General features: G+C 34.9%; 1 long non-coding RNA gene and 1 pseudogene across 1 annotated transcript; one reads left to right on the top strand and one right to left on the bottom strand.

Annotated features, from left to right (window-relative positions):
• Positions 1-2,277: 2,277 nt before the first annotated feature.
• Positions 2,278-4,427, top strand: LOC105856721 (ribosomal RNA processing protein 1 homolog B pseudogene; annotated as a pseudogene).
• Positions 4,428-43,763: 39,336 nt separating this feature from the next.
• On the bottom strand, positions 43,764-111,324 carry LOC142861009 (uncharacterized). The gene is made up of 3 exons (XR_012915960.1): positions 111,145-111,324; positions 102,196-102,263; positions 43,764-43,813 (listed from the first exon to the last, which is right to left on the bottom strand). It is a non-coding gene; the product is annotated as an uncharacterized LOC142861009 (long non-coding RNA).
• Positions 111,325-144,179: the final 32,855 nt, after the last annotated feature.

Here is a 144,179-nt window from a genome sequence, read left to right as displayed (position 1 = left end):
GAGTAGAGTGGAGATATATTTCACTTAGAGGTAGGTTACAAAGTCAGCATGAAAGTAAAATGGCTATATTATCAAACTTACACTTTAAATACAAGAGTTCTTCAAAAGTTCATGGAAAATTCATATTATCAAAAAATTATGCATGGATTTCAAAAAAATTTTTACACCAAAATAAACTCACACCAAATTGTTATAACATGTCTGAACAGGATCTAGTTTGAGGAACTAAGAAAAGTAAGATGCTGCTTGATAAAAAACCCTAGGGAAGCAACATGAATTCTACTAAAATTGAAATAAGAATAAACATCAAATTTATGGGTGGAAGAATGGTGAAATCATTGATGCTTTACAAAAAGTTTATGGGGGCAATGTCCGAAAGAAATTAGTTGTTTGAAAATGGATAACTTGTTTTAAGGGACAAGACCATGTTGAAAAGAAAACCTGAAGTGGTAGACCATCAACATCAAATTTCAAGGGGAAAAAAACTTAATCTGTTGAAATTCAGCTGTGAATTCATCTTGTTTGGGGATTTTATTTTTTGAAAGAATTTTTATTGTCACGTCAATCTTATTGCTTCTTATTGGTATGCTCAGGAGTTCTATTTCTTCCTGATGGAGTCTTGGAATGTTGTGTATTTCCAGAAATTTGTCCATTTCCTCTATGTTTTTGAGTTTATGTGCATATGAATTTTCATAATATTCACAGATGATATTTTGTATTTTTGTGGTATCAGTTGAAATATCTCCTTTTTCATTTCTTATTGAGCTTATTTGGGTTCTTTCTCTTCTACTCATGGTTAATCTAGCAAGAGGTCTATCAATTTTGTTTATCTTTTCAAAGAACTTTTTGTTACATTAATCTTTTGTATTATTTTTGTATTTTCAATTTCATTTGGTTCTGCTCTGATCTTAGTTATTTCTTTTATTCTGCTTTGGGTTTGGATTGCTTTTCCTTTTTTAGTTCCTTGAAATGTGCCATTAGATTGTTAACTTCTCATCTTTCTGTCTTTTTGATGTAAGAATTTAATGCTATGAATTTCCCACTTTGGGCTGGTTTTGCTGAATCTCATAGATTTTGATAGCTTGTGTCTCTTTTGTCATTCAGTTTGAGGAATGTTTTGATTTCCATCTTAATTTCATTATTGACTCAACAATCATTCAGCAACAGGTTGTTTAATTTCCATGACTTTGTGTAGAATTGAGTGTTTCTCTTGGATTTTCTTTCTAGTTTTTTTCCACTGTGGTCTGAGAAGATAAATGGTATGATTTCTATGTTGTTGAATTTTTTGAGACATGTTTTGTGGCCTAAGATATGATTAATCTTTGAGAATGGTCCACATGATGATGAAAAGAATATATATTCAATAGTTTTGGGATAGAATATTCTATAAATGTCTGTTGGGCCCATTTATCTAGAGTCATGTTTAAGTCCAGGGTTTAATTATTTATTTTCTGCTTGGATGATCTGTCCAACTCTGCCAGTCTTGTGTTAAAGGCCCCAGAAATTATGATGCTAACATTGATGTCTAGACAATGCTCTACAACATTGATGTTTTTGCTTAGATCTAGTAGAATTTGCTTTATGAATCTGGGTGCTCCTATGTTAGGTGCATAAATATTTAGGATCATTATGTCTTTTCCTTGAATTGCTCCCTTTACCTTTATATAATGACTGTCTTTGTCTTTCTTTACTATTACACCTGCTTTCTTTTGGTTTCCATTTGCATGGGATATTTTTTCCCTTCTCTTTGCCTTGAGTCTGCATGAATTCTTATGGGTTAGGTATTTTTTCTGGAGACAGCAGATACTTGGCTTGTATTTTTTATCCATTCAGCCAACTTATGTCTCTTGAGTGGGGGACTCAAACTATTCACATTGTTTGATGAAATTGATAAGTGAGATGCTGTTCTTTTATCCTGTTGGCTAGTACATTGTTGCTTTCTTTTACCTCTTGTGCTATTGTTTTATATCAGCTCTGAGCTTTAGCTTTTGGGTGATTTTACTCTCATGGGGGACTATTGTGCTGATCCATTTTTAATGCAGTTCTGAATATTTCCTGCAGGGCAGGTTTGGTCTGGACAAATTCCCTCAGTGTTAGCTTATCTGGAAAATTCTTTATTTCTCCTTCATATATGAAACTTATTTGTTCAGGATACAAAATTCTAGGCTGGTGGTTGCTCTTTTTAAGAAGATTGAAGGCAGTCGCTGCCCAGGCGGCTCGGAGGCTGTGGAGTGCTCGGTGGTAGGTGGCCTAGCTGGGGATGTTCTAGCTGGCATGATGGCCCTTGCCATGCAGCCGGCCTAGATCCAGTTTGCTCAGTGGTTGGCATCTGATGAGAAGGGCATCCAGGACCGGGTGGTGAATAAGTTGCGCCAGTACATCATCGTGAAAACGCAGAGAGGGAGACAGGAGGTTTCAGTCAAGAAGAACTTCTAAAAATATGGAAAGGGCTCTTCTATTGCATGTGGGTGCAGAATGAACCCCTTCTACAGGAGGAGCTAGCGAACACTATTTCCCAACTCATTCACATTGTTAACAATTCAGAGGCTCAACACATGTTCATTCAGACCTTTTAGCAAACCATGAATCGAGAATGGAATGGAATAGACAGGCTGCGCCTGGACAAATGCTATATGCTGATCTGGCTAGTCCTGAGGCAGTCTTTTGAAGTTCTGAAGCGAGATGGCTGGGAAGAAAGTCGAATCAAGCTTTTCCTAGATGTCCTGATGAAGGAGATCCTGTGTCCCGAGAGTTAGTCTCCTGATGGAGTGAGGTTCCACTTCATCGATATTTATCTGGATGAGCTCACCAAAGTGGGAAGGAAGGAGCTTTTAGCTGATCAGAATCTCAAGTTTATTGATCCATTTTTTAAAATCGCCGCCAAGACTAAGGACCAGACACTGATGCAGACTATAGCTAGGGATGTTTTTGAAGCCATTATAGACCAGTCTGATTTTGTACCTGAAGAGACAGTGGAGGAACAGAAGACAAAAATGGGTGGCGATCACCTAGCTGAGGAAGAGGCCCCTGAAAATGAGACTATGTGGAGAAAAGCAGCCTGTAAAAAGAAGACAGCACTGGGCAAGAATCACTCCAGAAAAGATGGACTTGATGATGAGACAGGAAGAGATGACTGCAGAGCCTTGGAGGACACTGGGCCCCTTCTCCAGTTTGACTATAAGGCTGTTGTTGATTGACTCCTGGAAATTACCAACAGGAAAAACAATCCCTTCTTTCAACAAGAAGCGTCTCTCCACATTAATCAAAAAATTCCCAGATCTCTCTGAAGGCAGTATATCTCAACTTAATTTTGCTGAGGACATTTCTGCTGACGAAGATGACCAAACCCTCAGTCAAGGAAGGCATAAGAAAAAAGGAAATAAACTTGTAGAAAAGGCTGACTTGACAAAAGAGTAAGGGAACATAGTCTTTGCTGCTGCGAAAGAGGGCAGTGAAGGCAGTATTCAAAACAGAAAAAGGAAAAAGAAGAGGAAGAACCACCCCCAGCCTGAAAACTCAGGCCCAGGTGATGAAGTGCCGTCCCTAGAACAGAATGGCGGCTCGTTCTGCACCAGAGAGGAGAGCAGCACCCGCCTCGGTCCCCACGCACAACAAAAGGAAACGGCTGTAGAAGAAGAGCCTAAGGGCCCACGGGGAGACCTCACCTGCCACCAGAAATTCCCCAACGGATGGAGCCCAAGTCCTGAAAACGAAGCTGAAACTTGGAGTTCTTCAAGTCAGTGGCAGTGGCCTGGCAATGCTGGCCTGGCCTCCGATGCAGAAAGAAGCCCTCCTGCCCCCTGCAGGCCCAGCGGAGGCCAGGAGCAGTCAAACGACCCTGGTCCAGGGTGGGAGGCTGCAGAAAAAAAATAAGGCAGAGCCCAGCAGCTGGGACCTCTATGACCTGTCCAGTCAGAAAACAGCAATCTTGAAAAAGAGGAAGAAAATGAAAGAAATGTCGAACTTAGCAGAACACAACAGAGTATTGGAAGACACAATCAGGCAAAGCCAAGCTCTGGGAGGCAGCGGGACTGTCAGCCCTTTGAAGAAGAAGCAGCTGAGGACAGAGAACGACTTTGTGAGTTTGACATCCCCTTCCTACCAAAGCCCCTGTTTTTCAGAAAAGCCAAGAGCAACACTGCCACCTGCTCTCCGGTCCTGCCGTCCAGCTAAACAAGACACCATCCAATTCCAAGAAAGTCACCTTTGGGTTGAACAGGAACATAACTACAGAATTCCAGAAGACAGACAAGAGTCTCTTAGCCCCACAGGTCCCTCCAGAGTGGCCTTCAAACCTGAGCAGAAGCCCCTGCACAGAGTGCTGAAGACTGCCCCCCTCCAGCTCACCCACCAGCACTCCCCTGGTGACCAAGAAGCCACTGATGCCTACTCCAAAGAGGAGGCTGACTGCTGTGGATTTCTTCTGAGGACAGTAGCAGAGTATTTTTTTTTATTTCGGCATATTATGGGGGTACAGATTTTAAGGTTTCAATAAATGCCCTTTCCCCCTCCCCCCACAAGTCTGAGTTTCCAGCATGACCATCCCCCAGATGGTGCACATCTCACTCATTATGTATATATATACCCACCCCCCTCCCCCCTCCTCCCTGCCCAATACCCTATTACTGTAGTACCTATGTGTCCACTTAGGTGCTACTCAGTTAATACCAGTTTGATGGTGAATATATGTGGTGCTTGTTTTTACATTCTTGGGATACTTCACTTAGTAGTATGGGTTCCAGCTCTAACCAGGAAAATATAAGATGTGCTATATCACCATTGTTTCTTAGAGCTGAATAGTACTCCATGGTATACATATACCACATTTTATTAATCCATTCTTGGATTGATGGGCACTTGGGCTGTTTCCACAGCCTTGCAATTATGAATTGTGAGCAGAGTGTTTTTTTAAAGACTGCTTTTGTACAGAATATTCTATAAATTATAACTTTAAGAATGTAGAGCCTTTTTATCATTTTACAAATTCCTGTAACTTGTGTATACGAGGTTCTGAACGTTAGCTGCTGTTTACTCGTCCCTTCCACTGTGAGCCACAGTGTCTCTGTGGAATCTTGCACTACAGGGATTGTGCTTAAGCTCTCTGGGATTCCATATTTTGGGGTAACTTCAGTAATTCCCTTTAGTGTAGGAACTGAGATCCTGTATGAGGAGAGCACACTGATCTATAACTTTCAATAAATTGATTAGTACAACTTTTTTAAAAAAAGAAGATTGAAGATGGGACACCCATCCCTTCTGGCTTGTAAGGTCTCAGTTGAGAATGTAGTTAACCTGATGAGTTTTCGTTTGTAAGTTACTTGATGTTTTTGCTTCATGGCTCAGAGGAGTTCCTACACCATGTTGACTTTGGCCAGTCTGATGAACGTGTTTCTTGGTGATTGCCTCTTTGGGATGAATCTCCCAGTTGTTCATTGAGTTTCTTGTACCTGGATTTTTAAATCTCCATCAAGATCAGGGAAGCTTTCCTCAATTATTCCCTCAAATAGGTTTTCCAGCCCTTGTCCATTTTCTTCTTCACCTTCAGGGATGTCTATGATTTTTATATTGAAATATGTGACTGGGAAGATTCCCTATCTCTCTTTGATTAGGAAAGATAGAGGGCTTTGAAATCCTTTCTCTTTCCAGAGTCTTGTGGTCGTCTTAACTGTCTGAGCTGTACTGGCACACCCAGTTGAATCTGTGAGACAGTAAGTGGTGCTTCTGAATGATTATCAATCACACCCGGTATGAGTGATTGGGCTATATTGGGTGAGCTTTCCCTCAGGCTCCACAAAAGCTGGCAAGGTAGCTGTTTTGGCAGGTGTCAAAAGTCTGCTCTTACCTTCTGGGTAATGCTTTCAGGGAGGGGATTAAGTGGCCCCATCCAACCAGAAAGTCTGCTTGTGGAGGCAAGGCCACCTGAATTTCACTATCTGACTGTCAGGTGCGGGTTTTACTCTTCTTCTCCCTTCCCTGCTTTGTGATGTACCTTTGGCATCTGCTAGCAGGCAGATGCTCAAACTAGCTGAACTCTTCCATGATGGTGCTGTGGATCGGGGGCTTCCTTGCCCAGAATCCCGCTTCTTTGTTTTTTCTATTTCATCTAAAATTTTTCCTTCTTACTGTGTCACTCTGGCACCTGGTGTGTCTGGTCAGTCATCTTGAATCCCATCAAGAGTAGAGCTTTTAATGGAAATTTTAAACAAGAAGGATCAAGATCCTGAAGCAGCCTTCCTGTGGATGGAGGGGTGCCCCATGAGTATGCTGAAGCTGGGTCCCACACTGCACTCTCCTCTCAGTTCTCCTCATGTGGGCTCCCTTGCCTCCTGAGATTAGCTCACAAATCTCTCTGTGCCACTAAGGAACAGGATCAAGACCAGAGGATATAGAATTTGGTCTGTGGGCCTGTCACCTGGTCCCCAAAGATCAATCCCTGACCTTGCCAGGGAGCAGTGTGCTGGTCCCAAGTTGCCTGTGGTGTGCTTAAGCCAGTTTGCCAAATCTCTGCTTCAGGGTATGTCCTGCTCTGATGGAGCTGCCAGACCAGCAGCACCAGGGAGGGCTGGTGAGCAGGGAGCTTATAGTCTGAGCTCCCCTCAGTCTGCTGTAGGACCTTAAGAGAAAAGGTTTGAGCCTCACTCTCTGTGGAAGCCTCTACTTGGTGACTCAATTGCCTCTCTTGACAGCCATGGGTGGGGAGGAGAAGGGGAAAAAAGAGTCTGGATGGAGGAAACCTTGCACTCTGGTCATCTCTGTCCCTCTCTCCAGAAGGCAGCCTATCCAGACTGTACAAGCTCTGGAGTCACACAGATCCCCCAGGACCCACTGGACTTCTGTGGCTCCCACAGTCTGCACTGGAGTTGGTAAATGTTTGTGTGAGAATGAGCAACATAGAAACCGAAGGAGTTGAAGACCTCTGGGCAGGACAAATATGCACAATGGGTAGAAAAGCAATATGGTGTTGCTGTTCTGGCTAGGGTCTGTGGTTGTGGAAAACACCCCGGTGAAGCTGGGAGCATAGTGCTTTGTATAGTCCATAGACACTAAAATAGTATATCTTTGAATATTTAGAATTGCACTTAGGTTGTCAAGAAACTCAAATCTGAAAAGGTGTCTACAACCACTGACTGAAAGACAAGAGTAGTTCACTCTGGGTCTAATTCTCAATGAGTGCAGTGGCAAGCAGAATTACCTAGGCTGCTAACAGTGGAATAAGTATAAGTTAAAAATGTGATTTCAGCATATTTTTGTTTCCGAAATCATACCATGTAGGATTTTACACATAAATATGTCTATAAAGAACAAAAGGGGCCAAATCAGAGGAAATTTGGTTATTTCTATAGTGTTTATGCTCTATAACTAAGGATGGGATACAAAAATCTCTTTCTCAAAGCCTACATATTTCTCATTTCTTTGCATATTATTTCATCAGTTTTAACAGTGAAACATCACTATATTTTGTTCCTCAAATGTGTTCTATGTAGATAAACTTAATGATTAGGAATTGTAAGAAGTGAAACAATAGAGATATGATGTTACAAGAGTAAGGGAATGAAAAAATTTTGATCTGGAAATACACATAGAGAGCACCAATCTTCCTCATTTTATAAATTAATATACTCTGGTCCAGAGATATTAGATTGATGACTTACATGTATAAATCCACATTTCAAGTGGCTATCATTATCTATCCACCCATACATCCATTTATTCAGTCTTCTTATATTATACTATCTTCTATTCATTAGGCACTAAATGAGGAACTGGGGTACATATATGAACAAGAAACCTCAAGAGGCTTATGGCCTAGAAAGGGAGACAAATATATAAACAGACCATTTTTATGTGATATATTTTAATGATAGTGATATGCAGGGAGATTTATGGGAATACAGGAGATGGTTATATTACTTAGCTTGGAGTGGGATGGGCTATCAGGTAAAGAATCCTGGAGGAAATAATACATTAGGTGGAAGCCGATGAAAAATTTAGAGTAAATCAAGAGGAAATTGATCAGGGGAGCTTTTATTCCAGGCAAGGGAAAGAAGGATCAAGGGCATGGAGATGATAAAAATAAAAGCAAAAAAAGACAAACATGGTGTGCATGTGAGGGAACTACATGCAGTTCTACTTTGTTGGATTAGGAGTATATATTGTCAATCAGATTTGGGGATGGGGGCGTAAGGTCAGAGAGTTTGGAAGAGACAATAATGGAGACACTTATATTTTGTTTAAAGGCTTGGGCTTCATCTCATAGGCTTTATCAAGAAATCAGTCCTTTTACATTTTAATTAAAATGTCTTGGACATATTTTCCATATTTCTGGAAACATTTTCAATGTGCATAACTCATCACAGTCTTTGTAATAAAGCTTGAATTGTTATATTCCTCCAATAACAGAACAGTCTAATAAAAACATAATGGTAGGCGAGATATAGAAGATGGCGGACAAATAACACCGCCAGACAGAGTATCTCTGCAGAAAAGACAGATTCTAGCAGAAATTAGAGGAAAGAAGCAAGAAGACGAGCATACAGCAGACAAGGGCCGGAAGGAGGGGTACCTGAGACCCCGGTAGACTCCACAGGAGGAGGCTGCGGAGGAGAACTGGAGGCTGAGACCACCGGAGCAGCCCAGAGACCAGCGGCAAGGGTAGGTGAATTTGCTGTTTCCCCTCCCCTGCATTCGGGACTGCTGGTGGGCTCCCCAGAGGGTGGAGAGACCTGCGGACACCAGCCCAGAGACTGCCGCTGCCTGCCAATGGTGAGCCTGTAGCAGACATGGCACCAGGTTCCCAACTTCCTCCGGGCACCTCCGGGTGCACAGACCCGAGCCGCGTGGCAGGCACAATATTGCCTCCTCCTCCCCTCCGCCGACCCTACCCGCGGCTGCCCAGAGAGACAATACAACCACCAGCCGGAGGCACCTCCAGGGAACAGGACCTTCCCGTTTGGGACCCCGCCTGCCCTCCCAGGTGCTGCTGGCACCGTGTTCCCAGGAGAACGGTGCCAACTCAGAGGCTGAGAGACATACACCCAGCTTGGGCTCCCTGTGGGTGAATTGGGACCGGAAATCCTCTCCCTGGTGGGGATACAGCTTGAACTCTGGGACCCAGAGGTCGGACCTGCAGACTAGATCCCCTGCACCGAGGGCTAGCATTGCCCGGGGCACAGAAGGGTTATACGTGAACAGCCTACTGAGGAGTGTGTGCCACCAGGGGCGGATCGGCGTCCTAGAGGGCAACCCTCCTCCCAGGAGGAGGCCGTGCGCCCAACCCAGGTGGCGTTCCTGTGCAGGGAACCTCCCCGCCGGCATCACAGTCCGGGGAGGCCTGGTGGCTTGTGGTCTGGCCTGCTGGCAGAGGCCCAGGAGTAGCTGGGGAGTTGGGGAGGGTGGAAAGAAGCCAGGCCTGCTCCAGACTGCGGGTCTCAGATAGCCCCACCCCCACACACAGACTTTCTGGCTGAGCGGGACCATTCCAGCCCCACCCTGAAAGCTTTCCCTGGAAGCAGAGAACAGAACTCTGACCCCTGCTAACGGCCTGAGGGCAGGCTTACCCAACCCAGCTCCGCCCAGAACAAGAGCTGTTATCAGGACACAAAATCAATAGTATAGCCTGTTCCTCCAAGCAAACGCAACCTGCTGACAGTGACGGCATCTTGCACAGCCTTTCCACGGCACCCACCGACTCAATATACAGGGAGTGGTCCAATTTCACCCACAGACACCACCTAACGCCTCAGAAACTAAACAAGGTGTGTGAATACCCAAACAATAAACTAAGGAAAGAAACAACAACTGATCGACATGGGAAGAAATCAGCGAAAGAACTCAGGAAATATGAAGAAACAAACGGAAAACACACCCCCAAAGAGGAGCACCAGCCCCCTAGAAACGGACACCAACCAAAATCAGGCGACCAATATGACAGAAGAGGAATTTCCTATGTGGATCATAAGAACACTCACTGACCTGCAACAACAAATCAATAACCAACACCAAGAAACCACAAAAAGCCTCCAGGAAATGAAACAAAGGTTCAACAAAGAGATTGACACAGTGAAGAAAACTTTAACCGAAGTCCTAGAGATGAAGAATCAACTCAGGGAACTACAAAATACTGTGGAAAGTCTCAAGAACAGGGTAGATCAAGCAGAAGAAAGAATCTCAGAGCTTGAAGATAACACCCTCCAATTAAATAAATCAGTCACAGAAATAGAGCAGAAAAACAAGAGAAAAGAGCAAAGCCTACAAGAGCTGTGGGATTATGTGAAGAAACCTAATGTGAGGGTCATAGGGCTACAAGAAGGGGAAGAAGACAACACTCAAGGGTTGGACAAGCTGTTTGAAGATATAATAGAGGAAAATTTCCCAGGCCTTGCTCAAAATCTTGATATACAAGTTCAAGAAGCTCAGAGGACCCCTGGGAGATTCAATGCAAACAGGAAGACGTCACGACATGCAGTCATCAGACTGACCAAAGTATCAACTACAGAGGCCCTTATAAGAGCTGTAAGACAAAAGAAGCAAGTAACATACAAGGGAAAGCCAATTCGAATAACATCAGACTTCTCTAATGAGACTTTACAAGCAAGGAGAGACTGGGGCCCCATTCTCACTCTCTTGAAACAAAACAATGCCCAGCCTAGAATATTATTCCCTGCAAAACTAAGCTTCGTATATGAAGGAGAAATAAAAACATTCTCAGACAAGCAAAGGCTCAGAGAATTCACCAAGACAAGACCAGCCCTACAAGAAGTACTAAAAACAGCGTTATGCAGGGAACATCATAATAATAACCCACGGATATAAAAACAACCAAAACCCAAAGATATTAAAGGCCAGATATTACAATGGCTCAAGACAGAAATCATAGCAACAACATCCAACCCAACAGAATGATCAGTAATCTACCTTACCTATCAGTTCTCTCAATAAATGTGAATGGCTTAAACTCTCCACTCAAGAGACATAGGCTGGCTGAATGGATAAGAAAATACAGGCCAAGTATATGCTGTCTTCAGGAAACACATCTAACCTGCAAGGATGCATATAGACTAAAAATAAAAGGGTGGAGATCAATATTCCAAGCAAATAGAAGCCAAAAGAAGGCTGGTGTGGCAGTTCTAATTTCAGACGATTTAGTTTTTAAACCAACAAAAGTAGTGAAAGACAAAGAGGGTCATTATATAATGGTGAAGGGCACAGTCCAACAAGAAGAGATAACAATTTGAAATATATATGCACCCAACTTAGGTGCACCCAGATTCATAAAGCAAACCTTACTGGAGCTAAGCAAATGGATTAATAGCAACTCCATAATTGCCGGAGATGTCAACACCCCACTGACGGCATGAGACAGATCCTCCAAACAGAAAATTAATAAAGAAATAATGGACTTAAACAAAACTCGAGAACAATTGGGTCTGACTGACATTTACAGAACATTCTACCCAAAATCCACTGAATATACGTTTTTCTCATCAGCTCACGGGACATTCTCTAAGATTGACCATATCCTAGGACACAAAGAAAATCTCAAGAAATTTAAAAAAATAGAAATCATACCATGTACCTTCTCAGATCACAGTGGAATAAAACTAGAAATCAACCCTAACAGAAACTCACATTTCTACACAAAAACGTGGAAATTAAACAACCTCCTACTAAATGATTACTTCGTAAATGAAGAAATTAAGACGGAAATAAAAAAGTTCTATAAAGAAAACGACAATGGAGAGACAAGTTATCAACTCCTCTGAGACACAGCTAAAGCAGTTCTGAGAGGAAAGTTTATCTCCATAAATGCCTATAACCAAAAGACAAGAAGATCACAAATAGACAATCTAATGAAATGACTCAAAGAGCTGGAAAAAGAACAGACCAACCCCAAACCCAGCAGAAGAAGTGAAATCAACAAGATCAAATCAGAACTAAACGAAATTGAAAACAGGGAAGCTATTCAGGAGATTAATAAAACAAAAAGTTGGTTCTTTGAAAAAATAAACAAAATTGACACACCATTGGCTAAGCTAACGAAAAGCAGAAAAGAGAAATCTCTAATAAGCTCCATCAGGAATAAAAAAGGAGATATCACAACTGATCCCAAAGAGATACAAGATACAGTTTATGAATACTACAAAAATCTTTATGCACACAAACTGGAAAATGTGGAGGAAATGGACAAATTTCTAGAAACACACAGCCTCCCTAGGCTCAACCAGGAAGAAATAGATTCCCTGAACAGACCAATCTCAACAGCTGAAATAGAAACAGCAATTAAAAATCTCCCTAAAAAGAAAAGTCCCGGTCCAGTTGGCTTCACACCTGAATTTTACCATACTTACAAAGAAGAACTAGTACCTATCTTGCAGAAACTATTCCACAACATCGAGAAGAACGGAAACCTCCCCGACACCTTTGATGAAGCGAATATTACTCTGATACCGAAACCAGGAAAGGATGCAACAAAAAAAGAAAACTACAGACCAATATCCCTAATGAATATAGATGCAAAAATTTTCAACAAAATATTAGCTAACCGAATCCAGACACTTATCAAAAAAATAATCCACCACGACCAAGTGGGCTTCATCCCAAGGATACAGGGATGGTTCAACATACGTAAATCTATCAATGCAATTCACCACATAAACAGAAGCAAAAACAAAGACCACATGATTCTTTCAATAGATGCAGAAAAAGCTTTTGACAAAATTCAACACCCTTTCATGATACGAACACTTAAGACAACAGGCATAGAAGGGACATACCTAAAGATGATACAAGCCATATATGACAGACCCATAGCCAACATCATAGTGAATGGGGAAAAGTTGAAATCATTCCCACTTAGAACTGGAACCAGACAAGGCTGCCTACTATCTCCACTTCTGTTCAACATAGTACTGGAAGTCTTGGCTACAGCAATCAGACAGGAAAATGGAATCAAAGGTATCCAAATAGGAGCAGAAGAGATCAAACTTTCACTGTTTGCTGATGATATGATACTGTATCTAGAAAACCCCAAGGATTCAACCAAGAAACTCCTGGAACTGATCAATGAATTTAGTCAAGTCTCAGGATACAAAATCAATACACAGAAATCAGAGGCATTCATATACGCCAACAACAATCTAATTGAGAACCAAATCAAAGACTCAATTCCCTTCCCAATAGCAGCAAAGAAATTAAAGTACCTAGGAATATACTTAACCAAGGATGTAAAAGACCTCTACAGGGAGAACTATGAAACACTGAGGAAGGAAATAGCAGAGGATGTAAACAGATGGAAATCCATACCATGCTCGTGGATCGGCAGACTCAATATCATCAAAATGTCTATACTACCCAAACTGATCTACAGATTCAATGCAATACCTATTAAAATCCCATCAGCATTCTTCACAGATATAGAAAAAATAATTTTACACTTCGTATGGAACCAAAGAAGACCCCGAATTTCAAGAGCAATTCTAGTCAACAAAAACAAAATGGGTGGCATTAATATGCCAGATATCAAACTATACTACAAAGCTGTAGTAATTAAAACAATATGGTATTGGCACAAAAATAGGAATGTTGACCAGTGGAACAGATGTGAGAATCCTGATATAAAACCATCCTCATATAGCCATCTAATCTTTGACAAAGCAGACAAAAACATACGCTGGGGAAAAGAATCCCTCTTCAATAAATGGTGTTGAGAAAACTGGATAACCACCTGTAGAAGGCTAAAACAGGACCCACACCTTTCACCTCTCACAAAAACCAACTCACGCTGGATAATAGACTTAAACCTAAGATATGAAACTATTAGAACTCTAGAGGAAAAAGTTGGAAACACTCTCCTAGACATCGGCCTGGGCAAAGAGTTTATGAAGAAGTCCCCAAAGGCAATCACAGCAGCAACAAAAATAAATAAATGGGACATGATCAAACTACAAAGCTTCTGCACAGCCAAAGAAATAGTCATGAAAGTAAACAGACAACCTACGGAATGGGAGAAAATTTTTGCATCCTATGCATCCGATAAGGGACTGATAACTAGAATATACTTAGAACTCACCTAAATTAGGAAGAAAAAATCCAATAACCCCATTAAAAAGTGGGCAAAGGACTTGAACAGAAATTTTTCTAAAGAAGACAGAAGAATGGCCAACAAACATATGAAGAAATGTTCAACATCTCTAATCATCAGGGAAATGCAAATCAAAACCACAATGAGATATCACTTAACCCCAGTGAGAATGGCCTTTATCAAAAAGTCTCCAAACAATAAATGCTGGCGTGGCTGTGGAGGTAGAGGAACACTCCTACCCTGCTGGTGGGACTGCAAACTAGTTCAACCTCTGTGGAAAGCAATATGGAGATACCTTAAAGCGATACAAGTGAACCTACCATTTGATCCAGCAATCACATTGCTGGGCATCTACCCAAATGATCCAGTGACACTCTACAAAAAAGACACCTGCACTCGAATGTTTATAGCAGCACAATTCATAATTGCAAGGCTGTGGAAACAGCCCAAGTGCCCATCAATCCAAGAATGGATTAATAAAATGTGGTATATGTATACCATGGAGTACTATTCAGCTCTAAGAAACAATGGTGATATAGCACATCTTATATTTTCCTGGTTAGAGCTGGAACCCGTACTACTAAGTGAAGTATCCCAAGAATGGAGAAACAAGCACCAGATATATTCTCCAACCAACTGGTATTAACTGAGTAGCACCTAAGTGGACACATAGGTACTACAGTAATAGGGTATTGGGCAGGTGGGAGGGGGGAGGGGGGCGGGTATATACATACATAATGAGTGAGATGTGTACCATCTGGGGATGGTCATGATGGAGACTCAGACTTTTGGGGGGAGGGGGGGAAATGGGCATTTATTGAAACCTTAAAATCTGTACCCCCACAATATGCCGAAATAAAAAAAAAAAACATAATGGTAAAAAACATTTTGAAAGTACACGAATTTCAGGATATATTAGCTAAATCAGAACTTTTTCTAGTTTGGAACTTTCTTGGCTAAAAAAATACATGTCAATATTAGAATAAGATCCAGCTTTGAAGGTACTCATGAATACATGTGGCACAATACATCTTGCTACATTTCACACAAAGAAAATTCATTTGTATAGTTTTCATCTGAACAATCTCTTATAGAGATATCTGGTATGGAAAAGTAAATACAGGTAAATGGTCTTATCTGATAAATAGATTATGTATATCTTTGTTTTATTTATAATACATTTTTGCTTTTTCCCTAAACATCCATAGAAATGAATAAATCACAATAATCCTGCTTAAAGCATGGGATATCGATTTGGGCACAATTTGAAGCCTTTTACAGATAAGAGTATGAAACAATAACTGTAATTGAGATGGTCATAACTTCCATGTAAGTTCATAGGAATCTCTAAAACTCTATTTATTTGGAGGGATAAAGACATAACAGACAATAGGTCAGGTAAGGCCTGTATATTACATAACTGTAACATTGAAATCTATTATAGTATTGAAGTCTGATATCTAAAATAATACTTTTAATAAATTAAGGTTTATTCTTCCATTATGAAATAAATATTTACTGAGGGCTTACTCTGTCAAACTGAGTTAGGTACTGAGACTATAAAGCTGAGAACACATGGTATAATAGAAAGGACTGGGCCTTGGAAAATTTACAAATCCCACTTCAATACTGGCATGGCCCTTTGCTATCTTAGAGACCTTGGACAAGCTCTTTAATTTTGTAAAATTCAAATTTCCCTGTCTATATAATGGGAGAAGTCACACATATTGAATGTGTTTATTGTTATTGTGATTATTCAGTGATATAATGTATATAAAATACTACAGAAAAATATTCAGTGCATGGTAGTTAGCATTATATTTAAGTAAACGTTATTGTTCCCTATTATTAAGTTGTTCATTATAGAAAATTAAATTAGAGAAATTTTTGAAAAAAGGCATAGTTTCATCACTTAACAAAAATAACATTAAATATTTTGGTGTAGCTCCTAATAGATTTCTTTTTCTGTGCATAGGTTTTCTCAACTAAAGTAATATAGCAAAAACATTTTGCATGCTATACATTCTTTTCAAATAGCTGCAAGATACATATACAGCGATATATGTCTATAAATAATCCTCACATGGTTGGACATTTAATTGCTGCCAATTTTTTCTGATGTTGCAATAAACACAAATTTTATATAAAATGTTTTTTAACTTACTATAGATACCTAAAATAGAAGTTCCTGAGCCTAAAGACATTTTCAATAATTACTTCATAATACCAAACTTTTTGCGAGTTAAATTCCCATTATATTACCTATTGCCCACATTCTCATCATATATTTTATATGTATTTTTACAAATTTATCATTAATATGTTCACCTAGGCATAAACATGTTTTACTTGTTCTCAATGAAAATCTCCATGACTTTCAGGTTAGTAAGTGAAGAGTCTTAGCTCCAAAAGAGTAACTAAATTCAATTATCAGCACTGATTTGGAATAAAAAGTAAATACAAAAAAGTGAACCTGAAAAACATCTAGAGGAAATTATTAGACTGAGGAACTCCAGAATAATTATACACACGCACACACACACACACACATATATATATAATTAAAACATATTTACCATCCTATTTTTAATTATACAATTCAGTAGTGTTAAGTATATATATATATATATATAGTACATATATAAAATAATTTTATTATATATATATCACAAACAGAGCTATAAAAAATAATAACAGGCTGTGAAGGACCTTTTGCCATAAAAACAAAAAACACAAAGGAAAATTCTGATATATTTCTCTACATTAAAAAATACATAATTTAGTAAAGTCTCAGGATACAAAATCAATACACAGAAATCAGAGGTATTCATATACGACAACAACAATCAAATTGAGAACCAAATCAAAGACTCAATACCCTTCACAATAGCAACAAAGAAAATAAAATACCTAGGAATACACTTAACTAAGGAGGTAAAAGACCTCTACAGGGAGAACTATGAAATGCTGAGGAAGGAAATAGCAGAGGATGTAAAAAGATGGAAATCCATATCATGGCTGTGGGTTGGCAGACTTAATATCATTAAAATGTCTATACTACCCAAACTGATCTACAGATTCAATGCAATACCTATTAAAATCTCAACATCATTCTTCACAGATATAGAAAAAATAATTTTACACTTTCTTTGGAACCAGAGAAGACCTTGTATATCAAAAGCAATCCTAGGCAATAAAAACAAAATGGGAGGTATCAATATGCCAGATTTCAAACTATATTACAAAGCTGTAGTAATTAAATATATTTGGCATTGGCACAAAAATAGGAATATTGACCAGTGGGACAGATCTGAGAACCCTGATATAAAACCATCCTTATATAGTCATCTAATCTTTGACAAAGCAGACAAAAATATCCACTGGGGAAAAGAATCCCTTTTAATAAATGGTGCTGGGGAAACTGGATAGCCACTTGTAGAAGGCTGAAGCAGGATCCACACCTTTCACCTCTCACAAAAATCAACTCATGCTGGGTAACAGACTTAAATCTAAAGTATGAAACTAATAGAATTCTAGAGGAAAATGTTGGAAACACTTTCCTAGATGTTTGCCTAGGCAAAGAATTTATGAAGACCCCAAAGGCAATCACAGCAGCAACAAAAATAAATAAATGGGACACGATCAAACAAAAAAGCTTCTGCATAGCCAAAGAAAAAGTCATGTAAACAAACACACAACCTACAGAATGGGAGAGAATTTTCACATCCTACACATCTGATAAGGGGCTGATAACTAGAATATACTTAGATCTCATGAAAATCAGCAAGAAGAAATCAAACAACCCTATCAAAACCTGGGCAAAGGACATGAACGGAAATTTTTCTAAAGAAGACAGAATAATGACTAACAAACATATGAAAAAATGTTCAACATCTTTAATCATCAGGGAAATGCAAATCAAAACCACAATGAGATATCACTTATCTCCAGTAAGGATGGCCTTTATCAAAAAGTCCCAAAACGATAGATGTTGGCATGGATGCAGAGATATAGGAACACTCCTACATTTCTGGTGGGACTGCAAACTAGTTCAACCTCTGTGGAAAACAATATGGAGATACCTTAAAGCGATACAAGTCGATCTACCATTTAATCCAGCAGTTCCAGTACTGGACATCTACCCAAAAGAACAAAGGGCAATCTACAAAAAAGACACCTGTACTCGAATGTTTATAGCAGCACAATTTACAATTGCAAAGCTGTGGAAACAACCCAAGTGACCATCAATACATGAGTGGATTAATAAAATGTGGTGTAGGTATACCATGGAGTACTATTCAGTCCTAAGAAACAATGGTGATATAGCACATCTTGTATTTTCCTGGATAGAGCTGGAACCCATACTACTAAGTGAAGTATCCCAAGAATGTAAAAACAAGCACCAGATATACTCACCTGCAAATTGGCAGTAAGTGATCAGCACCTAAGTGAACACATAGGAATTACATTTATTGGGTATTGGGCAGGTGGGAGCGGGTATATACATATAATAATGAGTGAGATGTGCACTGTCTGGGGGATGGTCACGCTTGAAGCTCACACTTGTGGGAGAAGGAGGGCAAGGGCATTATTCGAAACCTTAAAATTTGTACCCCCATAATATGCTGAAATAAAAAAAAAATCACACAGACTAACAAACATATGAAAAACTGCTAAACATCTCTAACCATCAGGGAAATGCAAATCAAAACCACAATGAGATATCACTTCACTGAGAATGGCCTTTATCAAAAAGTCCCCAAACAGTAAATGTTGGTGTGGATGCAGAGATATAGGAACACTCATATACTGCTGGTGGGACTACAAAGTAGTACAACCTCTGTGGAAAGCAATACGGAGATACCTTAAAGAGATACAAGTAGAACTACCATTTGATACAGCAATCCCATCACTGGGCATTCTCCCAAAGGAAAAAAAAAGACATTCTATAAAAAAGACATATATTCACTTGAATGTTTACAGTAGCACAATTCACAATTGCAAAGATGTGGAAACAACCCAAGTGCCCAATACTTGAGTGGATTAATAAAATGTGGTATATGTATACCATGGAGTTCTATTCAGCCACAAAAAACAATGGTGATCCAGCACCTCTTGTATTATTCTGGATAGAGCTGGGGCCCATTCTACTAAGTGAAATATCCTAAGAATGGAAAGATAAGCATCACATGTTCTCACCATCAAATTGGTATTAACTGATCAACGCTTAAGTGCACATATAGTAATAACATTCATCGGATGCCAGGCAGATGAAATGGGGGAGGAGGGGAAGGGTATATTCACTCTTACTGGGTGCCGTGTGCACCGTCTAGGGGATGGTCAAGCTTAAAACTCTGACTCAGGTGGGGCAAGGGCAATATATGCAACCTAAACATTTGTACCCATGTAATATTTTGAAAAAAAAAATACACCTGTAACTATCTCACACTTATTAGCATGGTTACTATAAAAAACAAAACAAATCAAAAATCAAAATAGTAAGTGTTGGTGAAGGCGTGAATAAATGGAAACCCTTGTGCATTGACGTTGGGAATGTAAAATGGTGCAACCATTATGGAAAACAATATGATGATTTTGAAAAAGTTAAACATAGAATTACCATGTGATCCAGCAATGCCATATCTGTGAATACTTCTGGAATATTTGAAAGCAGAATCTCAAAAAGATATTTGTGCATCCATGTTCATAGCAGTATTATAAACAGTAGCCAAAAGATGGTAGCAACCCCAGTGTTCATTGATAGATGAATGAATAAACAAAATTTGGTATATACATTTGATGGAATATTATTCAGCTTAAAAACGAAGGAAATTCCAACACATGCTACACGGATGAACTTTGAGAACATTATGCTAAATGAAATAAACCACTCACATAAAGCAAATGCTATATGATTCCATTTATAAGAGGTACCTAGAGTATTCAAATTCATAGAGACAGAAAGTAGAATTGTGGTTTCTAAAGGCTATGGGGAGGAAGGCAGAGGGAGTTGTTGTTTAATGGATATCTTTTGCAAGATGAAAAGAGCTCTGAAGGTTTATTGTTCAACAATGTAATTGTACTTAACACTACTGAATTGTATAATTAAAAATGGTTAAGATGGTAAATTTGATATTCAACATACTTTGCCACAATTAATAATAAAAATATATACCTGTATATGTAAAAACAGACAATTAAAATACAAACATCTAATCAGGAAAATATGAGTATCAGATAAAGCAAACGATGAGTAAAGATTCCTTTATGTATATAAAGCATCTACATGTCAGTTATAAAACCCCAAATTTCCAAAATAAAACAAGAAAGGCTATTAACAGTCGCCACAGAAGGAATACAAATATTCGATCAATATTTGAATAAAATAGTCACTTTTACTAATATCCACTAAAGAGAAAATTAAAATGGCATTGAGATACAAATAGGAAAAATTGAAAATGTTAATGATAAGTTGAGGCAAATATAGGGAGTAATAAATATACTTTCACTATTATGAGTATTGTAAATTTGCAAAAAACGCCTGGAAAAAATTTGACAAAACTATGACAAAAACCTTAAAATATATTTATACTCTGCCAGGGTAATTCCACTAAGATCACATCTGTAGGAAATAGACCTGTATTTAAACAGGGTATATATATGTTGTTTGCAGTCCTGCTTATAACAGTAGACACTGATAATAACCTAAATGTCCAGAAGAAATGGAACAATGGCTTATCCGTATGATGGGATATTAATCAGGTAGTAAATACTTGTAATGCCATAAATTGACAATACTATAAATATCCAAGTAGAGGGAGATGGACAAAAAAATTCCATCCATATTATTGGAGAGTATTAAGGTATTAACTATACATGCAAAAACATAGATGAATCCCACAGATATTCTGCTGAGTTAAAAAGGTAAACACAAAAGATTGCATATTGAATGATTAAATTTTGTGACACTCGTTAACAGGTTAAACTTGTTTATGGTAAAAATAAATCATAACAGAGGTCTCCTGGGGATGACTGACAAGGAGGTGGCATGTGGGAACTTTCTGAGGTGATGGAAAAATTTTATATCATGACATATTTTATTCATTATGAGAGTGTATGCACTTGTCAAAACCCATTGAATTGCACCCTTAAGATCTGTGCATTTCATTGTATGTAAATCATATATTAATATTTAAAAAACTATGAAAATATTGTTTTCATAAAATTCTTAATGACACAGGAAAATGCCAACCTTGTAATGCTAAGTGAGAAAAGACTTAAAACATGTACATGCAGAATGATTCCATTTGTATGTGTGTGTCTTTAAATACTAGAATCTATTAACATTTTGTGAATAGGGTTTATCAGTAGGATTGAATGATTTTGTCCTTATACTTTTTTATATTCAAAAATTTCTAAAATGAGCATGCAATGCATTATAATAAAAATGGCTAAATATTTATTGAATGTGAAAATTGGGTTGTCTCTTGGTGAGCTGTTAGATCAGGGACTACCAACCATACACTTCACTGATCCCTTAGCTCTCTGGGTTCCTGAGATAAAGGAAAATGAAATAGCACTTAGTCCATATTTTTACCGGAACCTCAATTAAATATCTGCATGTATAAAATTCTCTTTTTTCTCATTGGCTCCTGTTCCAGAAAACTAGATTTAGAAATTTGGGTCCCTCATACTGTCCCTTTATCCTTCGTTTCAAATAACATTTTAAAAACTCATCCTTTCATTTGGTCTGTGCGTTGCTGACTAATGCATTAGCTCTTTCTGCCCTTTCTACTGGAACACTCTTGGGTTAAGTATGTTCATTCATGAATAACTGTTTAATTATTATAATTTTGTTATTTGCAGAGTCCTGGCAGTATACCCAGAGCTATATAAGCAAAGACATGTTTGCTGACTAAAGCTTACTATTGAACAAAAGACAAATCACTGAGTACAAAGGAGCATGCTTTGAGCAATGAAGGATTTCACCATGGTGCTTCAAGTATTATATGTGGTGCCAAGTGGCATTGCAATGGGTGTAGGATCACTATGATCAATATCGCATGTAGGGCTCAGTTTTTTCTTGGAGCTTTACAGTGACAGCTTTACAGAGAGCTTGATGATCTCTCTTAGAAATAAAAGTGGGATTAGAATTTGAAAAAACTTTTAAATATGAAAAAATTGATGCAGGAATAATTTTATGATAATGCTAATTTCTTAGATTCATAGGAATTCTTTGTCTATAAGGATGCTCTAAAGCCTACATAATCTACTTTGTAAACTTCAACAATTCAGATTGTAACTTCTTTAGTTTTAGATTACTACTGCCTGCCAACCCAATGATAAAAGATCAATAAATGCACCTTGATTGGTATGAATATTGGTGGTTGAAGCATTATAATTCTGTAATTAGTGTAGATATTTCATATTTTTCATTCTTTATTAGTAGATATTTCATATTTTTCTTCATATCCCTAAGATATACTATGATCTATTTTATCTGCATAAATACAATATTTAGTGTGCAAACATAATGAAAGCATAACTTTGAGACTGAAGCTTATTTTATTTACTTGTTAATCCTAGGTGTCCAGGTACCTCCCCAAAGTCCTATCTCTTGCTACTTAGAGAAGGTTTCTGTGATCTGACTGCTGTCAACCCTCGTAGGTAGTCCTATCCCCCACGCTCCCCCCACACCTAATTCTGGTAGTCCTGCTTTGTTTCAGACATTTCCTAACTACTTTCTTAACATCAACTTTACCTATCCAGTAGCTCTTTCACTCAGAATCCTGTTAGATGAGGAGTGTTAGGATGAGAAATAAATCTGCATTTTTGCATTAATGACTAAAACCAGGTATCACATTATCCCTCCCTAGTAATTCATATCATGTTTGACTGCTCTGGGAATTTTAGGTTACATATCTGAACCAGTAAGGAGGATATGTTTGTCTAGTGTACCTAAAATGGCACCGTGTGGATAACTTGTAATAATATTCTGCTGCTCTGACACCATTTGTCATCTGGTTTCTGTTTTACAGGTGTAACTACTATTTTCAGGCCTGTCATTGCTTGTGGTTGAGTCTCTGCCTCATAGATTTTGTGAAGCCTTTGTTCAAAATGAGTCACCTCTCATTGCAGCTCAGCAGTAGGCCCCTTGGTTGTTTTTTAGTGGCCCTTGTTTCTTTTGGCCTTAGAATGCCTTTTTTGTGTTTGTTTGTTTTTTAAAAACACAATATCATACTCCCTCTGCTCTAAATTATTTACATGCACTTTCTTCATTAGGCTAACAGATAGAATGGATAAACAAATTAGCAACTTAATGTAAAATATCATTGGTTACCCTATGAAACACTAGTTTACAGATGGGGGATGTTTCTTTCTGACATTTCTTCAATGGGTAACAAAGACATAAATGTCATTTTCAATTAAGATTCAAAAATAATTTTTCCCTTTATAAAATATGTTTTTGGTCTTGAAAGCTTATAGATATTTTTGGCAAAGTTATAGAAAGTTTTCAAAGGTTAGTTTAGAAATTTTTTTATCATTGTTACTACCTAATTATTTGAAAAGCATCTTGTTTCCTGAAATTTTGGCAAAAATTAATACACCCTTTCTGTAAGACCCATTATCGTGAAAGATATGTCTAATAAGTGATTCTCAAATTTTAATGGTTTCTGGTGTTTCAAAGACATAATTATGTGCAATCTAAGACAGAAAGTATACTTTTACATGCTGTTTATTATTGCTTCTATTTTTATTACATTATAACTATTAGCATTAGAAGCTATACATCAAATAACATTTATACTTTTCTGGGTCTCTAATCTGCTATTATTGTTTATTTAAATAATTATGGTAGTGCTACATCAAAAAGTTGGGCATGAGTGTAGATTAGTCCATATTTAAGAGGTGGAAAAATCCTAAACAATGAATTACATCAATGTTTTTCAATCTACTTCAGAATGAATGAGCATTTTTAAATAGAAAGATGGTATTAATATATTTTAGTTATATATGTATTACTCTTAAGGATTTCTGTAGAATTTTATATTATTTGTGAAACAATGGTATAGACTAACCTTCAAAACTAATATATCTTAAAATTCCTATTTCCTCATATAAGTTAGGTAATAAGTATATCCTTCAAGATGAGGTATTGAAGTACCTAACAATGTTTTATTAAAGCTTCTTTTTCAGAACTGAAGTTTTATTTTACCTGAAGACTTTCTATTCTTAATTAAAAGTAATGAGATGTATGTGCGTGTGAGGGAGGTCTCTTACACTGGTGATAGAGCTTTTGTGGCTGAGACTGCCACTGCCCTTCAATATTTATCTTCCCCTTTATTCAGAGTAAGAGAATCCCAGTTCTTATCAGGGTACATTGACACTCAGATTAAAATACTTTGTTTCTAGAATCTCTTGCAGTTATATGTGGCCATGTGACTAAAATCTAGAAGCACAAGTTTTGTGTAAGTATTTTGGAAAGTTTTCTTAAACAAGTGAGAGAGGACTCTCATATTTCTCTTTCTTATTCTTGAAAGCAGATGTAATTTAGGGCTGGTGAAAACCTTCATATCATTTTGCAGAAGCAGAAACCTACTACACCCTGGATGGGCTTTGTTTACTGTGACATAATTACAAAATGAGTTCTTATTATGTAGTTCTTCTTGTCATGAAGCAGGACACCAGTATTTTTCTCTTTCATTTAGGCATTTTCCTTCATCACAAAATAATGAAAAGTTACTTGCTATGTTTGACACAACAGATCCAGAATAAAATATTTGAAGTCCAAATGGCAAAACGTAGTTTCTGTTTCATGTTTGAAAGGGCCCCAATTACAGTATGTACATAATATTATTGCATAACACCCATGAGCTTATTATTAAGAACTGTCCTAGGCAAACATTGAAGTTGTCTGGGTTAGTACCCAATATTTATGTGCTAAATTTTGGCTCCTTGGGACACTCTGCCATCATTTTTCTGGCCTGTTCCCTTTGTGTCAAACTTTCCTTTTCTTGGTTCTGTTCCCTCAGGGTCCTGTTAGCTAATCTAATTAACTGAATCAAGCTGAGGTTTTAATGGCTAATAATGGCTTAATGTGCAATCCTTCCCAGATAATATTTGCCTTTTAATAAAGCACTCAGTGTTTTAACCCAAAGGAATAAATAAATATGAGAACTTTTGTAGGACCAGGGAGGATGATACAGTTGTAGAATATTACAGCTGGAAGGGACCTTAGAAATCTTGTTATTGAAGATGACCTGTTTCAAAACTGAGGAAACAAAGGCCAGGGAGAAAAAGTCACTCGCCTGTGGTCTAAGTGCTTGTTAGTGGCAAATCAAAGACTAGATGTCAGATCTACTAATTCTCAGTTCAGAGCTCTTTCCACCTCACCACATTGGAGAAGAAAAGCCTTTTGGCAATAATCAAATCACCATGTCGAAGGGCATTAACTCTACAAGCATGCTCACTTATAACAATTTTCGAAGTATTTTGCAGTCATTTCTATCTAATTCTAGAAAACTTTCTATAATGATTGCAAATTTTTAAAAATGCAATTTCCTTTTACTAAATATCAAATCTCATGCTCCTTTAATGCTATTTGAAATTTAAAAATAAATTAAATATCATCTCTAAAAGAGAATCAAAGTAATTTTAATTTTAGAAAATACCTTTTCTAAGAACACATGTCATCTTGTTCAAGATAATAGTAGGCACTTCAAAAGGTTTTAGGCTTCCTGTGATAAGTCTTCTGTTCTAAAATATGTACTGACAATGAGGGTTTAATTTTATGTATGAAGAAGCTAGGCACATTCTGACTTTTGTGTGTTCTTAAAACCTACATCTTTTTAATGAAATGTGTGATTTTTATAGTTTTACAGTCTCATTGCTCCAAAAATGAACTCTCTCTTATTTTCAGAAATAGTGTTATATGGTTGATATTATGGTCTTTTTTTTTTCTTTTTTGGCAGATTCTGTCTTTTAGCCCTGTTCTTTCTTGAGAACTTACTGGCTAGTCCATAAAAGGATGTAATAAATTTTCCAATGGACACAAGTACAGACCCCATTTAAGTAGAAATCCTTTGCCATTTGGCATGAATAAAAATGACTACATGTGACTAACAAAGGTAATTTCAGCCATAATGTATGATGTTATTTAACCTGAGTAACCATGGGTAGTAATAGATTTGTCATTTTAACTTTAATTTCTACCTTTAGGATCTTCCTGTTACTATTTTAGACCATATATGTCGCATTTATAAAGCATTTTGTCACCAATATAGTCACCATTGTCCCACACTGGAGCACTAAAGAGCCTTTGTTCCCACAGAAACTATTAATTTTGAACATATTTTAATTTTTTTTTTTTTTTTTGAGACAGAGTCTCGCTTTGTTGTCCAGGCTAGAGTGAGTGCCGTGGCGTCAGCCTAGCTCACAGCAACCTCAAACTCCTGGGCTCGAGTGATCCTTCTGTCTCAGCCTCCCGAGTAGCTGGGACTACAGGCATGCGCCACCATGCCCGGCTAATTTTTTATATATATATCAGTTGGCCAATTAATTTCCTTCTATTTATAGTAGAGACGGGGTCTCGCTCTTGCTCAGGCTGGTTTTGAACTCCTGACCTTGAGCAATCTGCCCGCCTCGGCCTCCCAAGAGCTAGGATTACAGGCGTGAGCCACCGCACCCGGCCTTAATTTTTAATAGTTCAAAATTCCAAGACAGTAAATCTTGGAAAATAAATCTCATTATGTTTTTGTCTAATGTTTTTTGGAGATAGTAGGGAAATAAAATACTAAGAATACATGATAGTTCCTCTGCTATGATTATCTATTGATTTGTAACAACTACCTCAAAATTTAGTGACTTAAACAACAGAATTTTTATTATATCTCAAATTTTTATATGTCAAGAATTTAGGCTTGGCATGTCTGACAAAATAATGTTTTTTTATCATGGTGTGAGTGAGGCCATTCTGTAATATTCAGTTGGTAGCTCACTTGTTCTAGAAGGTCCAAGATGGCTTTGATCGTAGGTCGGGCACATTGGTGAGGACAGCTTGACTCAGATGGGTTCTTTTCTTTCTCAATGTAGAAACAGTTTCTCCACAGTCTCTCCAACATTGTAGTCAGATTTCTTATATGACAGCTCAGGGCTCCAAGAGTGAGTGTTCCAAGAGATAGAAATGGAAGCTATAGTCTCTTAAAACCTAAGCTTGGAAACAGACAGTCAGTACTGTCATTATTCTATGAAAGCAATAACAGAGCCCACGAGACTGAAGGGGAATGAAGGGGAAGGGGCATACACACTTACTTTACAATGTGAGTATTGTCAAAGGATGTGTGTTCATCTTTAATCTGCTAGAATTATCAACTAATTTTTATGATATTAAAATTATCACAAATTAGACTATTTCTATATTAGGCTTGTGTTCTTTGAAATGTGCATTTTTGCACTTAAGTATGAATGGAACTGGCTACAAATGTAAATAATGTGGCCATGGAACCCTGGGTCACTTTAAAGATCTTTCTTACTTTTGATTTTGTTGACAATGAAGTTCCTGTTATTATAATCCCCAGATATGTATGTGAAATGGTGACATTTTAATTACCAGGGTCCTTTTCTGCAGTGCCTTGGAATGTACTCAGAAACTTTCCTTTTAATGAAAGCTATTGCAAAATTCTGTCCTGTCCCTTTTGTCTCCAGTCACAAAGATTTGGTGGCACTTAAGTATTGATCTTGTTGATTTCAGGTGTTTTTTTTTTTTTTCTGTGTAGGATAATTTTAATTCATCTTAAGAATAACAAGTATTTCTTTATTTGGCATATTTATGAAGTGAAAACTGCTAAACTTCTTAAAAACACTAGATTCAAAGAAACTCTAATAGCATTCATAATAGATGCTATGGCTGTTAAATTACAAATATATTTCTTTGCATTTTTCTGTCCTTTAGTTTAATATATGGTCAGTTGTGGAAATAATATATAATGAGAAAGATAAGAATAATTTAGATACTAGTAACCACTATTGATTTAGAGACTGAGTGAATATTATACAGCAAAACTAGGTATGTAGTTCAGCCTAGTATTGCATTTAACAAATAAACTTCAATTTAATAGCATGGTTTATTTTTGATCTGCAAACACTGACTTTCATTCAGGGACTTTCTTTTTTCTTTTGCTACTTTACTTTTGTGCTGTTGTTAAATTAAGTAAACTGGTATTATTGATATAGTTTTTGTATTTAGCAGAGTGGTGGTGTGTATGTGCATGAGTGTGAGTAGGAATGAGGCAGAAGTACTTAAAAGGTGTTCACAGCCATGAGAAAACAGTTTTCTCTATTCTGTTGCATTTTATATTCAGCATACATTTGAACATGGGTATTTGCTCTTTTACAACTGGAGGATAAAAAGGGGTTGAGGAGAAGAAGTTGATGAATTTTCTTTTATCAAGATGCTGTACATACTCCATTTTATCCTTAATCAAGTCTGCCAAACTCTAGTATTTTTTTCTCTGCCCATATGTATACCAGGAACTCAGCTACACTAACAGTGAAACATTGTAACCTTCTGTTCTAGAAGTTCAAAATTTCTCCCTGATTGGCTAGAACCAGACAAACGTAAAAACGAAATCTCAGAGCAAAGCTTTGAGGAAGGGCAGCAATATATAGTAGAAAGAACAATATTTTTGAGTTGGAGAAACTGGAGCTCAAATTCTAGTTCGTTACTATATATTGTTTGACTTTTACGAAGTCATTTTTCTTGAACTATGCCTCAGTTTCCTCATTTGCAGAGTGCGTATAAAACTAATACCTACCTCAGTAAGGTTTATGTAAGATTGAATCTGACAGTCAATATGAAAGCACTTCGTAAATTGTGACTGACCACCTCCATGCTCTCCTGCCAGAATCTGTGTGTTCAAAGATCAAAGAACTGGTACCATTACCTCCAATATTTTCACTAACAAAGCCTCTTAATTTGTTCTAAAAATCTTTTGCCTAAAAAAGCAAATGTATCAAAACATTTTGGTGAGTAACCCTGAAACCTAAAATGGTATATATCACTTGAAAGATGAGAGAACTAAACAGAGTTCACTAATGAGGTAACTAGTCAACAGTGACTTTTTCAAAAAACCTTTTGAGATGAATTTTTATTGAAATACTCCATTATAATGCATTATTGGATAAAAACCCTACAAAGATCAAAAGAAAAAATGAAATAAGAGGAAAAATCCATTACTTGAATGTTCTACCTACCTCTTGACCAGAACAAAAGAATTATTTTTGCTACATAGCTTAATGAGCCAACCAAGCTGGCTGGACATTGCAAGGCTGAAGAATTGATGAAATAGCAGAGCTCCTTGTATCCTTAGCAAGGTATGATTTCCACAAGTAAATTAGGAGCAAGGGGCATTAGTAATGATGGGAAAGCCTATTACACTAAAAGGACAGTATTTGAAATGAATGGGCAAGTATAAAATGGTAGGTTAGTTAAAGTTACTTGTTACAGCAGATTCCATCCACAGTGACCAAATAGGTACTAAAAAATAGGCACCATCAAAACAAGAATAAAATCCCTCAAACATCATGTTTACCAATGTATCCTAAATAAAGACAAAAGAAATAATGTCTAATTACCTCAAACTGACATCTGAAAGCTTCCTCCATAGTTTATTCCTTCTCCTATTTTAAAAAATATAATGTGAAAAAGGTATGCTTTTCTTTATGAAATAACTCACTTATTGAAACTATATCTGCTCATGATTTTGTGTATTTTAAAAGATATATATGTATATATATGTATATGTATATATACATACATATTTGATATATATGTGTATGAAACCATATCTGCTCATGATTTGGTGCATTTTAAAAGATATATATGTGTATATATATATCTATGTATATATGTATATGATATATACATACACATTTGATATATACACACATACATATACATTTGATATTATGTATATGTATATATACATATATATATCAAAATATATGTATATACATGTACATATGTATATCAAATATATATATTTATATGTCAACATACATATATATATTTTAATATAATGTCTTTGGCCAATCTTTCAGACATAATGATCTTGAAAATGTGGGCTAAAAGTTTAGGACCATGGCAATCACTTTCTAATCTTAAAGGGTAGGGAAAGATGAAAGATAAATAAGATTGTTGGGTTATTGCAAATAAACTCCATTAAGAACTTTTCATGTTATCTTATTTAATCCTCAGGAAACTCTGAACATAGATCTTACTCAAAAATTCTGATGAGGAAACTAAGAACCAGATTATGTCTTACTCAATACCATGTTGCAAAGTTCACATAAACTTTCTTTTATCAACTTCCCACAAAAAAATCAAGACTCCCATACTAATGAAAGTTTAAAAAAATTAATTCTTTGCCATAATAGTTTAACATGACTTTTGGAAGTTATATTTGGGTTAGTAGCTTTATGCTATTGATGTTGGCTAAGTTCTATTCTATGAAAAATGTCCTTTGAGTTGTTTTTCTCTTTTTAAATTAGTTTTTAATGTTATAGAATTACCATTGTCCATAAAATTATAGAAAATAGTTCAATAGTAATCCATGAAATATCTATTTAGATTTAACACTTTAATATGTCATTGTGTTTGCTTCAGTTCTTTTAATTTTTTAAACTAAAGCACTACTGATACAGATAGGCCACCCACACCTTCCCATCCCCTACATCCCAGACAGACATTTACTTTCCTCAATTACATTTGTCTTACCAATATATGCTTTTATTCTTTCATTACACATTTATGTTACTAGCTATTTATAGTTTCATTTCATGAGTTTCTAAGGTACATAATTTATATAAATGATATCAACTTTCCATCTTTTGGCAACTTGCTTTTTATCACTTAAAATTTTGAAGATTTATTCATTATTGAAAATATTGATCTGGTTTATTGTAAATATGGGATATTAATAGTATTGTATTATGTGATGTTGCCACGGTTCCTTATCCATTTCCCTATTTTTGGACACTTAGGACTCTTTAGCAGATGTGTTTGGTACTTTTTCATAGTGTTCCTTATATTCATTATATGTTCTACTTCTTTTATTTCTCTTGATTGCTTATGTTTACTTCACAACTTATTTCTGGTGTTCAATTATTTTAAGTCATTGAATTTCTAACCTGTTTGTTTTTTGAGTCTACTAACTCTCCTTCATGGGAGATATTTTGCCCTTATAAAGTTTTTAATTTGGGTTTTGAGTTCACCTTTTGAAAAGATTTTTTTTCCTCCTGTAGGATCCTCTGTCCTCTTTGTTGAATATTTGTCCCTAAAGAAAGATTTTACATTAGTTTCTTTGAGGCAGAGCAAGGCTTACAGTAATCTGTTTTATATATTAATTTCCTCAGTTTGGGGATTCTTATACCCCATGAGTAGTATAAATTCGTATTCCATACCTACATGTGATGAAGATACAATGTTTTGATTTTTCTATAATAAAATTTTGCATGTGGATGACAACACATTTTTGAATGCCTTCCTGGCCCACTGGGGAGAGTTATTTTAATTATTCTTTCAATGAGGAGGCAATCTCTCAGATTGGCACTCATTTCTTTCTCTCTCCCTTTTGCAAGACCAATACCATATCTTCTATCTTGATGTCAGCATTAAATCCCCTGACTCTAGGAATTAGGGCCTATATTAATGTCTAATAACTACTTGTCCTGCTTCAGAGCCACTTCATGAACTTATTATTATAGCTGTAAGTTCCTGCTCTAGGTAGCATTTTTGGCACCTAGGATTTTATTTCATTTTTAAAAAATCTTTGTTATATATCAGCATTTTAGTTTGTTATTACATCCAACCTATCATGTCCTTTTAAGTGTGTGTGAGGGAGGTATCAGTATTAGGTCTCGCTGATATATTGTTGGTATTGGAAGTCCACGGCTTCAGAAATTGTTTCTTTTGAGGATATATACCATTTGAGTCCATTTGTCTCTGGCTTTCAAGATGAAGGTGTATATTGTTTTGAGTACATTTGTTGCTGGATTTCAAGATGAAGAGAACGCCTTCTCAAAATCCACATGGTAATGACTCAGGTGAAGTTTCTTAGAGTTATGAGTAACTGAGACTTCTGACCTATCAAATGAGCTATTAGTAATAAATGAGAATTAGTTTAAATCCTACTTTGTGATAATTTCTTAGGCATCAATAAAAAATAATGTAGATTTTTATAAAAATGAGTAAGTGACTTTGGAACCACAGATTGGTAAAGGCTGGACCTGGGAAGTGGGCTGGAGAGCTTGGTAGAAAAAGCTTAGATTTCTTTCAATAGAGTGTGAGTAGATATGGATGTTAAAGATGCCACTGGTGAGTGTGGTTTTTGTCTAATGGAGTGAATTCCCTTGATAACCATCAAAGGCCCACAGGTTATTGAGAAATTTATATCAGCAAAAATACTATCAGCTCGGCCGGGCGCGGTGGCTCACGCCTGTAATCCTAGCTCTTGGGAGGCCGAGGCGGGCGGATTGCTCAAGGTCAGGAGTTCAAAAAACCAGCCTGAGCAAGAGTGAGACCCCGTCTCTACTATAAAAAAAATAGAAAGAAATTAATTGGCCAACTGATATATATATAAAAAATTAGCCGGGCATGGTGGCTCATGCCTGTAGTCCCAGCTACTCGGGAGGCTGAGGCAGAAGGATCACTCGAGCCCAGGAGTTTGAGGTTGCTGTGAGCTAGGCTGACGCCACGGCACTCACTCTAGCCTGGGCAACAAAGCGAGACTCTGTCTCAAAAAAAAAAAAAAAAAAAAAAAAAAATACTATCAGCTAAGACTGGAAGGGAGAGATAGAATAGCAAATGAAAGGAGGCTTTTGGACCCACAAAACTGTACTGACAGTAAACAGGATGATGAAATTATTCAGGTGCAAACACATGATATTATAACTTTCATGAAAAAGGAAGGAAGACTCAAAACACAGAAATGACAGCCCAGAAGGTGGAATGGAGTACTCAGCAGATGTGCCAAGAGCCCAGACAGTAAGGCTTAGAGCCCAAGGGCAGAGCTGAGAGCCAAGGAAGTATATTACCAGGCCTTAAAACCTAATCAAAGAAAATCTAACATTTTCCTTGATAGATTTCAAAATTATCATGGACCGGTAAGTCCTTTTTACCTTTCATTCTCTCACTTTTGGAACTGGAATATCTACAACTGTTATGCTACGATTATTCCAACATTGCATGTTGAGAACGTTGAGGGAAGATTACTTGTATGTTTGTTTTCACAGATATTCAGATAGATTATTCCCACAAGCCTAATGAACACCTAATATAGAAGATTTAGGTGATGAGATTTTGGAGTTTGAGTTAATGTTGTAATGGTAGGAGACGCTTGGGCACTTTGGATGTGGGTGAAAGTATTTTGCATTTGGGAGAGATCAGAGTCACTGAGAGCAAAAGAGCTGACTGAAGTAAGTAAATTTCTAAAATGACACTGAATAATACACTCGCTCATATAATCCTCTTGCATTGAGTGTGTCTCTGTCATTGAATGTGAGCAGATCCTATGAAGATGACTGGATGCCATTCTTATAATTACATTATATTACACGACAAAAAGGATATTACAGATGTAATTAAGGTTACTAATCAATTCAAATTGAATTAATCTAAAAAGATGACAGTCTGTGTGAGTCTGACTTAATCACATGAGCCCTTAAATCAGGATCTAGAAATCAGAGAAATTCTATACGTGAGCAATTCTCCATGGCTGAATTTAGAGGTGGATAGGGGCACATGACAAAGAATCAAGAGTACTTATATGAGCTGAGAGCTATCTCTAGATAACAGTCAGCAAGAAAATGGGAATTTAAGTCATAAAATTGCATTAACAAAATTCTTCCAACAACTTGAATGAGCATGGAGGCAGATTTTTCCACCTATCCTCCAGAGAAATACTTAGCCTGGTGATGGTGATACCTTGATTTCAACATTGTTTTTTTTTTTTTTTCAATTCTTTAATTTTATAAGAGATAGAAATAAAAGGTATCCAAATTGGGAAAGAGGAGGTCAAAATATCACTTTTTCCTGATGATATAATCTTATCTCTAGAAAATGCCAAACACTCCACTAAGAGACTCCTAGAATTGATAAATAAATTCAGCAAAGTCTCAGGCTACAAAGTCAATGTGCACAAATCAGTAGCACTACTATATACCAATAACAGTCAAGCTGAGAGTCAAATCAAAGACTCCATGCCATTCATTATAGCCAAAAATAAAATAAAATACCTGGGAATATACATAACAAGGGAGGTGAAAGGTCTCTACAAAAAGAACTATGAAACTCTGAGGAAGAAATTGCAGATGACACGAACATAAAATCTTTGCCTAGATCAATGTCATGAAGAGTTTTCTCCAGGTTTTCTTCTAGTATTTTTATAGTTTTGGGTGTCAAGTTTAAATCTTTAATCCATCTTGAGTTGATTTTTGTATATGATGAGAGATAGGGGTACAAATTCATTTTTCTATGTGTAGTTATATGGTTTTCCCAACACCATTTATTGAAGAAGGTGTCCTTTCCTCAATGTATGTTATTGATGGCTTTGTCAAAGATCAGTTGGCCATAAGTATGTCTATTTATTTGTGGGTTCTCTATTCTGTTTCATTGGTCTATGTGCCTATTTTTATTCGAATACCATGCTGTTTTGGTGACTATAACCTTGTAATATATTTTCAAGTCAGGTAGTGTGATGCCTTTAACTTTCTTCTTTTTTTTCAGTATTGCTTTAGCTATTCTGACTCTTTTTTTGTAATACTCTGAAGCGTGAACTTAGCCATGACATGATGAACTTCTGACCTATAGAACTGTGAGCTGAATAAATAGGTATTGTTTTAAGGCACTAAATTTGTGGTGATTTGTTAATTTGTAATTTGTTACATAGTCATAGAAAACTAATACAATATTCTTCCTGCTGTAATAGTGGTAGAGAGGAAAAATGTGTTTGGTGAACTCATTGAGATAAGGATAGGAAATGTAGCTTCATCTGGCAAAGTGTAGAGTTCAAGTTTAAGTCTATTATGATTATGAGGATATGGTGGACATATGGTAATTAACTCCTTCAGAAAAAAAGAAAACAGAAAAAACTAAAGTGCTTGATCATAATCTGAAGTAATCAACCACATAGATATAATAGGTATATTCTATTAATTTATAAAAAATTATATCTACAATGTAAAATAGTAAACAATCTGAGCTATATTCACCCTTATAAGGACAGTGGTCATGAGGCGACTCATCTTCCAGTCATTTATTCTCTTCATCTGTTTGTTCTGCTTTATTTTTAGAAAGTAGTTAAAGTCCTTCTGTTATTAACAACTCAGTGACAGACTTTTCATTTCTACTACCATGGAGAGGAATCCCAGACAGTAAAAGTAAAGGAAGAAAGCAAATATCTTGAAGATGTCATGGTGACTAATGATAAATATTCCATACATTTGCAATCAGCCTTCTATTTATTTTCAAAGTTTGTCTACTTCAAAGCTGCTACTTTAATTAGAACAATTTACAGTATTGATTGAACATATTATTCCATTTGTTCATTGCATATCTATTAAATGGTGAGGAAAGATGGGACACTTGCAAAGGTAATCAGTATGAAAACTACTTCTATTTTGTTCATAAGATTCAAATACAATGTTCCACAGTCTCATTTTTGAGACCAATTATATCATAGATGCAGACACCATGGATAATATATAGATATCTTTGCCACTTGGCCATTCAACTTCCATGAATAAATCAACCTAATTTCCAGAAAATGTAAAATGAGCACTTAACTGATTATTGAACTTTGGATGTTGAAAAGAGGGTGTTTGGGCTTACAGTACCCCTTACTGATTGAGAATATTTCCAAGGAGAGGAGCAGGCTATAGAATTGTATCATCATATGCTAAGCAGTCCTTTTTATTGGAAAGAAAAGTAAATACAGAATGATGACTTCTGGCTGGGTGACAGCTGCTATATAAACAATCAACTAAAATGGCCACTGGCTATCCCCAGATAAAAATTTCAACAGCCAGTAGGCCAGACCTTCTCAATTTTGCATGTGTGAGCTTCAGCAATCTAAAATTAGTACTTCGTAAAACCAAAGTTTATTAGTTTGGAAGGACAGAGTAAGAGGAAGTTATATTTTGTCTGTTGGAAAAATATGTTTTTTATTATACAGTGTAAATAGACAACTGACAGCCAGTACCGAGTCAATCCCATAGAGGGTTTGAATGGAGTGCAATTCATAGCCTTTGCTTCCATAAAGCATATTTATTAACTCCAAGTATTCCTGGGAGATTTAATATTTACTGATTCAAAAATTTCCTATACGTTTAATTTTACTCAGGTAAAAATCAAAATGCTCCTAGTAATTATTGCTCCTGATTATTAGTGAGTCACACGTTCCTGGCTATGTTCCAATTTAGAACGGAAAAGTTAGAATTAGGATATTTTTAATATTTTAATAAAAAGAAAACTTTTAAAGAAAGACTTTCTGCAAACTGCAAACTAGTACAAACTCTGTGGAAAGTAATATGGAGATACCTCAAAGAGCTACAAGTAGAACTACCATTTGATCCAGCAATCCCATTACTGGGCATCTACCCTAAGGAACAAAGGACATTCTATAAAAAAAAAAAAGACATCTGCACTCGAATGTTTATAGCAGCACAATTCACAATTGCAAAGATTTGGAAACAACCCAAGTGCCCATCAATACATGAGTGGATTAATAAAAAGTGGTATATATATATATATATATATATATATATATATATATATATCTCATGGCGTTCTATGCAGCCACAAAAAACAATGATGATCCAGCACCTCTTGTATTTTCCTGGATAGAGCTGGAGCCCATTCTACTAAGTGAAGTATCCCAAGAATGGAAAAATAAGCACCACATGTACTCACCATCAAATTGGTATTAACTGATCAACACCTAAGTGCACATATAGGAATAACATTCATAGGGTGTTGGGCAGATGGGAAGGGGAAGAGGGGATGGATATATTCACACCTAATGGGTATGGTATGCACCATCGGGAGATGGACAAACTTGAAGCTCTGACTTGGGTGGGGCAAGGCAATATATGTAACCTAAGCATTTGTACCCTCATAATATGCTGAAATAAAAAAAGTAAAAATTTGTAAAAAAGAAAGACTTTCTACTATTTCCCCTTCTTTCACTTTGGAATGGATATATATATATATATATATATATATATATATATTTCATTGACAAAATTATTTTTATATCTTTTGAAATTCACATTCTCATTTATTAACTTAGACGTTGAATAAAAAATATGCCTACATAAGTCAGATTCCTCTGAATCCAGAATATATCCTTTTTCTTAAATTTTGAAAATTGAGACTTAACATACAGAAGTGACCTCTTCATGTTCCTTGAAAAAACAACACAGAAGAAAGAGGACTGAGGGTCCTTGGCTGAAGTTCTGATCTTAAATCACTTGTGGAAGCCTGTTAGGAAAACTCTCTACTAAAAATACATCCCCAACTGAACAAGAATGCCACTCCTGACAATTATTTATTTTGTATTAAGCATTTTCTTCACCTGAACATTCTTATTTTAACATTTAATATTCCAGGGATGAGTCACAGTCTAAGCCATCAATATATTTAAGTTGGCTTGTCAGCTCACTCTCTTTCAGAGTAGTAATCAACCTTGTGAGAATCTTGGACAACTGTGAGAAAAGGAATGTTATAGCATGGAGAAAACTTATTGAAATAGAGATGTAAGCAATGCTGAAAACAAATTTTCTCTGGAGTTAGCAGCCACGAATGGCTCTGTATTTATTATATCTTACATTAGAATGACTGATATAACTGGCAGGAGGCTTATCTCTAGATCTTTTAAAATCCCTCTTCTATGCCTACTTCACCTCCAAGACTGTTGCAATCCCAATCTGTTGTTTTTGGTTTTCTCATATTTTTCTTACCTCACCATTTTCTTTTGAACTACTGGTCTTTATCAGTTCTCAGAGATCCTTTAGTTGAAAGGAGACAGTATCTACTTCTGAGAAAACTGAAATCCAGAACGTCTATAGAATTGTTTTTATCAATCACCAAATCCTAGCTGTAACTCACATTATCTAACAACAAAATTACATCAATAATAATAATAATAATGGTAATTCTATACTCAACAGTTATTGGGGTTTATTATGTGTCAGGAATTTCTGTGAATATTTTGCATGGATTATCTTATATAATTTTCACAGTAACCCTTTAAGGTAGGTGTTATCTCCATGTTTTGGATGTTAGAACAAAGACAAGGAGAATTTTAAAAACTTTCTTAGGGTCACACAACCTACAAGTAGACAGAGCCAGAATTTCAACTTATATATTCTAATGACAGGGCCTATGCGTTTTGACACTATGTAATATTATTTTGTATAGAAAACACACTTGCAATACTTTTAGCATATCAATACTTTTATGAAGACAATGGCCTTATGTTAGTACATTTACTAAGCATAAATATTACTCAGTATGACAGAAATTATTGTTATTACAAATTATGGCGTGAAAAATTGGTAATTCATCTACATATATTTCTTTTATTAGGAATTTTTTTTTCTGTATTGGAAGGATTTAAAGCCAGCATGCCATTCCAGATTTTCATCCTCAAGTGTAAATTAGATAATAATTTGGCTTTAGTGGCTGAACTCTAACCAGCATGTAATTTACTGCAGTACAGCACAAGTATTATCGCCTGAAACCAGAAAGAGAGGTATAGCCTTTGGTAGCTAAGGATTGAAATAACGAATCTTTCGTTTTGATTTCCTTTCAGTACATTTTAAATTAGGAGCAAAATGTTGATTACTAGCTTGATGGAATGTCTCCCTAAGATCTTAATGGTGGAGCAAAATACATAGTGTGCTCCTTATCCAAATAAGTAAATTATTTTTTAAAATAAATTTTATTAATTGACAAATCATAATTGTACATATTCATGGCATACATAATGTGTTAATACATATAATGTATAGTGATCAGATCAGGGTAATTAGGTGAATTATTCTTAATGGCAAATACTGAGAAGATTTTGTCCATTGTTATTGGTATTCACAAGACCTTGTTATCTTGGATGAGAAAACTGATTTCCAGCCAGCAATAAGTTATTTCTGCCTGTTTACATCTCAATGAGTATTATTTCCCATTAGTTTTATAAACATGACATGCTTTCCCCCAGGAGATCCATAGAATACTTAGGCAGGCTTGAATATCTCCATATATAGAAACTGGTATTGCAAAATATTTTGGTATTCCAAGTTCTCTCAATAATTGACCATATGATGACTATATGGACAAGAAATTTAGAGGTCAAAGTGTTTGGATTATTATAAAGGAGTATACATGTTATCATTTAAAGCAACAGTCCCTAACCTTTTTGGCACCAAGGACTGGTTTCATGGAAGACAATATTTCCATGAATGAGGATGGGGAGGGGATGATGGGGGGCAGAGTGGGGAAGAGGAGCTCAAGTGATGACGCACAGCCCTGTTTTTAAGAGGCCACAGACAGAAACTGCTTGGGGACCGCAGATTTAAAGGATGAGATAAATATTTTTTAAAAACAATGGAAAATAGAACAAGTTTTGTTCATTTATGTCTATCATTCTGATGCATCTTAGAAAACTATATATAAAATTAGTAACTGGTTATGTTAAACAGTGCAGCTGTTGGTGAGCTGGTGTGTACATCATAAATTGTACTAATTTGCACATCAGATTATTCAAAGATAGAATGTACCATGGAAATAGAACTCTTTTCTCATTTTCTAGAGTTGGTTTCTGCCAATGAGGTTTGTGAGGTATGGAGAAATCTGTTTTCTGTACTATGGAAAAATAGAGAACGGAACCCACAGGAATAGTGGTATCATTCTGAGTAGCAATATCAACAACCTATCCCTGCTTATTTCCTTAATTTTAAATTTTTTTCTCTATCTTACTCTTCCTTCCATCAAATTTTCTATTAATAGTTACAATTCCTAAAATATCTCCCAAAATAAAAAAAACAAAAACCTTGCTAAACAAAATATATTATAAGGACTTAATACATGATTAGTGAATTAATATTTCAATGCGTTAAACTATAACATATTATAAATAATATATACCTCTCCCTTAAATTTAAAATAAAATAATGTTTTAAACTCAAAATTCAAGATATTTTGCTTTCACATCCATATTGCCAGCATGATATAGGAGAAGATAGGGTGATGTATGTGTGGCAAGAAAAAAAAAAAAGCACAAATGATGTCAAAGAAATGGGGAGGAGAAGAAAAGTAACAGTATGGGGAGTACGAAGTCAGGAAAATCACATCATAGCAATTTTGTAAAATCATCATTGTATTTACCTCCTTTAGAATCTAGCTCGATGGAACAATACAACATCATTTGTTCTATAGAGGCAAATGTAAATGAAGTACAGTGCTTTTAGTAGAACCTAGAAGCAACCTTGAAGACCAGATGATTCATGAGAGATTGATGAATCACAAATTTGTTAGGTGAATTAAGGCCTTGACCTTGTGTTTTTGAGAGGGAGACTGAAAGGTAAGTCTCTTATGACATGAATTTTTAAAACTCTGTGTGTCAGTTTTTATAACCTTCAGCAAAAATAATGAAAATTAATGGAATATTTCAGTACCTGTGCATTTTAATACCCTCACAGAAAAAAAAAGGTACAGATCTTATAGTTTTCATAATGTGTGGTTAGCTATAGGCGTTAGTAAATGTAATCAAAGAAGTTTCTTTCCTGTTAATATATTTATGAAGATTTAAACACAATTTTATCTACATACCATTATCTTTCCTTTTGACACAGATTTTAAAAGGACATTTTTAGCTACATCTTTTTTATCCTACTTACTGTGCTCTTGAATTTATTTGGGTTTTTTTTTCAAATGATTTGATTGTAGTAAGCTTTTTTGTTCAAATATTGAAGGGAATCTATATAGTTTGAATTGCATAGTTTTTCTCTAGATGCCTGAATTGATTTTTATAGATAATGTGAACCAGAAATGCAGAGGTATTTCACTAATTTCTTGTGTTTTGGAGAATGCTGAATTAAATGTGTAAGTCAGTCTTCTAAAGGGTTGCAAGGAGATTTCATGGAGGAAGAAGATTGAGATCAGGAGGATAGATGAACCTGAGAACAGTCTGGGTAATTTTAGGAATTGAATGGAAGGAAGGTAGGTAATACTGGGAGAAATATCACCTGTGACATACTTGAGATGCATTTCTACACAATACATGTTGAGAATTTCTAATACCTAGGCTTCTGGGGAGAGAGTAGATTGCTTGTCGAAGGAAAGGGGCAGAAGACTGGCCCAGTGCCCTATGGTATGTTTCAAACCTGACTTTGTCAAATGCAGGCATCAATGTCCAAGAGAATCCAATCTGGTGAGAGGGATATGATATTGGGATTATGGGAGGCAGACAGCACAGTTGTCCCTCAGTATCATGGGGTATTTGTTACAGGACCCCCATGGATACCAAAATCTGTGGATGCTCAAGTTCCTTATATAAAATGGCATAGTATCTGCATATAACCTAAGCACATCCACCTGTATACTTTAAATTATCTATAGATTACTAGTACAATGTAAATGCTATGAAAATGTTGTTATACTGTATTGCTTAGGCAATAATGACAAAAGAAAAGTCTGTACATGTTTAGTACAGATTTTTTTCTTGAATATTTTTGATCCAAGGTGGGTTGAATCCACAGATGTGGATCACACTAATATGGAGGGCCAACTGTACCTCAATGGATAATCAATATATTTACAGCATGAACCCATCTACTGATAGAGGAGACAGGCAGTTTAATTGATCTTCATGTTCTTTCCCCAGCATATGTAAGTCAACATTGCAAATGGTCCAGTAGACTAGGACTTAGTCCCTGTAGAATATTAAAACACAAATCAGGTGAGAATTGAGGCATAATTCCAATTGTGAAGTCTGAAAATAGAGGAAGGTGTGAGGTGGTTATGTCAGAGTCACCAGAGCCTAGCTCTGTAGTAGCAAGCCAATTTCCACTACAAATTACTTTGTTTTTTCAGTCAGCCAGCATAAATTTCTGGGCTAGGTGGTAACTAAAGGACCAAGAGTGCAATGCAGCATCTCTTAACAGCCACTGTACATCTGTGATGCTGTGTTTTGAAACAAAGTTCACCAAAGCCAAAAGAACATCAGCTGAAACAAAAACCAAGTTCAGGTAATCAATGAGTCCAGCAGTGAAGTGATCCATTTGGAGAGAAAATATTGTAGTCTGAAAAGAAAGCAAAATCCAAATAAGTACCAGACAAAAAGTCAATATAGTAAAGGTGGTGAAACTAAACTGGATGTACGTAGTTCCTCAACTAATAAGCATCCCATTTTTATTTAGTCATTATTTTGATCAGAGGATAGAGGTATAGAACAATTAAAGTTGTCAGGTTTTGATTATCTTGGACTTTCGGTTAGGCTTGGATTTCACAGGCATCAGTGATTCAAGCAGAAAAGGGTTGAAGTATGTTTTTTAGAAATTGAAAAGGAATAAAGCTTGCTTCCATTGACTTAGCATAGACTTCTCAATTCTCTGTGTATATACCTCCAAAAAGTAAAGGCAGAGAAAACACTTTGGTTTGAATCTCACTTAATTTCTTATGCATTAATTCTTTCTGTATCTTGTATCTCGTATACTTTCTAAGAGTTAGTCACTTAAGTAGGAAAAGAATTATGCACAGCACTAATTTCCTGTGGGTTCTCAAAATGTTAGAGAAGTATTATTACATAAGAGAGTATTAGTTTCAGCCACACATGACTATTGCAGTTCTTCCACAGTTCATTTATGTAACGAATAGTGTTTGATTTCTCTAGGTCATAGCTGAATCTGTTGTAAAAATCAAGGAAAGGTTCCAGTAAAATAAGGTGACTTGGTGAATTATTTTACTTATTTGAAGTAACTAAAGAATATTTAAAAATTACAGGCAGTCCCTGAGTTACAGATAACCTGATTTATAACAACCCATACTTAACGAACGGGCTTCCAAGACTCTCCATAAGGATAATATATAATTAAATAATTAAATTAACAATTTTGGCACTAGCTTCTTCCATATGTGTCAACAAACTCACATGGTGTAAGCAGTTGGTTCAAAAAATTTTGGTGCAACATGTTTTTTTTTTTTTTTTTTTGAGACAGAGTCTGACTCTGTTGCTCTTGCTAGAGTGCAGTGGCATCAGCCTAGCTCACAGCAACCTCAAACTCCTGGGCTCAAGCAATCCTGCTGCCTCAGCCTTCTGAGTAGCTGGGACTGACTACAGTGCCACCATGCCTGGCTAATTTTTTTCTATATATTTTCAGTTGTCCAGCTAATTTCTTTCTATTTTTAGTAGAGACAGGGTCTCGCTCTTGATCAGGCTGGTCTCGAACTCCTGATCTTAAATGATCCTCCCACCTCGGCCATTCAGAGTGCTAGGATTACAAGCGTAAGCCACTGCATCTGACGGTGCAGCATCTTCATGCTAGTGGGTAATCTCATTGTTTATATGGTTGCTTAAGCACAGCATCACTTTTGTCTTAACATTTCTATTCAATTTCGTGAGTCTGTGTTTACCTTTATGACCATGCCTCCAAAAAGAAAGTCCACTGCAAGTCCTGGTGAGCCTGCAGGGAACAGAAAGGTGATTACAATGGAAGCAAAAGTAGAAATAAGCATTCAGAGAAAGGCTGGAGGTCATCATTCATTGGGAAAACATTAGGCTTCAGTGCTCGACTGTCAGAACAATTATAAAAGATAAAGTGAGAATAATGGAACTTGTGAAAGGCAGTGCTCCAATGAAAGCATCGATTATTACTAAGCAGCGTAGTGGATTAATTATTGAAATGGAAAGACTATTATTGATTTGATTAGAAGACCAAAATAAACATAACATTCTTATTAGCTTAGCATTGATGCAACATTAGGTGAGTGTTAACCTGTAATATTCTTTTTCGAAATTTCTACTATCTCCTAGTTAAGCTGTATGAATTTCTGTTTGTTTGAATTAAAAGAAAGAGTATAATAGTTTCTGTAACTTATTATAGTACAAGGTATTACCATTATTAAAGTATATTATTATTACAACATATGAGCCATTATAGTATTGTTATTATTACCTATATGCACTGTTCATCAGGGATCCAAGTAACATATAAATCCGACCTAAAGACGTTCCCAGGAATGTATCTTGCCTACAACCCAGGAACTGCCTGCATATCAGCTGGGTAGTGGGTAAGTTTTGCAAGTAGACAGCAGAGAATACTTGACTACAGAGTTATATTACAAAGCACTATTAAAAAAGAGATATATTGTCCCATATTCTATGGGGCTATATGCATTTCTAGATAAGATACTACTGAGGGAATTTAGTATAATTTATTTGGGATTAACTACAGATTTAAAAGGAAAGTTTAAATCAAACATCTAGCTTATATATGATTCTATAATAATATGGCTCACAGTAAAATAAATATTTTATACAAGTTAGGGCTTGGTTGGAGCCGTTAAGTTTTAATTTTACCACTGGTAAAACTGAGTGGAGGTAATTATTTTTAAAACCTCAGGAATTCAAACTTTTATCATTGCCATGCAGATTGAAGTGCTTGAGGGAACCTGAAACCAGAGTCTTCAGAGGAATCCAAGATGAAGAGAATCATTTTGTTAAACTGAAGCTTAAATTTCCAAGGTAACAACTAATACTACAGATTTAATTGCATGCTCTCCTGATTCAGATACTCTTAGAGAGTAAGTTTCTCATTGCTTGTAATTATGTATGGTAAACACATTTTGGGAATGTACATTAATTCTCTGAACCACAGTATAATTGTTTACTCTGGTTGTTTTGATTCAAGCAAATGGTTGGACTTTCTCAATTTGTTTTCACAAATTTGTCACTCAATTGATAAACTCTCCAAAGAATTTATCAAATTATATAGTTTGAATTGTGGGGTTATATAGGTGCTTTTATTTTAGGTATAGCCCCACTGTCAAAGAAACATCCTCTTAGAATAGTTTGAGTGAAGGAAGCCAACAATTATAAATTATTTTCCTTGAAATTTGAGTGTTTTATTTCCACATTTGGTCTTTGACAATCAAAGAAGTTCTTAATATAGGTCCATGGACGTAGAAGCATTTACATTTGCATTCAATCTTTTGTGAATATATGGAATTATATTCTCTAGAGAAAAGATTCATAATTTTCGTTAGCTTTTCACATGCATCTGTGAACCAAAAATAGATTTTAAAAAAAGAACACCTTTGCAGTGTGCAGATGACCACTTTTCATCTTAAGGGCTCCTTCTGACTGTAATTTAAGTAACAGTTTCCCAAGTCTAAGTGAGTTAAAGAAATACCTTTTCCCTCACTCTAAAGTGACATTTGGCATGCTTTGGAGTCTGAGCATGATTCAAAGTACAAATCTTATATGACTTTGTGACTGAGAAATCCTATTGAATTTTCATAACAATTATCTAAATAAAATACATATGATGAAAAAGAGACTGCTTGGAGAGGGTTTCATTCATTTAAAAGCTCTCAGTAATCCTGGCTTAAGCATAATCTAAAAAGAGATATGATGTGGAGAGGTAAACAGGGCTATTAGGAGCCCATGACAGCTTCAGTGTTTGCTTTCTTAATTGAGGTGCCCAGTGTACCCCTTGGCATGGAAGTTCATCATCTCAGAGTATTCCTGGATTCACAGCTGCTACTTCCATGTGGCAGCCATGGAAAGCTGTCATCCAGGTGTTGACATGAAGGTAGCAACCTTTTCTCTTCTGTCTTTCACAGCAATCTATGCCATTCTGTCAGTCAGGATAACAACAGTAGAATGGCTCCTATCCTTGAAGGCCACTTGATAGGTCCACCTGGGACAGTTATAAGAGGTTATGATCGTGCCCATTCCTTCCAGCATACACTTATTTATTCATTCCTTTAAACCATAGTGTGTGGATTTTCAGTTATCTTTAAGTATCCCTGTACATCTGCATGGTAATTAGGATCAGCTAAAATGCCCCTGCTGTTGCTCCTCTAATTTTAATTGGAGGTAAACAGAGACTGTATGTATTCCTGTGAGAGCTTTGCTTTCAGGAGACGACTCGCTGACAGAAAAGTGAGGCTGCATTTTTCAGTCTGTTTTATTCCAGTAAGTAGAGGCTTTCTTGATTTCTTTTGTGAATTCACTGTTAATAATGTGCTTGACTTGTGTATTTTGAACTACATCTTATAAATGACCCTTTGATTTCTGTTTTTAAAAGGAAAAATATAGAATCTTCATGGGATTTAATGAATTTTAGTTTTTAGAAGCTATTTTGGCTCTGCATTAAAAAGCAGGAGAGATGCTTACTTCTCATTTTTCAAAACAAGACTGTTACTAGTAGGACTGGCAGTAAGTGAATTGGAAGTAAGATATTATCTTTTTGCCTCATGAATGTTAGGAAGAAGAAATGGAAGAAAGGGATAATATAATAATTACACTAGGGAATAAGAGATTAGATCCTTGGTGGCATAGCTCTGTCTGATATCCTACATGTTTATGGATCCATCTACATAAGATAATAAGAACTCAATGGCTATTAATTCTTAGTCAATATTCTTATTAATTTGCTTGTGTCATATCAAAATACAAGGTTAACTTCCCTGCATACTTTCAGTCCAGTGTCCTTTTCTCCTCACATGTTGCTTTATCAATAATAATTATAAGCACCAATATGTTTGTTTGCATGGTATTGGATCTATATTTTACAAAACCAAGACATTTCACTAATTTTCCTTGGGTTATATCTACATTATAGAAAAATATGTGTACATACTAGGGAGGAGGTTCAAAGTGTTCCAAATAGATTTATACCTGGTACTTTAGGATTACCACAGTTTTTCTTCCCAGCCAAAGGGGATTCTGCCTGCCATTTGGACTGTATGACAATCTATATAGTTTACTCATTCTGAGATTTTTGATCAGCAGGTTTTTGGGAGGAAGGGGAGTGAGGTGCAAAAGAGAATCACATACACAGACATAAGCATATTCTGACCTGCTGTGATGTACAGACATTTATAGTATACTTTGCATATTTTTTGGTATTCTCAACAAATGACAAAATATCAATTTTTCTGAAAGTGGAATAAATGCTCAAAAAATTTTTCCACATATGGGAATTAAAAATATATATTTAAAAAATGGCTAAAGAATAGATAATGTGGAAAATCAAATCATATCATTTACCCCTTTGTTTCTCTGATTTTCCTGATGATTCAATGATAGTTACATTTTTCTCAATTTGTTAAGATTCCAATAGAGAGTAAAAAAAGAAAGATTATACCTGAGATAAATTAACAACAAAACAAAGCAAAAAAAAAAAAAAAAGACAAATCATCTGCCCCCCCCCCCCAATGATAAAAGCCTAAGTACAACTACAAATAAGATACAAAGTAATGTAGAAGAAAGTAAGCAGAATGAAAGGGAAACTACCGTCAGGTACCTATAGAAAGTCTTCCCACTTTGTACCTAACCTCTGTCCCCAAAGAAGTCAGTCCATTTCCTGAGAATGTTTGCTAATATGTTTTGTTTTTCTCCTTCTCTGAAAGTAAATGTGCAATGAAGCAAATTATCTCCAATTGCACAAATAATATATTGAAGTAATTAATCCCATTGAAGCTATTTTTGACCAGGTTAGGTTGAAGACAATTTTCTGCTAATGACTAAAGTCCAGAAGGAATAAATAAGTAATGAGGGAAGATATTTATTTTTCAATCATCAATCAGCATTTGGCCCTGGGAAATAATTCAATGTTTATACAAATGGCAGTATGGAGGGAATGGGTAGTTGAAGTGTATGGGGAGTGTGTGAAGAATGGCAGAAGATATTGAGACCATTAATCTTTAGTCCTAAATTTGCTTTTCATATTAATCAAATGAAATTTGTGAAATTTAGGTCATATATGTCTTGTAGTTGCAGTATTGGAAATTCATGTTTTGGGTCAATATTGGTGGGTGAACATAGTTGAGCTTTCTCTTGACATAATTTAACAGATTTTTAGTGTGTTATGAGGTTAATTGAATTATATACCAAATAAAATTATTTCTATATATTTCCCTAATAATAAAGTAAATCTGATATAAAATTTCTCCTAATTTAACATCCAAATGCTTTCTTTCCTGTTATGTTACATATCACATTTATAAAGCGTTGTAGAATTTAACATTTACTCAAACCCACAGCATAAAACTACACATAACACAGACTTATATAATTCTACCTTTTCTCTGTGTGTCTATGTGTTTGTGTGTGTGTGTGTGTGTGTGTGTGATTAGAGGAATGTGCTTTCCTTGAGAAATTGTTGTAGGATGATGCAATCCATGAGGTTCTAATAGGAACCCAGGAACACCAATGATTACGGCTGTATGTAACTCTTAGACATACACATCTATGTACAGCATCTTATAAATTATATTGCATGTTGTACAAAGCCATAAATTATCAATATTACTGTGGGCTATCACCATTAAAGACTTTTGTACCTGACTACAATTGTGAGTTTCTATAGTTCCATTCTAAATTCCTTTACTAATGATCTCAGTATCTGCTAAATGGAAAACTGTAGATGTAGTGGCTGATTAAGTAGCACAATTGCTTTAAAGCTGCAAAGTCAGAGGTTAAATTACTTTCCAGTGAAAATATCACAAACTACCAAACAACAACTTTGTCAGTGGACATTTCTGAGTAACAATTAAACCAGATTCCCTTTTCCATTTATCCTGTTTATATTTGCATAATAGAAATCAATGAAAATTCATCGAAACACAGAATATTAGCTTTCAGCCAGTGAGACTGAGTCTTGGAAGGAAAGCTTGTTATTTCTCCGTAGGCAATCATGTTGAAAATCAGTACATGATTTTGAAACACACAAATATTCTTTTTCTTGATTTAGCCTTTGAACTGTGATAGAAAATCTCTACTAGAAAGTGTTTCAAACCAGTATAATAGAAATCGAATACAAAAAGCAGAAGGGTTTTCAGATGCGTGGACATTAGTAGTTAATTATTTTTCAGAGATTTATCTGGTTATGATGTTTGCATAGAATAATACATTTAAAAAATTGTTCCCTCAAATTAAAAATTTTCATTTATGTCTCATCTTAAAATTCTTCAGAAAACTAGGTTCTGTTATTTTAGGACCTACATTTACCTCGAAGCTTACCTTTAGTATATTTCCTTCTTTGTTAACCTATTATCAACGTGTGTTTCCAGCAATCAAATATTACTAATGTGAAAATTATAACAAGCATCATGGAAATTAGATTCAAATGAGAAAAATGATTGATTTATTTTCTTGTTTTCTTTCTATTCCCTGTGTAAGATCAATCTTTTCCCTGAAGAACAGATCAGGATTTCTGGATTTATCAAGGATTTGAAAGCTTTCTTGGTATTGCCACACCTTTTATTTTATACTTTACTTTGAAGATTATCCTCTTTTGCTTTCCCAAATTTAGTATTTTAGAACTACTTCTGCAAATATCTTGTTAATCCCTTTATCTTAAGCATGATAAAATGATGATTATGATAAAAATTAATGTTAACATCTTAGCCATTTTTGTCACATTATAACAAAAAACAAGCTGCTTATATTGTTTTTTAAATGATTTCTGTATTTATGACTAAAGCTTGCCATCTAGTGGGAATACTGAAGCAAACATTGCAATACTGTTTGCTGTTTTTGTAACACCAAATTTTAAAGGACATATCTAGTTTAATTGGTTTGACTGGATTCATCAGTGAATTTCAATATCATTTTAATACATGAATTAACATTCTAACTTAGTTCCACTGGCTACAGTGATGTGCTTGTATAGTAACAGGTTGAATGAATTAATTAAAAAATTAAAAAATGCATTTGAAAATAGTGAGTTGAATTTAAAAGCAATGTGTATTTAAAATGTGAAAATTATTTCATATTTTCTATAAAGTCAATTTGATCAGCTTCAAGGCAATGCTGACAGAAAGGTTCATTCTTTTTTCTTCAAAAGATAGTTTTAATGAAAGCCTGTGCAAGATACAGTTTCCATGTACATACATTTACACAGTAAAAATCAACGAATCTTAGGAGAAATAAAATGAGACTATGATTCTTCTTCATATATCCTAAAGGTCAAGTCATTTCTTTCTAAATAATTTTGTTTTTTAAACTAATTATGTTATGTAAACCAATCTATTTTGTCATATCAAAGGATGACTTTCCTTCAGGTCAATTGATTAAATGTAATGTGTTCATTAAGGAAGGCAAAGTTGTCTTGTTGCTCAGGCTTTAAGTCCTGTTCTGCCTTAGTACTATGAAGAATGAGTGTGCAATCTCAACCTTGGTAACTTCCAAAGGTTTCATTACCGATGTTGAGTCATTCAGTGTCTTCTGAGGTCTGTGAACTGAATGAGTAGGCAAAAATCAGGTGGATGTCAGGAAGTGGAAAAGTATCTATAATAACAATCTGAGCACAGTGGCATTAGGGAGAAGGGATAAATTGACAGGCAATTCTATGGAGGTCTCAAGCAAAGGGAGAAAAGGACACAAATGTAGAATGGAAAACCAGCTATTGATTCAAAAGCAAAAGCAAAAGCAAGATAGTATGTCTGCACTTTATTCATTTACACAATAGAAGCTGGGAGTAGGTAAGCAAGACAGTCTTTTCCTATAGCACAAATAAAAATGACACCACTTACGATATAAAGATAAGAGTACTCTTATCGGATGCATAGGATGCAAAAATTTTCTCCCATTCTGTAGGCTGTCTGTTTACTTTCATGACTATTTCTTTGGCTGTGCAGAAGCTTTGTAGTTTGATCATGTCCCATTTATTTATTTTTGTTGCTGCTGTGATTGCCTTTGGGGACTTCTTCATAAACTCTTTGCCCAGGCCGATGTCTAGGAGAGTGTTTCCAACTTTTTCCTCTAGAGTTCTAATAGTTTCATATCTTAGGTTTAAGTCTGTTATCCAGCGTGAGTTGGTTTTTGTGAGAGGTGAAAGGTGTGGGTCCTGTTTTAGCCTTCTACAGGTGGCTATCCAGTTTTCCCAGCACCATTTATTGAAGAGGGATTCTTTTCCCCAGCGTATGTTTTTGTCTGCTTTGTCAAAGATGAGATGGCTATATGAGGATGGTTTTATATCAGGATTCTCACATCTGTTCCACTGGTCAATATTCCTGTTTTTGTGCCAATACCATATTGTTTTAATTACTACAGCTTTGTAGTATAGTTTGATATCTGGCATATTAATGCCTCCCATTTTGTTTTTGTTGCCTAGAATTGCTCTTGATATTCGGGGTCTTCTTTGGTTCCATACGAAGCGTAAAAGTATTTTTTCTATATCTGTGAAGAATGCTGATGGGATTTTAATAACAAGCACCAGATATATTCTCCAGCAAACTGGTATTAACTGAGTAGCACCTAAGTAGACACATAGGTGCTACAGTAATAGGGTATTGGGCAGGTGGGAGGGGGGAGGGGGGCGGGTATATACATACATAGTGAGTGAGATGTGCACCATCTGGGGGATGGTCATGATGGAGACTCAGACTTTTGGGGGGAGGGGGGGAATGGGCATTTATTGAAACCTTAAAATCTGTACCCCCATAATATGCCAAAATAAAAAAAAAAAAATTAAAAAAAAAAAAAAAAAAAAAAAATAAAGATAAGAGTACTCTGAACAACTATTTTCTCTTCCATGAAAACACAATAGCAACTCATTATATTCTTCCAACTCTATGTTTGATTCTAAACTGGAGGCATATTCTGTGAAAAAAAATATATATGCAAATACATTTCTTATTAACTTTGAGCAATAATGCCTGATCCTAATCATTTGTCCATGTTTTTATGAGAATGCTTCCCTTAAGTTTCCTTCAGTCTTCTCACAAGGTAAACACCACTTCCCAAGGGGGAAAGACAAAAACAAATAAACAAAAGAAATACAATTTTTAAAAGCTCATTTAGGTCTTATAATGCTAGTCAAATGGAATAATCTGTTTCTACTCCCAATCCTAGTCAATATTACTTAAATTAAAAAGAAGCTCTAACTCTGGTATTATTGGAGATGTTGAATTATTAAATACAATTTTTCCTGAAAAATATCTCTATATTTTAAGGCTAAAAGTAAAAGATATGTGAAATATTTGGAAATTTCTGATTGAGCCATAAGTACATACCATTTTAAGGTGTGCTTTTCTCAGCACATAGACTGCAATATATATTTTGGATATCATTACTCATAGTGGGAATATATGATTAGAAAACTATTAATTTGGTTAAGGATATGCTTATATTGATTATTCTTATTTGGAGTGGGTATATAGATAGGTGATAGATAATGTGTGTAATAACACATTAATACTGTACTGTCTTTCATACCACACAACACAAACACACAAACACAAAGCCCACTAAAAGCTCTTTAGTTATAAGGCCGGTAGGTGACCCTGTAAGAAGAGGAAAGATTGGCTTACCATTTCTAATATTTTTTCCTCTTTGCAGATCAAGTTGCTAAAGTTGCTTCTTTAAATTTTTTATTAAAATTTGGTTACGAGACCATAGTCCTTTCATGAAAAGACCAACCATTTAATGAATACATAAGCGAGTATTGTTAAATTACACTCAGTGGTGGTATCAGTCATTTGTCTAATCTAACGGGGTCTTCATTGTAACACTTTCTCTGAATGAGCTCACAGTTTCTCTCCTTTATGAAGTGCCTAGGCTTACACCTTTCAGAGTATAAAATCTTGTAAATAACTACCAGGATCAAAAAGATCTGGCCTTAGGTATCATGCTATGATTCATTATCTCTGTGGTACCAGACAAACCACATGACCTCTCTGTGATGTCTCATCAGCAGTGAAATATATTAACTTACAAATTTGCTGTGAGAACGAAGTGAGTTAAGTATGTAGAAGCACTTTGTAAATAATCAAGTACCACACAAAGGTAAAGTATTAATATTGTTTTGTTACACCGAAAGATGGCATTAGGCTCTAAAGTCAGATGTTTCTGAAATCTTATTAAAAATTTGAGCACTATTTAAATTTGTGTTCATTGTTGTTAACTCATTTGTTCTACTGAGGATCAGCATGCTTTATTTCTCAGCAGCCTCATTTATTCAGTACATGGATTTAGGTTTCTGTATTCTGGAAGAAAGCTCTCATACATAATGAAAAGGTGGAGATCTTATTTACATGCAAAAATTTTACCATCAGTGCTGTCACTCCCTCTTGCTCTGCAGATTCAGAAGCATTCACTAAAACTCAGCTGAGATGATAAAGCTATGGTTTAATATCATTTTTTCTTTATGTTTTGTTAAATAAGGCTGAGGTCAGGTTCAAGGAATCTGAGGTAGGTTTTAAAAGAGTAAATTGTCAATTCATTTCCCAGTTGATGGTAAGACTAAGGTGATTATAGAGAATGGTACAGAAACAAAGAGTTTGTATTATGCAGAACATGAGCATTAATATATTAATAGAGACACGTTGTACATGCAAAGCTTGTACAATTATTTATTAAACCATTCAATCTTTATAGGAGGTAAAGAAATGCTGTCAAGCTTATTTTCTAGCTGATAAATTGCATCACAAGTCCAAACCATTGTCAATGACAGAAATCCAAATTTTTGCTTGTGTTGATTTTTTCCTTAACTGCATGTTCTAACTGTTTTTCATTTAAGTGAAAAAATAATTTTCAGTGTTTCAGAGAAAAGGGCAAAATCGAAACAAATGTCAGTGACTAAAGGACATATTGTAGAGGTTCTTACTTAAGTGTAATAAATGTCTTTGTCAGTAGACTATTGAGATCATTACTCCCAATTTTGGAATGTATGTAAGCGAGTTATATGTTGATTAGGTTTTGAGGCATAGCATCTCCTTAATCAATTACAGAGTAAAGTATTAACAAAAACGAATTTAAAGTAATCAAAAAAGATAATTTAAGAAAGCATTAATTACTGGTGATTTATTTTAAAGATGGCCCTTCAATTAGCATTTTCTTCCTGTGCTAGGCAATGTTGGGTGATATTAGAAGTCAAATAGATGGTCCTTGACTTCTCATTGGGAAACTAATGACCTCCTTCCACCTTTTCCCCCATCACTTTCTTGTGAAATTTATCCTACATACAAAAAAGTAAGTCAAACATACATGTACAGTTTAATAATAAAAAGCTAACATTTGTCTATCTGCCACTTAAGTTTAGAAACAATATATTAAAAGTTCCTTAGAAACAACCTTCTTGTGGGCCACATTCACATTGTACTCCCTTTTTCCAAAGGTAATCATTCCCTGAATTTTTTATTAATCTTATCTTGATTTTCTGTATAGGTTAACTAATGATGTACATTATATCTCTAAATAAAATATTATGTATTGTTGTCTGTTCTTAAACTTAAATAGAATCATAATGTATGGATATATGTATTCTTTTGTGACTTCTTTCTCTGAATTTTTTCTTTTGTTTTAATATATGACACATTCATATTTGATGGGTTTTAAAAGCTTTTTTATAGTGTGATTAAAATATATTAATATATAACATAAACTTTACAATTTTAACCATTTTACGTGTAAAATTCAGTGGAATTAAGCACAATTCCTTGTTGTACAACCATCACCACTATTCATTTCTAGAACATTATTATCATCCCAAATAATTGAATCTCCATAACCATTGAACAATAACTCCACATTTCTCCCTTCCCTGAGGCCCTGGAGCTGACTCTTCTACTTTCTATCTCTATGAATTTAGTTATTCCTTAGACTAATATAAGAGGAATCATACAATTACTTTTTTCTTTTGTGTCTGTCTTATTTCACTTAGTATAAAGTTTTCAAGGTTAATCCATGTTGTAGCATTTATTGGAATTTCATTTCTTTTTAAGTCTGAATAATATTATTTTACATTGTATGGGTATACTGTGTTTTATTTTTCCAGTCAGCCATTCATGGACATTTGTGTTGTTTCCACCTTTTGGCTATTGAGAATAATATTGCTATGAACAATGGTGTACAAATGTATCTTTGAGATCCTGATTTCAATTCTTTTATGTGTATCCCTAGAATTGGAACTTCTGGATCAGATGGTTTGTTCTATGTCTATTCTTTTGAGGTACCACCATACTGTTTTCCAGAGTGACATCACCATTTTAAATTTCCACCAGCAATAAATATGGGTTTCTATTTCTCCACACATACCAACACTTGTTCCTTTATATTGTTTTTGTCGTTTTTTTAAAAGCAGCCATTGTAGTGGGTATATGTAGCTGCTTCTGAATGGCTTAATTTCCCAAAGAGTTTCACCCCATCTTTTTAGTTCTTCTATTGTATATCTTGTTAAAAGAAAAACTTTAGAAAAATTAAATTCAGTTGAGTTATTTGAGCAAAGAATGATTCATGAATCAGGCAGCACCCTAAACCAGTAGAGGTTCAGAGAGCTCCATCCAGCAACATGGAAGGCAGTATTTATAGAAGTGACACACAGAAACAGCTTGGTTGGTTACAGCTCAGCATTTGCCTTATTTGGACATGGTGTGATTATTTTGCACCCTGCAGATTGGGTGCAGATCAGCTGCTGTGATTGACTCAGACTCAGCTGTCTGTTACAAGAACATACTCTTGCTAGGTTACAGTTTGTTTACATACCAAGGTAGGTTATGTTTTGCTACATACAGAGGCAGCTTTAGATCAAATAAAATTAAGTTTAACAGCCTCCACAGATAATACCTTCCCTTCCCCTGCAGCTTTCAGAAATAGGGGTGCTCCTTTTCCCACCTGGGAACTGAGATAGGTGAGACAGAGATCAGTCCTTCAGGCAGTCCCAGACCAGTTAGAATATGACAAATAAGATCTGCTCTGCTCCCTCTGGTTTAAGGAGGCAATCAGGAACTGGGATACTGCCTCCTCCAAAGCAAGACCACTCCACGTCTCTGAGTGGATGTGAGGCAAAGGTGAGTAAAACACCAACAAAATTTTATGTTTGACTATTACTTTTTCTTGATTGGATGATTGGACATTCATTTGGTTTCTCTAGAACCTTGACTGTGTTCCAGAGATCCTACAAGGTTATTTAGCCAGTTGATGGTTGTTTTCTGATGGGAAAACCAGATCTTGAAGAGTCCAAGTGTGTAATTTTGTTAATGTCATTCTCTGTATATTATGTCTTAAGTATCATTCATATTGATGTGTGTAGGTGGCAAATTTTTCTTCTACCCTATTACATTCTATAGCTGGAGTCTGGCTGACAAAAGGCAGATAAACAAGAGAAAAGCATACACATTTTATTTGATGTTGCCAGTTTTACATATGTGGGACTTCACAAAAGAGAGGATAAAACCCCAAAGAAGTAGTTAGATTTGGGGTTACATACCATTTTTTAAAAGGGCAATAGATTGTGGAGAAATGACTAGACAAAGGAAAAGAAATTTGTACTTCCAGGGTTGGTAAGTTGTGGGAAGGTGAATACATGAGAGAAAATAATGGTTATTTAGTAAGGTTTGTATATGCAGACTTAGTACTGTCTCTATCTCCAGTGATAAGGGTTTATCTCCTCCTTCTGGTATGGGGGTGAGGGGATACCTTCACAACAAAAATTTATGCCCTGCTATTAGGCAAATTGGGAAAGGGCAGAGAGCCCTTTCTGTGTTTGCTTTTTCATAATTGTCTTCAGCTTAAAATAATCTTTATGCCAAAGTGGCATTTTGGGGTAGAATATTCTGATCCTCTTTATATGCCTAGCTGTGGTTCATTAGTTTTCTTTCCAGTATAGTAGTTGAATCTATAGATCAATATAGAGAATTAACAGATTAATAGAACAATATTTTGTTAAATTTGAATTTGAACAAATATTTGAATATTTTGTTCAATAATTTGAACAATTAACAGAACAATATTTTGATCTTTAAAAATCTCAAATATTTTGCAATTTTTAGCATGCAAGTGTTTCACAGTTTTGTCAGATTTATTGTAAATATTTCACATTTGATGTTAATTTAAATTATAATGTTTTTATTTCAATTTCTGTTTGCTTGTTGCTACTGTATAGAAATGCAATTGAATTATTGAATTTGTATATTGCTCTAGTATCCTGCAACCTGTGTTAAACTCACTTATTATTTTTGTGTAAATTGTATCAATTTTTACATAGATAATCATAATCTGCACATAAGACAATTTCACTTCATCCTTTTCAATCTGAATGCCTTGTACTTATTTTACTATTAATATATTGAAGAGGGTAGAAATTTCAGCACAATGTTGAATAGGAGTAGTGAGAGTGTTCTTAGGAGGAAAGTGCTCATTCTTTCACTGTTAAGATTGATGTTAGCTATAGATTATTTCCTACCTTCACTTTACCTGGTTAAGGATGTTCCTTTCTACTTTCCTTAGGAAATTTTTCCTTTTTAAACATGAATGAATGCTGGATTTTGTCAATTAAATTTTATGCATATATTCAGATAAATTCATGGGTTTTTTTTACATTTATTAACATGATAAATTACCTTGTTGATTTTCTAATATTAAACTATCTATGTATTCCTTGGATGAACCCTACTTAGTCATGATATATTATCATTTTTATATAGTTTTAGATTTGATTCAGTAAAATTGTGTTGAGAAGTTTTTGTATCTAAGTTTTCACATTTATAGGCATAATATTGTTTATAATATCCTTTTATTATTCCTGTAATATTTGTTGAATCTGTATGCCACATCTCTTAATGCTGTTGGTAATCTGCTTCTTCTCTCTTTTTATACTAGCTACTTTGACTAACAATTTATCAGTTTTATGACTTTTTAATGTTATTATAAATATTATTTCAATTTTCAATATGTACATAGTTGCACAACTATCATCAAAGTCAATTTTAGAACACTTTTATCATCCCAAAGAAGAACCCCATGATTATTATACACCCTCCAGCCTTACTCCCTAGGTAACAACTAATGCCTAGGTAACAACTAATCACTTTCTATCTCTATGTATTTGCCTATTCCACACATTTCACGTCAATGGAATTTTATAATATGTGATCTTTTTGACTTGCCTTTTATACTTAGGATACAGTTTTTAGATTTTATTAAGGTATCATTACATATACCAGTGGAAAATATTCCATTTTACAGATGTACCACATTTTTATTATCCATTCATTTCATGGGCATTTGGATTGTTTCTACTTTTTGACTTTTATGTATAATGTTCATTCATGTACAAATTTTGTGTGAACATATGTTGCCATTTATATTTGTTATATACATAGAAATAAGATTTCTGGGTCATAGGGTAATACCATAATAACCAATCTGAAGAGTTGCCAGAGTGTTTTCCTAAGCTGTCATCTTACATTCCCACTAGTAGTGTGTGTGAGGGTTCTAATTTTTCCATATCTTCTTCAACTTTTGTTATTGTGTGTATATTTTATGATAGCCATGCTAGTGGCATGAAATGGTATCTCATTGTTTTAAAAAATTATATTTCCATGATGGTTAATGATGTTGAGCATCTTTTTATAGGCTTATTGGTTGTTTGTATGTCTTTGGAGAAATATCTTTTCAAATCCTTTGCTCATTTTTAAGTTATTTGTCTTTTCATTGTAAATGTGCACGTGCTATTTACATATTCTAAATACAAGTTCTGTATTAGATATATAATTTACAAATATTTTTGCCCATTCTGTGATGTTGTATTTTCATTTCTTATTGGTATCTTTTCAAGCACAACATTTTTATTTTGACAAAGTCCAATTTATATTTTTTCCTTTTTTCACTTGTGATTTTGGTGTGACATCTAAGACAGTTTTGCCTAATCCAAAGTCACAGATATTTCACCTATTTCTTCTAAGAATTTTGTGGTTTTAGCACTTATGTTTAGTTTTATGGTAAATTTTGAATTTTGTGTGTGTTCAGTATGAGAAAGGAATTTAACTTTATTCTTTTGCATGTAAATATCCACTTTTCTTAGCACCATATGTTGAAAACACTACTCTTTCAGCATTGAAATGTTTTAGCACATTATTGAAAATCAATCAATCATAAAAATGAGGATTTATAAATTTTCTATAAATTATATTTCATTGTTCTACATGTCTATCCTTGTGCCAGTGTGACACTGAATTAATTATGTTAGTTTAGTAATAAGCGTTGAAATCAGAAAACATGAGTCTTTTAAATTTCTTCTTTTTTCAGATTGCTTTGGCTATTATGGGTGCTTTGAAATTTCATTTGAATCTTGGAATTAATTTTTCAATTTCTGCAAAGAATATTGCTGCAGATAGGGATTTAACTGAATCTAGAGACAATCTGGGGGCATATTGCTAGTTTAACTATACTAAGTTTTCTAATTTATCTACATGGTTTTCTTCCACTTATATAGAAGTTTAATTTTTTTTTAATTTTTTTATTTTGGCATATTATGGGGGTACAGATTTTAAGGTTTCAATAAATGCCCTTTCCCCCCTCCCCCACAAGTCTGAGTTTCCAGCATGACCATCCCCCAGATGGTGCACATCTCACTCACTATGTATGTATATACCCGCTCCCCTCCCACGTGCCCAATACCCTATTACTGTAGTACCTATGTGTCCACTTAGGTGCTACTCAGTTAATACCAGTTTGCTGGTGAGTATATGTGGTGCTTGTTTTTCCATTCTTGGGATACTTCACTTAGTAGTATGGGTTCCAGCTCTAACCAGGAAAATATAAGATGTGCTATATCACCATTGTTTCTTAGAGCTGAATAGTACTCCATGGTATACATATACCACATTTTATTAATCCATTCTTGAATTGATGGGCACTTGGGCTGTTTCCACAGCCTTGCAATTATGAATTGTGCTGCTATAAACATTCGAGTGCAGGTGTCTTTTTTTGTAGAATGTCATTGGATCTTTTGGGTAGATGCCCAGTAATGGGATTGCTGGATCAAATGGTAGATTCACTTGTATCTCTTTAAGGTATCTCCATATTGCTTTCCACAGAGGTTGAACTAGTTTGCAGTCCCACCAGCAGTGTAGGAGTGTTCCTCTCTCTCCGCATCCACACCAGCATTTGTTATTTGGAGACTTTTTGATAAAGGCCATTCTCACTGGAGTTAAGTGATATCTTATTGTGGTTTTGATTTGCATTTCCCTGATGATTAGAGATGTTGAGCATTTTTTCATATGTTTGTTGGCCATTCTGTCTTCTTTAGAAAAGTTTCTGTTCAAGTCCTTTGCCCACTTTTTAATAGAGTTATTTGATTTTTTCTTGCTGATTTTCGTGAGTTCTAAGTATATTCTAGTTATCAGCCCCTTATCAGATGCGTAGGATGCAAAAATTTTCTCCCATTTTGTAGGTTGTCTGTAGAACTTTGAAAATTTCTTTTAACAATGTTTTATAGTTATGAGGTCTAACTTCTGTACTTTTTTAAAATTTTATTTTAGAATATTACAGGGGTACTAAGGTTTTGGTTGCATAAATTGCTTTTGTACCAGTTGAGTCAAAGTTATAAGTGTACCCATCACTATTTTAAAAAGCTGACAAGTAAAAGAAAGCAAGTTTATATTTATGGAGCTTATATTTATTAAATTTCTTATTTATTATTTCTAGTTCACTTCATTTGTTCCTATGCATTCAAGTTTCTACTTGGTATAATTTCCTTACTTCACTACAACTATACTCTCTCCATTCTCCTTTGTACTTTTATTTTTCAATAGATTCAAGTTGTATGTGTCATTAGCCCAATGATACTATAGTTTGCATTTTTAAACACATGCTTTTTAACTCAAGTAAAATGACAGAGAAGATATATAATTTATATATTTTTTTATAATCACATAATTAACTTTGCCAGTAATCTTTTTTTTTTTTTTTTTCATAGGGAATGGAAGCACTGTTTGGGATCACTTCTTTTCAGCTTGAACAAATTTATGTAGTATTTTTTTAAAGGCAGATCTGCTAACAATGTATTTGCTCAGCTTTTTTTATTTTAATCTTGCAATGTTTTATTTTACTTTTATTTGTAAAGATAGTTTTGCTGAGTAAATTATCTTGATTGACAGGTTTTTGGGGTTTTTTTTGTTTTTGTTTTTGTTTTTTGTCTCTCAGCACTTAGAATAAGCCATCTTACTGCATTTTGGCTTTAACTGTTTCTCTGAAAGATCAGCCATTAATCTTGAGGTTCTGTTGTAATAGATGAGCCATTTTTCTCTACCTGTTTTCAAGATGTTCTCTTTTTTAGTTTTTGCCTTTTAACATTTTTACTCTGATGTGTCTGGGTATGACTTTCTTTGCATTTATCCTACTTTGAGTTCTGTAAGCTTCTTGGATATATAAATTAATGATGTTCATAAAATTTGGGGAGTTTTTAGCCATTATTTTTTAAAATATGTTTGAGTTCCTTTTTTTTCCTTTCCTTTGGTACTCCCATTATTCACATATTGACACATTTAAGAGTATCCCATATTCCTTTGATGCACTGTCATTTTTCTATGTTTTCTCTTTGTTCTTTGGAATGCATAATCTCTACTGATCTATCTTTAATTTAACTGATTCTTTCTTCTACCATTTAAAATCTACTGATTAGCTTCTCTAGTAAATATTTATTTCACTTATTGTATTAGACTTTCCAACTACAGAATTTTCATTCAGTTCTCACTTTTTTTATTTCAGGATATTATGGCGGTACAAACATTTTGGTTACATGTTATGACTTAGACACATCCCAACCATGATTTGAGACGTGCCCTTTCCCCCCTACAACACTCACTGTGTCCATTAGTTGTGAGTTTACCCACTCCCAACCCCCCCACCCCTAAAAAATATTACCAATGTGTGATCACCTTAGTGTTGATAAGTCAATGCCAATTTGATGGCGAGTACACGTGTTGCGTATTCTTCCATTCTTGTGATTCCTCACTTTGGAGCATGGGCTCAAGCTCTATCCTGGAAAATATAAGAGGTGCTAGATCACTGTCATTTTTGATAATTGATTAATATTCCATTGTATACATACACCACATTTTATTAATCTGCTCATGTATTGATGGACACTTCTGTTGTTTCCACATCTTTTCAATAGTGAATTATGCTGCCATAAACATTTGGGCGCAGATGTCTTTATTATAGAATGACTTTTGTTCCTTTGGGTAGATGCCTAATAGTGCTACTGCTGGATCAAATGGTATTTCTATTTTTAGCTCTTTGAGATATCTCCAAATTCTTTTCCACAGAGGTTGCACTAATTTATAGTTCCACCAGCAGTGTAAGAGTTTTCACTTTTTATGTACTTTTTATCTCTTTTATAAATATGCTTTCTTCAGCGAGACACTATCACTTTAGCTACCTTTACTCTTTTAAGCATATTTTCCTTTAGTTCCATGAACACATATGCAATGGCTGCTCTTTAGTCTTGCTAAGTTTTACATCTGGGTTCTCTCACAGGCTATATATGTTTCCCACTCCCACCCACTCCCCCGCCCCCGTCTATGGCTCACTTTTTTGTCTCTTAATTTTGTGTTTTAACATGGCTATTTAGGTAATATATTGCAGAAAATATGGGTAGTGATGGTCTCCACTCCCACCTCAAGCTTGTCATTTTTTTCGTTTGCTTGTTTATTTTTTTAGTATCTTGGATGCACTATTTTTCTGCAGTCTGTTTACCCTGTGGTGTGAATCCTTTGAAATTATTCCTTAGAGGGCACAGCCTTGGGCTGTGTACAGTAATCCTCAGATGAGGATGATTGTAGCAAGACATTTTTAAAACACTTTACCTTTTTTTGCTATCTCTGCTAAGTTGCCTGCTTCTGGTGGTATCACACTCAGCTGTTTGTCTACAATGATTGCCATTTATTTCTGTATTATTTTTGACAATTCTCTGGAGTTTAAATTGCTACACCTTCTGATCCAATTAAATGATGGCCCCTTTGCAGTCTTAGAGGCTTCTTTTGACTCCAGGAGGGCTCATGGCTGCCTGTTTTCCTGATTATCTCTGGTAAAACAGGTGGCATATATTTAACATATTGCTCTTATGGACCTTCCAGGTTCATCTTAATTGCTTACCTCAAAAAGTTCATTGCTTATCAAAGATCCCTGAGGCTTGACTTGTTCCAAATAAAGTCATTTTCCTTGAGGAGAGCTTCAGAAGTCTATATTATTATGGCTGACTTCTTCCACTGGGCAAGGGCATTGAGCCAATGATTTGGATCTGAGCATATGGATAATGATACGCTTCTCTTGAATGACACTCTGCTTTGTGTGCAGGGTGGAGGTGGTAACCTCTGGACTTCTCAGCTTGCCTGTACTAGTGTGTAACCTCCACCCTACAAGCAAACTTAATTGAGGGCAATCAGGGCCCCAGTATTCTCAGCCTGCATTACTTGAGGTAGAACCTTGTAAGTGGAGGCTTGAGGAGGAAGGGATCCTTTTACTTATTACCTAAAGTCACCTGCAATTTAGTCTCTGCAACATATAGCTCTAGGGGATGAGAAATGCTGGTGATTATCCCCTCTCGTGGAGATGCCTTGGCCTTTGACTGGGAGCAGGGGTAGAGGGAGGCTTGTCTTCATGACTATACCTGCCCAGAGTGGATCTTTTTTCACCCTGAGCCATGGAAGTGGGAAGGAGTGAATTGCACCTCAAATGTTGCAGACATTTTTCTTACCAAGATTTAGTAGATATACTTGAATAAATATTTTTCCCATTTTTGTCTGCCCTTAGGAATATTTTCACAGATTTAATTTTTAAAAATTTTTACAAATTATGGTTGTCTGTCTGAAGAATGTGTCCACAATGCTCCTCACTATGCCATTCCAGAAGTAGAATGAGTTTGATTCATGTCTGATTTTTCCTCATTCATCTCTAATAATCAATTCTATTTTGAGTTTGAAATTTTGCTATGGGAATTCAGGACAGTTTAGTTTCAAGGAATTTTTTTTAAGATTCCATTAATTTCATATTTTTTTTCTTTCCAGTCCAAGAAAACTAGTCACCCAGGTTTGAGCTATTAGTGCTAATTTAGCAATGGCTTTGGATTATATTGGGTAAACAGTAAGGTTCTGTAATGTATCTTATTTAAATGATTCTTCTACATCCCCTCTCAAATTACACGCAAAAAATGAAATTAATATCTTAATGAGGCTTTTTAAAGAATAAGTCTCTACATATAACTCTGGTGTCAGAACTATACTCTAGTTTCTTTATTCTTCCTTGCCCAATATGTTGTTTTGGTTGTGAGTTTCTTGCATTTTTGCTAATTTATATTTATAAAAGCCTTGTAAAGATAGTATCAAAAGTCATTTTCTGGAGTAGGTTATGTTTTCACACCGCACCTTTCAAATAAATGTCAAATAATGTTAATGAACAGAGATTTAAGTGGTTTTACTTCACATACAAATATATACACACATATAAGAAACAGTGACGGCATTGTACAAAGTGATGTCTCTTTGAATGCTCACTAATACATAAACACAGAATATTGAACACATACGAAATAAATCACAATATATCCATGACAAAACTACATACAAGGAGATGCCCTGTTGCAATAGAAAATTTTTTGCATTACATTTTTTAGCTCTTTGAAGCTATACAAAAAGTTAACCTTTCTATGTCAGTTTGTTCATTCATAAATTAGGATAAGTATTTCTCCTCATAAGATTGAGGTACTTATGAAGAATAAATAATATGTAAATCATAAAGAAAAGTGGTAAGAATTATGTTTCTATGCACTATAATATAAATATGATTTTACAGAATATCAGTATTATTCAAACATTTGGAAAAAAATAAGTACTTTCATCTTAATTTTAATGTACATACATTTTTAATTAAAACAAGCATATTTTTATATAGTAGAATATATATCTCATAAGAATTTTAAAGGAAAGAAAACTGTGTGGGAAAAAAAGGGAGCTTATAGATATTTAGATTTAATTTCTCCTCTACCCTGTTATCCCACATGCATTGCATTCGGATTTGTATTTGCTTTCCTTTGTTGCTAGTAAATATTTGAAAAACAGTGCCTTGAAAACTGGTTTCTGAAGACATAACTAAGAATGACTAGGAATTAACCTAATCAGAGCAATAATGGTATATCCCTTGGACTAGAATATTACTAAAGAAAAATATACTCTAATGAATTATATTATAAGCTCTCTGGGAAAATTAGATGGCAATAGAATAGTGATTGTCTACAGACACATAAATGAGCCTTTTTTCTATGGGAGTAAATCAGGTTTTTGTCTATTCTGTATATAGTATTCATAAGGGAGGCACATTCTGTTTTGGAATAAGAATAGTCTTTGAGCTTCTCCACATTGAGAGTAGCACTCTGCTCAAAATATAGTGAGCATCAGAATCAGCTGGAAAACTTTTAAAAATACGTGTTCTTGCACTGCGCCCATGCATAGCCTGATTTAGTAGGTCTGGGGTAGGGGGTCTGTTAATTCTCATTTCTAACAAGCTCACAGGTCATGCTGATGTAGCTGGCCTGCTGACAACATTTGGAGTAACAAAGATCTAGAATAATCATCGCTTGAAACCATATTTTACCATTGTTTTGATTTTAAGTTCACTAAGCAACCTCATAATTAGAATTTAGTCTCCTAGGAATGGTAATAATAAAAAGGAGATGCCCTTAAAGAGGTAACATACATGTGTCTGTAAATAGCAATACATAACAAATATTCTAAGTAATTAATCCGACTTTGTGTTTTTGACATCTGTCTCTTACAAGGTTGGAAAGCAAGACTAAGCTTGGTAGAAATGAATATTTTGACAAAATTTTGGTTTATGGGCTTTTAAAGCCTAGGATCATACCTTAAAAAATCAAGGACTACATAACTGGCATCTCTGTCCTCCATTAAGTCCACACTAACACCAGTTATTTTGTTGGTTGTACTTCAGGATTTCATTATCAAAGTAAGGAAAAAAAAACAGTCATTTTGACAAGGACTATCAAAATACACTTGGTCATATCCAACTTTACTTGGACATGTGTTGATAATAAATATGTTAAATTGTTCTGTGTGTATTTGTGTGTTTGCTTATGTGCAGATTCACAAAAGGTAGGGTGCAGTTAAACTGCTTTGATTACATAAATACCTACTTGGTAAAATTTGATTCTCTCTCTTTTTCTCCAAATTCATGAGCAATTTTTGTTGTGGTAAATATTTGCATCAAATTTATCATTGTAACCATCTTAAAGTGTACAAATTCAGTGGCATTAGGTATATTAACAATGTATGTCAGTCATGGTGTCTCATTCCTGTAATCCCAGCACTTTGGGAGGCCAAGGCAGGAGAATTACTTGAGGCCAGGAGTATGAGACCAGCCTTGGCAGCATAGTGAGATCCCTCTCTACAGAAAATTTAAAAATTCGCCAGATGTGGTGGCCTATGTTAGTAGTCCCAGCTACTTGGGAGGCTGAGGTGGAAGGATTGTTTGAGCCTGGGTGTAGGAAATTGCAGTGAACTGTGATCACCCACTGGCCTCTAGCCTGGATAACAAAATGAGACCCTGTCTATAAACAAAATAAAACAAACCAAACAGAAAACAATGTAGTGCAACCATCACCACTCTCTCCTTCCTTATTACCCAAAGAAAAACCCCATATCCATTGCCCCCTCCTTCAAAACCTTAGCAAGCACAAATTTAACTTATTTTTCTATGGGTTTGCCTATTCTGAACATTTTATATAAATGGAATTATACAATTTGTAGTCTTTGTCTCTGGCTTAAATAACTTAGCATAACATTTGTAAAACTCATTCACATTTTAGCATGTATCAATACTTCGCTAGTTTTCATGGTTTAGCCATATTCCATTGTATAGATATGCCACATTTTGATTATCTATTCCATTATTGGACATTTGAATTATTTGTTTGCATATTTTGGCTATTGTCAATAGCACTGCTACGAACATTCATGCAGAAGTTTTTGATCAAACACTCATTTTCAATTATTTTGGGTATGTATCTAGGATTATAATTGCTGGGTTACATAATAATTCTACATTTTACTTGTTCAGTAATCTTCAAATTATTTTCAACAACAACTGTGCCATTTTAAATTCCCATCAACAATGTATGAGAATTCCAATTTCTCCACATTATTGCCAATCCTTCTTATTTCCTGTATTTTTTATCCACCAATCTATAGTGGAAATAGTATCTCAGTTTTTTATTGTGGTTAAAAAATAAAAACCTTAACATGAGATCTAACCTCTTACACTTTTCAGCTCACAATACAGTATTGTTAATTATATGGACAGTGATCCCTTGAAATCATTCATTTTATATAACTAAAACTTTACACCCATTGAATAGCACTCCCCATTTACCCCTTACTGAAGCCCCTGACAAACGCTATTCTACTCCCTGTTTCTATGTATTTGACTCTTTTAGATATTTCATATAAGGAAAATCATGTCATAGTGGTCCTCTGTGACTGACTTATTTCACTTAGCCTAATGTCTTTTCAGGTTCATACATATACCTGAATATAGCAGATTTCCTTCTGTCTTTAAGGTTAAATAATATTCCATTTTATTTATATACTGTTATCCATTCATTTGTTGATGGACATTTGAGTTGATTACATACCTTGTGTATTATGATTAAGCTGCAATGAACAGGAGAGTTCAGATATCTCTTCAAGATACTGATTTCAATTCTTACAGATATATGTAGGTAGTCCCCAGATGAGATATGTTTCTGAAAACATCTTTAGGTAAGATTTGTATGTAACTTGGATCCCAGCTCATTTATGGTAATAATATTAACAATAACAATACTATCTATAATGGTATAATGGCTCATATGTGGTATTAGTAATGATAATACAGTTAAATACTGTAATAATAATAATACCCCTGTACTATAATAATAAGTTACAGAAACTATTGTGCTCTTTCTTTTAATTCAAACAGAACATATAAAAAAACTCACACAAAAAGTTTAGATGGAAGATAGAAATTTCAAAAAAGAATGTTAAAGGTTAACACTCACCTAATGTTGCACTAACACTAGGTTGATAGGAATCTTACGCTTATTTTGATCTTCTAACCAAACCAATAATAACCTTTCCATTTCAATAATTAATTCACTATGCTACCTAGTAATGATCAATGCTTTCACTGGAGAACTGCTCCTCACATGTTCCATTATTATCACTTTATCCTTTATAATTGTTCTAATAGTCAAGTAACTGAAGCTCAATGCTTTCCCAGTGGATGATGGTATATGGCCTTTCTCCAAATGCTTTATTATTTTTATTTTCCTTTCCGTTGTAATCACCTTTCTTTTCGCTGCAGGCTCACCTGGACTTGCAGTGGACTTTCACTTTGGAACATGATCATAAGGGTAAACATAGACTAAGTTAAGGCGAAAGTGATACTGTGTATAAGCTACTGGTATAAACGATAAGCCTAGCAACTAGTGTAAAGACACTACACCAATGAATTGCTTATGCCATGCAGGTATGTTTACATGCATAGAAAAACTAGTTCCTGAATTATTAATTTAATTATTAATTAAAGTTATCCTTACAGGGAGCCCTGGGATCCCATTTGTAAGTACAGAATGCTGTAAGTTGGATCATCCATAAACCAGGTACTGCCTGTACTCAGAAGTGAGATTGCTGAATCATATTGTAGTTCTGCTTTTAATTTTTGAGGGACCTTCATACTGTCATCCATAGCGAGTATACCATTTTACATTCTCAACAAAGTATAAAAGAGATTAAATTTCTCCACACCTCTGCCAATTCCTGTTATCTTTTTTTAAAAAAATTAATACTAGCCATGCTAACAAGTGTGAAATGATATATCATTGTGGTTTTGATTTCCATTTACCTGATAATTGGTGATGCTGAACATCTATCCATATATCTGTTCGCCATTTGTATATCTTCTTTGGGGAAATGTCTATTTAAATATGTTGCTCATTTTTAAAATTTGGTTACTCGTGATTTTTGTTGTTAGGTTTTAGAAGTTCTTTATAAATTTTGGATATTAACCCCTTATCCGATATATGTTTTCCAAACATTCCTACATTTCTGTAGGTTAACTTTTCACTCTATTGATTGTTTCCTTTGCTATAAAGAAGCTTTTTTAGTTTCAATTATTCCCAATTATACATTTTTATTTAAAAAATTTAGGAGGTACAAATGTTTTTTGATATGTGGATAATTGTATCATGCTGAAGTCAGGACTTTCAGTCTACCCATCACCAGAATAGTGTACATCGTACTCAACAGGTAGATTTTTATGCCTCAACTCCCTCCACACCTCATCCCTTTTTAGTTTCCAATGTCAATTACAGCTCTTTATGACCATATATCCTTCATTTAGCTCCCACTTATAGTAAGAACATGTTGTATCTGTTTTTACCATTCCTGAGATACTTCACTTAGGATTATGGTCTCCAGTTCCATTCGAGTTTCTGCAAAAGACATTATTTCATTCAATTTTATGGCTGAGTAGTACTCCATGACATATAACACATTTTATGTATCTGCTCATAAGTTGCTGGGCATTTAGGTTGGGCCATATCTTTGCAGTTGTGAATTTTGCTCCAATAAACATTTAACTGAAGATGTCTTTTTGATATAAAGACTTCTTTTCCTTTGGGTAGATACCCAGCAGTGGGATTGATGGATCAAATGGTAGATCTATTTTTAGTTCTTTCATCAATCTCCATACTGCTTTCCATAGGCATTGTACTAGTTTACATTACCACCAAGAGTGTATAAGTGTTCCTTTTTCACTGCAATCGTGCCAACATCTTTTGTTTTGTGACGTTTTAATGATGGCAATTCTGGCAGAGGTAAGCTGGTGTTACATTGTAGTCTTAATTTGCATTCTCCTGACAATTGCTGATGTTGAGCATTTTTTATATGTTTGCTGGCCATTTGTCTATTTTCTTTTGAGAAAAATCTGTTCATGCCTTTTGCCCATTTTTTGATGGTGCTGTTAGTTTTATTCTTGCTGATTTGTTTGAGTTATTTTTATAATCTGGATATGAGACTTTTGTCAGATATATAGTTTGTGACTATTTCCTCCCATGTTTTAGGTTGTCTATTTACTTTGTTGACTATTTCCTTTGCTGTGCAGAAACTTGTTTAGCTTAATTAAGTCCCATTTATTATTTTTATTGTTGCTATATTTGCTTTGGGGGTCTTGCTCAAATATTCTTTGCCTAAACTGATGTCTAGAAGAATTTTTCTTACATTTTCTTCTAGGATTTTATGGTTTCAGGCCTTACATTTGAGTCTTTAATCAATGTTGAGTTAAATTTTGTGAGTGGTGTGAGAGTGGGATCCAGCTTCATTTTTGTGCATGTGGCTATCCAATTTTCCCAGAAACATTTATTGATTAGGCCATCATTTCCCCAGCATATGCTTTTTTCTGCTCTGCCAAAAATCAGTTGGTCATATTTTATTTATGGGTTCTCTATTCTGTTCCATTGGCATGTGTCTACCTTTATAGAAGTACCATATTGTTTGGTTACTATCTTTGTAGTATAACTTGAAGTCAGGTAATGTGATGCATCCAAATTTCTTCCTTTTTGCCTAGGATTGCTTTGGCTATATGGACCCTTTATTGGTGCCATATGAAGTTTAAGATTAATTTTCCAGATCTGTGAAAAATGACTTTGGAATTTTGGTGGGAATTGCATTGAGTCTGTAAATTACTTTGGGTAGTAGGAACATTTTACAAATGTTGATTCTTCAAATCCATGAGTATGGGATTTTTTTTCCATTTGTTTGTGTCATCAATGATTTCTTTCATCAGTGTTCTGTAATTCTCCTTGTAGAGATGTTTCTCCTCTTTGGTTAAGTATATTCGTAGGTATTTTATTTTCTTTGTAGCTACTGTAAATGGTATTGAGTTCTTGATTTGACTCTCAACTTGATTATATTAGTATATAGAGATACTATTGGTTTGTGCACATTAATTTTATAACCTAGGACTTTACTGAATTTATCAATTCTAGGAGTCTTTTGGTGGAGTTTTTAGAGTTTTCTACATATAAGATCATATCATTGGCAAACAGAAAGTTTGACCTTCTCTTTCCTGATTATTATTCCCTTTATTACTTTCTATTATAGCTTGATTGATCTGGCTAGGACTTCTAGTGCTATGTTGAATAGAAGTGGTGACAGTGGGCATCCTTGTCTTGCTCCAGTTCTTACGGGGAATACTTTCCAACTTTTCTCCATTCAGTATGATGTTAGCTGTGAGTGTCTGTAAGGGGTATACAGAGTGCCTAGTTATAAGTTTTCAAGCATACTCAAAACTGTGATTGAAAAAAACTACAGATTAAGGTGGTTCTCCTTCCTCTGTTACTTCCCAGGAAGTAACATAAAATCACCTGTGGTGGGCCAACTATTATATTGATATAATGCACACTATTGTGTTAATCCAAAAGAGACAATCATATACACTACCGGCAGGATCAATTGATACAATCCTGCTGGATTGCATTGTAGCACTACAAATCAAGAGGTTTAAAAATGGTATATCCAGACTTAGGAATTAATCTTAAGGAAATGTTTATAGGTGTGCATTAAGATTTATCAGAGAGGATTTTTGTTGCCAAAAAGTGAAAACAACCTAAATGTCCAATATTGGGGGAATGGTTAATCAACTTTAGTATGTCCATCTGATGGAAGATTTTGTGGTTGTGTTTTTAAAGAATATCCAATGATATAGTATAAGGTTTTGACTAATGTAGAGGGAAAAGAATAATAAGAAACTAACATAATACAGTGACAACTTTGTATAAGTATGCATGTATACTTCCATAAAGTAAATGACTAACAGTAAATAAAACATTTTAACAGTGGTTTTCTTTGTAGATGGGCATTCCAGTTCTGATGGATGGGTGGATAGATTAAAAAAAAAAAAAAACAACTTTTTTTTTTAAGAAGGAAAATACATTTTATTATATGTAAAAAAGAGAAATGTTTACCCAGTCTATAAATATTAAAAAGTAAAAACATATCTAATGTTAAATTTATTTAAGAAAACATTTTTGTTTTGTAGGTCTAATGGCCACAGAATAGAAATAGCTTAAAACAAGATAAGAAATCCTAGACAGGGCAGCGGACTAAGAGACCACCTGGTCTGACTCTCTACTTTTTCAGGAAAGAAATGAGAGGCACAGGGAGATGATATCTCTTCTATCAAGGTTACAGTTAGTTTGTGATAAAGCCAGAACAAATTTTAGCACAAAGCCTATTCCAGTACAACAGATTGCATATTTTTGCTAATATCATTCTTTCTTTGTTTACATTTAGGTCACTGATTTTGAGTTTGGATTATTTGGTCTCCGAATGGTCTCCTGGCTCTTGATATTCTGGTCATTTAACCTGAATTCAAAAAGGTATTGTCATAATATTAACAGCAGCCTTATACCTTGTGCAGACAATGTTTGACTAGTCTTAGTATGCAGCAAGAGTTTCTGTCTTTAAACCTGTTGCTATTTATGTATCTGACTTTTAACATGGATGATTTTTAAATTATAGACTGCTAAATAAAAAATGCAAGGAAAATAAAATAAATGATTTCCAATCTAGTAACACAAAGTTCCTTTAGTAAGATATGTTTTTCTGCAACAAGTACACAACCTTGTAAAAATTAAATGAACACTTTTTGACTAAAAAAAAAAAAGACAAATTATAATTGTATATAATTAGTGGTACACAGTGGTAATTTTTGTATGTTCATTTAGTATTTCATAACTTCAGGGAATTCATTTCCTACAAATAATGAGATTTTTTTCTGAAGTCTATAGGATTTTCTCCATAAGAGATAACTTCATCAATAAAAAATAATATTACTTATTCCTTTTCAATGTGGACATTTTTTTATTTTTATTTTTTTTTTGCCTAATTGGTCTGACTAGGACCTCCAGTACTATATTTAATAGAAGTGGCAAGACTCGGCATCCTTGCCTTTTATCTGACCTCAGAGAAAAAGCTTTCAGTTTTTCCACATTGAATATGATGTTAGATGTGCATTTTTCATAGATGACTTTTATTACATTGAGATAAATTCCTTCTGTACCTAATTTGTTGTGAATTTTTATTATGAAAGGGTGATAAATTTTCTCAAATAATATTTCTGCATCTACTTGAAATTATCATGTGGTTTTTATTCTTCATTCTGTTAATTCAGTGTCTCACAGTAATTGATTTGCATATGTTGGACTATCCTAACATTCAAAAGATAAATCCTAGGTGGTCATGGCATATGATCCTTTGAATTATTGTTGAATTTGGATTGTTAGTAATTTGCTTATGATTTTTTTTCATTTATTGGGTTATTGGTATATAGTTTTCTTTTCTTGTAGTGCATTTGTCTGGCTTTGTTATCAAGGTAACACAGCCTCATAAGATGCTTTGACATATTCCCTCTTCTTCAATTTTGAAAAAGTGTTTTAGAAATATTGGCGTTAATTCTTAATTGTTTTGTAGAATTCACCTTTGGAACCATCTGGTTCTGGACTTTTGCTATTGTTTGCATAGCTGTGTCCCCTCTAAAATTCAAGTTGAAACTTAATCCCCAATGCAGTAGTATTAAGAGGTGGAGACTGTAGGAGGTGATTAGGTCATGAGGGATCCTCCTTTATGAATTGGATTAAGTCCCTTATAAAAAGCGACTTCACACGGTATTTAGCTCATTTTTGCTTTTTGCCCCATTGTCCATTCAATCAAGTAAGGACACAGATTGTATCCCTTCCAGAGCACACAATATTCAAGGAACTATCTTGGAAGCATAGAGGGGGCCCTCACTAGACTCTGAACCTGCCAGGGCCTTGGACTTGCCAGCCTCCAGAACTGTGAGAAATAAATTTCTGTTATTTATATATAACCTAGTCTCAAGCATTTTGTTACAGTAACATAAACAGACTAAACAGCTTTCTCTGTTTTGGGAAGTTTTTTATTACTTCAGTCTTCTTATTTGTTTCTGGCCTGTTCAGATTATTATTATTATTCATGATTTAGTCTTTGTAGGTCATATGTTTTTAAAAATTTATTCATTTCTTCTAGGATATACAAATTGTTGGTATATAAATTTTTATATAGTCTCTTATAATCCCTGTTTTTCTTTGCCTTCAGTTGTAAAATCTCCTCTTTGCTTTCTGATTTTTCCTTTTAGTAGTCTCCATTTTTTATTAGTCTTGCTAGATATTTTCCTGTTCTTTATTTCATTTATTTTTTTCTCTTATCTTTATTACTTCCTTTATTTTACTAAATTTTGGCTTAGTTTGTTCTTATTTATCTAGTCCCTTGAGGTATAAAAATACATTGTTTATTTGTTATTTTTCTTCTTTTTAAATGTAGGTATCTATTACTACAAACTTTCATATTCGTGCTGCTTACTCTGTATTCCATAAATTTTGGTATGGTGTGTTTTTATTTTCCTTTTTCTCGAGATAATTTTTTTTTTTTTTTGGAGCAAGAGCCAATGCCTTTATTTTATTTATTTTTTTATTTGATGATATTATGGGGGTATGAACATTTTATAACACTAAGGCTCACCCTTGGAGCACAGGCTACTGCCAGCTTTTTCTTGAGATTTTTTTTAATTTCTTTTTTCATTTCTTCTTTGGCCCATCAGTTGTTCAAGAGAGTATTGCTTAATTTCTACATTTTTGTAAATTTTGCAATTTTTCTTTTGTTATTGATTTCTTGTTTTATTCCATTGTGGTTGGAAAGGATACTTGTTATTTCAATCTTTTCCAATGCGTGGAGACATTTTTAGTGACCTAACATGTAATCTATCCTTGAGAATGTTTTATGTGTACTTTAGAAGAATGTATCCTGTAACTTTTGAGTGTAATGCTCTTTTTATGTCTGTTATGTCTATTTCGTCTATATCGTTATCCAAGTCTGCTGTTTCTGCAATGATTTTCTGTCTGAAAACAGAAACCTATAAATTGAAAGTGCAGTTTTCTTTGTCTACTCATGAATTGAAGGGCACTCAGGTTGATTCCACATATTTGCAATTTTGAATTGTGTGTGCTGTGATAAACATTCAAGTACATTTTGATAAAATGCCTTCATTTCCTTTGAGTAGATACCTAAGAATGAGATTGCTGGATTAAATGGTAGGGCTACATTTATTTCCTTGAGGAATGGCCATCCTGTTTACATAGATGTTACATGAATTTGTAGTCCTACCAACAATGTATAAGCAGTCTTTTTTCTCTGCTTCCACACCAGCATCTATTGTTTTATGACTTCTTAATAATAGCCAGTCTGATAGAGGTAAGGCAGTATTTCACTGTAGTTTTAATTTGCATTTCCCGAATGATTAATGATGTGGAGCATTTTTTCATAAGTTTACTGGCCATTTGTCTATCTTCTTTTGAAAAAGTTCTGCTTATGTCTTTTGCCCACTTTTTGATGGGACTGTTTGTTTGGTTTTTTTTCTTTGCTGATTTGTTTGAGTTCTTTGTAGATTCTGGATATCAATCCTTTGTTGGATATGTAGTTTGTGAATATTTTCTCTCATCCTGTGGGTTGTCTATTCACTCTGCTGATTATTTCCTTTGCTGTGCAGAAGCTTTCTAATTTAATTAAGTCCCGATTATTCATTATATAACATGGAGTTACTACTCAGCCGTAAAAAGGAATAAAAGGATGTCATTTGCAGCAATGTGGAGAAGATTGGAGATCATTGTCCTAAGTGAATTATCTCAGGAATAGAAAACAAAACACCATATATTCTCACTAATAAGTGGGAGCTAATAGACAGTTTATAATTTTTGATCTGAGAGTTTAATCCAGATGCATGTCCAGTAATTATTTTTAGATAAGGAGCTACTATTGACATTTTGTTAATTGTTTATTTTCTGTCTCATATGTATTTTGCCCCTTTTTCTCTTTTGAGATTTGCAGATTTTTGTAGTAATATATTTTGATTCATTTTTTTATTTTGAATATCTTCTATAAGCATTTACTTTGTGGTTACTATGAAGATAACATAAAATCTCTAATAGCCCTAAGAGTTTATTTTAAACTGATAACAACTTCAATGGCATACAAAAACTGCAGTTTTACTTCTCCCTCCCCCCGACATGTTATGTTAATAATGTCCCACTTTACATCTTTTTTATTGTGTCCATTGACACATTTTTTTTTTTTTTTTTTTGAGACAGAGTCTCACTTTGTTGCCCAGGCTAGAGTGAGTGCCGTGGCGTCAGCCTAGCTCACAGCAACCTCAAACTCCTGGGCTCGAGTGATCCTTCTGCCTCAGCCTCCCAGGTAGCTGGGACTACAGGCATGCGCCACCATGCCCGGCTAATTTTTTTTTTATATATATCAGTTGGCCAATTAATTTCTTTCTATTTATAGTAGAGACGGGGTCTTGCTCTTGCTCAGGCTGGTTTTGAACTCCTGACCTTGAGCAATCCGCCCGCCTCGGCCTCCCAAGAGCTAGGATTACAGGCGTGAGCCACAGCGCCCAGCCCGACACATTTTTATAGTTATAATTATTCTTCATAGTATAGTTATTCTTTACTTTTGTCTTTTATACTAGAATTAAAGATGATTCACATACCACTCTTACAATATTACAGTAATCCAAATTTGTTTATATATTTCTTTATCAGTGAATTTTATATTTTCGTATGCTTTCATCTTGCTATTTAACATGTTTTCATTTCAACTTGAAGAACTCGCTTTAGCTTTTTTTATGAGGAAGGTCTAATAGTGGTGAACTCCCTCAGATTTTGTTTGTCTGGAAAAGTCTTTATTTCTTCTTCATTTTTGAAGGATAGGTTTCCCAGGTATAGTATTTTTGACTGGCATTTTTTTTTCTCAGAACTTTAAATATGTCCTTCCAATACCTTTTGGCATACAATGTTTCTGCTGATAAATCCTCTGATGGTCTTATGAGGGCCCCTTGTATAAATCACTTTTCTCTTGATGTTTTCAAAATTCTTCTTTGTGTTTTTGTCTTTTGACAATTTAATTATAATTTATCTCAATGTAGACCTCTTTATTTTTAATGTATTTGTGGTCCACTGGGATTCATAAATCTGGAAGTCCATTTCCCTCCCTATATTTGAGATGTTTTCAGCCATTAATCCTTTAAATAACGTTTGTTCCTTTCTTTCTCTCTCTTTTTCTTTGAAATCTCATAATGCATATATTGGTCTTTTGATGGTATCACATAAGTCCCTTAGACATTTTTCACTCTTTTTCCATTCTGTTTTCTTTTTGATCCTCTGATGGATCATTTCAAATGGCCTGTCTTTGAGTTCATGGATTCTTTCTTCTGCTAGATGAAGTTTGCTATTAAAACTCTCTAGCTAATTTTTAATTTCAGTTATTGTATTCTTTAGCACCAGAATTCTGTTTTGTCCTTTTTTATTTCTATCTCTGTTAATATTCTTGTTGGTTCATGTAACATTTTCCTGATTCCTATTTTCATTCTCACCTGTAACTCAAGGAGCTTTTAAAAGATTATTATTTTGCATTATCTCTCAGGCACTTTATAGATCTCCTTCCTTAATGTCACTTATTATAAATTTATTTTATTCCTTTGATTGTGGAATTTCCTTATAGCTTTGTGTTGGTGTCTATGAATTTGAAGAAACAGCCATCTCTCCGAGTCTTTAAAGACTGGCTTCATTGTGCAAAGTCCTTCACATATTATTTAAGCTAGAGATTCTGAAGCCTCTCAGACCTTTTCTATGGATGTGTGTTCTCTGAACTTGTGTGTATAGATTAATAAGTAGAAATATTTACTGATTCATTTTTCTTTCAGAAGCCCATAATCTGTTGTTCACTCTGGTGTCTGACTGCTGTGATGTAGGCTGAGACATTGAAGGTGTGTTCCATTCCTCTCCTACTTTCTCTATGGAGAGAGCTTCCGTTCTGTGTCTTCCCTCAATCTTGCAGAGCCATATTGGGCATAGTATGATGCCTACCCCTTTTTCTCTGTTTTGATTTTGCTTCCCCATATAATGCCATTTCTGTAAACATCCCAGGTATATTGAGACTGAATCTGTCCCTTTGGGCAATGTAGTGAAAGGCAAGGATGTTGGAAACATGATATACTTTTTCCCCTCTATCATGAGGGAGAAACCTCAGGTTATATGCCTTCTCTCAATCTCACAGATAAGAGTCGCGTCTACTACAGTAAGCCACCTGCCCCTTTTCCTTTGTTCTTAACTGCCCCAGACATCTGAATTGTGTCTGTTCTGTCAGCACTCCATGTGAGGTAAGACAGAAACCACCCTCTCAGGCAGTGCACTACCAGGCTAGATAGTTGGAGGCCCTCTTAACTTCCCTCCTGGGGGAGAAGCCTCAGGTTAAGTGTCTTCTTTTAATCTTACAGAGCTATGCAGACTGCAGTAAGCCACCTGAATCTTTTCCTTTATTCCAAACTGCTTTCAGGCATCTGCACTCTATTGATTCTGCCAGTGCTTCCTGCAAGGTGAGGCAGAAACCAGTCCTTTGGACAATGCACTGAAAGGCTGGGACATTAGAGACATGCTCTATTCTTCTCTCTTCTCTCTTCATTGTGGTTTTGATTTGTATCTCCTTAATCACTAAAAATGTTGAACATTTTTTACATGCTTGCAGCCATTTATTTATTGTTTTTGTAGAAATGCCTACCAACTTTCTTTGTGCATTTTTAAAAATTAGATTGTCTTCTTTTTTGTCATCAAATTATAAGAGTTTTTTTATATCTTCTGGACTCGAATCAAACATATGATTTTACAGGTGGTTTATCCCATTCTGTGGGTTATCTTTTTCTTTCTTGATAGTAGTTCTTGATACATACAAAACATTAATTTGAATAAAGTTCTGTGTTCTTTTTGTCTTTCTTCCTTTTTTCTCACAGTTAAGAATTCATTGATAAATTCTAAGTCAAAGATTTACCCCTGGGTTTTCTTCTAAGAACTTTTATATTTTTAGATCTTTTATTTAGGTCCTTGATCCATTTTGACATAATTTTTGTATGTGGTGTGAGGAAGGGGCCTCACTTCATTCTTTGTATGTAGTGATCTAGTTGTCTTACTATTGTTGAAGGGTGAGACCATTTTTTCCTAATTGAATGTCTTGGTACCCTTGTCAAATATCACTAGACTATGGATGTATGCATTTATTTCTGGACTTTTATTTCCATTCCATTGATCTATATTTCTATATTCCTGAAAATAGCACATTTTTTATTATTGTAGCTTTGTGGTAAGTTTTGAAATCAGGAAGAGTGTCCTCCAACTTTATGTTTATTTCTGAAGATTGTTTTAGCTAATTGGAGTCTCTTGAAGTTTTGTATGAATTTTAGGATTGATGGTTCCATTTTGGTAAAATGGAAAGACCACTAGGATTTTGGCAGAAAATGCATTGAATCCACAGATTGCATTGGATATCATTGCCATCTGAACATATTAAGTTTTCTAATGCATGAATACAGGCTTTCTATTTCTTTAGGCCTTCTTTAATTTCTCTAATCACTGTTTTATAATTTTCAATATATAATTTGAAACTTCTTGTTTAAACTGATTTGTAAGTATATTATCCCTATTAGTGCTATTATAAATAGAAATATTTTCTTAATTGCTTTTTAAAACTATTTATTGCTAGTGTATAAAAATGTAGTATTCTTTGTGTATTAATATTATGTCCTGTAACTTTGATGAATTAATTTATTAGCTTTAATAGTTTATTTGTAGATTTGTTAGGATTTTCTTTAGGACACCAGAAATTATGCCATCTTCTAATAGAGGTAATTTTACCACTTTTTTTCTAATTTGGATATTTAAATTTTTTGTTACCTAATTTCCCTGTCTGGGACCTCTAATACAATTTTTAACATCAGTGATATGAGCGGGCATTGCTGGTTTGTTCCTGACTTTGTTCACTGTTGATTATATTAGCTATGGATTTTTTTTCATAGATGCTTTTTATCAACTTAAGAATCTTCACCTCTATTCCTAGTGTGTTGAGCATTTTTATAATGAAATGTGTTGGATTTTTTCAGGCACTTTAGTACATCAGTTGAGACGATTATGTGGATTATTCCTTTATTCCATGAAGGGAGGTATTACAGTCATTGATTTTATATGTTGAAAGACTATTGTATCCTGGGATACATTCTACCTGGTCATAGTGTATGATCTTTTTAATATACTACTGGTTTAGGTTTGATAGTATTTTGACTTCTGGGACATTTTTCATGATAATCTTGGCACTGGATAGTTGTTTTTGGTTTCCTCTTGGGGAGAGTGAAGCCAGATTGCTCTTACTTTGCCATCTTGGTAACATTACCTAGGTTTCATAGTATTTTTTCCACTTATATGTATAAGGGATATTGGTGTGCAATTTCTTTTTTCAGTGTCTTTGTTTGGTTTTGTTATCAGGGTAATCCTGTCCTCAAAACTTAGAAGATAAAAAATCTTTAAACTATAAATGTATGGTCTATTACTGGATTACAAAATAGTCTCTCTTCTTCTATTTTTAGAAGAATTTGAAGAATGCTGTTAATTCTTTGTTAAATATTTGGTAGAAATTACCATTGATGCTATCTTGTCCTGGGTTTTTTCATGTGTATGAAATTTTGGTTGCTGATTTAATATCTTATTTAACTATAGATCTCTTCAGTCTTTCTATATCTTTGAGTCCACTTTTTGTAGCTAGTTTTTTTCTAGGAATTTGTCAATTTCATCTAGGTTATCTAATTTGTTGGCATACAATTGTTCATAGTATTCCCTCATAACCCTTTTTATTTCTGTAGTGTCCACAATAAAGTCCTCATTGTCAGCTTTGATTTTAGCAATGCATTTTCTCTCTTTTTTACCTAGGTAAAAAAGTAAAGGTTTGAAATATTGTTGTTCTTTTCAAAAAACAAACTTTTAGTTTAATTGATTATTTATATTTGTCTCTCTTATTTATCTCAATTCTAATATTTATTATTTTCTTCCTTATGCCAACCTCAAGTTTAGTTTCTTTTATTTTTCTAGTTTCTTAGGGTGAAAGTTCAGTTATTGATTGGAAATCTTTTTGTTTTTTTACCGTAGGCATTTACAGGTATTGGTTTGCCTCTGGACACTGTTGCTTTTGCTACATCCCATTAGTTTTGATACGTTTCATTTTATTTTTAGTCCTCTCAAAGTATTTTCCAGTTTCCATTATGATTTCTTCATGAAAACGTTAATTGCTTAGGAGCATGTGGTTTAATTTAAACATATTTGCAAATTTTTCCTTTTATTAATTTTAGTTTTATGTTATTGTGTTTAGAAAAGATACTTAGTTAGATTTCAATCATATAAAATTATTATATTTTTTGTGGCCTTACTATGTCTTACCCTGGAGAAAGTTGCATTTCCAATTGGGAAGAAATTGTATTTTGCTATCGTTTGGTAAAGTGTCCTGCTATTTTTAGGTAAAGTGTCCTGTTGAGGATGGATCATAATTTATTTCCTTTTTAGCGTATTGATCATATTTAAGACAGTGGATTTAAATTCTTTGTCTAGTGAGTCCAATGTCTATGCCTTCTCAGGGACAATTTCTGTTAATTCTTATGTTTTTTTTTTTTTTCCTTTTTTTCTCTCTCTCTCCCTTTTTACTTTGAACGGATTATACTTTATTCTTTTTTGGAATGTCTAATAAGTTTTAGTTGAAAATTGGTCATTTTTAATATCATAATTTGGCTCTATGGATATTATATTCTCCATACTTTTTAGGATATTTTGTTTACTTACTGTGCATTATAGTTGTTTGTTCATTTGGAGACTTTCTAAACTATTTTTTTTGTAAAGATTATTTCTTTGTTGTATGCTTTTTGAAATCCATGTTGCTTTCATTTTGTAAGGAGCTAGTGGTTTGACAGAGATTTTCTTAAACCATCTGGAGCCTCCCCAAATTAACAAGAAATGAAAATACATACTCTCCCAGTGTTTGCAAATTGGTTTTGTGTTGTGGCACTCCTCAATTGCTTAGCCAGGTGATTTACAACTCTACCTTAACCTTCACTTTCCAGGTTAAGCCTAAAGATCACTCAGAGGTGAAAGGTTATAGTATTCTCAGGTCTCTTTTGAGAAAGTGTCCTGCTTTGGGCATAAATATAAGAGCTTTTCGGAGCCCTTATTCCATAAAGTATCTCACTACCCAGCTTTCACTCAGTCTATGAGCATGTTTTTGTGGTTTGTTTAGTTGGTTTTGCCACAACCATTAAATTTCGCCCCAAGTGTCACTGGCTTTTTCATTTGCTACTAAATGTTTTAGAGGAATACCCTCTGCACAGTTGCTTCTCCACCATATCATAGTTTTGATTAAAACAAAACAAAAAGCATGTCCCCTTTTTTCAGTCCTTTAGGCAACCCTCAGACAGGTCAAAACAGAAAAACAATTTCTCCAGAAAAACATCTGTGCTGTTTCCTCTGTAGCCGGTACCCACACTAGAAATGTGGACTATTGTCTCCAAGAATATCATCATACAAAGTCATAACATGTAACCAAAATGTTTGTATCCCCATAATTTCCTGAAATAAAATAAAATTAAAGAAAAAGAATATCATCATGCTGGACAGAGGTGTTGAACAAGAGTAAGTTAAACATCAAAAGAATCTCCAACCATGTTTCAGTGACCTTTCTTTTGATTAAGTGTTTATTTAGCTTTGTTGTAAACCTTTTACTATCTTCCAGAGTTCTAATAAGTATTGTTTAACAGTTTTTGTCATATGTTCGAATGTTTCTAGGGAGTTTTGGGTCATTAAAATTTCCTACTCTTTCATTTTCCCTGATGTTACTCTTGAGCAATTTTTGATGATATTTTTATAATCCTACAATGAATAGCACACAATTTTCCCTGATTATTTTATTGTAATTAAACATATTATATTGTATATGATGTATTATATATAATATAACACATAAGGCTTTATTTTGTCCATTAAATTCATTTTTCAAATGTGATAGTTAAAGAATGCTCAACTTACATATAAATTTCATTTGCTTGGTTTTTGTTACAATTTCACAAATGAATAACTTTAGAAAAATTGTTAAACCAAAGATATATAAAAATTATACTTCAGTATTTTCTCTCATCTCAGGAAATATTCTAAATTCACATATGCAGTCTCTAGGCACTTAATTCTACAACTTAACCCCTGCAAAAAGTCAAGTGGACAGTCAGTCTATGAGCTCTTTCCATCTGATTAAGAAGTATGTATACATTCAAATGTGCTACAGATCTCATTCTCATTTTATGGAAAATCCTTACCCTGCCATTTGCTACACAGATGAATTTTCTGTCATAATTTACAGTAAGTTAGTTCACCATTATCTTACTATAATTGTTTTTCAAATACTTTGTGTGATGAATTTTTTGATGTATCAATTTAGGTATGCCATATTCACCAGTTATTCAATCAAACTAATGTTTGATTTGCTGTGATTTTACATTGCTGTGAAGATATTTTATGGATGTTATTAAATCCATTAATCAGTTGAACTTGACTAAAGGAAATTACCCTGCATATCTGGGGGGGGTGGGCTGAATCAATCATTTGAAAGGCTTTAAAAACAATCCTGAGAATTTCTCCAAAAAGTGATAGATTTTGCCTGTGAAAAAGCAGCTCTGGAGTCTGTCTATGAGTTCCGGTTTGCTCATTATCTTTATTTTCTGATGGCTTGCCCTACAGAATATGGACTCTTAGCCAGTCCCCACAATGTATAAGGCAATTCCTTGTACTAAATATCCCTCTCCATATATAAGCATATAAATAGATAGATGTGGAAATAAATGATATGGATATAGATATCCTTCTAATTCTGCTTCTCTTATTGAATCTTGACAAATATATATTTTTGTACTGGAAGTGTTGTGCTGTTATAACAAATATCTAAAAATGTGAAAATGGCTTTGAATAGGACAGTAAGCAGAGGCTATAAGAATTGTGAGGCATGTGTGATATAAAAACATTAGATTGCTTTGAACATACTATTAGTAGAAATATGGACTTGGAAGAAACTACCAGTGATGGCTCAGAAGAAAATAAAAAACAAAAATATGCAATTGGAAACTTGAGGAAGAATGCCCTTTTATGCATGAATAAAGAACTTAGTGAAATTTTTTATCTGTAATTATGTGGAAAACAGAATGTGTAATTGATAGACCCAATCATTTAACTAAAACTTCCAAGCTAAGTGTCAAAAGTGTGACCTGGCTTATTCTTGCTTCTTATAGAAAATGGAAGAAGAGAGGGACAAAGTAAGGTAAAAATTGTAGAAAGAAAGAAAGAAAGAAAGAAAGAAAGAAAGAAAGAAAGAAAGAAAGAAAGAAGGAAGGAAGGAAGGAAGGAAGGAAGGAAGGAAGGAAGGAAGGAAGGAAGGAAGGAAGGAAGGAAGGAAGGAAGGAAGGAAGGAAGGAAGGAAAGAGGGAAGGAAATGAGAGAGAGAGAGAGAGAGAGAGAGAGAGAGAGAGAGAGAGAGAAAGAAAGAAAGAAGAAATCGGGACTTGATGATTTGGGAAATGCTGAGTCTAACCATATGACAAAAGATGCTAAAATTAATAAACTCACAGTTAGGAAAGTGTGCCCTACAGTGACTCTACAAACATTTTCTGAAATCTCAGAAATATTAAAACATAAGCATATTTAATCATACCAAAGGCTCTTTGAATATATTAAGGATATGCCTTATAGATTCTCTCAAGCAAATTGGAAGACTTCTAAGAAACTGAATTATATTGTTGCTAAGCCAATTCAGCAGGAACCAAAAATAGAGATGGGATTATGTCAGAAAGATGTATAGGGTTTAGTTTAATGGAGTGAATTTTAATGACGTACATGAGAGACCCACAGAGTTTTTGAGAATTTTATATCAGTAAAACACTGCCAGCTTGGACTGGAAAGTACAGAGGGACTAAAAAATGAGAAAAGGCTGTGAGATTCCAGAATTCTACTGGAAGGAGGCAAGCTAATAAGACTACTCAACTACAAATACATGCTACCTTTCATGATTAAAGAAGGATAACTCAGAGGGCCTCAAAGTACAGAGGATCATTACAAGGCCTTGATGTCTAAAGGAATTTGCACAGTTGAATTTCAAAATAGTGTTGGATCTGTGATTATATTTTACCTTCTATTTTTCCCATATTTAAACTTTGAATCAGAATTTCTATAAATATTATCTTATTTGTGTCCTACCTTTGTGCTTTAAAACTGATAATTTTTCTTTTTTAGTGTCATAAGCTCACAGATGGAGAGTAACTATGCCCAGGATGAATTAATAGTTAATATAGATTATTTGGATAATGATATTTGGAATATTTGAGCTGATAGGATTTAGATGAGATTTTGGATTTTGGCTTGCTACTGTAAAGAAATCAGACATTTGAGGACCTTAGGATCTGATGAGAGTATTATGCATTTAGGAAAGGGGGTCAGAAAGAAGATTGTGGTATGTCTAATAGACTCCCAAAGATATTCATATTCTAAACGTTCCAATGTCTGAATATGTTATGTTTCATAGCAAAAGGGACTTTTCAGGTGTTTTTAAAGGTTTCAGATCTTAAAATAGAAAGATTATCTTGAATTATTTAGATCGCTCCAATCTAATAATATAAACTCTTAAAGCCACAGAAATTTTTTTGACTGGAGTCAGAGAAATATGGCACAAGGGTAAGTTATAAGGAGGAAGGATTTGACTCCCTGTTGCTGCAGTGGACAGCAAGGAAGACACGCAAATGAATGGGAGCAGCATCTAGGAGAAAAGACTAGTCCAGAGCTGTCAACTAGCAAGTAAACAGTCCTAAGTCCTATAACTACAAGGAACAAAATTCTGCCAACAGCCTTAATAATCTTGGAAGCTCATTCTTTCCCATATTCTTGGGAGTTGAACATCAATTTTAGCATGGTGAGACTCTCAATCAAGGACCCATTTGTGTCTACCCAGACTTTTGACATACATAAACTTTAAGATAATAAATTTGTTTTGTTTTATGCTGCTATTTTTTTTTTTGTAATTTTTATGGCCACTGTAAAAAAAGAATACTTTTTTTGTTATATCACTACTTCTGAAAATGTGGTCTATGGAGCCTTAGGTGTCACTAAGCTTCTTTGTAAAGACCTTCATTGTCAAAATTATTTTTATAGTAATATTAAGACATTATTTTACTTTTCACTGGGTTGACGTATGTGCTGATAGTCAAAGGCAGTGTTGAATATATCTGTTGATCCCTTAAGCAATGGCACCAAAATGTAAATGTATATGTACTTACAGGAGGAAAACAATAATAATAATAAATAGTTTCACTTAAACATTTCCTTGATGAAGCAGTAAAAATCATTTTGTTAAATCTTGACTAGTATGTCTTTTTAATGTTCTGTGTTACAAAATTGGAAGTTGAATAAAACTTGAAATTGAAATAAAACTCCTATTTTTCAATATCAAAAGTAGATAGCTTCTTAAGGAAAAGCAATTGTGCCATTGCTATTCTTGGTGCTGCAAGCTCAACTAGAGACTTTCTATGAGAATATCATTTTTACTTAAAAAACAACTGACAGAAAAATTATGGTTATTCATATGTGGGTATTTGGCAGACAGTTTCTTGAACATGAACAATGTAAGCCTCTGGTTTTAAAAAAAACTTAAGTTATTTGTTGCCAATGATAAAATTTGAGCTTTTAAGTGAAAATTAAAATTTTGAAAAGCTTATATCCATCATTATGAGCTGGGAAGTTTCTCAATACCTAAAGACGTTTCTGATATGATTGGTGATGGTGCTACTGAAATTTCCTTTTTTCGATATTATATAATGATGTGTCAACATCAGGACGTTCTGCATGAGTCATTGAATCAATATTTTCCAAATTAACAAGTATGATATTGCAAAATAATGTATGAGTGAAAGATTCATTCAAATTGCAAAAAATAGACTAATGGATTTTAACATAATTACTTATGGGGTTTCTGATTCCACATTGTAAGTATCCTTTAAGAAACTACCACTTAAGGAGTATTTTTTTTTTTATTTCAGAATATTATGGGAGTACAAACATTTTGGTTACATGTAATGCCTTTGCCTTGCCCAAGCCAGGGCTAAAAGTGTGCCCTTCCCCCATAAAGTACGCTTCTCCTCCACTAGCTGTGAGTTTACTCCCTAGCCCTCACCCTCCCACCTGACTGGCACTCAATGAATATTACTATCCTGTGAGCACCTTAGTGTTGATCAGTTAGTACCAATTTGATGATGAGTACATGTGGTGCTTGTTTTTCCATTCTTGTGATGCCTCACTTCAAAGGATGGGCTCAAGCTCTATCCAGGGTAATATAAGTGGTACAAGATCACCATTGTTTTTTGGAGTTGAATAGTATTCCATAGTATACTGAATATTCACAATTATCTAAAAGGGGTTGTTCAAAATGCTCTTTCCTTTTCCAAATAAAAATCTCTATGAAGTCATACCGTGTTTCCCTGAAAATAAGACCTACTCATAAAATAAGCCCTAGCAGGATTTCTAAGGATTTGCACAATATAAGCCAAACCCCAGAAATAAGACCTAGTGATGGGCGTTGCTAGGCAGCGTATCTGCACAACCCATGCATTTCATCGCAGAGAGATAAAGAAGACGAGCAGCCCTTCTCATCTGCCCCATGAGAGCCTGTTGCTCGACATGAGAGATTGGGGCCAATGGTTCTAAAGGAAATAGACTCACAAGAAATTCAGGATGGAATTCGGGGTTTGGAGAGTTATGATAATGTTCCAGAAGAAGATGACTTAACTATATTTGAATAAATGTATATTGTTGTACTGTACTTTAAAAAAATAACACACCCCCTGAAAATAAGTCCTGGGGTGTCTTCTTGAGGAAAAATAAATATAAGACCCTGCCTTATATTTGGGGAAACACGGTATTTTCTACATGTTCTTCAACCAAAGCAACACAATCCAATACAATGAATGCAGAAGCAAGTTTAGAATCCAACTGAAATCTATTAAGCCAGACCACCTGTTTTGTGAAATGTAGTACAATGCCACTTTTCTTACTATTTTTTGTATAGTATAGATGTTTTTCATAAAATGTGTTTTTTATATATTGGATAATGAATTTATCATTATTTTAAATGAATTAATAAATGAAGGTTTAAAAAATTTTTGTTTTAATTTCTAATACTACATCTATGTATCTGTCTGTCTGTCTATCTATCTATCTATCTCAATAGGTATATGCCACATAAATGAAACCTCTTTGAGGTTCTCAATAGTTTTAAGATTATATAGGGATCCTCAGATAAAAAAGTTTGAGAAATACTCCTATCAATGATAAATGGGGCTCAGATTACAATCTTAATTATAATTTAACTAAATACACTAGTCAAGTAGCCATTAGCAAATACTTAGATAAAAATTTATATATGATAAATGACCCCACAAAGGATTTTTTGAATGTCTATTAAGTACTGCAAAGCCAGCTTTTGTAATTTCTTTAAAATTTCCTTTCAGAGTGAAGGAATTGTAAATGTGAACATTAAAGACATCCAGAAGTCTTGATTAAATGTATATAAATGGAAATGCAATCAGTGAATTCATGCATAAACAACAGTTTCTTCTTGTGTTGCTTCACCCAGAGATTCTTGCTTTAATTAATTAATTAATTAATTTTTGACATACTCCAATTCTTCTTGAACCAATTGTGTTTATAGAGATTAGAAGACAGAGAGGAAAACAGAACTTTCATCACTTTATGATCTTTGTGTTTTAGGCCCATAATTTAATGCTAATGTTCCAGTGTTGTGTTCTAGCGTATCTTACTCAGAGACTCCAGTGCAGGATACAGCAACGAGATTATTATGGGGAATATGGACTCTGAGGTAGTTGGTTGTTTATGAACACTCCAGTGTATTAACTTAAATTAGAGAAAATAAATGTTGAAATAATGAAATAACATTTGAAGTTTAATTTCTTTGCCTGACATTTGTATTCAACCTTTATATGAGGATGAAATGGTGTGGGAAGCTTCTTAATTCAGTAATTTGCCCATATTTTTGGTGAATTTATTCTTTTTATTGTGTTTAAGTTCAAATGTGTAAGCTTCTCTGAACTTGGTGATATGTTTATCAATGTGTGCTATTTCATCAACACTTTCTAAAGAAAATATTTAAATATCCTCTGGTAGTTGTAATAGTATGATTGATTTACATGCAGAATTAAATTATTAATCAATTTGGCCTAAACAGTAATAAACCTGCAAGTGAATGGCACAATAAATGTTTGTTATTGTTACCTTGTTTTTAGCTATTGTTTTTCTTTCCTTATTGTACAATCTTTTCTAATTATAGGTTATTAATTATTAGATTCTAACAGAGAGATTGGGTGATTCAGTATGGTATTTTTTCTCTGTCTTCCTTCTTCATTTCTGAACTTCTTGCCTATACAATTATACCCTAATGCATTATTTGCTCTATATATTAATAGGAACCAAAAATCAAAATTGATATTTTCTTCTATGTTGAATTCAAATGTATATTACTATGAATTCCATTTGTTTCTAAATATAGCAAGGGCATATTATACAAATCACTTTCATAATAATCTAAGTCTTAACTTCTCTTTTAATAGTTATCATTCCATTTAAATTATTCATAGTACATCTAATTCATATTCAATCATTAAATTAAGTAAGACTGCATTTTCAAGTTACAAAAAGGTATTTCCACACTGTCCTTCCTTACATTGGAAAAAACTGTGATTACACTATGGCACCCACTATTGCCCTTAAGAACATGATTTTATACTTGTTGCTGGGCTTAGCTTTTTAAGATTATTTTTAGTGATCTTATTTCATTCTTGAGTGCAAAGAGTAGAATTCTGTTAACTCAAATGTACATAAATATATATGTGTTAACATGTATGCATGTGTATGTATGTATTATATACAGAAATGATGTATGTGTAATGTTTTGCAATTCTGAAATCACTAAGATTTCAGAATCTTAGTGAAATATGCATTTCAAAGATAAATTCTACTTGGAGATAACTGCCAAATTTAATTTTTATTCCTACAAATAAGAGTATTTGAAAAGTATTGAGTTTATGCATCTTTTATTGTAATATCTTTATTTTGTCCCCATAATGAAGTAGAGTTTTATATATTAAATTTCCTTTGTAATGTAGCTGCAGATTTTTGGTAATCTATTTTAAAGTGTACTGCTCTTCTATTATCCTAACCAATTTTGAATGTTTTTCAGTCCATTTGGGGATTATTAGGGAAATGTGCTATAGGTGTGAAATTATGATATTTACTATGCTTAGTGTTTTATAGATTCACTTTAGGCAAATATTCCCATCAGTTCAAGGAGTACAGCAAAATTGAGAAATTTGCATAGTCTAATATACCTGAAGGCAGAATTTAGTTCTTTGTTTTAATTAAAGCAACAATTAATGCACAATAGATTTTTTTATGCTACATGATTTGACTGGTTGGCTTAATTAGATAGGAAATTATATATTTCACTTACACACTGACTTTGCTTAGAAAATGAAATATTCCTTGTTTTCTAAAAGATTTACTTTCTGCTTTTGAAAGGGTTTATTTTCTGCTCTTTATTTTCTTCCTCTAGATTGATACAAAATGAGGCTAAATGGTCTTGAAAGAGGTGGGTTTTTTTGTTTGTTTTGTTTTGTTTTTACCTCATGTTTTGTGTCTGGTTCCTCTAAGAGGGCATTGCTATACCTCACAGTGGAAGGAACTCAGAGTTTTCAGTCTAGCATGCATGAGTTTGAATCCTGGCTCTTTTTCATTCATTAATTCAATTGAATTATTTAAATATTTATTGAGACAGACATTGTCTTATGTACTCTGGAGACAGTAGAGAGGAAAAGAAACATATCTCTTGCCCTTTTGGGATTCATAGCTTATTGAGGTAAACATCTAAGAAAGTAAGCAATTAAAATATTAAATGTTTTTTTTGCTTTGAGAAGAGAGGGACTGTCTGGATCAAAACCTATGAGGGACAGAAGGCAGTAAGATTGGGCAGAGGGAGATGAACTGAGATGAAATATGTAACAAAGACCTCAGAAGGGCCCTCTGGACACTTTTCTAGAACTGAGAGGACCTTCAAAGTTTGCCTCACCTTGAGGCAAGGACCTGGGCCTTTATATACCTGTATTTTCCAGTCATTGAATGAGACATATTTCAGGAAAGGAGGTGTGCTTTCAGGTAAGGGCTCGGCTACCATATTTTGAAGCAGCTGGAGGAATAAGTTCTTTAATTCTGAAGGACACCTGGGTTGTTCAACATAGTATCTGTGACCCATTGTGGTTTGTGTTTTAGTAGGAGTCATATAAGTGTACTGTAAAACCACATGGAAGAATTATTTAATCTATATTGAAGAGGGTCAGGGAAGATTTCCCAAAGGCAAAAGCTTCTAAATTTAAACCTTTAGAATGAAGAACTTGAGGGATTGAAATTAGGAAGTATGTGGTTAATTTCAAATGCAAATAGTCAAAGCAAAAGAGCATTAATGACTGTTGAGAAAACTAAAATAAAAGTATAACTCTAGATTTAAAGTTAGGAGGAGAGCTTTGAGAGATGAAAACAAAGAGATCAATGGGCTACATATATCTTCTCTACTATGTTAATTTATTTCTAAGGACTATATGACCTTGAGCAAATTACTTCACCTCACTATACCTTACTTTCCTGATCTATATAATATGAAGAAAAAATTATATAGATATAAATAATCCATCAAACGATTATGCTGAAGATAGCATGAGGTAATATATATATATAATGATCCAAGTATAGTGTCTGGCAAGTAGTAGGCACACTTCCATGTAGAAATATACAGGCAGCCTTTAGTTTTAAGCAAAGAAATGGTAGTTTAGATAGTTTTAATTTAGGTATACATCAGGGACACTCTATTAATATTTTTTTCTCCTTAATGATAGGAATTTTAGCATTCTTGAATATCATGCATCAAAATGTATTTGACAACATGTTTTACATATTTGTAGAAGAAAAAAGTCATTTGGTTTTATTTATCAATTTGGCAAGAATGAAAACAACATCTTACTCTGGGTAGGGTATACTGTGATGGATCTGCTGCTTTTGAGCTGGTGGGAGTCTAAGCTGAGATGACTTATCTAGAGAGATGTTTGGCAGTATGCATAAGGATCCAAAAGTTGTCTATACACTATGACCTATAAATCACATATAAAAAAATTTAAGCTCAAGAAATAATCAGTGATGGGTCAGTTATATACAGGAATATTAATTGTAATGCTATTTATAAGAGGAAAAAGTAGAAAAAATAGAATAATGTCAAATAGTAGGAAAATAGTTTTGTACACTGAAGTATATTCACACAAAAGACCATTGGACAAATTTTAAATTTTAGTTTTTGAAGAATACAGTTGTCCCTTGGTACCTACAGGGAATTGGTTCTAAGGTCTCTTACAGATACTAAAATCCACTGATGTTCAAGTCCCTTATATCAGATGGCATAGTATTTGCATATAACCTACACACATACATCCTCCTGTAAACTTTAAAACATTTCTAGATTAGTTATAATACCTAGTGCAACGTAAATTCTATGTAAATAGTTGTTATATATATTTTTTTAATTTGTATTATTTTTATTGTTGTATATTTAGTTTATAATTGGTTGAATCCATGGATGTGGAACTTGTGGATATGGAGGGCTAACTATTTATTACAAAGTAAAATTTGCATTATGTAAAATAAAAAGTAGTATATAAGACTATGAGCAAAACAGTCACATTTTTTAATACACACGCATGCACAAGGTGAAAAACATAGGCCAAAGTTTTAATAATAATATTTCTGGATGCAGAATTGTGAATATTATTTTTTTCATTATGCTTTCCTATATTTTTCAAAATTTTTTGGAATGTGCCTGCAGTACTTTATAATCACAAGAAATGGTATCCTTTTAAAATAATATTTTATTCACCAAGAATATTGGCAGAGTTTGTTTTTACCCAGACTTTCAAGCAATTTTTAAATGGGTATGGCCAAAGAAGAGAAATAACTGATATTCATACAGACATTAATTTCTAAATTGTGTACTTTGTGATTATGGTAACTTTATATTTGAAAACAGAATCATTTTATAGTTGTAGTAATAAATAAGAAGCTATAAGTAAATGGATTGACTGCCTTCCATGTATTAATATGCTGCAAATTTTATAATATTCAGCCTGGAAAGTTCAAAGTAGAAGTAAGATATAGCTGAAATTTATAAAATCAGAATACCACATTGGTAAATACTATTGGTATCCTATAAGAAACTGTATATGAAAAAAAGTAAAAAGAAGAGAAGTGATATAGAGAAGTGATATAAGAGAAGGTGATGCATACTGAATATAACAAAATCATAATTGTTTACAGAAGTATTTAGATAAATTTATGGGTATTTGATTTGTATAACTATTATAGGAAGCTGAGTATATTTAAAAGATCTTCTCTTATAATAATTTGCTCTTCTATCTTGTTTTATATCCATAAATCATTGTCGATTTACCACTATTATAGCTTAAGCTTTGTAAATACAAGGTTTGTGCATCTTTCACTAATTTGTAAGTCTGCTGAACTGTCTGCTACAGTGTCTCCACATTGGAAACTCAATTAATATATTGAATTGTATTAAATGACTATTCTCTCCTGAAAAACAGCCATTGAGCAGAATAATGGACTTGTTGGACAATTGGTAGGCCCACAGAAGGTTAGTTTAATAAACAAGGGAGAAATTCTGATATTTCTGAATATCAGAAGACTGAAGACTTCCTACTTACAAATAAATGCAAAGTTATGTACCTCTTGTATAGAAAAATAAATAAATAAATAAATAAATAAGATTGAAAAGAATCAAGAGAAAGTAGCTCTTACAACAATAATAAATTCAGTGACAGACACCAATAAAAATATATATCATAATCCTTTTTGATGAACAGAAGTAGGAGACTCTACCCTTAATATTTTAGGATACTTACGACCACTGGAATACATATATACACAAGGATATATGTATTTATAATATGATGTTCAGTTAAATGAAGTATAATAAAGACATTTCTTTCATACTATGTATTTGTGAAAATTTCACAGGAATACCCAGATCCTTGAGTACACTAAGAGCAACTGAAGCAATTGGCTCAAATATAAGTGTTTTATGGTGATTTTCTTTTTGGGGTGTGGATATATTGAGAGTAGTTTATTAATACTGACTACACTGTAGACACACTATATTAATCAGAAAGATGCCAGAAGTCCTTTAAAATTTAAAATACAGTATGAGTAGCAATAGGTACACATACCTCAGGAGGTACTATGCCCTTTCTGCACATGTGTTTATGATCTAGTCAGAAAGCTAGGGAACAGAAAGAATCAGGAACTAACTCTTTATTAGAGAAGATGTAGAATACTGCACAGGATGGGCTATGTACCTGCGGAAATTGGAGAGAGGGGGAAAAAGAGGCTCAATAAAAGTCATAGACCACTGCTTATAAAATCTAATTTCAAAGACATTTCTTTGGGGAATGCCTCACCTGAAAAGAGTCCAGTTTGCTATGTCAGTAAATCTTCTTCTCCCCAAATGCAGTGGGAGAAAATAGGTTGTCAGGAACTCTCAGACATTTATCTGCTAAAGATTTTTAGTAAAGTCTGAAGAAATTCAAAGTTCCAAAAAAGGGAGATTATCTACCGTTCTTGTACTCTGTTCTCAGTGTTTTGGATATTATAAACCTGGAGCTGTGATGCTCACATAAGAAAGATCTGCCTGGATCTGAGAAGAACAGTGTAACATCTTTCTGATGATGATTATAATCATCATAATGATTACATTTGGGTAGAGCTTTACCATTTCCAAAGCATTTTCAATGCATTGTCTGTTTTTATCCTTGAAATATACCAATAAGTTAATTAGGGCCAATAAACTGGTCCCACTTTAGAGGTAATTAAACAGGAACCCAGAATAGGTCAATTATCTCTCTAAAGTCACAAAGGAATTGAGACTTTTGTCTCTCAAACTTAAATACAATCTTCTTTCCATTGAGATGTGGGTGGAAGCAGAGATATTTTGAATATAATTGTTTAGTATAAAGATGTCAGCTGGATTATAAAGGTTAAAAAGGTATTTCATATTTAGTTTGCAATGAATTGAATTTCGTTCTGGAGTTAGGTAGATGAGATTGAATTACTGCACCACTGACATAGTAGAATGACCTTGGCAAATGACTTTATTTCTCTAAATTTCAGTTCCTCTATCTCTAAAATGAAAAAAAAATCTATTTCTTACAGTGTGGTTGTGAGTATAAAATAAGACAAAATATGAGAAAAGGATTTGCATATCTGAAGTTGCCAATACAAATTAGTACCATTTCCTTCCTTACTCACAGAGAAGTGAAGCTAGAAAACTCAGGCACATAGTGGCCATATTTGAGCTCAGAGAATCATCAAAGTCTGAATAGACTTAGCAGATCTCAGAGATGAAGTTCAGAGTTTAGCACATATGAGATATAGGTGCTAAGAACCAGGAAGCACTGATATGGGCTCTGTCATAGGGGACAAGTGCTTTGAGATCTGCTTTCTTTTATATACCCTGCTGCATCTAGGGGCAAGAATATGCTTATAATGAGAGAGAAAGTTAAAATACTACTGATGCATATAATTCCTAATCCATGCAGAAAAAATGATGTAGGCTCTTCCTGCATTTACTCATAGTTTTGCCACAAAAAGTCAATTAATAAGTATCTAACAGCAGCCAACCATATATGGTACTGCAACTTCAGAGATAACACCATAGGAGCCAAAAGGACTTTTTTTTACTCATCTATGTTTGATACTCCTCTGCATTGGGTAATGAAAGTTAAACTTAATACATTGTGCTATTGCATGTAGGTCAAAAATTCCTTTTAGAATAAGCTCCTAAAAGGCGAAAACAATGTATAGCCTGATTGCATTATACACAATAGCACAAATACAGCTGTTTATTAAAATATTCTTGTGCTTTTATTTTTTTGGCATGGATGTATACCTTAATACCTGTACCATAGCACTTTATTTGGCTCTGAAGGTCTTATACAAATACCTAATATTAGTTATTGGTTACATGTTGGATATGTTGAGGGTTTTTCCTGTGAAAGTACTGAAGTTATTTTTTGTTGTTATGCTGAGTGTTTAATCTTGGAATTCACAATGAAGGTGAAAAGGCCAAGATTATTACAATAAACTGAGACACAGGGATTATGGAGGACTGTTTTCACAAATTCATTTATAAAAAGCAAGCTTTTGTATCGTACAGCATAATAATATGGTCCTAAACAAAGCCTTCACAAGCTTACTTATCTGTAGCAAAGAAGTATCACAAACCATACACAAATTTAACAAAATCATGAAAAATTACTTTGTGCACATTATATTAACACAATGTGTGAAAATAATAATGACTAAGAGTATCACAGAAAGTATCACCAAGTACATTTTGTTTTGGTGTTCACATTTTGGCATCCTACTTACTTCTAGCTGCTTTTACTTCCTACACCTCTGTCAAAAAAATAGCTCATTATGTAGGCTTCAAATAAAGAATAAAAATGAGATTTATTGTTACTTAGGAGTGGAAGGAGTTTGTATACCATGCATATTTGTATTTCAGGAAAAGTTTTTATAGGCCATTAAGTACGAAATGTCTGGTTTCCTTAAGTACTCAGTTTGACAGTTGGTATCTCTGACATTTCACTTTGACACTTCTTGTTTTGTTTTGTTTTTTTTTTTCTTTTGTGAAGGTACAACCTCATTCTTTCAAATGCAGATTTTTGCTTGTGATTATCTTTCGATTTTTTTATAGCAATTTTTGTGAAACCATCGATAAGTCAAAAATTCATGCTATTTTTGGATATGAGTTCCATCATGGGAACCAATGCAGTGCGGACAGCTCAAAATATCAATGAAGTGTTTGGGAAGGATGTGGCTAATGAATGCAGTGTACATCGATGGATTGAGAAGTTCTGTTCTGGTGATTTTAATCTTGAAAATAATCCACGTCGTGACCTGAGACCAAAGTGGATAATGATGAGCTGACTGACAGCTGCAGTGGATGCGAATCCATCTCAACCTATGTGTGAATTACCGGCAAGTTTTGACATTACTATTCCAACAATATTGGACCATTTGAAACAAATGGGCAAAGTAAAGAAGTTGGATAGATGACTACCTCATGAATTAAGTGAGCATCAAATTGGAAACTCTCTGTCATCCACCATATTCATCAGACCTTGCACCAACTGATTACCACTTCTTCCAGGCTTTTGACCACTTTGTGAAAGGAAAAATATTCAATTCTCAACAAGCTGTAGAAAATGCCTTTGGTGATGTCATGGCCACTTGCTCTCCAGTCTTTTTCGCTGTGGCACAAACCAGCCACTATTAAGATGGCAAAACTGTGTTGATAGTTTAGGCCCATATTTTGATTAATTGTACTGCTTCTTGTTTGAGATATAATAAACTAAAATTGATTCAAAATCAGACATTTCATGTTTAATGACCTAATAATTAGAAGTAATAGAGGACAAATCAATGGATGATTGAAATTTCAACATTAAATGGTCAGTGATTTAGGATTTACTCATATGATTTTGAGATCATTTAAAAGAGAAGGGTAAGACCTCATGATTTTCTATGGATTCACATTTTCACTTATCTGTTTGAAGAATTCTGATAAGGAGGCAGTCAAGTTTGGTAAAGTGCTAGCCAATGAATGCAGCTAAATATCAAGTGTCAGGTTATGGGATTTTGAAGAAAGCAGAGAAAGATTGACCAGGGATTCTCTGTGTTTTGAATTAAGTAGAGTTTAGGAGGAAGCCTAGAAAATGTAGCAGATGGCCAAGGTGACAGTGAATAATTTTTCATTGCTACAAGTCTATTCTTACAGCTCATATAAATCAGGATGTCTTATTGTCAACAATGTACTTATATCTACAATGAACCTTCTCCATTGCTTTTATCACTGGCAGCTTTGAAACATATATTAAATATCTGTTTCTTCTTATAAGTCTTAGTTAGGGTGGGGAGCTAGGGGAAGCAAGGATCCAAAGAAAAGGAATCCAATCCAGAATATGGTCAAAAAAGTAGAACTCAAGCAGATTATTGAAATCTACACACTACACAAATCCTTGGAGATGCCACAGTATATATTCTTTTCCTTCAAAATGTTAAGCATTTTAGTCAATTAGGACTGTAAGTAAAAACCAAAGAAACTACATATAGGTGAAGATTTTACATTGCAGAAAACATACTAATATTGAAAATATTCTTATTTTGCTAAAATTTACACACAATAGAAAAAAAGGGAATGTCTGTCAAATTCAAATATGGAAAGACGCTTTTATGTTTGCCTTATTGTAGACCTGTTATATGACTCAGTATGCTAGAAAATGCAAAATTGTTCAATACAAAAAAAAACCCAGATGAATATCATGTGGTTATTTTCAACTGTAATTATAAGTCTACAATAAAATTAACAAATAGGTAACCATTTTTACTTTTTTGGTAACGTTCTTAAAACTTTTGCAAAGCTGAGGCCACTAAAATATATAAATACAAAGTTTAAAACTAAGTTAAACAGAAAGATTAAAAATATTTAGATTTTGATGTTCATAGAGTAGTTTTGGAGGTCTAGTACATATATTTGTATGTTCTGCTGAACAATGTTCTCTATTTCTCTGGGAATTGTTTTCACAGGTCAAGCATGTAACTTCAGGAAGGACTTACATGGAATCATAAAAGAAAAAAATTGTACATTGCCTACCTAATTAGGTCAGCAAAATCAACCATAGTTATGAAAAGATTTAACTAAAATAAATACAGAGAAAATGCTTAATTTGAAATAATTTTTGATAGCTTTATGTGTTCATAGTTATAAATCATCTATTTCTTGATTATTGAGTGAATTACTTCTCAAGGCAGTAGAATGATTAGAATTAACTTCTTATCCAATTTATGGCATTTAAAAGAAGTGATTTAAATTAGCAAAGCAGGGATTTTTAGATTCTTATTTAATATGATCAATAAGGAATGAATTTTATTACTTAAATCAGTGTGTGTATGTGTGTGTGTCTGAATGTCAATATACCATTGTATATTTTAAATGACAAGAAACAGTGATGTTTGGTTGTTAGGAATGTAGGAAAGTCTAACACCATTGCATTTAAATTCTGGCCTCATCCTATTTATCTTTGATGCTGGAAAAGTTGCCTAAACTTTTGAGTATATATATATGTGTGTGTGTGTGTGTGTGTGTGTGTGTGTGCGTGCGTGTGTGTGTGTGTGTATACACACACACATACACACACATATACAGCTCATGACAAGTAGTAAGTACTTAGTAAAGGTAAAATTTGCATCATCAGTAATAGTTATGGTCATTCCCATCACACAAATTATCAATCATTTATTATATAGCCAGTCCCATTTTTCCATTTTCACCTCTTTTGAGGACTATAAAGAATGAAAGAAAGTGTCATAGTTTTTGTCCTTCAAGTGTGATAATGTATAATTTAATACGTGGTACTATGTGCCTATGTATACACACACACAAATGGGTCCAGAGTTATAATGATTTCACTTTTTGTTTTTTGACTTTACAATGGCTTGAAAGTGACATACATTCAGTAGGCACTATACTTTGAATATCCATATAATCATTCTGTTTTTGACTTTCAGTGCATTATTCAATTAAATACATGAGATATTCAATTTTTTATTATAAAATAGGCTCTGTGTTATATGATTGTACCCAACTGTAGGCAGAAGTAAGTGTTCTGAACACATTTAAGATAGGCTAGGCTAAGCTATGATGTTTGGTAGGTTAGATGTATTAAATACATTTTTGCCTTATAATATTTTCAACTTACAATGGGTTTATTGAGACATAACTCCATTGTAAGTGAAGGAACATCTGTGCAGAGTGTCTTTTCTTATGAAGGGAAAAACTTCCCAAATCAATTTATAAGATTATATTAATAAGTAAATATTCACTTTATCTATGTAAATTATGTATTCACTGTATCTATGTAAATATTCATTCCTAAATGTAAAGAAATAACTATATGGGGGGAGGGGGTAAAGGGCATTTATTGAAACCTTAAAATCTGTACCCCCATAATATGCGGAAAAAAAAAAAAAAACGAAAAAAAAAGAACTATGCACATATTTTAAACTATTTACCTTTTTTGACATGTCAAATTGTTTTTAAACATGCTTATACAAAGAAAAAGAAAAAGAAATAATCTTGGCCCTTATAATATTTTCAAAAAAGGAGGGAGAAAATACTGAACAAAAAGTAGCTTGATAAGTTTGTCTCAACCCAGGCTGCACATTAGAATCATCTGGAGAGCCCTGAAAGAAGGATTGCTAAAGCCACGGTTCCACCCCCAGAGACTCTCATTTAATTGGTCTGAAGTGGGTCCTTTTCATGGGTATTAATTGCTTTTAAAAGCTCCCCAGGTTATTCTAACCTGCAGCCAAGGCTAAGAAGCACTCCCACAGAGCATTCATTAATAGATAAATTTCAACCTGGAGTGATTTTTCTACTGATGTTCCAAAGGACTTTGTCCTTGATTCTGTTCCACTCACCATTTTAAGAAGTCTAATTCAATGAAAATTTAAAGACCAAGCCTTTTTAATATAGGGACGCCATCATATTTGGAAGGATAAAATGAAGGAATCAAAATTCTATGAGAATCTTAAGACTGGAATGAATTTCATAAGGTAAAATTGAATGGAAATATATGGAAATGCTTGCATTTTGTTTACAAAAGTAATTCTACACCTACAGGGCAAAGCAGACCATATTGATAGTCATTCCAATGGAAAGATCATTTCATTTAATGAGCTTGCCCAGTTGAAGTCAACTGATGACATAAAGACGGGGGCAGGGAGAGCTAGCCCTGGGCTGCATTAATAAAACATGCAATGTTTGTTTGGAACAAAAGCAGTGAGCATACACTTATGTCTCCTACTCATCAGACCAGATACATATTAAAGGAGGTACACGTGAAGAAATTGTAGGATGTTTTCCTTGGCAAAGAAGATTGGAAAGTACATGGAAATGACACAAATATTTCAATTACTGTTCTGCAAAGGAGGCATTAGATTTGTTTGTATAGTTACAGAAAGCAGAACTAGAATAAGTGGATGATGATTGCAGAAAGGTAGATTTGGACTGGGTATATATAAATGACTTCCCAAATAACTAAAGCTCTATAACAGTGGGCATGGAGATTTTGAGTGTGTGTAGACACATTTAGAACTTGAAAAGAACAAACAACTTTCTCAAACATACAGGTACACTGATTCTAAGGGGGTTACTTTGGCTATAAAGAATGACTTACAGCCGGGCCCGGTGGCTAACGCCTGTAATCCTAGCTCTCTGGGAGGCCGAGCCGGGCGGATCGTTTGAGTTCAGGAGTTCGAAACCAACCTGAGCAAGAGCGAGACCCCGTCTCTACTATAAATAGAAAAATTAATTGGCCAACTAATATATATAGAAAAAATTAGCCGGGCATGGTGGCGAATGCCTGTAGTCCCAGCTACTCGGGAGGCTGAGGCAGTAGGATCGCTTGAGCCCAGGAGTTTGAGGTTGCTGTGAGCTAGGCTGATGCCATGGCACTCACTCTAGCCTGGGCAACAAAGCGAGACTCTGTCTCAAAAAAAAAAAAAAAAAGAATGACTTACTATAGCAGTTATTTCCAATAACAATTAGCTATTTCTCTGGAAAATGTGCTTTCAAATATAGAATCATTTACTGGGTGATGCAAATGTACAAACACTTGTCTCTTAATGGCTAGTAATAGGATGAGTAAGAATTACAAAGATGTTCATATTGAGCTTGAGAACACACATGATAAAAATCTAAGATTGTTCATAGTAATATTTGTATTAGTCCACTCTGTGTTGCTAAAACAGAATACCACAGACTAGGTAATTTACAAAGGAAAGAAGTTTATTTGGCTCACCATTATGGAGGCTGGGAAGTCCAAGAGCATGATGCCAATATCTGGTGAGGTCTTTCTTGCTGCATCATCTCATGACAGACAGGCAGAAGGGTGAGAGATAGAGAGAGAGCGAGCTCATTTCATTTGTTTATTTATTTGAGAGAGAGCTCATTTTAAAACAAAGTTACTTCTGCAATAACTAACTCACTCCCATGAAAACAGCATTAATTCATTCATGAAGATGTGTCAGGTTTAGTCTCGTTCTGTGTTCTCAGTTTTTGGTGAGCTCATGACCAAACAATGACCAGATGCACCAAAGTAAGGCAAGCATGAGGTGAAGTTTATTGAGAGGGAGCAAGATAGGATTACAAAATAAAGCAAGTGCAAGACATAGATTTACTAAGTGAGATACACACACCACAGATGACAACTGGACCCCTTGGTTATGGTCTGGATCTTATTTTATGGTGTCTGGATAGGGACCTCCCCATGGTTCAAATGTCACCATGAAACCACTTGGTTGGATAGTTGGGAGCTGCATGGCCTTACTGTGTATGTGTGTTATAGGTCACTTTCTCGACTTTATGGTACCTATGCGGTTGACCTCTGGGCTAGAGAGTCCTTTGCATTCTTTTGCAGCTGGCATGCCAAGTTATGATTGGAAGATTCGTAGGGTATTCCTTCTTCCCCCAGGTATGGAGAGAATTAAAGTGGGGCAATTTCACCAAGGCAAAGTGCTCGCTTTTGTCCCTAGGAGACCTGAAGTTCCTCACTATCTACCTAACAGATGGAGCCCCCATGATGTAATCACTTCTTAAAGGCTCCACCTCTTAATAATGTTAAAATAGCAATGAGATTTCAGCAAGTGTTTTGGAGAGACATTCATACCATAGCTATATCTACAATAGATTTTTATATATCTTAGAAAAGTTTGCCTTCTGTATTGACCTTTAAAGATTTTAAAATCACCCTGTATATTGTGAGCTTGAGCCCATAGTACCTTTCATTTTCATATACAGATGTATTTAGAATTCTTTTGCTACTTCTTTAAAATATACATATATATATATATATATATATGTGTGTGTGTGTGTGTGTGTGTGTGTGCATATGTGTACATATATGTGGAAAATAAGTGATCTGGGTTAGCAGTAATGCTCAAAAGCTTGGGAGGGATATTGGGCCAAATTTTATGAATTAAAATGGCAGCTTGTGTGAGAAATTAACCAAACTGAGCTGAGTTTAAAAATGAAAGAGAAATGGGTTTAGGAGCCAGAATCCTAGATGTTGGGCATGAAGCAGAAGTATGTAATAGAAGAAGATCAAGAGATACACAAGGACAAAAGTTGGGCAAAACAACCTAGAAACTTATAACCTGTGGGTCTAGTACGTATCTCTGATGATGAGCTGGGATTTTCACTTAGCCTTCAGGATCTTAAAGGGGTACTGATTTGGTGTGAAAGGGGAAGGGATCCTAACACTTGGGTACAAAAACTCCCAGAGTAAGTATTTTGACCTCAGTTCAAACTATATTTTTCTCCATGTAATCATGGCAGTTACTATGGTAATATATCCAGATATTAAGTAAAGATATTAATAGTGTATCCTAATCATCTGTTTTTATCGTGTATACTAAATAGCTCAATAACTTTGATTGTTTCTTTCCATAACACACGTTCTGTATGTTTTTGTTTGTACCTATTTCTCTATTTCTTTTTCTATTCTTTTCTTTTCTTTTTTTTTTTTTTTTTGAGAGAAAACACTGAGATTTTTATTTTTTGTGTTTGGTGCAATGTGCATATAATATTTCTTTGTGGAAAGATAATAAGATGGATATTTTTAAAAATAACATCTCTGAGATCTAATTCATAGACTTTTCAGTTCACCCAAGTAAAGTGTACAATTCAATGGTTTTTAGTATATTTACAGACTTGTACAAACATTACCACAATCAAATTTTAGAACATTTTCAATATCCTCTCCAAAAAAGTGGTCTTTTGTAATTACCTTTTTGAATTAGCATAATATTTTCATGATTCATTCATGTTAGCATGTTTCAGAACTTCATTTTCATTTTTTATTGGTAAACAATATTTCATTAATGGAGACACTGCATTTTATTCATCCATTAATCAGTTGATGGACAATTGGGTTGCTTCTGCTTTTTTGCTATTGTGAATAACACTGCCATAATATATGTGTAGATGTTTTGTATGGATACACATTTCAATCTGCTTCAATATATATTACCACTGAGGTTGTAATTATTAGAGCATATAGTAACCTTATGTTTACTATTTTAAGGAACTGCTAAATTGTTTACCAAAGTGGTTGTATAATTTTACATTCTCACCAGAAATGTATGAAAGCTCTAATTTGTCCACACCTCACCAAAACTTGTTATTGTCCATGCTTTTGAATGTGAAGTGATATCTCATTGTGGTTTTCATTTAGATTTTCCTAATGAATAATGATGCTTAGCATCTTTTCATGTGTTAATTGGCTATTTGTAGAACTTGTTTGAAGAAATGTCTATTCAGGTCCTTTTCTAATTTTTATTTTTATTTTTTTAATTTTTTTCCAATGATAGATATTCTACTTTATTGTAATTCTGATTTTTTAAAATTCAGGATCTTATGGGGGCACAAACATTTTGGTTACATGAAATGCATTTGACTCACTCAAGCCAGGGCCACAAGTGTATCCTTTATCCATACAGTGTGCGCCGTGTCCATTAGATGTGAGTTTACCCACCCCATCCATTATAACCCACCACATCCCCAGCCCCCCACCTGACAGACACCCAGTGAGTATGAGTATTACTACCATGTGAGCAAGTTAGTGTTGATCAATTAGTACCAATTTGATGGTGAGTACATGTGGCGCATGTTTTTCCATCCTTGTGATACCTCACTTCAAAGGATAGGCTCAATCTCTATCCAGGTTAATAAAAGAGGTGCTAGGTCACCAGTGTTTTTTTGTAGTGGAATAATATTCCATGGTGTATATTTAGCACATTTTATTAATCCACTCATGTATTGATGGGCATTTGGGTTGTTTCTGCACCTTTGCAATTGTAAATTGTGCTGCTATAAACATTCGACTGCATATGTCTATATTATAGAATGTCCTTTTTTCCTTTGGATAGATGCTTAGTAGTGAGATTGCTGGATCCCACTGGATTCCAACACATGTTACATATCAAAATCACAACAAATTATTCTTAATATGAACTGTAGATGAAGTGCAAAATGGCTATCTCCTTCCTTAGAATGTTACCCAACTCATGAAAGTGATCATTTAAACAAAGATAATCAAGAGTAAACTAGGTGCATTATAATTTTATCATCCTTTTACACTCCCCGAAACAATGATATTCTAAAATATAATACCATTTGGTTCATAAATTGAACCATTAAAAACACAGCATAAATTGACTTTGACTGTGATTTCAGTAGATTAAACTTCAACCTAGGAATAGACAAAATTAGAAGATTTTGAGGTGTAAAGTTCAGGAAAAGATGTTATTTATCATGCTTTAGGAGCTTACAGGCTGCCTGAACTACCTCTTCTAAACATGGAATTTAGGTACCACAAATGACAGTATTAGAATTACCAATGAACTTCATAAGAATTGATTGATTTTTGCAGCATTTTATACTATTATTAAACTGAGTGAGGTGAGATTAAAACAGCTTTGCTGTCTAATTAGATCAACTCATGGTATCTAATCTTTAATACCCTGTGTGGGTGGAAAATGTCAGGACCCCAATCATTCCCAATAGTCAAATCCACAGTCCAGATCTTCTGGTAGATGACCTTCTTGACCAGAGAAGTGATAGGATGAGTGGTATGATCAAAGAAGCATTGATCCTTTGCTATATTTTCAATGGAGATCTCTTTTTCATGTTTTTACGTTTTGGAGCACACGTTGTCTTTTTGACTCATTATCTGCCAGGTATACATATGTTCCCTGCTTCAGCTTTACTAGTTTTCACTTATACTTTGTTCTTCCCAAGGAAATTCATTTTTATTTTGCTTGTTCACTTATTTTTGCAATTAATGCAACTAATTAATGCAGCGATGACTGAAGACAACACTGTTAGTGACTCTAGCCCTTGAATTCTTCCTCCTATTTGCATTATGACAATATAATATCTCTGAAGAATTCTATTAGCCCTCTTCCCCCTTTCTTTTAATGCAATGCTCAAAGAATTGGCTTGTTAGTTATTGATTCTAGCATAAAAATGTATTAATTATGCATCTTAGATTCCATCTTCTAAGTGATCATATTGCATTACTAATACTTATTTCAAAATTCCCTTCCATATCGAGTGTTCTTTGTTCTATATTGGTGGGCTGAAATTTAGAAATAACCTTAATAAATACTGAAATATTCATACCCATTGGCTTTCACTGTACAATAATATTTTCAATGTGAGACTTCAGTAACTGCAGTATTTTATATTAATATGAATGGCTATAAAATGCTTTGAAATCAATGACCATAACAAATATAACTCCCTAGTGCAAGTGATAGAGTTGGATAAGATAGATTAATAGCATTAACAGCAGCTGTCCAATAGTCAGACTTCCTATAAACATAGATTCATATCACAGAAAGACTGACCTTTTGTACAGCATACTTTAGTGGCTTGATTGTACATAATCTTAAATTGCTTTATAACATCATAGTCTTATCTCTTTAAGAAGATCTCAAGCTCTTTGAAAGCCTTACCAAAATGTATTCTCTAATTCTTATGGTCCATTCAGAGTATAAAAGTCCATGCCCATTGATATTTATTGATTTATATATAACTTTTATAAAGATAAAAAACAAAACTTTACAGGTTGTCAATTTTTATAATAAGTACTATAAAATTTTAATTAATACTGTGTGTCAGAATTGTTCTGAGTATTATATATATATATATATATATATATAAACTCATTTAATGCTCAGAAAACTCCATGAAGTTTCTGTAATTTCCTGTTCCATAATAAGATAATGTAGACATAATTTTCCTTGTCATTTCTAAGTACACATAAACATATGCATATTATCTATAAAATGTATAAAGATTCTGAAAGGTATACAGGAGAAAACTAGCTAGGGACCTTGACAACTAAAAAATATACTTCTAAATAATCCATGGGTCAAAGAGGAAGACTTAAGGGAAATCAAAATTACATTGAACTTCATGAAAATGAAAATGCAATATATCAAAATGTGTGGAACACAGAAAAAGCCATGCTCATGGGGAAAATTCTATTACTAAATGATTACATTAGAAAACAAGAGAACCTTATGTGAACTTTCATTCAATAAATATTTGCTGAGTTCCTAATTCTGTTCTAAGTGTCTGGGATAAAATAGTGAACCTAACAGATATAGTCCTGCCCTCATGGGGCTTAACACTAAGAAATGAGAAGGAAGATAAACACACAAATAAACATATAAAAAATACAGAATGTTAAGAAGTAGGAGGTGGATATACTATTAATATTATAAGGAAGGGATGTTTATTGCCCACATTTAATAAATGAAGTAAAAAAAAGAAAAGACTGACATGTTGGGCTAGATGAGGAAAAAAATAAAAGAAGAAAAATAGCCAATCAATTGGCTATTTATTGGAATAGATAAATTTCCACCTTAAGGAAAAAGAAAAGGAAGAGAAAAATAAATAAATAAAACAAAAGCAAGCAGAATAAAGGCAATAATAAATATAAGGCCTTAATTCATCCTTCTTCACAGTTGAGTACTACTGCATAGTATACATATACCACATTTTGCTAATCCACTCATGAATTGATGGGCACGTGGATTGTTTACCCATTTTTGCAATTGCTCACTGGTGGCAGCAATCTCTCAGCTGGTGTTAACCAGCCTCTCCAACCACCCAGGAGCCCACCAGCAGTCCGAGATGCAAGGGAGGGGAAGTTTAACCACTACACCTACCCTTGTCGCTGGTCTCCAAACCTCTCAGGGGCTTTTCTCCTTCCAGTTCTCCTCCACAACTTCTTCCCGTACAGTCCCCTATAGTGTTAGGCACCCTTCCTTCTGATCCTCATCTGATCTATGTTTGTCTGCCTGTTTATTTTTATTTTTTATTTTTTTCACTTTCTTCTAAAATCTATCTTTCTGGCAGAGACACTCTGGCTGGTGGTTTTTCTCATCCACCATCTTTCCCCTCCCCGTCTACTCTCTAAATTTGACAATTCTAGGTATCTCACATAAGTAGAATCATACAAAATTTTTGCCTTTTGTGTCCAGCTTGTTTCACTGAGCATAATGTCTTCAAGGACCAATCATGTTGTAGCATGTGTCAGAATTTCATCTAAGTTTGAATAGTATTCTGTTTTATGTTTATACAACATTTTGCTTATCCATCATTGGACGATCAGGTTGCTTTCACTTGTTGACTACTGTGAATAATGTTCTTTATGAACATGCATGTATAAATATCTTTTCAAGCCTCTGTCTTCAATTCTTCTGGGTACATACCGAGAAGTGGAATTGCTAGATCATATGCTACTTCTATGTGTAATTTTCTGAAGAATAGCCACAATATTTTCACAATGGCTACATCATTTACATTCCTACCAGCAATGCACAAGGGTTCCACTTTCTCTGCATTTTTGCCAACATTTGTTATTTTCTGTTTTGTTTGTTTTATAATAGCCATCCTAATGGGCATGAAGTGGTATCTTATTGTGGTTTTGATTTTCATTTCCCTAATGATTATGCCTATTGTAAATCTTTCCATGTGCTTATTGGCCATGATCTTTAGAGAAATGACTATTTAATCCCTTTGCCCATTTTGAATTGAGTTTTTCTTGTTGTTGTAGGAATTTATATATTACAAATATTACCCCATCAAATATATAATTGCAAATACTTTCTCCCATTCTGTGGATTGTCTTTTAATTCTGTTGGTAGTGTTTTATGTCACACAAAACTTTTAATTTCGATGAAAGTAAATTTATCTATTTTTTCTTTTGTTGCCTGAAGTTTTGGTTTTATAGCCAAGAAATCATTGCCAAACCTAATATCATGAGTCATGTTTTCCTATTTCTGTGTATTCCATGTCATTTTTTAAAAAATGAAACTTTGTGGTTCAGAAAAACATCCAATTCTTCCAGTCTTTGTAGAATGGCTCTCTGTTGGGACAATCCTTCTCTCATTAGCTGGACAAGTTCTGAGCCCAAGGATCAGCCCAAGATGAAAACTTAAGGTCTTTTCAGGGCTTTTCTGAGTATGCCTCTTGCCTGGGTCAGTGTGTGGGTTTTTCCAGTTTTCCCTTTTACACACCCAGTTTAGAATGCCTTAATTTCCCAAAAGGTTTTGCCTCACTCAGCTTCTCCTTGGAACTTTAAATGGCCCATTACATATCTCCACCTAATCTCTTGTCCCATATATCTGTGGGTTAATAGTTTTGCTGGAGATTTCATGACTACTGGCTGTTGTGTTTCCCTGTCTGATATCCAGGCTAGGTAAGACAGAGACAGGTCCTTCAGGCAGCCCCAAGATAGGCCACAGGGTTGCATATAAGGTCTGCTCTGTCCCCTTCAGTTTAAAGCAGGGAATTGGGAACTTGACTTCCACCCCTCCAGACCAAGACTGTATTGCGCCTAGAGAGGGTGGGGCAATTGAGAGTAAAAATTGTAAAAAAAATTCTACCATTTTAAATATAGTTTTTTCTTGATTGGACATTCATTTGGTTGCTGTAGAACTTTATCTGTTTTCCAGAGCCCCTGTCAGGTTTCTACAGCTAATTTCTGTTGGGTTTTTTGCTTGTTCGTTTTGTTTCCAAGTGGAAACAAGGCCTTGGAGGCCTCTTAGTCTGACATTTTGCTGACATCACCTTATTCATTTATTTTTATTTATTATTTCCAAAGCATTAAAAAACCCTCTTTTGCATTCATGTTTCATTAATTCATGTAATATTTAATTAAATTATATGAGCATGACTCATGGTATAAAATGTAAGCAATAATTACTTTATCTTTGTAAGCATATTACTTATCTGATAGAATCGGACATTACATTTTCATTAATTGCATTCTAACATGCAGTATATTGTAAAGATTACTTAGGATATTTTATAGAAATAATGTAGAATATTGGTTATTTTGGTGATCAGTGAATATGAGCTTAGTTAAGATTATTAAATGGTGCTTATAAGAAATATTATCTTATTAAACATTTTTAATTTTTTATTTTCTCTTAGAAATAAATACAGGTTTTGGAAGGGGCTCTTTAGAGAAACATTGTCAAAAGTATTTGAGATTCAAAGAGAGATTCTCACTTCTATCACACAGCAAGCTATAAATTAATGTGTATAAAGGTTAGCTTTCCATTAAAGCTATGTCTCAGTTATAATGTACATATATATGCAAAGACAGAACCTTCCTTTGAAGTCTTCATAAAAATCAGACTGCATTAGAATTTCATAAATATCCATCTCACTATTTCACAGTTCAGCTTAAAAATGCAAAACACTTGTTCAAACGTCATGATTAATGTATGTCATGCTGCCTTAGTTTTCCTATTTAAAGCCATTGTTCATCAAAGCTTTGGAAGGACATGAAAGAGATTTAGAAAAACTAAACAAAAACAGAATAAGAAAAAAATGGAAGGCAAATCTAAACTTCTGATATACCAACATTACTTTTTTAGATAATATCTTCCAGCCTTGTTTATCTCCATTAGCTTAGTTCTAGTTTTTAGGTACTGGATGTGTCTTTGGTATGGTGTCTCTTGAAGAGAAGGTAAGTACATTTCATATAGGTATGATCACTTTTAAAAGTCTTTGAAGGGGAAGTACATTGTATGAAGAGCATGTATAGCCAAATCAGTAGCTGCTATTGTGATTATTCCAACAGCCATTATCCTACATTTATTTTATTATTTTTTTTGCTAGCAGAGACCACCTTGTACTGTAGAGCTTAAAAATGCCAGATACCTACCTGGCTTCCCTTGGTAGAATACATGACCAAATCCTGATCAAGGGAAACTTTAGGGAAATCTTCTGGGGTAGAACCTTCTGAGAAATATTTTCCACCAGGATAAAAAAGAGAGACATTTTAGGATAAAACTATTCTTGTTGCTTCCTTCCTTGGATGTTGGTATGTTAAAATGCAATGCTTGTAGCTAAAAAAAAAAATGATCATTAAACCATGAGAAAATAGGTAAAATCATTGCAGACAAGCCAATCTCTAGCCCTGATATTGCCAAGCTGCTGAATTAACCAACCTATAATTTGCCTACATCCATACTGTTATGCCAGATAATTAGAGATTTAAGCTACTCAGACAATATTCTGTTACTTATAGATGAAAGCATCCTAAGAGTTCAAATAGCAATGGTTAATTAGGACAAAGCCTAATTAAACCCGAGATGGAATTTGACACTATAAAGCTTACAGAATAGAAAAATGAATTAGTCAGAATGGACAATAGATATCTTTGAAAATAATAATTGGGTTGTTGTCAAAGTCTATCAGGCCTTAAGTAAGAGAAATATCTACCTCCAGCCTCCTTAGCACTTTGACAAGGGGGAAGGAGAATACCCACCTTCAGGCTCTCTAAAAGACTGAAACCTAATCAGAGGACGATAGACAATTTTCCTTCCCCAAACATTACTACCATATTAATAGAGATCCTTTATAATAACTGGAAATACAGCTAAAGGGACTATAATCCTCAGACTTTATTTAAGGATTCTCAAGGAACAGCTAAAGACAACAGAGAACACAAAAACAAGGAAACCAGAGGAATTTAGCTTTTGGCACCACAACTAGAGCAAACAGTAAACACAGAACAAGTCCTGGTCATACAAATGTAAAGCCTCACACTAAAGTCCTATTTACCTCAGTTACTTTTGTCCAAATCCAGCTTTAAAAAAGAAAGAAATTCCCCCATAAGTGACAACATAAATGATTCTGGAGAGTATTTTTCCAGTTTTAGATTTTAAAACTATTTTGCTGTATTATATGCTAAAATAGTCATTTAAAGATACGAACACTCATACACTGTTGGTGGGCTGCAAACTAGTACAACCTCTATGGATAGTAGTATGGAGACACCTCAAAGAATTAAAAGTAGGACTACCATTTAATCCAGCAATCCCACTACTGGGTATTTACTCAAAGGAAAAAAAAAAAAGACATTCTATAATAAAAACATCTGCACTCAAATGTTTATAGCAGCATAATTCACAATTGCAAAGATGTGGAAACAACTCTCATGTATTGAGTGCCCCTCAATACATGAGTGGATTAATAAAATGTGGTATATGTATACTATGCAGTACTACTCAGTCATAAAAAATGGTGAACTAATACCTCTTGTACTATCCTGGATAAAGCCGGAGACCATTCTTCTAAGTGAAGTATCACAAGAATGGAAAAACAAGCACCACGTGTACTCACCATTTAATTGGAACTAATCAATCAACATTTATGTGCCTATATGGAAATAATATTCATCAGAAATCCAGCAGGTGGGAGAGGGATGGAGCAGATGGGTAAATTCACACCTAATGGATAAAATGCACACTATCTGGGTGATTGACACACTTATAACTTTGACTCAAACAGTACTAAAGCAATTTATGTAACCAAAACATTTGTACTCAGGTAATATTCTGAAATAAAAAAATGTATGAATGTGAAAAAATAAATGAATGTCAGAAATCCAAAAGAAACATTATATCTAACTTCCAACAAAAAATTACAAGGCATGCTAAAAAGCAAAAATGAAGTCTAAAGAGAAAAATCAAGTATCAGAATCTGACTCAGATATGGCAGTTATTTTGAATTTTGATCCTGGGGATTTAAAATAACTATGATTTCACCTAGCACAATGTCCTCTAGATTCATGAATGCTGTTATAAACATTATGTAAGCAAAATTAACCACAGAAAGACAAATACTGCAAGATCTAAATTATATGTGGAATCCAAAGAGTCAAACTCATAAAAGCAGAGAATAGAATGGTGGTTGCCAGGGTGTTGGGGCTAGAGGAAATGGGGAGATGTTGGTAAAAAGAGTACAAATATTAAGTTATGCTGAATGAGTAAGATCTGGAGAGCTAATGTACAGCATGGTGACTATAGTCATTAAGAATGTATTGTATATTTAAAATTTGCTAACAGAACAGATCTTAAGTGTTCTCACATAAATATTAAAATGGTATCTGTATGAGTTATGGGTATGTTGATTATCTCCACAAGGTATACAGTTATCAAAACAGCATGTTGTATATCTTAAATATATACTACTTGTATTTGTCAGTTATACCTCAATAAAGCTCAAAAATTTGAAATAAAATAACTATGATTAACACGCTAAAGGTTCTAATGAAAAAAGTGGAAAATACTCAATAGCAGATGAATAACATAAGAATTGAAAGGAAGTGGTAGAAATCCAAAAAGATATGGCAGAAGAATACCTTTGTTGAGCTATTTATACTTATTTGATAGGAATACTCTGTTACAGGTTTCTTTCATTTCCCATGAAGTGATATAATATTATTTGAAGGTGGAACCTGTATTAATTGTAAATGTATATGCCAAATTCTAAGGCAACTGCTATTTTTTTTCAAATCAGTATAATTTGCATGCTAAAAGAGGAAAGAAAAAGGAATATGATAAAATCTCAATTAAATACAGAGCATACAGTAAAAGTGCAAAGACATAAAAAATAAGAACACAGGAAAAAAACAATGAATATAAAACAGCTACATATTTGGTAGATTTTTAAATTTTTATTAATTTATTTGTATTGATTCATAATATTTGTACATATTTATGATGTGCATGAGATATTTTGTTACTTGTACAGAATCTGTAATGATCAAGTCTGGGTATTTAGGGTATGCATCACCTCCAGTATTTATCATTTTTATGTGTTTGGAACATTACAAGTCCTTTCTTTTAGCTTTTGAAATACATAATACACTGTTGTTGAATATAGTCACCCTACACTCCTATCAAACATTAGAACTTATTCTTTCTATCTGTTTCTACCCATTAACCAGCTTCTCTTCACTCCACCCCCACCCCAATACAGACACCCCTCCCAGCCTCTGGTATCTATTATTATGCTATCTACCTTCATATGATCTAAATTTTTAGCTCCTACATATGAGTGAGAACATGTGATACTTGTGTTTCTGTGTCTGGCTTATTTCACATAATATGGTGGCCACCAGTTCCATCCATGTTGCTGTAAGTGAAATATTTCATTCTTTTTCTATGGCTAAATATTATTCTATTTTTTATATATACACCACATTTTCTTTATCTTTTTGTCCATTCAAGGACACTTAGGTTGATTCCATACCTTTTCTATTTTGAATAGTGCTGCAGTAAACATGGGGGTGCACATATCCTTTTGATATACTGATTTCCTTTCCTTTGGATAAATACCCAGCGGTGAGATTGCTGCATTGTATGGTAGTTCCATTTTTAGTTTTTTGAGAAATCTCTATAATGGTTTACATAGTGGCTTTACCACTTTACATTCCCACCAACAATTTGTAAGAGATCCCTTTTCTCCACATCCTCAGCAGCAACTGTTTTTGTTCTAAAAATTTTAATAGTACCAACTCTAACTAAGAAAAGATGATTTCTCGTTGTAGTTTTGATTTCCATCTCCCAGGTGATTAGTGATGCTAAACATCGTTTCACATACTTGTTGGCCATTTGTATATCTTCTTTTGAAAGATGTCTATTCATGTATTTTGCCCATTTTAAATAAGATTATTTAGGGTTTTTTTTACTGTTAAGTTGTTGGAGTTCTTTATATATTCTGCATATTAATCTCTTGTCAGACGAATAGTTTGCAAATACTTTCTCAAATTCAACAGACTGTCTATTCACTCTTGATTATTTCTTTTGCTATGCAGAAGCTTGCTAGTTTAATATATACCATTTGCCTATTTTTGTTTTTGTTGCCTGCACTTTTTGAGGTCTTAGCCATAAAATCTTTGCCTAGACCACTGTCATTAAGTGTCTCCCCTATATTTTGTTATAGTTTTATAATTTTAGGTCTTAGCTTTCAGTTTTTAATCTATCTTGATTTGACTTTTGTATATAGTGAGACATAAGGGTCCAGATTAATTCTTCTTCATACAGGTATCCAATTTTCCCAGCCCCATTTATTGAAGAGAGTGTTCTTTCCCTAATGTATGTTCTTGACACCTTTGTTAAATGTCAGATGGATGTAAATATTTATATTTATTGCTGGGTTATCTATTCTGTTCCTTTTGTCTATGTGTCTGTTTTATACCATGCTGTTTCAGTTACTATAGCTTTGTAATATATTTTGAAGTCAGATACTGTGATGTCTCCAGCTTTTTCTTTTTATTTTTTTCCTCAGGATTTCAATGACTATCCAGGCTCTTTTATGATTCCATACAAATTTTAGGGTTATGTTTTCTATGTCTGTGAAAAAGAACACTGATATTTTGATAAGCATTTTATTGAATGTGTAGATTGCTTTGGATAGTATGGTTATTTTAACTATATTAGTTCTTCTGATACATGAGCATGAGCTCTATTTCTAATTGTTTGTGTCCTCTTCAATTTTCTTCATTGGTGTTTTGTAGTTTCCTTACAGAGGTCTTTAACTTATATTGTTAAACTTATTCCTAGGTATTTTTTTCTTAATTATTTTAAGTATAATTGCCTTCTTATTTCCTTTCTCAGCTAGTTCATTATCATTGTATGTAAACACTACTGATTTTTGTGTTGATTTTGTAGCCTGCAACTTTACTGAATTTATTTGTATGATATAAGAGTTTTTTTGGTGGAGTCTTTAGAATTTTCCAGATAAATGATCATGTTATGTGCAAAGGGGGATAATTTGATATTCTCTTTTCCAATTTATATTCCTTTTCTTTCTCTTGCCTGATTGCTTTGGCTATAACTTATAGTAGTATGTTGAGTAAAAGTGGTGAAAATATGCATCCTTGTCTTATTCTAGTCCTTTGGGGAAAGGTTTCAGCTTTTACCATTCAATATGATGTTTGCTGTGTGTTTATCATATGTTGAAATATATTACTTCTATGCTTAGTTTGTTGAGAGTTATCATGATGGGATGCTGAGTTTTATCATATGCTTTTTTATGTAATTACTGAGATGTTCATGTGATTTTTGTCCTTCATTTTATTGATGCAATATATCACATTTATTGATTTTTATATTATAGACCTTCCTTGCATCCCTGGGAAAAATCCTCTTTAATCATGATGTATTATCTCTTTGATGTGCTGTTGGATTTGGTTTACTAGTATTTTGTTGAGGTTTTATGCATCTATGTCCATCAGGGATACCGTCCTGTAGTTTTCTTTTTTGTTGTTGTTGCATCTTTATCTGGTTATGGCATCAGGGTAAAGCTGGCCAAAAATGAGTCAGAAAGAATTACCTTCTCTTCATTTTTTTTCTGAAAAAGTTTGAGAAAAATTGATGTTAATTATTCTTTATAAGTTTGATAGAATTCGGCAGTGAAGCCATTTGGTCCTGGCTTTTCTTTGTTGGTAGATGTTGTATTATTGATTCAATGTCATTACTGATTATTAGCATGTTCACATTTTCTATTTCTTTCTGATTCAATTTTGGTAGGTTGTAAGCATTCTAGTTTATATATATATAAACTCTACCAGTGGATTTATATATATCCATTTCCTCTAGGTTTTCCAGTTTGTTAGCATATAGTTTATTCATAATATTCTCTGATTAACTTTTGTATTTCTATGGTATCAGTTTTAATGTCTCTTTTTTGTTTCTGATTTTATTTGTGTCCTCTCTCTTTCTTTCGGTTAGTCTAGATAGAAACTTTATTAGTTTTGCTTATCTTTTCAAAAAACCAACTTTTGTTTCATTGATCCTTTATATATTTTTGTACCTATTTCCTTAACCTCTTTAACCTCTGCTCTAATATTTATTATTTCTTTCCTTCATTTAATTTTGAGTTTGATTTGTTCTTGGTTTTGTAGTTCCTTGAGATAAATTATTCAATTTTTTATTTGAAATTTTTCTACTGTTATTTATTTATATAACTTGCCTCTTAAGACTGCTTTTGTTATATCTCAGAGGTTTTGGTATGTTGTGTTTTTATTTTTATTTCTTTCAATTTTATTCCCCTTTAGTTCTTCCTTGACTAAATAATCATTCAGGAACATGTCGTTTTATTTCCATGCATTTGTATTGTTTGCAAAGTTCCTCTTGCTATTGATATCTAGTTTTATTCTATGGTGGACTGAGAAGATACTTGATATAATTTCCACTTTCAAAAAATATGTTGAGACCTCTTTGAGTCCTGACATATAGTCTATCCTGGAGAATGTTTCATGCACTGATGAGAAAAATAAGTGTTCTGTAGCTATTTGATGAAATGTTCTATAAATGTCTGTTAGGTTAATTTTCTCTAAAGTGTAATTGAAATCCACTGTTTCCTTCTTAATTTTCTGTCTAGATAATCTGTCTAGTGCTGACAGTGGGATGTTCAATTCCCCAATTATTATTCTGTTGGAATCTGTCTTTCTCTTTAGATGTAATAATATTTGCTTTATATATCTGAATATTCTGGTGTTGGGTGCATATATGTTTAGAATTGTTATATCCCAAGTTGATTTCTTTATCATTATATCATGACCTTCTTTTTCTCTTTTTACTGTTTTTCAATTAAATTATGTTTTATCTGATAAAAGTTTGGTTGCTTTTGCTCACTTTTGGGATATCTTTTTTCAGCTCTTTATTTTCAGTCTATATGTGTCTTTACTGGTGAGATGAGTTTCTTATAGGCAGCATACAGTTAGGTCATTTTTTTTTTATCCTTTCAGCTAATCTGTATCTTTAAATGAAAAGTTTAATTTGTTTACATTTGAGGTTATTATTAATACATGGGGGTTTATGCTTGTCATTTTATTAATTTATTTTTGCTTGTTATGTACATCCTTTGTTACTTTCTTTCTCTCCTATTGTTTATCATTGTGGTTTGGTTGTTTTGTTTTGTTTTTGTTGTTGTGTAGTGGTAATATTTGAGAATTTTTTCTTCCTTATTTCTATGTTTTCTCTACCAGTGGGTTTTATAGTTTCATGCGTTTTTATGGTGATACATACTGTACTTTTACTTATATGGAGAATTCCCTTAAGCATTTATTATAGAGCTGCTCTAGTGGTGATGAATTCTCTTAGCTTTTGCTTGTCTTGGAGAGACTATTTCTCATTCATTTATGATGGATCACTTTGCTGGGTATAGCATCCTTGGCTGTAAGTTTCTTTTTTTTCTTTCAGCACTTTGAATATGTCATCACACTCTCTCCTGGCCTGTAAGTTTTCTGCTGAGAAGTCCACTCTTAGTCAGATTGAAGTTTCCTTATAAGTGATGTGATGCTATTCTCTTACTGTTTTTAAAAGCTCTCTTTATCTTTGATTTTGAAGGTTTTATTACAATGTGCAGCAGAGAAGATCTTTTTGAATTGTATCTATTTGAGGATGTCTAAGCTTCCTGTATCTGGATGTCTAAATCTCTTATTAGACTTGGGTAGTTTTCAGCTATTATTTAGTTAAGTAGATTTTCTATTTTTTTGTTTTCACTTCACCTTCTGGGACAAATTCAAGTATTTGATCACTTTATGGTGTTCTATATGTCACATAGCCTTATTCATTCTGTTTTATTCTTTTTTCTTTATGTTTGTCTGACTGGGTTATTTCAAAAGACCTGCCCTCAAGTTCTGTAGTTCTTTCTTCTGCTTTATGTACGCTATTGTTAAAGTTCTTGAATGTATTTTTATTTTATTCAATGAATTTTTCAGTTCCAGGATTTCTGTTTGATTCTTTTTAATGATTTTTATGTGTTTGGTAAATTTCTCATTCATATCCTGGGTTGTTTTTCTGATGTCTTTGTATTGTTTGTCTGTATTTTCTTCTACCTCACTGAGCTTCTTTAATTTCATTATTTTCCTTTTTTCCAAGATTTCATCAATTTCTTTTTCATTAGAAATTGTTTCTGGAGAATTATTGTGTTCCTTTGGAGATGTCACATTTCCTTGCCATTTGATGTTTGTGTGTGTGTGTGTGTGTGTGTGTGTGTGTGTGTGTTTCCTTAGGTTGACATCTATACATCTGGTAAAACAGTTGCTTCTTCCAAATTAGTATTTGTTTTCCTAGGTGAGAACTTTTTCCTGAAGTTGTACCTATGATGTTAGTTGGGTAAGGAAGTTTGGCTTTGATTCTGGGTATGGACAGAGTGTTGTCCCTATATAATTTCTTTGTCTGTAAACAGCATCAGTGGTATCTGTGATTTCCTCAATAGTTAAGGCTCCAGTTGTTAGTGGAGGCTATGGTGAAGATTTTCTGAGGATGAGGACAACAGTTGGACCCGTCTTCAGGCCCCAGAGGTGGCAGAATCAGGCCAAGTGTGTCTGTCCTTGGTTCCTAGGACAGCATATATAAGTGCTAATGTTAGTAGAACCAGAAAGGCTGATACTTGGGTCTCCAGGCAGATTGCTTTTCTGTCAGCAGTGACAGCTGTGGGCCACATGAGTGAGTCAGTCTTTTGGCTCCTGGGCAGTGAGTGTGGTGTGGACAATGGCAGGACTACCTTCTGATTCCCAGACAGTCTGCATTGCGGTTGGTGGTGGCTGCAGTAGCCTGGGTGTGCCAGTGCGTAGGCCCACAGATGACACATGCAAATGGGTGCCAGCTATATTGGTAGCAGCAAGTGAAGTGGGCCCATCCTCAGAAACTGGGAGGAGTGTTCAGGTGTTGTTAGTGGTATATGGGGCAGGGCAAACCACAGGCCCCAAGATGGCATGCTTGGGCCTCTGGTGGAGGCAGAGTTGAGATGGATGGGCCTGTCTTCAGGCCTCAGTGGTTCATGTAGTCACTGGTTGTGGTGATCTGGGGTAATGTGATCCATAAACTCTTGGAAGAATGCACAGTTTATGGTGGTAGTGGCTTCACTGTTAAACTGATGCTGGGGAAGGCAGGGTCACTTTCAGTGGCAGCAGCCAGGGGCAAGCACCTGGGCAGCATGTGCTACGGCTATTTTGGGTGGCTTCAGATGGGGGAGCCTGTCTTCAGGGAACTTGTAAATATGTGGTAGCCCTGGTGCTGGGGGCTGCAGAGTTGCTTCCAGTGGTTTGCACTTCAGCCCCAGAAGTGGCAGCCAGCAGTGCTGATGGCTGTGAGTGGGCTAGCCTATTCTCAGAATCTGTGCAATGTGTAGCAGCTCCTCTGTTTAGGGGTGGAGTAACTGCCAGTGGGGTGCAACTTGACACCTCATGGCAGTAGCCCACAGTGGTGGCTGCTTCAGGTGGGAAAACCTATTCTTAGGCCATAAGATAATGCATAATGGCCTCACTTCTGGCGATGGAGGGGTCACTGCTAATGGCTTGCACTATGGCCCTGGTGGCAGCAGCCAATAACAGCAGTTGTTGTGAGTGGAGCATGTTTATGGGGCTTTAGGGATGTGGAGAATCAGGGGCTGTTGGGACCCAGGGCAGGATACAGTCTAGTGGGAGCTGGTCTGTCAAAATTACACTATGCTGTAGCTGCTTAGCACTTGGCAGGGCAGGAGAGGATATGGGGATAAATATGAGCTCCCTCTTTGAAGAAATGCCATTGCACAGTCTCTAGGCAGCTCCGTATATTAATCTCAAGGCCCATGAGAACCAAGATGCTCTCTCATGGTCAGAATTGCAGGGGTCCACTATGGTAATGTGGACAGCTTGGGGTCTCTCACTTACTTTTTCCCACATTGGGGAGCCTTTCAGGTTCCCAGTTAATCCCACCTGAGCAAGTTGCCTTGCTTCCCTTTCCTTCCTTGCCTTAGGTGTTTCTTCTCACTTCTTTGTTGAATTCTTGTGTACTCTCTTAGATGATCTATTCAAAATGTGGGTTGCTATTTTGGTTCTTTGTGGAGTAGAGGAGTACCAAATGCCTCTAATAAGCTATTTTGAAGCCCTTCCTCAAGAATCTGACTTTAAATATAAAGACTCAAAGAGATTAAAAGTAAAGTGATGGATAAAGATATATTATGCTAACAATAATGAAAAGAAAGTTGAAACACCTATATTAACTTTAAACAAATAAAACTTTAGAGCAAGAAAAATGATCAGGGATAAATTGAGTTATTATGTAATGATAACAGAGTCAATTCTACAAGAAGACATAATAGTCTTGAATGTACATGTACCTAACAACAGACCATCTGTTGGGGAAATATGATTGAGGAATTAATGAGATGTGGCTCATAAGACCATTATTTTTTTTTTTTTGTATTACCCGTTATTGCTATATTAAAGACAGAAGCAGGAGTTTGCAGGTTTTTGCCCTGAAGAAATATGTGAACTCATTAGTTCTTTTATCATGGGCTGCCTCCAGTTTGGGAGGGTTCTCAAAGTTTTGGTAGGGATGTTTTCTAAGAAGGCTTCCCAGTCATCTCTCTGTGGAACATTCCTGTTTCCTTGAAAGACAAGGCAGGATAAGTATGGCCCACAGGATGGGAGTTGGAGACAATGAGTGCCCTTTGCCCAGAGATGCGCCCTGGTGGTTATAAACAACTTGTTTTGTAGAAAACAGGCTTCCTGCTCTCTCCTGACTGTCTGCCTTTAAGTCTACAATAACTAGATCAAAGAAATATAGAGTCACTATACCTCTTTTGTTATACCTTTGTTAATTGATGACTACCTCTTAGAACTTAGAAGTTATCCCCTGAAAGCCTTTGTACCTGTTTGTTCACCTAGATAGATTAGAATTTGTTAGAAGGCCTTTGAGAGGAGTTTTGACCCTAACTCACTACCTGTTACTATTTGTTACCCATAGCAACTGCATTCCCTGATATGTAAATGTGTCACTATGGCAACTGGTAATTGATGTCTGTGATTATAAAAACCTATGTGAGTCTAACCATATGGCTGGACATTCACGGGGAATATGTCCAGTCTCCTGAGTACCCACACTGTGATTATCTGATCTTTTTATATAAAACTATAAACTATACTTTAGTTTTTGTGTATTCTTTCATTCTCTCTATTTCCTATCAATTTTCTGATCCTCTGTGGCAACTCCTATCTAATGGACTTGGCTCTGTGGGGAGAAGTAGCTGATCTCCTTGCGGGCCTGCCTCAACTCCCTGCAACTATCAAAATATGTGAAGCAAAAGCTAATATAATGATGAGGAGGACAGACATGTCCATGGTTGTAATTGGAAATTTCAGTACTCCTCTATCAGTAACTTAAATATCTAGTAAGCTGAAAATCAGTAAGGATATAGTTGAACTGAACAGCACCATCAATCAACTGGATCTAATTGACATTCATAGAATACTTCATTCAACAACAAAATACTTGTTTTTTTCTAGTTCACATGGGGTATTGACGATGATAGGCTACATTCTTGGTGATAATACATAACTTAAAAATTTAAAAGAGTACAAATCAGACAAAATACACCCTCAGACCACAATGGAATTAAATAGAAAACAATAACAGAAAGATATTTGAAAAATCCCCAAATATTTATATCTTAACCTACACACTTCTGGATAACATATGGATCAAAGAAGTCTCAAGAGAAATTAAAAATATATTTTGAACTAAAGATAATGACCATATAATATATCTAAATTTAAAGGATGCAGCAAAAACAATGTTTAGAGTAAAAATTTAAAACATTTATTGCATATATGAGAAATAAGAAAGGCCTAAAATAAATAATCTAAGCTTTCATCTAAGAAAACATGAAAAAGCACAAATTAAATGCAAAGTAAACAGGAGAAAAGAAGTGGTGAAAATTTAAGCAGAATCCCATTAAATTAAAACAGAAAATAGAGAAAACTAATAAAACAAAATTTTGTATTGAAAAAGATAATAAAATTTAAAAATTCCTAGCCAAGATAACAAGAAAAAAGAGGTCAAGCAAAAATTACTAATATCTAAAATGAAAGAAGATCAGTCACTACTAATATTATGGATACTAAAAAGAAAATTTAAAAATATTATTATGAACTTTATGAACACAAATTTTAAAACTTAGATGAAGTGGACCAATTCCTCAAAAGACACAATCTACCAAAATTCATATCTTTCATGAAAATAGATGAAAAAACCATCAAAATATTAGCAAATTGAATCTAACAATGCATAAAAATAATTATACACTACAACTAAGTGGGATTTATTCTTGGTATGAAATGTTGGTTTAACATTTGAAAGTCAATTAGTGCAATCAGTCACAGACATAAGCAAAAGATGAAAAATCACATGATCATTTCAATAAATCCAGAAAAATATATGACAAAATCAACACCCTTTCAAGATGGAAACTCTCAGGAAACAAGGAATAGAGGAAATTTTCTCAACTTGATAAAGTACATGTCTGAAATACTCATGACAAACATTATACTTAATGATGAGAAACTACATACTTCTCCCTAAGATTTGGAATGAAGAAAAGGTATCCCCTCCCACCATTCATATTGAATATTGTACTGAAAATTCTAGTTAATGTATTAAAACAAGAAAGAAAATAAAGAAGATACAGATTGGGAAGGAAGATACAAAACTGTCTTTGTTCACAAATGCCACGATTTTCTATGTAAAAAAAATTCCAATGAATCAGAAAAATAATTCTGGAACTAATAACGATTATAACAAGGGTACAAAATGCAAGAGTATTATATCAAATTCAATTGCTTTCTTATATACCAGAAATGATCAATTGTAATTTAAAATTTAAAATACAACTCTATATCTATTAACATCTCCCCCAAAAGCAATACCTAGGTATACATATAACAAAACATGTTTAAGATGTATATGAGAAAAACTACAAATCACTTATGAAAGAAATCAAAAGTCTAAGTACATGGAGAGATAACCCATATTCATGAATAGGAAGATAATATTGTAAGATTTCATTTCCTCTCAACTTGATATGTAAATTCAATGCAATACTAAATTCCGAACACTTATTTTATCTATATCACCAAACTTATTCTAAAGTTTATATGGAAAAGGAAAAGTCCCAGAATAACCAAAACAATATAGAAGAAGAACTTATTTGGAGTACTCCCACTACTAAACTTTAGGACTTATTATGAAGCTGCAGTAATTAAGACATTGTTGTATTGGTGAAAGAACAGATAGCTCATGGAACAGAATGGAGAGCCCATTCAATAAACCTACACATATACAGGCAACTGATCTTGAATAAATGAACAAATACCATGCAGTAGAGAAAGGATAGCCTTTTAAACAAATGGTACTAGAATAACTGGATATCCACATGCAAAAAGTGAATCTAGACACTGACTTTAAACCTTACACAAAAATGAACAGGAAATGAATCACAAACCTAAATATAAAATAAGGTAGACAAATGAATTGTGCATTTGCCAGAATACATAGAATTGTACAAAACAAAGGTAAACTCAAATGCAAACTGTCATAAATATAAAGCCCAACTGAAACACATAACTAGGATGTCAATGCTTTGTTCAAAGACCAAAAAAAAAAACAACAAAAAAAACAAATAAAAAGCAAACTGTTGGGGAGGATCAAGATGGCGAACGAGAAACACCGCCAGACAGAGTGTATCTGCAGAAAAGATAGATTCTAGCAGAAATTAGAAAAAAGAAGCAAGACGACGAACATACAGCGGATGAGGGCCGGAAGGAGGGGTACCTGAGACCCCGGGAGACTCAATGGGAGGAGGCTCCGGAGGAGAACTAGAAGCTGAGACCCTCGGAGCAGCCCGGAGACCAGCGGGAAGGGAGGGTGGATAAGTCACCTTTCCCCTCCCCTGCATTTGGGACTGCTGGTGGGCTCCCCAGCAGGTGGGGAGACCTGCGGACACCAGCCCAGAGACCGCCGCCACATAGCGGTGAGCCTGTAGTGGACGCGGCACCAGGCTCCCAACTCCCTCCCGGCACCTCCTGTGCACAGACCTGAGCTGTGCGGCAGGCGCCATATTGCCTCTTTCTCCCCTTCACCAACCCTACCCGCAGCTGCCCAGAGAGACAATACAGCCACCAGCCAGAGGCACCTCCAGGGAACGGGACCTTCCCTTTTGGGACCCTACAGCTGACTCAGGGGACCTCAGACTGTGAGCTCCCTACCCGCCAGCTCTCTCAGGTGCTGCTGGCACGGTGTTCCCAGAAGAACGGTGCAGACTCAGAGGCTGAGAGACATAGACCCAGCTTGGGCTCCCTGTGGGTGAATTGGGACCGGAACTCCTCTCCCTGGTGGGGATACAGTTTGAACTCTGGGACCCAGAGGTCGGACCTGCAGACCAGATCCCATGCACTGAGGTCTAGCATTGCCCATGGCACAGAAGGGATATATGTGAACAGCCTACTGAGGTGTGTGTGCCTTCAGGGGCAGATCACAGTTCTAGAGGGCAACCCTCCTCCCAAAAGGAGGCCGTACGCCCAGCCCAGGTGGCGTTTCTGTGCAGGGAACCTCCCCACCGGCATCACAATCCGGGGAGAACTGGTAGCTTGTGGTCTGGGCTGCTGGCAGAGGCCCAGGAGTAGCTGCACAGTTGGGGAGGGTGGAAAGAAGCAAGGCCTGCTCCAGACTGCTGGTCTCAGACAGCCTCACCCCCACAAGCAGACTTTCTGGCTGAGTGGGGCCATTCCAGCCCCGCCCTGACAGCTTTTCCTGGAAGCAGAGAACAAAACTTTGACCCCTGCTAATGGTATTGGTGGTGCCTGAGGGCAGGCTTACCCAACCCAGCTCCGTGAAGAACAAGGGCTGATAACAGGACACAAAAAAAAAACAGCATAGCCTGTTCCTCCAAGCAAGCACCACCTACTGACAGGGATGGCATCCTGCACAGCCTTTTCACGGCACCCACTGACTCATTATACAGGGAGTGGTCGAATCTCACACACAGACACCACCTAACGCCTCAGAAACTAAACAAGATGTGTGAATACACAAACAAAAACATGAAGGAAAGAAACAACAACTGATCCGCATGGGAAGAAATCAGCGAAGGAACTCAGGAAATATGAAGAACCAAACAGAAAACACACCCCCAAAGAGGAGCACCAGCCCCCTAGAAATGGACACCAAACCAAATCAGGCAACCAAAATGACAGAAGACGAATTTTGTATGTGCATCATAAGAACACTCATCGACCTGCAACAACAACTCAATAACCAACACAAAGAAACCACAAAAAGCCTCCAGGACCTAGAAGAAAAGTTCACTAAAGAAATAGACACAATGAATAAGTGTTTAACCGAACTCCAGGAAATGAAGAATCAATTCAGGGAACTACAAAATACAGTGGAAAGTCTCAAGAACAGGGTAAATCAAACAGAAGAAAGAATCTCAGAGCTTGAAGATAACAACCTCCAACTAAAAAAAACTATGACAGAGATAGAGCAGAGAAACAAGAGAAAAGAGCAAAGCCTACAAGAGACGTGGGATTATGTGAAGAAACCTAATGTGAGGGTCATAGAGTTACCAGAAGGGGAAGAAGACAACACTCAAGGATTGGACAAGATATTTGAAGATATAATAGAGGAAAATTTCCCAGGCCTTGCACAAAATCTCGATATACAAGTTCAAGAAGCTCAGAGGACCCCTGGGAGATTCAATGCAAACAGGAAGATGTCACGACATGCAGTCATCAGACTGACCAAAATATCAACTAAAGAGGCCCTTCTAAGAGCTGTAAGATGAAAGAAGCAAGTGACATACAAGGGAAAGCCAATTTGAATAACACCAGACTTCTCTAATGAGACTTTACAAGCAAGGAGATACTGGGGCCCCATTCTCACTCTTCTAAAACAAAACAATGCCCAGCCTAGAATCTTATTCCCTGCAAAACTAAGCTTCATCTATGAAGGAGAAATAAAGACATTTTCAGACAAGCAAAGTCTCAGAGAATTCACCAAGACAAGACCAGCCCTACAAGAAGTACTCAAAACAGTGTTACACACGGAAAACCATAATAAAAACTCATGAATATAAAAACAACCAAAACCCAAAGATTAAAGGCCAGATAATACAATGGCTCAAGAGAGAAATCAAAGTAACAACATCCAACCCAACAGAATGAACAGTAATCTACCTTACCTATCAGTTCTCTCAATAAATGTGAATGGCTTAAACTCTCTACTCAAGAGACATAGGCTGGCTGAATGGATAAGAAAATACAGGCCAAGGATATGCTGTCTTCAGGAAACACATCTAACCTGCAAGGATGCATATAGACTAAAAGTAAAAGGGTGGAGATTAGTATTCCAGGCAAGTGGAAGCCAAAAGAAGGCTGGCATTGCAGTTCTAATTTCAGACGATTTAGTTTTTAAACCAACAAAAGTAGTGAAAGACAAAGAGGATCATTATTTAATGGTGAAGGGCACACTTGAACAAGAAGAGATAATAATTTTAAGTATAAATGCACCCAACTTAAGTGCACCCAGTTTCATAAAGCAAACCTTACTGGTTCTAAGCAAATGGAATAATAGTAACACCATAATCACCGGAAATTTCAACACCCCACTGATGGCACAAGACAGATCCTCCAAACAGAAAATTAATAAAGAAATAATGAACTTAAACAAAACCTTGGAACAATTAGGTCTGACTGACATCTACAGGACATTCTACCCAAAATCCAATGAATGTACGTTCTTCTCATCAGCTCATGGGACATTCTCTAAGATTGACCATATCCTAGGACACGAAGTAAATCTCAAGAAATTTAAAAAAATAGAAATCATACTATGTACCTTCTCAGATCACAGTGGAATAAAAGTAGAAATCAACCCTAACAGAAACTCACATTTCTACACAAAAACGTGGAAATTAAACAACCTCCTGCTAAATGATTACTTCATAAATGAAGAAATCAAAATGGAAATTAAAAAAATTCTATGAAGAAAATGACAATGGAGAGACAAGTTATCAAATCCTCTGGGACACAGCTAAAGCAGTTCTGAGAGGAAAGTTTATCTCCATAAATGCCTATAACCAAAAGACAAGAAGATCACAAATATACAATCTAATGAAACGACTCAAAGAGCTGGGAAAAGAAGAACAGACCAACCCCAAACCCAGCAGAAGAAGTGAAATCTACAAGATCAAATCAGAACAAAATGAAATTGAAAACAGGGAAGCTATTCAGGAGATTAATAAAACAAAAAGTTGGTTCTTTGAAAAAATAAACAAAATTGACACACCATTGGCTAAGCTAATGAAAAGCAGAAAAGAGAAATCTCTAATAAGCTCCATCTGGAACAAAAAAGGAGATATCACAACTGACTCCAAAGAGATACAAGATACAATTTATGAATACTACAAAAATCTTTATGCATGCAAACTGGAAAATGTGGAGGAAATGGACAAATTTCTAGAAACACACAGCCTCCCTAGGCTCAACCAGGAAGAAATAGATTCCCTGAACAGACCAATCTCAAGAGCTGAAATAGAAACAGCAATTAATATATCCCTAAAAAGAAAAGTCCCACTCTAGATGGCTTCACACCCGAATTTTACCACACTTACAAGGAAGACCTAGTACCTATCTTCCAGAAACTATTCCAAAACATTGAGAGTAATGGAATCCTCCCCGACACCTTTTATGAAGTGAATATTACTCTGATACCAAAACCAGGAAAGGATGCAACAAAAAAAGAAAACTACAGACCAATATCCCTAATGAATATAGGTGCAAAAATTTTCAACAAAATCTTAGCTAACCGAATCCAGACACTTATCAAAAAGATAATCCACCACGACCAAGTGGGCTTCATCCCAGGGATGCAGGGATGGTTCAACATACGTAAATCTATAAATGCAATTCACCACATAAACAGAAGCAAAAACAAAGACCACATGATTCTTTCAATAGATGCAGAAAAAGCTTTTGACAAAATTCAACACCCTTTCATGATACGAACACTTAAGAAAATAGGCATAGAAGGGACATACTTAAAAATGATACGAGCCTTAATAGAGTATTGGGGGGAGGGGGGGCAGGTATATACATACATAACGAGTGATAGGCGCACCATCTGAGGGATGGTCATGCTGGAGACTCAGACTTGTGGGGGGAGGGGGGAAGGGCATTTATTGAAACTTTAAAATCTGTACCCCCATAATATGCCGAAATAAAAATAAAATAATACAAGCCATATATGGACAGACCCATAGCCAACATCATACTGAATGGGGAAAAATTGAAATCATTCCCACTTAGAACTGGAACCAGACAAGGCTGCCCACTATCTCCACTTCTGTTCAACATAGTGCTGGAAGTCTTGGCTACAGCAATCACACAGGAAAATGGAATCAAAGGTATCCAAATAGGGGCAGAAGAGATCAAACTTTCATTGTTTGCTGATGATATGATATTGTATCTAGAAAACCCCAAAGATTCAACCAAGAAACTCCTGGAACTGATCAATGAATTTAGTAAAGTCTCAGGATACAAAATCAATACACAGAAATCAGAGGCATTCATATTTGCCAACAACAATCTAATTGAGAACCAAATCAAAGACTCAATTCCCTTCACAATAGCAACAAAGAAATTAAAGTACCTAGGAACATACTTAACCAAGGAAGTAAAAGGCCAGTACAGGGAGAACTATGAAACACTGAGGAAGGAAATAGCAGAGGTTGTAAACAGATGGAAATCCATAGCATGCTCGTGGATCAGCAGACTCAACATCATCAAAATGTCTATACTACCCAAACTAATCTACAGATTCAATGCAATACCTATTAAAATCCCATCAGCACACAGATATAGAAAACATAATTTTACGCTTCGTATGGAACCAAAGAAGACCCCGAATATCAAGAGCAATTCTAGGCAACAAAAACAAAATGGGAGGCATTAATATGCCAGATATCAAACTATACTACAAAGCTGTAGTAATTAAATCAATATGGTATTTGCACAAAAATAGGAATATTGACCAGTGGAACAGATGTGAGAATCCTGATATAAAACCATCCTCATATAGCCATCTAATCTTTTACAAAGCAGACAAAAACATATGCTGGGGAAAAGAATCCCTTTTCAATAAATGGTGCTGGGAAAACTGGATAGCCACCTGTAGAAGGCTAAAACAGGACCCACACCTTTCACCTCTCACAAAAATCAACTCACACTGGATAACAGACTTAAATCTAAGGTATGAAACTATTAGAATTCTAGAGGAAAAATTTGGAAGCACTCTCCTAGACATCGGCCTGGGCAAAGAGTTTATGAAGAAGTCCCCAAAGGCAATCACAGCAGCAACAAAAATAAATAAATGGGACATGATCAAACTACAAAGCTTCTGCACAGCCAAAAAAATAGTCATAAAAGTAAACAGGCAACGTACAGAATGGGAGAAAATTTTTGCATCCTATGCATCCGATAAGGGACTGATAACTAAAATATACTTAGAACTCACGAAAATCAGCAAGAAAAAATCAAATAACCCCATTAAAAAGTGGGCAAGGGACTTGAACCGAATTTTTTCTAAAGAAGACAGAAGAATGGCCAACAAACATATGAAAAAATGCTCAACATCTCTAATCATCAGGGAAATGCAAATCAAAACCACAATGAGATATCACTTAACTCCGGTGAGAATGGCCTTTATCAAAAAGTCTCCAAGCAATAAATGCTGGCATGGATGCGGAGAGTACGAACACTCCTACATTGCTGATGGGACTGCAAACTAGTTCAACTTCTGTGGAAAGAAATATGGAGATACTTTAAAGTGATGTAAGTGAATCTACCATTTGATCCAGCAATCCCATTGCTGGGCATCTACCCAAATGATACAATGACACTCTACAAAAAAGACACCTGCACTCGAATGTTTATAGCAGCATGATTCATAATTACAAGGCTGTGGAAACAGCCCAAGTGCCCATCAATCCAAGAATGGATTTATAAAATGTGGTATATGTATACCATGGAGTACTATTCAGCTCTAAGAAACAGTGGTGATGTAGCACATCTTATATTCTCCTGGTTAGAGTTGGAACCCATACTATTAAGTGAAGTTTCCCAAGAATGGAAAAACAAGTACCACATATACTCACCAGCAAATTGGTATTAACTGAACAGTACCTAAGTGGTCACATAGTTACTACAGTAATAGGGTACTGGGCAGGTGGGAGGAGGGAGAGGGGCGGGTATATACATATATAATGAGTGAGATGTGCACCATCTGGGTGATGGGCATGCTGGAGACTCAGACTTGTGGGGGGAGTGGGGGAATGGGCATGTATTGAAACTTTAAAATCTGTACCCCCATAATATGCTGAAATAAAAAAAGAAGCAAATTGTTAAAAATAATTATCAACATTGATTCATCAGTTGTAACAAATGTACCATACCAATGAAATAATAGGGAAAACTATGGAGGTAAGTAGAATATACGGGCACTCTGAACTTTCTGCTTAATTTTTACGTAAACCTAACCAATTAAAACAGCATAGCACTGGCACAAATATAGACACATATACCAATGCAACAGAATAGAGATTCTAGAAATATATCCACATATTTACAGTCAGCTGATCTTCAACAACGATGGTAAGAACATATAATGGAGAAAAGGCAGTCTTTCCAATAAATGGTGTCAAGAAAACTGGATGTCCTTATGTGGAAGAATGAAACTGGATCCTATCTCACCCCATATACAAAAATAAGATGTGAAACTGTAAACTACTAGAGGAAAACATTTGGAGAAAGCTTCCTGACATTGTTCTGGGAAAACATTTTTAAGATATGACCCCCAAAGCACAGCAACAAAAGCAAAAATAGACACATGAGATAACATAATGCTAAAAGATTTATGTACAACAAAGGAAACAAGAGTGAAGAGATGGCCTGTTGAATGGAAGAAAATATTTATGAACAACAAATCTGATAAAGGATTAATATTCAAAATATATAAGGAACTCAACTCGATAGCAACATAACAAATAACCTAAATAACCCAAATAACTAAAAATTTGGCAAAGGGTGATTCAAATAGAAATTTCTAAGAGAAGACATTCAAACTACTAACAAATATACGTAAGATGCTGAGCATCACTATTCATCAGAGAAATATAAATTAAAATCACAATGATATATCAACTCACACCTGTTAGGATAGCTATTATCAAAAAGACAAGAGGTAAACAAGTGTTGGCAAGAATGTGGAGGAAAGAGAACCCTGTACACTATTTGTGGGAATGTAAAATGGTGTAATCATTGTGGAAAATAGTATGGAGGTTCACCCAAAAATTACAAATAGAGTTATCATACGTCCCAGCAATCTTTCTTCTAGCTATATAATCCAAAAGGTATGAAATCATTATGTCAAAGAGATATATGCTCTGCTATGATTATTGCAGCATTATCCATAATAACCAAGATATGTAATCAACATAGGTGTTCATTCACAAATGAATGGATAAAGGAAATTTGGTATGTGTACACAATGTGATACTATTCAGTCTTTTAAAAAATCACACTTTACGCCATAAATATGTGCAATCATTATGTGTCAATTAAAAACAATAAAATAAATAAACAAAAATAATTGGCTCAAACAGATCAACCTACATTGAAATATATGGTCTAAATAGCATATTCTTTTGTACAGAACTTCTAATCAACTTTTCAGTGCTTCACTCTTAAGTATAAGCATGTAGCAAGCATTAATGGGCATTTGAAGAAATCAAAGAGGTTGAAAGAGTGAGAACAAAACAAGCAAACAGAAAAACAAATAACCAAATTGGCAGAAACAGATCATGAACAGTAAAGAAGACTTACACACACATGCATAAACACACACACACACACACACACACACACACACACACAAATAAGAACACATTGGGTAACAGTGAAACATTCAAAAAAATTTTTTAAAATTCTGGAAATTAAAACTGTGTTATGAGAAATGAAAACAAACAAACAAAAAATCTCAAGTAAGAAGTTGGGAGATAGAGTAGTGAATGTATCCCACAAAATAAAACATACAGAGATGAAAAATAAGAGAAAAATAAGGCAATTAGGGATTGGTACAAATTCCAGACATATAAAGCTTAGGGGAGAAACTAATTTAAAAAATTTCAGGTAATTGTATTAACTCTAAAGTACACGAGTTTCCAGTTTGCTTGGTTCCATCTAGCTCCAGCATGTTAAAAAAAAAAGTGGACCCATACCAACAGTAATACTTAATATCTACTAAGTGTTTACCCCATGTCAGCCACAGTTCTAAACACTTTTCATGTATTAACCCATTTAATGTTTGCAGCATCCCCAAAAGGTCCATATTATTATGGTCTTCATTTTTTAAAATGATGTTAATTTAAATATGAGACATTTATAGTGGTTGAATAATTGACTCAAGATTACATGGAACTGTGATTTGATCCCAAGGACTCTTAACTACTATTTTGAAATTTTATTATGCTAAAAACAAAGATAAGATCCCACAAACATTCAGAAACTTGGAAAATAGACAAATCAAAATTCCTCATTCTATTTAAAATATAATCAGAAAGAGATTGGACTTCTCAATAGCAACATTCAAAACTAGAAATGTTGAAAGGTGTCTTCAAAATTATGAATAAAAATAATTGCCAATCTATTAGCAGAATTCTAAATATGAATTATTAGTTAAGTATGAAGGTAGACTAATTTACTTGCTGAGATGCATTACCTATGAAAATGAACTTTCTATGCACTATTTTTAAGAAACTACTAATAGATGGGCTTTACCAAGCCACAGAAGACCAAGTATCTAGGAAAAAGAGGATCCAAAAAGAAATAAAAAGAAAACTTAGGGTGAGGGTGAAGGTAAATTATGATACAAGAGCTGGCAACGAGCTTAGAGAAGATCCACCCGAGATCATGACAGATCAGAAGCCTTCAGACAGACTTTCAGGGAATGAATTGTGAAAATATCCAGTATGTTTAAATATGTACTAAACATGTTTAGTAATTTCAAAATGAGAGAGGACATTGATGTTTGAGTTACTAATAATAGCATGGAAAATTAAGCAAATAAAAATCCAATATAATGATGAACTTCAAGAAAAATAAAAAGTCAGGCATAAAATAAAATGGAATATAATCATAGTATATACTTCATGGCTCACTTGTGAATGGCATAATACATAATAGTCATATTGATATAAACTTCAACTATTGATCTTAACCAAATTTTTATATAACCACAATCAGAGAATATAGTAATGGAAACTCAGCATTTGTGTTTTGGAGGGCTAGAAGGAAGAGAATAAGGTATCACCATCTAGTTTAGTGGAAACTTTATTACATAATGTTTAAAGCTGAAAGTCAAGAAGTAGTAATATAAATAAGTTATTTTCATGTATTTATTTAAATACCAAAGAAATCAACCAAATAGTTGAAAGTGAGATGACTTTAGGAAAGACAATGGCAGAGAATTGCTTTTTTTAAAAAAAAAAACTTTGAAAACTAATTATTAATAATACCCTTAACCATGTGCTTGATTACCTTTGAAATAAATTAAAAGGAAAAGCTAAGGTTAGCATGCATTGATTTTTTGTAAGATAGCAGACTACTATTATACTACTGATCAAATTGAGATTAAGTGCTAAACATGTTTGATATTGGTTATTTCTGAAAATTATATCATTAATAGACAAAAAATGGTAGAAACAAGTGGTGATAGTAAAACATAAATCTTAATTTGTTCATGCATTAAAAGTACTCTATGATGACATTGTAGAGTTTTAGCTAACATGCTTTTCTGAGTTCCTGAGTTCTTAGCAGGAGAGCTACAGGTGCTATTTTGAGGTGAGATAAAGCAGAGAGACAACAGTTCCTCATCTTTATTTTAATTAGAGCAGAACTTTTTTTTGGAGGAAGTTTAGATGCTGGGTTTCTGACAGTGAATTTTTTGTCAGAATAAAAGGGGTTATGCTGAATGAAAAAGATAACACTATTTTAGAGAGCTGTCTTATAGCTTTATAATCATACCAAACCATTTGGAAGTTTAGGATTCTCCCTTTTAATTGTTGATTTGGAAGTCTAAAATATTGTATGAGCTCCTGAAAAATCATCTGCCTTTTATTTGCTGTTCTCATTTCTATTATTTTCTCTGCCAGTGCAAACTCCCTCCCACCTCCATCTGTTATGTGATTTAGTTGAAAAGGAGTTTAAAAGAATAATTTTGTGCAAAATGCCATTTCCTTCAAGATCTTCAATAGCAGTTATTGGGCTTACAGAGATCAGAAAATGTTTTGAGAAGTTTCTGATTTCAGAGCCAACACTTTGAAAAAGATTAAGGTTTTTTTCATAAAACAGAAAATACCGTGCCATCAAAGCAACCAGTGTTTGTGTGTGGCATATTAATCCCCATTGTGGTTTAACTAGCAGTATGTGAAGACAATTTTAGGTAATCATTTGTACTTCTAGCACCACCAGAATTTGGGACTTTCAAACGTTTTGCCATTTTCAAAGAGGACTATAGTTCTAATAAGCTGTGAAGAAACCTATTTATCAGTTTCAAGATGTTTTGTTTATATGTGCAGAAAAAATAACAAGAGTTGTCTCCTTAAGCAGCCAAGTGATATTATATACTTGAGGGGTAACTCTGAAAGAGCAAATTAGGTCCTGTTGAGACGGGTGATCTTTTCATTCCTCTCCCTAATTAAAGGAAGAGGAAAGCCACATGATACAGTAGATTTGGAACCAGAAGGCAGTGGAAGTAGAATTATGCTGGGTAAACTTTTGAGGATATTTCTGGCTCAAAATTCCATCTTTAGAAAGATGTTAATAATACATTAATCATCTATGCTTTAACCAGGAGAAAACTGAAAGGGTCAGTCAGAGGTAAATAAATGGGTTTGGAAAGACAGAATAGAGGAGGTAGTGAGGTTTGAAGGTATTTAATAAAGAGATAAACAAATTCATCAATAATGCAGAAATTAATAGCAAGTACACTTCCAAGTTTTTGTTTTATCAGTGTTTTAGTATAAAATGAAATTTCCATTTTATAGTCTATATGCATTTATTTTTATAAGAAGTATTGCTACATGTATCATGTAGGATATACTTTCAATTTTTTTCTTCTTTATATCTGAAGTAAATCTAACACTCTGATCATACTGTTCAAATATGACACTATTAATCAACAGGTCAGTGCTGAAACTGAAGGAAAAGTATCTGAAAAGACCACTGTCTGAAATTCCCTGAGAACAACAACATTTTAGACACACTTGTTAATGTCAATCTATTAAAAATATTTATTAAGTACTTACTATATGCCAGTACCTACTTGTTGTTAAGGTTTGTAGTCACAATTCCTGCCTTCATAAAATTTAGATTTATTGAATGCTGAGAATATGTCACCAGTCTTTGTACTTAAGACACACTTGAGTTCTGTATATGTGGACCATGGCAGAGGGGAAGGCAAGATATAATTGGAGACACTCATGTAATAACAGGCCACAAAAATAAAGGTTATTCACTTTCTAAGCCCTTGCTTTACTTCAACTTTATACCTAAATCTTTATGGCTCTTTCAGCTCAATGATTTTTTATGTAGATTGCTTCATTCTTCTGACTGGGATCGTCATCATTTGTGTCTTTAGAAACCTTGATTTTCAGGTCCCATTTGAAAAGATGACATAGTTAAACAACAGAAATTTTCATTGCTTCCTAAGAAGGATCATTGTCTCAGCTTTGAGTTGCATTTAACTACTTCAGGGAGTATATGTATACCATGGAGTTCTACTCAGCCACAAAAAACAATGGTGATATATAGCACCTCTTGTATTAACCTGGATAGAGCTGGAACCCATTCTACTAATTGATGTTCCCCAAGAACAGAAAACAACCACCACATGTACTCACCAGCAAATTGATATTAACTGATCAAGACCTAAGTGCACATACAGGAATAAAATTTATCCAGCGTCAGGCAGATGGGAGGGGGGAGGAGCGGATGGGTATATAGACACCTAATGGGTGTGGTGCGCACCATCTGGGGGATGGACACGCTTGAAGCTCTCACTTGGATGGTGCAAGGGCAACATATGTACCCTAAACATTTGTACCCCCATAATATGCTGAAATCAAAAAGAAAAATTCAAAGTCACACTGAGGATAATGCGGCAAAGTATTCACTTTCAGCTAGGTAACTATTATTGAAAATAGTAAAAAACGTCTAGATGGTTTTTCAAGATGTAAAAATAAGGGATATTTTCTTTGACTCCTACAAATTATTTTCTAGGGACTGAAAAGAAAGACTACTTTGAGTTGCAGTCTACTATTGTATATAATTATTATGAAATCACAGAGTTAGTGTGATCCTGAGGAATTGATTATCAGAAAATTATCTAGATTTGTTGGCAGCCTCCTACCTATAATGCCATGATTTTTAAAATAGTTTTGAAGTAATATGTAGCAAAATTTTGTGAATTTGAGTTTAAAAAGAAAAGGGTTTTTTTTTTTCATTTTTCATTCCCTTTTTCATATTTATGTATTGGTAGGTGTATGTATGGTGGAAGATAGTTTTGTTCTCTTTGAAATCTAGACAATGAATCAATATCAACCCAACAAAACAGTATTCTGTATGTCATAAGACCATATGAAGAGTTAGATGAATTTTTGGTAAAACAACATAGAGTCAAAGTCAGATGGACCAAAAATGTGAAAGGTAGCTTACAAGAAGGCCACCAGTAAAAATAAAGGACTCCATAGAGTAGTCTGTTTTTGCATAGCTCCTATTGAAATCTAAATTCTTAGTAAAGGCTGATAGAATGACTAAACGTGGTAGTTTTAATACTTCCAAAAGTATGCATGAGCTTGATGAAAATGGAGCAGGTTGTTGGTGCACACTGTAAGAACATGTGAAGCTGCTACTTGATTCCAATCATACGAGAGAGGAATCTTTTTATTTTCAAAGTCATTGATAATATGTCTTACTTCAACTTTAGAAGTATTGATTCATATTAAATATGCTTTAGTTTATAATATTGTTACTTGGGCATTGTATTTTAAATGACCACAAGCAACATCACTAGCATCCAAGTATGTCAGTATGCTAACAAATGCTCTGCATGCCTATAAATAATTGTATAAGAATTGTGTTAAACTATCTGGAATAATTTAAAATTATACTTTATTATATGGAAACTTCAAGATTTTTCTCTCTCTTTCTCTCTCTCACTCTCTCACACACATACACACATCACATCACATCACATAATATTTCTTTAGAACTTAACCAATAGGACTTAGGGAATTGACATACATCGCTTTTTCTTTTACCCAGAATTATTCATAATACTTCCTGTACCATTATAATTTTCATTTAAGGGAAACAATAATCCCCACAACTACGTAACTAAATTTACACTTAATAATATTTCTAGAGGTGGGTGGAGCAAGATGGCGGACGAATAACACCACCAGACAGAGTGTCTCTGCAGAAAAGACAGATTATAGCAGAAATTAGAAAAAAGAAGCAAGAAGACGAGCATACAGCGGACGAGGGCCAGAAGGAGGGGTACCTGAGACCCCGGGAGACTCCTCGGTAGGAGGCTGTGGAGGAGAACTGGAGGCTGAGACCACCGGAGCAGCCTGGAGACCAGCGGCAAGGGTAGGCGGATTTGCTGTTTCCCCTCCCCTGCATTTGGGACTGCTGGTGGGCTCCCCAGCGGGTGGAGAGACCTGCGGACACCAGCCCAGAGACGGCCATCGCCAGCCAGCAGTGAGCCTGTAGCAGAAGTGGCACCAGGTTCCCAAATTCCTCCCGGCACCTCCGTGTGCACAGACCCGAGCCGCACAGCAGGCACCATATTGCCTCCTCCTCCCCTCTACCGACCCTACGCGCGGCTGCCCAGAGAGACAATACAGCCACCAGCCAGAGGCACCTCCAGGGAACGGGACCTTCCCTTTTGGGACCCTACAGCTGACTCAGGGGACCTCAGACTGTGAGCTCCCTACCCGCCAGCTCTCCCAGGTGCTGCTGGCACGGTGTTCCCAGAAGAACGGTGCAGACTCAGAGGCTGAGAGACATAGACCCAGCTTGGGCTCCCTGTGGGTGAATTGGGACCGGAACTCCTCTCCCTGGTGGGGATACAGTTTGAACTCTGGGACCCAGAGGTCGGACCTGCAGACCAGATCCCCTGCACCGAGGGCTAGCATTGCCCGGGGCACAGAAGGGTTATACTTGAACAGCCTACTGAGGTGTGTGTGCCTCCAGGGGGGGATCAGCATCCTAGAGGGCAACCCTCCTCCCAGGAGGAGGTCGTGTGCCCAGCCCAGGTGGAGTTCCTGTGCAAGGAACCTCCCCGCCGGCATAACAGTCTGGGGAGACCTGGTGGCTTGTGGTCTGGCCTGCTGGAAGAGACCCAGGAGTAGCTGCGGAGTTGGGGAGGGTGGAAAGAAGCGCGAGGCCCACTCCAGACTGTGAGTCTCAGACAGCCCCACCCCCACACCCAGACTTTCTGGCTGAGTGGGGCAATTCCAGCCCTGCCCTGACAGCTTTTCCTGGAAGCAGAGAACAGAACTTTGACCCCTGCTAACTGCCTGAGGGCAGGCTTACTCAACCCAGCTCCACCCAGAACAAGAGCTGACAACAGGACACAAAATCAACAGCATAGCCTGTTCCACCAAGCAAACACCACCTACTGACAGGGTCGGCACCTTGCACAGCCTTTCCACGGGACCCACGGACGCAATATACAGGAAGTCGTCCAATCTCACCCACAGACACCACCTAATGCCTCAGAAACTAAACAAGGTGTGTGAATATCCAAACAATAACCTAAAGGAAAGAAACAACAACTGATCGACATGGGAAGAAATCAGCGAAAGAACTCAGGAAATATGAAGAACCAAACGGAAAACACACCACCAAAGAGGAGCACCAGCCCCCTAGAAATGGACACCAACCCAAATCAAGCCACCAATATGACAGAAGAGGAATTTCATATGTGGATCATAAGAACACTCACCGAGCTGAAACAACAACTCAATAACCAACACAAAGAAACCACAAAAAGCCTCCAGGATATGGGAAAAGAAATAGACACAATGAAGAAAAGTTTAACCGAATTCCTGGAAATGAAGAATCAATTCAAGGAACTACAAAATACAGTGGAAAGTCTCAAGAACAGGGTAGATCAAACAGAAGAAAGAATCTCAGAGCTTGAAGATAACACCCTCCAATTAAATAAATCAGTCACAGAAATAGAACAGAGAAACAAGAGAAAAGAGCAAAGCCTACAAGAGCTGTGGGATTCTGTGAAGAAACCTAATGTGAAGATCATAGGGTTACCAGAAGGGGAAGAAGACAACACTCAAGGGTTGGACAAGCTGTTTGAAGATATAATAGAGGAAAATTTCCCAGGCCTTGCTCAAAATCTCGATATACAAGTTCAAGAAGCCCAGAAACCCCTGGGAGATTCAATGCAAACAGGAAGACGTCACGTCATGCAGTCATCAGACTGACCAAAGTATCAACTAAAGAGGCCCTTCTAAGAGCTGTAAGACAAAAGAAGCAAGTGACATACAAGGGAAAGCCAATTTGAATAACACCAGACTTCTCTAATGAGACTTTACAAGCAAGGAGAGACTGGGGCCCCATTCTCACTCTTCTAAAACAAAACAATGCCCAGCCTAGAATATTATTCCCTGCAAAACTAAGCTTCATATATGAAGGAGAAATAAAAACATTCTCAGACAAGCAAAGGCTCAGAGAATTTACCAAGACAAGACCAGCCCTACAAGAAGTACTAAAAACAGCGTTACGCACGGAACATCATAATAATAACCCACGAATATAAAAACAACCCAAAACCAAAGATATTAAAGGCCAGATATTACAATGGCTCAAGACAGAAATCATACCAACAACATCCAACCCGACAGAATGAACAATAATCTACCTTACCTATCAGTTCTTTGACAGACCCATAGCCAACATCATACAGAATGGAGAAAAATTGAAATCATTCCCACTTAGAACTGGAACCAGACAAGGATGACCACTATCTCTACTTCTGTTCAACATAGTGCTGGAAGTCTTGGCTACAGCAATCAGACAGGGAAATGGAATCAAAGGTATCCAAATAGGGGCAGAAAAGGTCAAACTTTCACTGTTTGCTGATGATATGATATTGTATCTAGAAAACCCCAAAGATTCAAGCAAGAAACTCCTGGAACTGATCAATGAATTTAGTAAAGTCTCAGGATACAAAATCAATACACAGAAATCAGAGGCATTCATATACGCCAACAACAATCTAATTGAGAACCAAATCAAAGACTCAATTCCCTACACAATAGCAACAAAGAAATTAAAGGACCTAGGAATATATTTAACCAAGGACGTAAAAGACCTCTACAGGGAGATCTATGAAACACTGAGGAAGGAAATAGCACAGGATGTAAACAGATGGAAATCCATAGCATGCTCGTGGATCAGCAGACTCAACATCATCAAAATGTCTATACTACCCAAACTGATCTACAGATTCAATGCAATACCTATTAAAATCCCATCAGCCTTCTTCACAGATATAGAAAACATAATTTTACGCTTTGTATGGAACCAAAGAAGACCCGAATATCGAGAGCAATTCTAGGCAACAAAAACAAAATGGGAGGCATTAATATGCCAATATCAAACTATACTACAAAGCTGTAGTAATTAAATCAATATGGTATTTGCACAAAAATAGGAATATTGACCAGTGGAACAGATGTGAGAATCCTGATATAAAACCATCCTCATATAGCCATCTAATCTTTTACAAAGCAGACAAAAACATACGCTGGGGAAAAGAATCCCTTTTCAATAAATGGTGCTGGGAAAACTGGATAGCCACCTGCAGAAAGCTAAAACAGGACCCACACCTTTCACCTCTCACAAAAACCAACTCACACTGGATAACAGACTTAAACCTAAGGTATGAAACTATTAGAATTCTAGAGGAAAAAGTTGGAAACACTCCCCAAACATCGGCCTGGGCAAAGAGTTTATGAAGAAGTCCCCAAAGGCAATCACAGCAGCAACAAAAATAAATAAATGGGACATTATCAAACTAAAAAGCTTCTGTACAGCGAAAGAAATAGTCATGAAAGTAAACAGGCAACCTACATAATGGGAGAAAATTTTCGCATCGTATGCATCCGATAAGGGACTGATAACTAGAATATACTTAGAATTCACGAAAATCAGGAAGAAAAAATCAAATAACCCCATTAAAAATTGGGCAAAGGACTTGAACAGAAACTTTTCTAAAGAAGACAGAAGAATGGCAAACAAACATATGAAAAAATGCTCAACATCTCTAATCATCAGGGAAATGCAAATCAAAACCACAATGAGATATCACTTAACCCCAGTGAGAATGGCCTTTATCAAAAAATCTCCAAACAATAAATGCTGGCTTGGTTGCGGAGAGAGAGGAACACTCCTACGCTGCTGGTGGGGCGGCAAACTAGTTCAACTTCTGTGGAAAGCAATATAGAGATACCTTAAAGCGATACAAGTTAGTCTACCATTTGATCCAGCAATCCCATTGCTGGGCATCTACCCAAATGATCCAATGACACTCTACAAAAAAGACACCTGCACTCAAATGTTTATAGCAGCACAATTCATAATTGCACGGCTGTGGAAACAGCCCAAGTGCCTATCAATCCAAGAATGGATTAATAAAATGTGGTATATGTATACCATGGAGTACTATTCAGCTCTACGAAACAATGGTGATATAGCACATCTTATATTTTCCTGGTTAGAGCTGGAACCCATACTACTAAGTGAAGTATCTCAAGAATGGAAAAACAAGCACCAGATATATTCTCTATCAAACTGGTATTGACTGAGTAGCACCTAAGTGGACACATAGGTACTACAGTAATAGGGTATTGGGCAGGTGGGATGGGGGAGGGGGGCGGGTATATACATACATAATGTGTGAGATGTGCACCATCTGGGGGATGGTCATGATGGAGACTCAGACTTTTGGGGGGAGGGGGGGAAATGGGCATTTATTGAAACCTTAAAATCTGTACCCCCATAATATGCCGAAATAAAAAATATAAACTAAAAAAAATTAATAAATAATATTTCTAGAAAGCCTGTATGAGTAAAAATGATTTGAATTTTGTGTCTATATTGATGATACTTAATTTCTACTTTTAGTCAGAGATTCAAATAATTCTCCACTTAATTTATTTGGAATAATTTTACAAATGTTACTTTTCAAAATATATTTCCTATGTAGTCTAAACATGTAAAAGATGTAAATTTTTTTCATCATCCATAAAACCAGAAATTTCCATGTACATTAGTCACCAGAGGTTATTCTGTTTTTCCTTCAATATAATTAGGTTACATTTTTATTGATGATCTTCTAGCAGGTAAAATAACAAACCGAGTTATGTACCATGAGATATTCTGTTTAATATAAACCTAGAATATGGAAAACATGTAAGCTGAATGCCAGGACACAAACAATGTAATTTTAAAAGAATTTGAAAACCACTGGTTGATCAAATATTTCTTTATGTGATTGTGGTATTTTAGGGCAAGATAAAATTTCTTTAGTTTGATAGAAAAAATGAAAGCTTTGATATCAAGTTACAATTTAAAATTATTAAAATTGTGCATAATAATTATAACTATGTTTTAGAGTTGTTACCCCTATGATGTATCATGCATGACACCACTGTTCTAATTTGGAGGTTATTATTACTGAAAAAATATGATTAGTATTCAGTGACTTCCAGTTGTCTCATTTCCAGCACTGCAGGCAACTAGCCAGAATTAGACTAAGGAAAGGGAAAATAAATGATGGTTGAAAAACTCCTGAGAGTAGGCGACTATGAAATAGCATCTGATTTTTCTATATACATTTTGCTATAGTTTTCTGATGAGGGACATAATGCTTTTGCAAAAGATGAAAAGAAAATAATCGTAAATCATGTTTAAAACTTTTTAGTAATTGATTACTGAAG

This window comes from Microcebus murinus, chromosome X (genome assembly GCF_040939455.1).
Source record: "Microcebus murinus isolate Inina chromosome X, M.murinus_Inina_mat1.0, whole genome shotgun sequence".
Classification (NCBI taxonomy): Eukaryota; Metazoa; Chordata; class Mammalia; order Primates; family Cheirogaleidae; genus Microcebus; species Microcebus murinus.
The sequence above is the reverse complement of the archived record's forward strand: the minus strand, read 5'-3'. Positions and strand labels throughout refer to the sequence as shown.